The following is a 144,179-nucleotide window of genomic DNA, read 5'->3' on the forward strand; positions in this document are numbered from 1 at the left end:
TTCAAACTGAAACTAGACAGCGATCAGCGGAGGGCTGTCCGGAGTTTTCCATTTTTAAGGCTGGGTTCACACCTGAGCGTTTTACAGCGCGTTCCTACGCGCTGTAAAACGCACAACAGGCAAGAACCAATGATTCCCTATGGGAATGGTTCTCACCTGGGCGTTTTACAGCGCGTACGATCGCGCTGTAAAACGCCCGACGCGCAAACAAGTGCTTGAGCTTTTTTTTGGGCGTTTGTCGCGCGTTCCCGCACATAGAAATTCGGGAACGCGCGACAATGTGTGAACGCCAGTCTCTGTATGCGCGATTGTAAACGCCCGTACAATCGCGCATACAGAGCGCTCGTTTCAGAACGCTCAGGTCGGAACCCAGCGTAAATGCGTGTCCTTTTTTTAATGTTTTTATTAATGGTTTTATTTGAGAAAAGTCAATGCAAGACAAAACCTTGGTGTGTGGTATTGGCATTCTGGACCTCTAGAGAAGTAAACATACAATGGTGTGCAACCTCAATGTGTATGCAGAGAGCAAGGCACCTACCCAACAAAGAAGTAATACGATCAGAAATGGCAACATACCTACAGCGATGTAATAAAATGATATGGTGTAAACTTGTATTGTTTGTTTGATACTGTTTATATAGCACCAGTGCATTTACACAGGTTGTCATCAATCACATCAGTCATATACCATACAGAGGCAATTGCATAGCAAGCCAGTAAACCTGTATGTGGGAATGTGGTAGAAACCAATACAAATTCCGTGCAGATTATGCCCATGGTCGGCTATGAAGCCAGGTGCCTAGTACTGCAGCGACAGTGCTAACTACTAGTAGGGTTGAGCGAACTTTGTGTTTCAAGTTCGACGTACAAGGTTCGGGTTATCTAAGAATTCTATTATGGATTCTGCTATCACGGACCATATAACTTATGGTCCGTAGTAGCAAAATCCATAACGGAATTCTTAGATAACCCGAACCCGAACCTTGTACGCCAAACTTGAAGCATAAAGTTCGCTCAACACTACTAATTACTGATTCACTGTGCCTGTGCTCATTCTGTGCTATCCTAGCATTGGTTCCCAGTATTTTGGAGAGCAAAAAAGAATTCTGACTAAGGCCCCTTGCAGACGAGCATGTGCGGATTACGTCCTGATGCGTTGCGGATGCATTCAGTGAAAAATGCGCGATTTCGCAAGCAAGTCCATTCAGTTTTGTTTGCGATCGCGTTCAGTTATTCAGTTTTTATCGCGCAGGTGCAATGCTATTTACTGCACTTTGCATGCGCATGATAAAAAAGTGAATGTTTAAAAACAAAATCTCTTAGCCACAATCCGTGAAAATCCCATTGCATCCGCAAGCAAGCCCCATTTGCTTCTATGGGGCCAGCGTTGTGTGACAATCACAGAATATAGAACATGCTGCGATTTTCACGCAATGCACAAGTGATGCGTGAAAACCAGCGCTCATGTACACAGACTCATAGAAATGAATGGGTCTGGATTCCGTGCGGGCGCAATGTGTTCGCATCACGCATTGCACCCTCGTGGAATACTCGCTCATGTGCAAAGGGCCTAAAGGAACTTCCAACAAATCCCATATTTTCCAAATTTCCAAAAGGTGATTTAATTGGTGCAACCACATCATTAATTACCACAGTTGCCCACTGAATTGGAGTTCCTCAAATCATGACCTACTGGAGGATTGGAGACTCCCAGAAAAAGAGGAAAAGCTTGCTAGTGTCATTATTTCGAAGTGGCTACCTATGAGTTAAAGGGGTTATCCTATCCCTATAATGACCCCCAGAATGCCTGGACCCCTCCTATAGAGCATACTTACCTGCTTCCACACACCTATGTCCCTCCAAATCCCTGCATGACCGCCATTGCACCTTCTCCCCATCGCACGGATCAAAACATCTGATAAAGGGAGGAACAGCCAATAGCAGGCCGGTGATCAGCCTTCCCAGCATCGCGGGTGACACTACGGAGGCTGGTCACTGTCACAGCCTGCTATTGGCTGCTCCCCCATCCCCAAATGTTTTGATCCATGTGATGGGGAGATGCAGCGTCTGCTGTGCAGGGATCCGGACAGACGCGACTGTCGGGGGAGCAGGCAAGTATGCTCTAGAGGAGAGGCCTGGGAATTTTAGGGGCCATCACAGCTGTTTCAGGGTGTTTGCCTAATCTGTATGTTGGATCCTGCCTGGCTGAGTGAGATTACTGAATGCAGCTTAGGGTAGTAGTCTCTCCTCAGGATAGGTCATCAATATTAGATCGGCAGAGGTCCAAGTCCCGGCACCCCCGCCAATCAGCTGTTTGAAGAGAAGGCAGCAATCATACGAGAGCTGCCTTCTCTGCTCTGTTTACCTGCTGGCCGCAGAAATTGCAGTGTTGAGCAGGTGTAATTAGAATTATGGCATCCCCATTCACTTCTATAAGACGGCTCCGTCTGTTCAAGTGCATACTACAGAGCCGTCCCATAGAACCACTTGGAAACGAACCTGAGTTCAGGAAATGTTTTTTTACAGTAGAAATCAATTCATGAAGTTATTATGCAAAGTCTTGCAAGACTTCGCAAAGTAATAACTTCGGCACATCGGAGCCAATACATTCTAATAATGTATGGAGCGCTCACTCCGTACAGTATTGGAACAAAGTTTTATGCAAATTGACTTCAGATGTTTCATCCGAAGTGGATTCGCTCATCCCTACTTATACCTCCTAGTTGTGTCAAAACTGCCTTGTGTATGATCAGACAGTGCCAATAAAACCGATCATAGCCACAGTCTTGCAAACAATGGGAGGTCAAATATTTTTACAGAAATTAATATCCTTTTACCACAAAATTCATATTATTGTGCATTTCAATAGTACCTATAATGCAGGGAACATGTCTGCTTCTGCAGAATGTTTTCCTATGCCACGTTTAATTGATGGATGTCATTTGCCTGTATTTTCGCCAGGCTTGTTAAGTCAGGCATCTGGTTCTATTAGCAAACAATTACTACATTACGGGACATCCTGCATTTCCATCTCCTGTTATTCAACAGCCATAACGGATGATTTTCTACTCTGTATTATCCCTGAACCATTGAGGTCATGCCCTAATAACAAGGCTAATAAATACTTCTAATCAGCAGAGCAGAGAAGGAGAATTTACTGCTGGCGATCTCAGTTCCAGTTGGGGGAACATTTATTCTTATTCAAGAATAGTGTGGTCACATACAAGGCAAACTAAAAAAAGATGTGGCAGCTACCGCACCTTGGTTCAGAGCTGAAGGACCTATGTTCCCTATACGTATTCAGATCCTGGATAAACTGGTTTGCAGAATTTGACCAGTATTACTAACCTCATCCCATTCCGGTGCTATATACTGGCCTCATCTGGATTGGTTGCTAGGGAACGTGACCCTTCTTTCTCCACTGCTCTGGCTCCTGGTCTTCTGTCATAGTCCCGCTTGTGACAGGGACTAGAAGATCGCGGAGACTGGCTGCATGTGATTGACAGCCTATTTGTGTTGTTGCTGGGAATGACCACACCTTTTCTCTCACGTGTAGCTTAAGTGGTCATTCCTTCTCTTCTATTTAGTCCGGCTTCACCTATCATGCTATGTGGTTGATAGCTTTTTGTTTGTGGAAGTCCTGGTGTTGGTTCTCTCTGAGTTCCTGCTCCTCAGCATACTTCTGGAAGTTAAGTTTATCTTCTTTGTTGTTTGTTGTTTTCCCCGACCTGCTGATAGTAGGCCTGAGGGGGGGTCTCCTATTCCTTCATCTGGGAAGGAAAAGGCTATCAGTGTCCTGACACTATCTGCATTGACCTGTTAGGGTTAGATAGGGCTTAGGTTCCTGTGTATGAACATTCCTACCATCAAGGTCTCTTCATACTGATAGCAGTCAGGGCTCGGCGTAGGGACTTACTAGATGTGACCATTTCCCTTTCCCTAGGTTCCAGGCCTAATACCTTTTCCCTTCTGTGTTCAGTGTGGAGTGTATTTACCAGATTGTGCTGTGACATCTTCACCATAAGCCTGTTGGTTCGAACTATGGATTTAGTGTGATGTTGGGTTGGTTATGAAACTGGAGCCCAAGAGGACTTCAGGGTATTCATCCTGCTGTGACATGGCACACATTTGAGATTCTTTCCTGTCCTTATGCCCTATTTTTCTATTTCTGATTTTATTCCTGTTGGATCCTGATTCTGACCTTGACCTCGTGCAGTAGCCAGGTTTGGGTTGGCCCTAACGCTATGCTGGGTGCCGTAGACACCATAGAGGTGTCAGCATGTATTGCTGCTCACCGTAAGGGGTGGTGCACCCCAATGGGAAATAAATACATAGAGTCAGGGTTTGCAGTAAACCAGTGCGCTTCTTCACTGGAGGAACTCAAATGCTGGCTTCTCCAGTCTCCTTCCTAGCAGAATAAGGTCTTGTCCTGAGTAAAGCACTGAACTATATGTTCCTGTCTCTCTAAGAGGGATGGTATCCTGGCTAATGGGCTGGTGGTCCATTGTCTATGACTCAGTCATGCTGCTGGCTCCCTGGTCAAAGGACTGGGTACCCAAGGTCCTGTTGTCCAGTATCCCCATCTCAGCGTCTTCTTATGGTCACTAATGCAGTCTGTCAGAGTCTCGTCTATTAAACACTGGTCCTTATCTGCTCTCCTTTTATACAGTTTCTAGCTGAACTTGAACCTTCTAGTGGGAGGGGTGGAGTGGAGAAGAACAACCTAAAGCCTCATTCAGACAGCCATATATTTTTGGCGGATCTGTTTTTTGCTGGCAGTGCAGCATGTGTGCAAAAAAACGGATTGCATTCCGCATTTTTATGGACCCATAGTATTGAATGGGGCCACGTCCCAATTTTCACTGAAAAGTATAGGACATGTTTTATTTGTTTTGCGTGGGCTGTGGAATGGAAGAAAAGGTGTGGACAGCACACGGAGTGCTGTCCGCATCTTTTGGGGCCCTATAGAAGTGAATGGGCCCACATCTAATCCGTAAACTTGAGATCAGATGCGCAAAGCAACATACGGTCGCCTGAATGAGCCGTAACAGAAATATTGTTGTATTTATAGTCTGCCATATACTTGTATTGAGCCTCAATACAAGTCAATGGGAATGACTAAGTAGTTTTCAGACTTAAACAACAGTCTAGACAGAGCTTAACCAGACAGTCAAAAGGTCACTGTGTCTGTTTTTTACCCTACAAAACTTAACTCTGCATATTCTTATATAGTAATTGTGGAAAATTACTGACTTCTCAGTGCATAGGTTGAAAGTCCCAACGTAGTTGTGTATTAACTCTTTTCACAGTGCAGTGCAATAACAGTGCAAATGAGTAGGTTATATTAAAATAAACATATAAAATGCAATTCAACAATACAAAACAGTATAAGTGCACACAACAGCATAAATCATAGTGCAAGTTAACCCTTCAAAGTGCAATAAAGTAAGAAGTTGATAGCTTTGCATAGCAGCAATAGAAGCAAATGTCACAAATGTCCATACTCCAAAGTGCCCTTGTTCCAGGGCACTACTTATATTCTTGGATATTGCCTCTGCCTCACCTCTTGCAATATCATCTAGTACCTGCTGTTCATTTACAAGCCAAAAACGCAAGGGAAAAAAGTGGGGAAAAAATAAGCTGTCTGCAACAGGTTTATTATTTCCTAGGCAAATAATCTGCAACAAAGTCAGCTAACTTTTTGCAGTTATCTGCAGATATACTCCAACTATATACCCACAACAGAGACTCTGTTCACACTGCCCAACAGAAAAACTGCATTTGGGCCTGTATCTGGAGCTTATCACTGGCCACTAGGGTCTACCTGTATGTCTTAGTTTTGGAACTAATTACACTTTATCGATGATATGGGGGTTGGGCCTGAGAATAATCCTCTGGTGGGCCCAAGGAACCCCAGTCCAACACTGGACAGGGCCTCATAGATTAGTATTGTTGAAGCAAATGAACAGTTGGGGTCATTTATCAAACTGGTGTAAAGTAGAACTGACTTAGTTGCCCATAGCAACCAATCAGATTCCTCATTTCATTTTTGACAGCTCCTTTGGAAAATAAAAGGTGGAGTCTGGTTGATAGGGGCAACTAAGCCAGTTCTACTTTACACCAGTTTGATAAATGACCTCAAGTGGTTTTAAGATGCTAGTACATATGCACTCGCCTTTTCTTGTGGTACAAGAGGCACAACACTCACAAAGGTCAGTAATGTAAGTCCCGGGGCATGCAGCTGAAGATCCTCCAAAATCTATGAAGAGAGTGGTCCAGTACAGCATACATAAAGTTCAGGTTAAATGCTCAAACTATAGTATCTATTTGGATACCTTTACTAGCACTTATACAAATAGATCCTATACTTTGAGGATTCAGGCTGCTCATAGACTATAATACATATAATACATAAGAATTCTAGGTCAATGTTTAATTTATTGGAGGGAAAGTGCCTATGCATTCCTTACTTCCTGCCTAAACCTTATATTTCACACTTTCTATACTGTACATGCTGTATTAAACCCAACCCTCACATTTTTTGTAAAAATACTTAAAATCAGTTATTTCAGTTATTTGCACTATTTTAGTCCGTCTCCTCAGGATACGTTAAGCTCTAACCAAATGTGGTCTTCTGAAATGACTTCAGCTCTATGTTACACCATCCATATTACCGTATATCTCTGTCAAACAAAGCTGATTCTTAAACCGCATTTCTTTGGAGGGATTAAGTTACTGGATAATTTATCGGGTTACTTGGTTATTTGATTCCATATAAGATAAGCCGTATTTCATTGAGTTTTGGCATTGTGCCTTAAAAGGAGTCTGTCACCAGGAAATTCACTGTTAAGCCAGGCACAATGCCTTTCACTTCGCAATCTGTTGCTTCATTCTGAAGATAAATGACTGACTTTTAATCCATATGCACAGGGGCAGGATCCTGCAATGTCATCTCACCTGACCCCATCAATCAACATGAAGAGGGAGCGGCTGGCAGAGGAAGTAGGAGGAGTGGATTGGGCCCACCTACAGTGCACTTAACTTCTCATTTGCTTATGGATTAAAAGTACTTTTTTTCCAGAATAAAGCAACAGCTTTCTAAGTGAAAGGTATCATTATATTCAGCTGAGCTAGGTCTGTAAGTGTGTCTGGTTAACAGTGAACTTCCTGGTGACAGATTCCCTTTAAATTCCAAGACAAAGCTTAAAGGGTTTTGCCGAGATTTTACTACAGACGACCTATCCTCTGGATAGATCATCAGCATCTGATCGGTGGGGATCTGACACCCAGGCCCCTCCACCAATCTGTTGTTCGAGAAGGCAGCGGCGCTCACAGTAATGCCATGGCCTTCTCTCTGCCTTCCCTAGACCAGTGACGACATGTTCATCGGTCATGTGGCCTAGGTGCAGCTCAGCCCCATAGAAGTGAATTGGGCTGAGCTGCGATACCAAGCACAGACGCTATACAAATGTATGGCACTGTGCTTGGTGAGCTGAGAGAAGGCAGCGGTGCTCAAAGGAGCGCCGGTGCCTTCTCAAACAGCTGCTCGGCATGGTTCCTGTGTGTCGCACCTGCACCAGTCAGATACTGATGACTAGGGGTGAGCGAATCGACTTCGAATGAAACATCCGAAGTCGATTTGCATAAAACTTTGTTCCAATACTGTACAGAGCAGGAGCTCCGTACAGTATGAGAAGGTATTGGCTCTGATGAGCCGAAGTTATTGCTTTGCGAAGTCTCGCGAGACTTCAGGTAATAACTTCATAAAATAATTATACTGTAAAAAAACATTTCCTGAACTCAGGTACCACTTGGAGCCGAACCAGAGTTCGGGAAATGTTTTTTACAGCACAAATTAATTTATGAAGTTATTACCCGAAGTCTTGCGAGACTTTGCGAACCAATAACTTCGGCTCATCGGAGCCAATACATTCTAATACTGTACGGAGCTCCTGCTCCATACATAATTAGAACAAAGTTTTATGCTATTCGCTCATCCCTACTGATGACCTATCCAGAGAATAGGTCATTAGTATTAAAATCTTGGAAAACCCTTTTAAAGGGGTTTTCCAGTTAAATATTTATATATATGTATAGTTTAAGGCAGTGTACCTACCATATCGGCAGACCACACAGCTGCTATGGGACCCGTGCGCCTTGGTTTTTCCACACGCTTCTTGCGACCCTGTTGACTATTTTGAATGAAACGCTTGATTGTTCGATGATCACGCTTCAGAAGCTTTGCAATTTTAAGAGTGCTGCATCCCTCTGCAAGATATCTCACTATTTTTGACTTTTCAGAGCCTGTCAAGTCCTTCTTTTGACCCATTTTGCCAAAGGAAAGGAAGTTGCCTAATAATTATGCACACCTGATATAGGGTGTTGATGTCATTAGACCACAACCCTTCTCATTACAGAGATGCACATCACCTAATATGCTTAATTGGTAGTAGGCTTTCGAGCCTATACAGCTTGGAGTAAGACAACATGCATAAAGAGGATGATGTGGTCAAAATACTCATTTGCCTAATAATTCTGCACTCCCTGTATAGTATATACAGCAGTGTACTGATATGTGAGGCATGAGGTATAATAGATGAAGTGTATACAGATATATAGTATATACAGCAGTGTACTGATATGTGAGGTACAAGCTGTAATTTATACCTCATACCTCACATGTAATATATACAGCAGTGTACTGGTATATCTTTAGCCACTGCATCTATTATACCTCGTACCTCACATGTCAGTACCTGCTGTATATACAATATATCTGTACACACTGCATCTATTACACATCATACCTCACATATTACACTATTGTATATACTATATACCTGTACACACTGCATATATTATACCCCGTACCTCACATATCAGTTCACTGCTGTATATACTATATATCTGTACACACTGCATCTATTATACCTCATACCTCACATATTACACTATTGTATATACTATATACCTGTACACACTGCATATATTATACCTCGTGCCTCACATATCAGTACTCTGCTGTATATACTACAAACCGGATTCCCAAAGAGTTGGGACACTATACAAATTGTGAATAAAAACTGAATGCAATGATGTGGAGGTGCCAACTTCTAATACTTTATTCAGAATAGAACATAAATCACGGAACAAAAGTTTAAACTGAGAAAATGTACCATTTTAAGGGAAAAATATGTTGAATCAGAATTTCATGGTGTCAACAAATCCCCAAAAAGTTGGGACAAGGCCATTTTCACCACTGTGTGGCATCTCCCCTTCTTCTTACAACACTCAACAGACGTCTGGGGACCGAGGAGACCAGTTTCTCAAGTTTAGAAATAGGAATGCTCTCCCATTCTTGTCTAATACAGGCCTCTAACTGTTCAATTGTCTTGGGCCTTCTTTGTTGCACCTTCCTCTTTATGATGCGCCAAATGTTCTCTATAGGTGAAAGATCTGGACTGCAGACCGGCCATTTCAGTACCCGGATCCTTCTCCTACGCAGCCATGATGTTGTGATTGATGCAGAATGTGATCTGGAATTATCTTGTTGAAAAATGCAGGGTCTTCCCTGAAAGAGATGACGTCTGGATGGGAGCATATGTTGTTCTAGAACCTGAATATATTTTTCTGCATTGATGGTGCCTTTCCAGACATGCAAGCTGCCCATGCCACACGCACTCATGCAACCCCATACCATCAGAGATGCAGGCTTCTGAACTGAGCGTTGATAACAACTTGGGTTGTTCTTGTCCTCTTTGGTCCGGATGACATGGCGTCCCAGATTTCCAAAAAGAACTTCGAATCGTGACTCGTCTGACCACAGAACAGTCTTTCATTTTGCCACACTCTATTTTAAATGATCCCTGGCCCAGTGAAAACGCCTGAGCTTGTGGATCTTGCTTAGAAATGGCTTCTTCTTTGTACTGTAGAGTTTCAGCTGGCAACGGCGGATGGCACGGTGGATTGTGTTCACTGACAATGGTTTCTGGAAGTATTCCTGAGCCCATTCTGTGATTTCCTTTACAGTAGCATTCCTGTTTGTGGTGCAGTGTCGTTTAAGGGCCCGGAGATCACGGGCATCCAGTATGGTTTTACGGCCTTGACCCTTACGCACAGAGATTGTTCCAGATTCTCTGAATCTTCGGATGATGTTATGCACAGTTGATGATGATAGATGCAAAGTCTTTGCAATTTTTCCCTGGGTAACACCTTTCTGATATTGCTCCACTATCTTTCTGTGCAACATTGTGGGAATTGGTGATCCTCTACCCATCTTGGCTTCTGAGAGACACTGCCGCTCTGAGAAGCTCTTTTTATACCCAATCATGTTGCCAATTGACCTAATTAGTGTTAATTGGTCTTCCAGCTCTTCGTTATGCTCAAATTTACTTTTTCCAGACTCTTATTGCTACTTGTCCCAACTTTTTGGGGATTTGTTGACACCGTGAAATTTTGAATCAACGTATTTTTCCTTTAAAATGATATATTTACTCGGATTAAACGTTTGATCTGTCATCTACGTTCTATTACAAATAAAATATTGACATTTGCCATCTCCACATCATTGCATTCAGTTTTTATTCACAATTTGTTTAGTGTCCCAACCTTTTTTGGAATCCGGTTTGTATAAATCTATACACACTGCATCTATTATACCTCGCACCTCACATTTCAGTACACTGCTGTATATACTATATATCTGTACACACTTCCTCTATTATACCTCTTACTTCACATAACAGTACACTGCTGTATATACTATACATCTGTACACACTTCATCTATTATACCTCGCACCTCACATAACAGTACACTGCTGTATATACTATATACCTGTACACACTTCATCTATTATACCTCGCACCTCACATTTCAGTACACTGCTGTATATACTATATATCTGTACACACTTCCTCTATTATACCTCTTACTTTACATAACAGTACACTGCTGTATATACTATACATCTGTATACACTTCCTCTATTATACCTCGTACCTCACATAACAGTACACTGCTGTATAAACTATACATCTGAACACACTTCATCTATTATACCTCGTACCTCACATAACAGTACACTGCTGTATATACTATATATCTGTACACACTTCCTCTATTATACCTCGTACCTCACATAACAGTACACTGCTGTATATACTATATATCTGTACACACTTCATCTATTATACCTCGTACCTCACATAACAATACACTGCTGTATATATTATATATCTGTACACACTTCCTCTATTATACCTCGTACCTCACATAACAGTACACTGCTGTATATACTATACATCTGTATACACTTTCTCTATTATACCTCGTACCTCACATATCAGTACACTGCTGTATAAACTATACATCTGTACACACTTCATCTATTATACCTCGTACCTCACATAACAGTACACTGCTGTATATACTATACATCTGTATACACTTTCTCTATTATACCTCGTACCTCACATATCAGTACACTGCTGTATAAACTATACATCTGTACACACTTCATCTATTATACCTCGTACCTCACATAACAGTACACTGCTGTATATACTATATATCTGTACACAGTTCCTCTATTATACCTCGTACCTCACATAACAGTACACTGCTGTATAAACTATACATCTGTACCCACTTCATCTATTATACCTCGTACCTCACATAACAGTACACTGCTGTATATATTATACATCTGTACATAACAGTACACTGCTGTATATACTATACATCTGTATACACTTCCTCTATTATACCACGTACCTCACATAACAGTACACTGCTTTATATACCATACATCTGTAAACACTTTCTCTATTATACCTCCTACCTCACATATCAGGACAATGCTGTATAAACTATATGTGACGGACTGAACCGTCACTGGGGCTGCTGGAGACAACTGCTGGCAACGCTAGTGTCCGTACAGCGCCCTTGGCTACAGCAGGATGGAATCGGCAAGTCTTTGGACAGCATTCCACTATGATGAGGAGGATTAAATGGACTGGAGGGATGCAGTCCAGAAAGGCGTCTGGCACAAGGCCCTGGAAGATGTACAGCATCGGCGGGGCGAGAGTCTCCCCAGTGAGGAGCAGCAGTTGCGGATGCGAGTGGCCCTGTGAATGCCCCTTCTGGGAGAGCAGCCCCTGGATGAGTGGGTGACAGAACTCGAGAGCCTGGTATGGAAGGAGCTTGGCTAGACGACGCCTACCAGGCACTCTGGTGGTATGTGATTCGGCACTCCCCCTGGATGGCTGAGCACGACAGACCCGAGGGTGAGGATTATGATGGCCCTGGCCTGTTGTTTGAGTCCTTCGCAGAACTGGAGTTCAGAGATGCTGGAGAGTCCCGGTTCTGGGATATCTATGACTACAGGGAGGCTATGCATGATTTGGCTACAGCGAGAGAGGTGAAACAAGACCTGGCATCTCTAGTGACAATGGAGAGGGAGCTGGAGCAGGATTACCAATACTTACTCAGCTCAATTCAGCCCCAATATACACTGTCGGAGAGCTGGGTGGCAGTCCCAGACCTACAACCCTACAGATGGGAAGACCTGACTGAAGTATCCCCTGCTTCAGTACCAGCTGCGGAGGTAGGGGACCTTATAGACTGGTCCTGGGGGGAACCCCATATGGCAGGTGGAGATGGGACCGAGGTCTCTCCACCAGCCCTACAGGGATGCTGGGCGTTTGGCCCAGATCCCCCAACGGCAGCCGGACTTTCAGGGAGTAGGGACAGTCGGTCCTGCCTCCCCAGCGGCAGTATGTTTTGCAGGGAGAGAAGAGCATCGTCTCCACTCCCCAGCAGCAGTATGTTTTGCAGGGAGAGGAGAGCATCGGTCTCTCTCCCCAACCACAGGGGGACAGCACCCCTAACTCTGATGGTGCAGAGGGGACCGCGGTCTCTGCACCAGACCTACAGGGATGCTGGACAGCCGGTACAGATCCCCCACCAACCCCGCAGGAATGCCAGGAGGAGGATTTAAGCAATCCCTCCTCTCCACAGCCGATCCACAACCAAGTCCTGGGGGTAAGATTCCCTGACCCCATCCCAGCGCATCTGGGCAGAGCGCAGTCAGCCTCTGCCCTCCCCTATACTCTTGTCCAGAGCCTGACTCCCCACAGGTTACCCCAGCAGAAGAGCTGGCATCTGGTCAGAGTGCAGTTGGCCTCTGCCCACCAAGTACCCACAGCTCCAAGCTAGAGAACAACAATGAAGCAAGAAGTAACAGATGCCCACTCAACAGCTGGGGACATACAGAACAGAGTCATACTTCTTCCTATTACCCATTAAAAAGGCATGGTGTGGATTCAGCAACACAAAAAGGGTTAACGCTGCACTGAGACTCCCACTGATTGTGTTAGTGATGGGATTAATATAGCTGATTATAAGAGCAGCTGACTCCTAGATGATCACCCTATGATACACTCAGGAGATAATACCATCACATGTGTCTCCTCTCTTCCTATTCATTCATTATGGAGGGGGTGAAGATGTCTGTTTGCATGTTGTTCATGGTTGATTGCGTTATGTTGTTAGACTTCTTTAACTGCATATATACTGAGTTGATCTTCAATAAAGGGAGTTCCTATTTTACCCTTCATCATGTTGAGGCTGGTGTTTGGGTAACTGATTGACACTGGGGATTGCTATACGCTGAAGATTTGCTATAACTACTAGCTCTTGTAAAAGCTGTTCCTGCTCTCTGGATTTAGGAGAGGTTCACCCACTGGAAGCGGAAGCCCGGTCTTGGGTACAGCGTGGGAGGAGGATGGTGAGACTCCAACCAAGCGGTTCCTGTTCCTGGTTCCTGTGGTGGTTTTGGTGTAAAGCGGAGTGCTTGGAGTCCTCAGGAAGCGCTAGGAGCATCCATTAACGGAGGTACCAAGTCGGGGTGCCAGGAGATCTGTTACACTATACATCTGTACACACTTCATCTATTATACCTCTTTTTTGTGCCAGGACTGTTTTGTAATCCCAATCTGGCCCTGATGGCATAAATTATAAAACACAGCAGCAAGCATAGTTCATGGAACAAAGGGAGAGGCCTGGAATGGGTAGTGGGAGGGGCTATAAAAGGGGAATGGGGGCCCAATTTAGATTCTTGCTATGGGGCCCAGTGATTTCTATGTGCGCACCTGATGGTGTAGAATGATAAACATAAGTCAATACATACCTTACTGATCCCCCGTGGCCCAGTTTCAACACTTCTTGGTCTGCTAAGGGTACTTTCCCACTTGCGGCAGGACGGATCCGACAGGCTGTTCACCCTGTCGTATCCATCCTTCCGCTATTTCGCTGTGCCGCCGGACCGCCGCTCCGTCCCCATTGACTATAATGGGGATGGGGGCGGCGCTCCGGCACAGTACGGCAGTGCACAGCAAAAGGCCGCCGGACTAAAAGTCCTGCATGTCCGACTTTTTAGTCCGGCGGCCTCTGACCGCGAACTGCCGTACTGCGCTGGAGCGCCGCCCAGTCCCCATTATAGTCAATGGGGACGGAGCAGCGGTCCGGCGGCACGGCGAAATAGCGGAAGGATGGATCTGACAGGGTGAACAGCCTGTCGGATCCGTCCTTCCGCAAGTGTGAAAGTACCCTAACAATCTTCTTCCTGGTCCCTCTTGACATGTAGGAATTAACCACTCAGCTAATTAGTGACCGCAGCGGTGACGCTCTTAATTCAGTGATTGGCTGCACACGTGCATGAGGAGCGGGACAGGAAGTGCGACCAGCAGGGGGCTGTGAATTGGAAACGGCCTGACAACCTTTGACCTCAACCAGAAATAGAGAAGAGATAAAATGATCACAATGTCTTACCTTTATCTGGAGAGAGAACACAGAAATGGAATATGCTGACATCCAGCAGGCCAGCTTGTGCAGTGCTGTTCAGGGACGCACACACCATATGCACAAGGCTCCCATTAGGTCACATGGGAAGTTTCCCACTGTATATTAGATTACTTGTAAGTGACTGAGCTAATGAATTTCACAGCTCTAATATGAGCTACTGGTGAGCAGTGGACCCATACACTGTTCTTTCTGTGTGTTCACCCCCAGTGCCATTTAACGCAAAACATGGGTCAGGGTATCATGGTTGGTGAGTCACATCAAGGTTTTGTTGTTTTCCCTCTTTTTACAGCGGGAGAGTGAGACCGAGATTTTTATGGTGTTTGTTGAGCTTGTCACTTAAGTCATAAAAATATAAAAAGATCCTTGAGCTTCCCGGAATTACTATCAGCATATAAACAAATTATACAGATAGTTTCCAAAACACAGAAAGTTTAAACCATCTGCGTCTTGTGGTTGGGGTACTGCCAAAATGTAAAATGCCAACATGCACATCCGGCAACACCTTAATAGTTCAGAGTCTGTGTGACGTATGGTACTGATGTTGATTGATCTGCTAAAGATCAGTTAACTACTACTGTCAGATCATCCTGCCTCCTCTTAACCCTTTAAGGCTATATGCACACGAACGTTGTTTGTTTCCGTGTCCGTTCCGTTTTTTTTTTTTGCAGATAGGATGCGGACCTATTCATTTTAATGGGTCCTAAAAAAAACGTGGACAGCACACCGTGTGCTCTCCGCATTAGTATGTCCGTTCTGTTACCCCACCCCAAAAATTGTGCATGTCCTATTTTTTTCTAGTTTGCGGACAAGGATAGGCATTATTACAATGGATCCGCAAAAAAAAACGGATGCCATATGGAACGTCATCCGTTTTTTTAGCGGACCGCAAAACACATACGGTGAGCATGTAGCCTAAGGTGGATTTAGACAAGCAGATAATCGTCACAGCTAGTGATAGAAGATGAACAGTTATCGTTTCATATAAATGTTTCTAATGATTGAGTGATCTGACCAAAAATGCTCGCTCAACGTCTGTGAAATTGTTAGTGTGAAGAACTTAAATCCTCAGTTGTCGCTAATGAAATGCATGATAATTGTTTCATTTAAATGTTAGGCTACTTTCACACTCGCGTTTGGTGCGGATCCGTCATGGATCTGCAGAAACGCATCCGTTCAGATAATACAACCGTCTACATCCGTTTAGAACGGATCCTTTTTATTGTTATCTTTAACATAGCCAAAACGGATCCGTCTTGAACACGATTGAAAGTCAATGAAGGACGGATTAGTTTTCTATTGTGCTAGGATCCGTCCCCATTGACTTACATTGTGTGTCAGAACGGATCTGTTTGGCTCATTTTCGTCAGACGGACACCAAAACGCTGCAAGCGGGAATGGAGACGGAACGGAGCCAAACTGAGGCAAACTAATGCTGTCTAAGAGGATCCTTATCCATTCGGAATGCATTAAGGGCAAAACTGATCCGTTTTGGACCGCTTGTAAGAGCCCTAAAACGGATCTCACAAACGGAAAGCCAAAACGCCAGTGTGAAAGTAGCCTTATAGAGTATTAAATAAAATTACCATTAAGAATCAGTACTCTTTGCCCTTGATTCTAGACCTGTTTAACCAAATTCTTGGAGCTCACTGGTTCACTAAACTCGATCTCAGGGGGGCCTATACTCTTATTCGAATAAAGGAGGGGGATGAGTGGAAAACGGCCTTTAATACCGGCCCTGAGGGTCATTTTGAATATTTGTTGATGCCGTTTGGTCTAAGTAATGCTCTGGCCGTTTTCCAAAATTTAGTCAACGATATATTTAGACAATTTAATGGAAAATTCATGATTGTTTATTTGGATGATATTTTGATTTTTTCACCTGACTGGGACTCTCACATTAGCCACACTAGACAGGTACTGGAGGTTCTTTGAGAAAACCAACTTTTCGCTAAGAGTGAAAAGCGTATCTTTGGAGTACAGGAAATTTTATTTTTGGGATATATTCTTACACCCCAATCCTTTAAGATGGATCCGGGGAAAGTGCAGGCTATTCTGGAATGGGTGAGGCCCTCCTCTCTTAAAGCATTACAACGTTTTCTGGGGTTTTCTAATTATTACCAAAAATGTATCTAAAATTTTTCTATTATTGCTAAGCTTCTCACCGACCTAACCAAGAAGGGGGCGGAGCTAGCAAATTGGTCGCCAGAGGCCATAGAGGCTTTTGAAACACTCAAGAGGTGTTTTATTAACGCTCCAGTGTTAGTCCAAACAGACCAAGAAAGGCCTTTTGTGGTTGAGGTTAATTCCTCTGAGGATGGAGTTGGAGCTGTACTCTCCCAGGGGTCATTAACGCTCACTGAACTGAGGCCTTGCGCTTTCTTCTCTCGTAAATTCTCCTCTACTGAGAGAAATTACGATATTGGTAATCAGTGAATTACTTGCTATTAAATGGGCCTTTAAGAAATGGCGTCATTTTTTGGAGGGAGCTCAACATAAGGTTACTGTACTTACTGATCATAAGAATTTGATGTTTTTGGAATCTGCTAAATGTTTGAATCCCAGACATTGGGCATTGTTCTTCACACACTTTAACTTTTGTATTACTTGCAGGCTAGGAAGTAAAAATGTCAAAGCAGATCCCGAAGTTTTTGTGCCTTTCAGTCTCCTGATACTTCACAAGAACCGATTTTGCCGCAGATGTCTTCCAATTTGACGACCAAAATTACTACGGGACAACATTTGGCTCCGGTACTATTCCCTAAAGATAAATTGTTTGTCCCTGGTCATTTGCGTCTCCGACTGTTGGGTGAGTGCCATAATTCTGTTTTTAGTGGACATCCGTCTATTAATGCCACCCAGGAGCCAATCTCCAGATATTACTGGTGGCCTACCCTGTCTAGAGATGTCCACTCATATGTATCCTCATGTGAGGTTTGTGCCAGGTCTAATACTCCTATGTCCCATCCAGTGGGTGAATTACGACTATTGCCTATACCTAGTAGACCTTGGTCCCATATTTCCATGGATTTTATCACCGATCTACCGGTTTTGGAGGGTAAGTCGGATGTGTGGGTAATCGTTGACAGGTTTAGGAAAATGGTGCATTTCATTCCTCTGTCAAAATTGCCCAATGCTAAGACTTTGGCTTCTCTGTTTGTAGATCATGTAATACGATTGCACGGGATTCCGAAGAATGTGGTTTCGCATAGAGGCGTTCAATTCATCTCAAGGTTTTGGAGGGCTTTTTGTCATAAATTTAATATCTCTCTGTCTTTTTCTTCGGCCTTTCATCGATAGTACCTTCAAGTAAATTTGCACTGCAGTTTATTAGTCCTTATGAAATTATTGAAATCATTAACCCTTTGTCTTTTAAGTTACGGTTACCTGAATTTTTTCGTATTCATAATGTTTTCCACAAGGCTTTACTCAAAAAGTGTGTGTTGCCTGTATTCCCTACACAGGAATCTCCGTCGCCAGTGGAGGTTGTCGGTCAACTAGAATTTGAGATCTCTAGAATCTTGGATGTGAGAAGCATTCGCAATTCATTGCGGTATTTAGTTCACTGGAAGGGTTTTGGCCTTGAGAAGAGATCCTGGGTACCAGCAAGTAAAATGCATGCTACTAGGTTGGTGAGAAGTTTCTATCTTGCTGACCCAGATAAACTGACTCCAGTGATTATGGGTCCGGTGGTACCTTGTGGAAGGTGGGGTACTGTAAAGGGGAGTCGGCAACGTGCGCTCTCCTTGCAGCGCCGCCCGAATCCCGCTTGTGTGGAGCAAGCATGCGGCTGGCGTCCTCGTCTCCATGGTGACGTGGGGCGGGGAGGACCCGGCCGTGCACGTCTCTTCAGCATGGCCGGCATCCTTCATAACCCAGACAACGAGCAGCAGGGGAGCTAAGCACCGATAATGATGAATCGGCGCTCAGCTGCATTGAGGTGCGTGATGCGAGTCACGTGACTCATCAGCAGGGGCTACTTAACAAGCAGCCTGCTGGCCACAGGTTGCCTGTGATTGGTCTTACCACACTAGCGTATTGTTTATCGTGACTACTGTGCTTTTGACTTTGGCTTGTTATGGACTTTGTCTCTGCGACTTCCCTGGTACTTACGTAGCCTCTTGGCTTCTGACCCCGGCTGGTATCTGACTTCGTTATTGTTATTTCTCTTATACTGTAGTTACGTCTTGGTTCCTGACCTCGGCGTGTGTTGACTTGGATTTAGTATTTTCCTGTGTCCCTGCGTTCTTCCGGGCTTGAACCTTGGCTCTCTTGATTCTGGTTATGGTAGTTTTCTTCTTCCTTAGGCCCCTACACGTATTTAAGCTAGGGACTGCCGCCCAGTTGTACACCATCAGTTAGGAAGGACCGTGCAAGTAGGTAGGGATAGAGGTGCGGGTGGAGTTCAGGGCTGCACTAATCCCTACCGAACATGACAATATGTATTTACAGAAGAGCAATAGTCATTTCACTAAGCACATCACTTTTTGGGGTTGTTATATTGATGATATATTACATATATATATAGGAAAGTGACCTCAACGAATAGAAATCAATAAATAAACAAATAATAAAGGAAGTTCTCTTTTACTATGAGATGGTGTCTTTTCAGCATTGCTGATCTCCGTGTGAAGTGGGCTCAATTCACATTCAACAGTACTTATTCCATAAAGGTGATCGCGCTGCCTGGTGCAAGTAAAGGCTTCTGAGTTAGTGTAGATTATATAAGGCTCTTCTTATGCAACCAAACATCCGAGTTCCAGCAGGGATAGTCTAATTTCAAATGATCCTTCTGCGGATCCTTCTATATTGTGTATTTTTAGTGAGAAAAATTTCATTGGGTGAAAGACATCACGTGACCAAACTAAGAATGAAAAGAAATTGAATGGTAGTAGAGGCGGGGTTAGGGTGGAGTACTAGATTATTGATTAGGAGTGGACATGTGACCATTTTACAAATGAAGACCTAGCGCTCTGGGAAATTGTTAGACCTTATAATGTGTATGTTTGTATTGTAGTGCGGATGAAGTGTTTTTAAAACGAGAAACTTTTTATATATTATATTCTACAATACCCATTATATTTTTTATAATATTTATCATGTATTTAAATTGATTAAGATGTAGAAAAAGAAAAAAACCGAGAGGAGGGGTTTCCTGTGTTTAACCCTTTCCCATATAAATAGCACACCCCTATGTGGGTGTAACTATCACCCCTGACGAAGCAAATTAGGCGAAACCTGGGTTGGGCGGATCCATGAGTGTGGATGTTTGTTCAATGTGTTTTTATTCATCTCCTTTGTGAGTATAATAAAACCTTTTAAAGGTTTAATCTTTGGTGGATCTTCACTATGTGCACGAAACTCTAACCTCTGCAGAAGGATCGTTGTGAAGAGACTATCCCTGCTGGAATTCGGATGTTTGGTTGCATAAGAAGAGCCTTATAGAATCTACACTAACTCAGAAGCCTTTACTTGCACCCGGCAGCGCGATCACCTTTATGGAATAAGTACTGTTGAATGTGAATTGGGCCCACTTCACACGGAGATCAGCAACGCTGAAAAGACACCATCTCAATGTAAAAGAGAACTTCCTTTATTATTTGTTTATTTATTTCTTATCTTTTTTTTTATCGGTTTCATTTCTTGTGTGTGGGTTTATATCCTACGTTGCAATATGGTGGATATTTTTGACTTTAGAGCCAACTATAGATGTGATATTGAAGCTGTGTTCCCCTCGGTATGTGGAGAAAAAAGCCCTGATGATCTTGAAGGGATTTTTTTCTGAGCTAGAAAGGGATCTCATTAAAGAGGTCAAAACCACCTGGGACATCATAGCTTTGGAAAAATACCTTAGTGAAGAAAAATTCCCTGAGGGTCTCAGATGGCAGTTGCCCCTGAATTCAGAGAAAAGGGGGGATCTTGAAGAGTGGGAAGCACTTATGAATAAATGCAGGGATGCAGCCTTACCCAATCAGGGAAATTACATCGAGAATAGAGATACAGTGCAACCTTTGGATCCACAAATGAGAAAAAATGGATATAACCAACCAACATCACTATCAAAGAAATTATTCACAAAGACCTTACTACAATAATGAATATCGAAGGGATCCATATAGACCTGGTAATCATTATCCTAGGCATCCATACAAGCAACAGCGCTAGTATAAAAATAACAATTATGATCAACACAAGATAATGAATACATGTAATCAGGATGAAACGGGACCCGTGGCTAATACCCCCCAAAATTTTCCTTACCAAGCTATAAAGGGAATACAACAGGACACTGATAGAGAAAAAAGCAATAGGGACGCCGGAAGCAAAGTAACCACCCCATTAAAAAGAAATCTAGTAGAGGAAAAAGGAAGAACCAATACAAAACTAAAGAAAAGCAGGGAGGGATAAAAGGCATTTACAACCTGAGCTCCTATCAATTAACAGAATCAGAGGAAAGAATACTAGGAAAAGGATTAAAATTTGCCCCCACAAAAAAACTAAAACAAATTTGGTATATTTTTTAATCAAAAGACTAGTGTGGAGGTACCTCAGCTTGTTGGTTCTATAATACCCACAAACCTACGGGAGAAAACTAAATTCTTTCCTCAGAATAAAGAAAATGATTGCATAAAATAATCTGACCTAACTCAGAAGCCTTTACTTGCATTTTGCACTGGCATAGTTACCATCCACAAACCTTAAAGATAGGAATTACAGTAGGACATTATCTAAGAGGGAAGAGGAATTGTTGAAGTGATGAGACCTTTGAACGTGAAAGTAAACTATTATATCAAAGATTTTCAGCTCAAGGTTATCCAAAAAAAGACAACTGTACGGTGTATTGGAACATTTGACGTACAACATCAGAGGGTGAGACAAACTATACACTATAGAGCCGGTCCTAAGTGTAACTGTCATTCTTTTTTTTTTATGTGTAGGGGCAGTGATACAATTTTTTTGTAATATACTTTAATTACTAAAATCGTACATTTCGATTAGAAAAATATCTCTAAAGTGGCCCATTTTTAGCATTAGCAACCCCTCCTGTCTTCTGTTTACTTTACATAGTCAGTGTGAAGCGCTGGGATGTGCTGACTGACCCCCTTTTTCTTGCAGTTGTACTGAGTTGGAGGGGTGACTGACTCCAGCTGGTCTGGCACCCCTGGCCAGCCTGTCTGCCCCATAGGCTGATTTTAATTAGCGTAAGTATAAAGCTGTAGCCTGCTCTCTCTGCATTCACTGGAAGCCGTCTGGCAACAGGAGAGGTATGGGGTAGGCTCAGCATGCATATTGGTACCTGCATTCCCTGGATTTAATGGAGGCTATTATGGCACAAAAAATTGTAAAAGGCAGAGTGGATCCAGCATGCATGTGGAAGATCATTTACCTGTATTCTATGGTGGCCATTATGGCACATAACAAGTAGTATTTAGTGCTAGGTTCCTGTCTTATAGAGATCGCCTTGATGCCGGCGGACAGGCCCAAATAATTTTGTACAAAATGTATTTGCCAAGAATCTCAAATTTACAAAATAAGCGTAGCATTAGCATCAGAATAATTTCTATAAGTAGGGCATTATTGTATGTAATTTATGTGCGCAGTGCTGTTGCATTGTGTTTTTTTCTTTGTATTTCTAGCCATGGTGACGTTCACCTGCACATTGGGATGTGCTGACTGACCCCCTTTTTCTTGCAGTAACACTTTCATTTTGTACACTTTGGAATAATAGCCCAGTAGACCTGTCATCATAATATGCTGCTCTTACAACACCATTTTTCTCCTATATGCTGCTTATACCATATATCAATTACAACACTTTTGCTTTTCATTTCATTGCCAAATTTTTAGTGACCCATTGTCATTTTCTTTAAATTCCTAAATTAGCTTCTTAACCTTCCTTTTAACAGTTCAGCAACTTGTATTGTTACTATACGTGGTTACTGAAACTAGTACTAAGAACCTAGTTACCTCTAAGGAAATACTATGGTCACTTTCTGGAACCACAGCCAGCAAACTCAGAAAGTGCAACCAGTCTTCCTAAACCTCTCAGTTTAGTAGGAAGCTAGGGCTTCCCCTAGGTTCTTCACCAGAGCCCGCTTTGAGGCTGGATGGACTTTGCTGCTAGAGACCCAGATTACGTCTGCAGAGTAAGTCAGTAGCAAACTGGTGCAAGCTTGAAGGAGGCAAACCTATCAGAATGACCAGGGGTGCACAGAGTTGGGTCAAAACCAAGAGAAACAGTGGATGATGGGTTAATTAAAAAAACTAGCCACAGTAAGAATACCAGGATAATTAAATGCAGCATAAGTGAGTAACATAAGACACAGAAGCCAGGATTAACAAGTTCACAGGCAATGGCAATCACAAAGTTGCAGTCTTACCCGCCTACCTCTGGGATTGTATGCTGAGCCAGGAACCTGATTGACCAGCCGGGGCTTGGCTCGTTGGAATGGTAAGCATCCCAGTACAGCCATGACTGGGTAAATTCCTGACATTATGTCATAGTCGTTTGAGTAAAACACAGCATCACTTTTCTGAACACTAATGCCTTACATGATTGATCATATTCTATAGCGGGTTTGAATCTTTCCTGTCTGCCTTCCCTTCTCCTCTTATACAGTTCGGTGGATCCCTAGTCTCAATGTCTTCTTGCTCCATATGGGGGTGTTATCTTTGAAATGCTATATCTCATAGGTCTCTTCTGGGTTCATGCCCCTTTAATGTTGGTAATGTGGACAGTTTTGTATACATTTTCTTCTTGGCTGGATTTTACTTGGATTGGCAGATAGGTTTAGTAGTGGGATCTCCCAGTCCACATCCTTCCAGCAAAGGTACCGTATTCCCTTTCAACTGAGGTGATCGCAGGTGAGGCCTGCTCTAATCAAGGAAGCATAAAACCAACCCTCGATGTGTTAGTTAGGGGGAAGGAAAGGTTGAGGAGGCCTGAAAGTGAGAAGGAAAGGCTGAGGAAGCCTGAGTTTGGGGGACCTAGCGACGCCTGCGGAGAGAGGGTCGCACGGCCAGAGTCAGGTGGACTACAGAGCCACAATCCCCCAAAGGTACTGATGTTGTTGGAGTCACAGCCTGGAGGCTGCTGGACTGTTTGGGCTGAGAAAGCCGCATATGATCACATGTGTGAACTGTGTTCTTTAGAGGTGTCAGGGACTGAATTATGTATTAGGTAGTGCCTAGTCGGGCAGGAGTTATTTTGGTTGCTGTATTGTGCTAAAGTGCCACGAAATAAAGCATCGTTTCGACTTCAATCTGGTTGTCTGTGATAAATCTGTGATTGAGACCCCCTGAGAGTGAGCGATCCCTTACACTATGTATTCTCTTTGTCAAATTGTCTTCAATAAAAACAGATTTGATAAAAAATAACGTCTAAGAATGGAGGTAAAAATGTTTGCATTGCTTAGTTATCCATCCATGACTTCATAATGGAGACCTGTCATGTAGACATACATTTATTATAGCACACAGCAGAGAAGTCTGCTTGATCCCATAAAAATGCAATGACATATTAAAAAGTGTGGGGAGAAATCCGTTATAAATGAATAGTCGGTGAGTCATTCGGAGACATTGTTCTCTGGCGTCCTATCAAGCATTATTACAGCTTACCTTTCAGAGGTTCCTCTCATTTATACTTCAAGCTCTCACCAGATATAAAACGTACCATTATTTTTTTTAGAATAAAGAGAGCAAATATGCAAAATTAGCAAATAATATTGCGGCAATGTGCACAAATTAGACACATGCACTCTTCATGTGCTTGGAAACAAGGTGACGGGAACCAGCATCACAAAACCCAACGTCCTGTAAAACTACAGATCTGACTAATAGAACATTTATCTATCCTTGAGTTATAAGCATAAGTAAAGGAGGGGCTATTTCCCAGTCCATATACTCTATTAGGACAAACAGTATGGCTTTCATAGATGGTGTTCATTGCTCAAACACTCCGTTAGCCCAAGCAGAGAACCAGTGCAAACAGCAGCTCTTGTCGTCTCAGCCCGTCCATGTATTACATGTAAGAGCAAGCACTGCTGCTCAATGTAGTGCCTCAGTTTCCTTGCCATGGTCGCAATTTATGAATAGCTGGAGAATGCCTCAGCAATAACAACTGGTTACCAGGGGTTTATGACCCACAGCGTTCATCTGATTAGGACAATCCCTTTAAGAATGTGACAATAACCAATGCTTTGGTAGTGAGTTTGTTTCCAATAACAATCATAACAATAATTATATGTACTATTTGGTGCCTCACTAATACTATAGTTGGTTGGCAAATTTAACTGGTTAACGACTAGCCACTATCTTTTGACGGAGGGGGTGGTGCAGGTGCTCAGTCTGTTGAGGGTTTTTAGTTTTTTGCATTTTAATTTTTCACTCCCTGCCTTTCTGGGGTGATAACTTTTAAATTTTTCTGTTTACATAGCCATATGAGGGCTTGTTTTTTTTGCGGACAAGTTGCACTTTCTAATTCCACCATTTAATACTGCATACGGTGTAGTGGGGAGCTGGAATAAAATTACAAATGGGGTGCAATTGGGGAAAAAAGCCATTCTGCAACAGTTTTACAGCGTTCTGTATATGGTAAAACTGACCTATTACTTTCATTCTCCAGGTCAGTACGATTATGGCGATACCACATATGTATAGTTTTTCTTGCATTATTTATTATTTTTTTATTTATAAAAAGTGATCAAAAAGTCTTACTCAACCCAGAATTGTATTAATAAAAAGTACAGATTGCCCCGTAAAGAATGAGCCCTCAGACAGCTCTGTACACATAAGTACAATAAAGTTATAGGGGTCAGAATATGGCAATGAAAAGAAAAAACATTTTATACAAAGTTTTTTCAACTTTTCTTTTGATTGCCATATTCTGACCCCTATAACTTTATTGTACTTATGTGTACAGAGCTGTCTGAGGGCTCATTCTTTACGGGGCAATCTGTACTTTTTATTGATACAATTCTGGGTTGTGTAAGACTTTTTTTTAAAAAAAATTGTGTGAGGTGAAGCAACCCAAAAATGGCAAATTGGCTATTTTGACTTTTTTTTCTGTTTTTCTGTTTGCCGTATGGAAAAAAATATAGGTTTCGCATGCAGCGATACTCATGATGTGTTTTTTTTTATTATTTACATTTTTTATTTACATTTTGGGGAAACGGCTGATTAGAATTTTTCAATTTTTTCATTCTTAAAAGCTTTTTTTTCCCCACACTATTTTATAGTTCCCATAAGGAACTATAACAAGCAATCTTCAAATTGCTTCTCTCATACACACCAATGCATTAGTATTAGAGTGCATAAGAATCAAAATTTATTCCTATGGATCCCTGCCACAGGCAGGGATTAAAAAACGCTATAAATAATGCAATTTAAAAAAAAGTTTAAAAAAAATTATCACACCCAAAAACTTATTGCCACTAATTAGTGTAAAATACATTTTGTTGTGCACACATTAAATACAAATAAAAACAAATACACATATTAGGTATCTACATGACTATGATACTTCAATATTTTAATTATCAGGAAATTTCATGTGAAACAAACAGGGTGAAAAATAAATTTTAAAAATGGCAAAAATCGCCTTTTTCTAACTTTCTGCAGCAAAAACATATAAATTACACAGTAATTCATATGCACCCCCAAACAATGCCAAAAAATGTGAATATTTCTCCCAAATAAAACAATTCATTCCTATGGCTGCCCTGCTACACTGCCATACTTGGGTGTGCAACAAGTATGGCGCCCTAGGTCGCTCTGTAGCTGAATCCTAACTTGTAAGTTATTGAAACCTCTGCTTATTCTGCGCTTAGGAGTCCGGTGGGTGGTCCTACTCAGTGATTTGCAGCCTTCTATCAGTGTGCAGTCACTTATTAGGACTGCCCACTGGACTCCTAAGCATTGGCTCTGAAGGGATGTCAATCCATAAGTTACAAGTTATATAGAATCTTTTCCCACAAAACTATGGCCCAGATCTACTAGTTGTACATGGTAGACAGGGAGACTTTAGTGGCCCAGGTTGTATCATGAATCTAGCACATCTATAAACTGTCTATAAACTCAGACTACTTTCACATCAGTGTTTTTGCTTTGCGGTTTTGAGATCCAGCAGGGAATCTCTAAACCACAGCAAAACGCTTCCGTTATAATACAAGCGGCTGCATCCATTCAGATGGATCCAGTTGTATTATATCGAAAATGAAGAAACCAGATCCGGCACTAAAACCATTGTAAGTCAATAGACACTGAATCCGTTTTTTTTTTGTGTCTGAAAAAAAAAGGATCAGGCACCATTGATTTACATGGTTTTTGGTGCTGGTTCCAGCTTCTTCAGTTTCCCATGCCGGACACAAAAACGATGCTTACAGCGATTTGGTGTCCAGCATAGGAACATAACAAACTGGGATGGAATGCATTCTGGTGCACCCTACTCCAGTTTGTTGAGTTTTCTCCCTATTGACAATAAATGGTGACAACACTGAAGCTTTGTGCTGCGGTTTTCATACCCTGTGCCTGATCTCAAAATCGGACAGCACAACACAGATGTGAAAGTAGCCATGCTACTGTGTTGAGCGTGTCGAAAACAATACAAGGTGGGACACTTGGTGAAAGAAAATCGAGACGCAGAGTCAACAGCGAATCTGGGCCTATATTTATTTCTATAACATGATGCCTGCAGATAAGACTGCATGGTCAATGTGACCGCTTCCGTTCTCAAAAAAAAATCTGTAACATTATTTAAAAAAAAACTGAAGAGCTAAGGAAATGGTGATTAGAACAATGCAAAGCAACGCGCAACCAGGGAAAATATGAAATCCCTCGCTCTCTGCATTAATAAATGAATTCCAATAAAACAGCAAAATGAACTGGGTTTTAATCTTTAAAAGTTTATTGAGTGAAATAGGCAAACAAATTATATACAGTCTGTGTAATACATATGCGTAAGGCAATCTCATTAATCCAGTGCCTAAGTGGTATGTCTGTCACTATGGTTGTAAACTGACATTTCTTAGGCTGGGCTCACATCTCCTTTTAGTTTTCTGTTCTTCTGATACATCAAACATACATAAAAACGGATCCAGTGTTTTAAGCATCCATTATGCTCAACCGTGCACATTTCCGTCTGAAATCCGTTATTTTAGACGGAAAAAAGTACACAAAGTATTTTTTTCTGTCCAAAAAATAACGGATCTCAGACAGAAATTGCTAAAGTGGTTGCAAAATGTGCATAACTGAGCATAACGGATGCTTAAAATACAGGATCCGTTTTTTGGTTTATTTTTCTGACGATGTGATGTGAACCCAGCCTTAGCTACAGTGAGGTACCATTTAAAATAGCACAGTAGGTAAAATAAATAGCAAACTATCATATGCCTTGAATGCTAAATCAACTGAAGCATCATATGAAAGTGGAGTGCATGTGGCTAACAAGTGCAAGCATTCCTTATATCACAGTTTCACCACTGAAACTCTAAGCTATCACAACGAACAGCGTATTCTAATGGTGGCGTATAAAGGAAAAACATTTCTATAAAATATCTCAAAGTGAGTCTGTCAGCAGCAAAATGCCTGTTGAACCAAGCACACTGCCTAGTAGGGTTCATTTGTCTGATTAAAATTTTGTTTTACTTTTGCAAATTCTTTTCTCACTTGCTGGAAAAAATAAATAAAATGTTAATCTTTAGGTAGATGAGCTCTTAAAGGGGTTGTGTCATCTTGGACAGTGGGGTCTCTAAAACGGGTGACCGAAAGTGAAGGACTAAGCAACGCACATGCGTGGTGTGCTCTTCATGAATTTCTATGGGAGTATCAAAAAAAGCCAAGCAAGCGTTCTTGGCTATTTTTGTACGTCCCGTAGTAATGAGTGGAGAGCACACCTCGCAAACACGGCCACCTCTCCATTCACTTCTACGGGACTGTCAGAAAGAGCTGAGCCACTGCTCAGCTATTTTGTGGAACTACCATAGAAATGAAATGTGTTGCTGCTCTCCGCTCACTTTGGTGTTCCCGTTATGGGGATAGAGTCCCAGAGGTGGTAGCAATGTTAACAGCTTTATGTGCACCATGGGTGGGCCTGATCTCTGGATGCACCCAAGCTCCTCTTCTCTTCCCATTAACTGACACAACCAGGCTTTAGATACATTATTTCACCCGATCCTGTATTTTTAAGGAAGCATCATTTGTTTTAACATTAGAGCATGTGCAGTACAGTTGTTTCCATCCTGGCAGAGAATCGGGGATGTACTGGGCACACAACAATTTTAAAACAAAAGGTGCTTGGTGAGAATACAGGGTCAGGCAAGATAATGTTTCAGAAGCCTGGCCTTGTCAATCAACAGTCAAAGGAACAGTAAAGGCTGTATTACACAGCCCAATGTGGTGGGTGATTGTCGGGAAGGAACTGTTCTCTCCTGGCAATCGCTATGCCATCGCTCGTCCCCATGCTGTATAGTGGTTGGTTGGTGGCAGATCGTGGTGTTGAACGATAATTTTTTAACATGCCAAAAGATTTGGATTGCCCAATGTTCATCAGGCAATCAGCTGCAGTATTAGACTACAAGATGATCGCTAATGTTAGTGTAATACAGGAAGGTAGCTTGGGTGCCCAGAGGGAATCGGCCAACATTGGAGACTTAATCAGGTGAGTGAATCTACTAAGCGGTGTGCTTGTTTGAATAGGCATTTTAGACTCTCTTTAAAAGGGCCCGTCCAGTTGGGACTGGAAGTCTCCATTGGCAAAGCTCATCAGTTATTTTCATAAGAGGGTGACATGCCCATAACATAGAGCCCATTGAGGTTGACGGGCACCTTTTTGATTGCAATGGATGCATACCTCCTAGAGCTGACTATTAGGGAGGATCAGAGAACCCCCTTAATCACCTCTTCATGCACTAGTAGTGCATTTTATATGGGACAGTCCAAGGTAGACAACACATTTCAGATGTATTCATTATTAAATGGGTTGTTGGCTTTGGGTAATCCCTCTTTATTATAACCTCACATCAAGAATAACGTGGGACCCACTGAACAAACTGCAGTCTGCGTAGGAATCTGGTGGCAAGTGTTTAATTCCCTTAAAGTACGACAACAAGGGAAATAAAGTATTACATGCTGCCCACTGGAATCAATGGGAAGCAACTTTTATATGGTATTTCTTCAATGCATACATCTGGCTATTCCAAAAACAGCAATACCGTACAAAACCAAGCCACAACACAAATCAAAGGCACAGTAAATATATATAAAGGGGTTATCCCACAAAAAGTATCCTACTAAAGTATTATAAATACTAAGTATTATTGCAGTATACAGTCGTGGCCAAAAGTTTTGAGAATTACTTAAATATTGGAAAAGTTGCTGCTTACGTTTTTATAAAAGCAATTTGCATATACTCCAGAATGTTATGAAGAGTGATCAGAAGAATTGCATAGTCCTTCTTTGCCATTAAAATTAACTTAATCCAATCCCCCCAAAAAAAACTTTCCACTGCATTTTATTGCTGTCATTAAAGGACCTGCTGAGATCATTTCAGTAATCGTCTTGTTAACTCAGGCGAGAATGTTGACGAGCACAAGGCTGGAGATCATTATGTCAGGCTGATTGGGTTAAAATGGCAGACTTGACCTGTTAAAAGGAGGGTGATGCTTGAAATCATTGTTCTTCCATTGTTAACCATGGTGACCTGCAAAGAAACGCGTGCAGCCATCATTGCGTTGCATAAAAATGGCTTCACAGGCAAGGATATTGTGGCTACTAATATTGCACCTCAATCAACAATTTATAGGATCATCAAGAACTTCAAGGAAAGAGGTTCAATTCTTGTTAAGAAGGCTTCAGGTCGTCCAAGAAAGTCCAGCAAGCGCCAGGATCGTCTCCTAAAGAGGATTCAGCTGCGGGATCGGAGTGCCACCAGTGCAGAGCTTGCTCAGGAATGGCAGCAGGCAGGTGTGAACGCATCTGCACGCACAGTGAGGTGAAGACTTTTGGAAGATGGCCTGGTGTCAAGAAGGGCAGCAAAGAAGCCACTTCTCTCCAAAGATCTTCTGCAGAAAATATGGTGAATGGACTGCTGAGGACTGGGGCAGAGTCATATTCTCCGATGAAGCCTCTTTCCGATTGGGGCATCAGGAAAAAGGCTTTTCCGGAGAAAAGGTGAGTGCTACCATCAGTCCTGCGTCATGCCAACAGTAAAGCATCTTGAGACCATTCATGTGTGGGGTTGCTTCTCATCCACGGGAGTGGGCTCACTCACAATTTTGCCCAAAAACACAGCCATGAATAAAGAATGGTACCAAAACACCCTCCAACAGCAACTTCTTCCAACAATCCAACAACAGTTTGGTGAAGAACAATACATTTTCCAGCACGATGGAGCACCGTGCCATAAGGCAAAAGTGATAACTAAGTGGCTCGGGGACCAAAACATTGACATTTTGGGTCCATGGCCTGGAAACTCCCCAGATCTTAATCCCATTGAGAACTTGTGGTCAATCCTCAAGAGGTGGGTGGACAAACAAAAACCCACTAATTCTGACAAAATCCAAGAAGTGATTATGAAAGAATGGGTTGCTATCAGTCAGGAATTGGCCCAGAAGTTGATTGCCCAGTCGAATTGCAGAGGTCCTGAAAAAGAAGGGCCAACTGCAAATACTGACTCTTTGCATAAATGTCATGTAATTGTCGATAAAAGCCTTTGAAACGTATGACGTGCGTGTAATTATATTTCACTACATCACAGAAACATCTGAAACAAAGATCTAAAAGCAGTTTAGCAGCAAACTTTGTGAAAACTAATATTTGTGTCATTCTCAAAACTTTTGGCCACGACTGTATATTTAATAAAGTTGTTTTTTAAATATTTTTTAAGATCTTTTTTAAAGATTTTTCTGTTCATTTTTCTTTCTGGTAGCGCCCTTATTGATGGAGCCGATGAACGCCAAAGGTGCGGTGTAATTTTTTTATATATTTTTTATTTTATTTCGCAGGATAGCCAGATAACCCCTTTAAGCAACCACCACAGGGTCTGTATTTCTAACAACTGTTTCACTGCTTCCAGCTGTAGAGCCCTGAGATCCGTTCACATTCTGAATATAGGCACAGCGTATAATACTTTGTCATACTATACTTCCAGTGTTTAGTAAAAGTACATCAAGTGATTTAATGTAAAACCGGTACCAAGTGTTTTCTTGAAATGACTGATATGGTCCACTAAATGAGAAAAAGGGTAAAATTACTTACTGTAGAATACAAGTTTACAAGAAGCCATGCTTTAAAGATAACCTAGTGGTAGAAATATTTAGTGCAACCATTTCCTGCTGCACACTTTCCTTAAGGGTCCATTCACACGTGCACAACTGTTTTGCGATCTGTAAAACACAGACACCGGCCATGTGCGTTCCGCATTTTGCCGGCACTATGATAGAAATGCCTTTTCTTGTATGTGTCTGCGGACAAGAATAGGACATGTTCTATTTTTTTGCGGGCAAAATGAAAATTAATGGGTCCTCACCAATTCCGCAAAATTGAGAAACGGATGCGGATCCATTTTTCTGACGTGTGAATGGACCCTTAAGGGGTATTCCAGTATCCAGCCGTGTTGAATTTCTTGCGACTGGCGCGACGATCCCATTCATTTCTATGTGATCACCGCTTCTCAGCGATCCTGGCCGCGGCAGGTGTCACCGTGTAGCCCTTGCCTAATCCTCATGATAGGCCATCAATGTCTGAACGGCAGGGGTCTGACAATGTACAGCTTTTCAGATCATCTCTAGTCCCGGAAATACACAGCTCTGTCCATTGTGCGATGCATGGAGCTGGTAACTGTAGTGCTGCTTCCATTCACTTTAATGAGAGCCAGCTACACAATGGACGGAGCTGGGTAGTACGAGTGCCGGAGCTAATCAGAGTGTCAGATACCTGCCAGTTTGATGGCCTATCCTGAGGATAGGTCATCAATACAAAAATCCTACAATACCCCCTTTAAAGCCTATATCATTGTTGGTTAAAATATGTCTATCTGTAAAGCAGGGACACAACTATAGCCATAGCACTTGCAGTGGGGCCCAGAGGTTGAGGGGTCCCAATCAGGTGCAAGAACATTGTACCTTTTTGTGGAGAATAACAATTTGGTGGCTTCTGGCTATAATATGGTTTATCTAATACATGGTGCGATTATACATATCTTAAATTTTTGTTACTTATGCTGCTCTTTTAATTTTCTTACACTTCACTTATTTTGTTATGGGGCCCTATGAATAGTAGTAGAATGCATATAAAGTTAACCCGTGTAGAATGAGAAGACAATATATGGCAGAGAGATCTGGCTGAGGCTACGTCCATGCAGAGGGTAGTCACCCAGACAGGAAGTCATGGTTTGGTAGTTTGCTAGGTAACCTGAAGGTCTATAATACTAATCATACTGTGTATGAAGTTACCATGGGAGAATTAGATTTCAGTGTGTCAAATAAACGTAGAAGATAAATGATAGAACTTACCGATAGAACCGCCGATTGCACAAACCACTGTAGAGCATGGGTACGTACAATGGTATAGTGATCGCTCCTCCTCATGTTGCTGAAGAGATTGCTGCATCTTATAGCAGAGGTCTCCTCAGCAAGCGAGGAGGCGATTGCGGGGAGGGAACGCTTCCCTCCTGGCAATCGTCTGTGCAATCGGGGTGTCTAATACCAAATAGCAATTATGACTACATCTGTTTGTGTTGCAACTTCCTACACCTTGTTCTGGGCAAGGAAGATTAGCAAGGCTGTGGAGTCAAGACTCCAACTCATTTTTCTACACACTGGCTCTGTCTCCAACTGCTGTATAAATGGTTATTTTAGAATAATTAGTAGTAACTATTGTACAATGATGGTAACATCAGGTTCTTGATGTCATGTTTTTATTATGAAGCCGGTACATTTCTGCCAACTCCACCCAAAACTGACCAACCCCACAGCCCTGAAGATTAAGCTTGTATCATGGGAATGAAAGAAACTCTGATAAATAAATGAAATACGTACAGTAGTGGAGTGGTCAGGCAAGACACCATTGACCCAAACTGCCCTACCTAGTGCAATATCTGTACATTATACCCTGGCGTATCTCGATCACTCATTGTAATGTGCCGTGATGCTTGAAAATTTACTGTCAGCAAACTTTCTACACAATAAGTCATGAATACAAACTGATCTGTATTACCCTTAATTACAGTTTATATAACAGACGTACCCCAAGGGTGACATGACGTGTTTCTTTGAGTTTCTTACAAAGTGCTAAAAAATGTCATTACTCCAATACAAATTCATTACATGCCAGGATCATCTCACGTGTGCAAAACTGCTCTTTCATTAAAAATATATATTTATTCATTTCTTAAATAAGGCTATTCATTATTGGGTTATGAAACAATACGTGGAATCATAATCTATGTGATTTATATAATCCAGGAGACAGAGCTAGGTGATGACTGATTACACAAAATAGTACACAAATTTGACTTTGGTTTTTAGTTCATGAGTTTGTCCATGACATAGCAGATATATAACATGTGATAGGTCATTTCAGCAGGCCTGAGGATTTAAAGGTAACGTGTATTTTGTGCTCTGACCCTGCACAACAATAAGACCAGAGAATCGGTTTGTTCTTCTTGAGCTTGGAATAATTCCCTCATGAGTCATCATACAGAGGATTGTTGTAGTTTCCTAGCGACCCATAATCTTGGTCTTCTAGTAGTCTTCCATATGACGAGTGCCTAAAAAATATAAGAGAAAATGTTGCTGGATTGGAAATACTATGCATAAGGAAAAACAAATTCCTACCATACTGATTTTAAAGAGTTTGGTTCATTGGGTTATAATATTGATGGCCAATTCAAAAGCCATCCCTATCAGATTGCTGGGACCTAAATCCCACCACCCTCAGCATTTTTAGTGTTGTGGTTCCTTCAATAAAGTAATCGGCAGGGATGCTGAAAGCTGGAACCCAACTGATCAGATCTTAAGGATAGGATATCAAGATTATAGTTCCCAAAAAAACTTTAAATACAGACTCTTATGAACGTGCTGATGGATCTAATTTAATAATCTGGTTCCATTAGGACCAGTTTCAGTTTCTACAGGACCCAAAAGCTCAGCAAATGTCCTGTTCACACTGTCATGTCTGTCTTAAAAAAATAATCTTTTGATGCATCTCATATTCATTTTCATTGGACCTTAACTGAGTATATTGGTAAAAATAGAAATATAAGAGCACCGGTGTAGACACAGTTGTATTATGTCTTACTAATGTGTCTGCGGCTAAAATCCATCTTAAAAGGGGAGCAAATTGGCACAGTGTTGGCACGATTTGGTTCTACACATTTTTTGCAACTTGCCTGAAAAGGGGATGAGGATTAATGGAAAGGTGGGTTTTATCCAAAAGGAAACTTATAATTTTGACTAATATTTTGCTGGTTATTAAAGTTACAGCCTAGTTAAACAGGTTGTCACATGAAAAGGATGCACGTTTGCTTTATTTCAGCTTGTAACATTGTTCTTCATTCCAACAATTAGAAGCTATTTAACACAATGGGGAAGATTTATCAAAACTGGTGCAAAGGAAAACTGGCTTAGTGGCCCATAGCAACCGATCAGATTGATCTTTTCATTTTTCAGGAGCTCTGTGGGCTACTAAGCTAATTTTCCTTTCCACCAGTTTCGATTAATGTCCCCTCAATCTTTGTAATACACTGCAATACCTGTTACAATTCACTCTCTGAATACCGATATGAGGACCGGTGTTAAATGATAGAGGCAAACAGAATATTTACATAGATCCTTACTAAGTATGCCTGTAAATAAACATTACGTAACATCTCAAGTCCTAAAATCAGGGACTAAATTGTAGCAGGTATTATTCTACAAAATTTGCATTGACTAATATTACTTTACCTATTACATAGAAAACATTAATGTCTAATATCTATTATAATCATTCTCTTCCTGTTTAGCTCAGTTTACCCTTCCAGATGAGCAGGAAGAGAAGGGAGCACATCAGTCAGGACCTGAGCAGAAGAGCATGCAGCAGAGACAGCAGCATTGGCGGTGTGATGGGGGGGAAAGTACAAACTTAGGCTACTTTCACACCGGGGTTTTGGCTTTCCGTTTGTGAGATCCGTTCAGGGTTCTCACAAGCGGTCCAAAACAGATCAGTTTGGCCCTAATGCATTCGGAATGGAAAAGAATCTGCTCAGAATGCATCAGTTTGCCTCCAATCAGTCTCCATTCCGCTTTGGAGGCGGACACCAAAACGCTGCTTGCAGCGTTTTGGTGTCCGTCTGACGAAACTGAGCCAAACGGACACAATCTGGCACAATAGAAAACTGATCCGTCCTCCATTGACTTTCAATGGTGTTCAAGACGGATCCGTCTTGGCTATGTTAAAGGGAACCTGTCACCAGTTTTATGGTGTCCTAACTAAGGGCAACATAAATAAGTGACTGATTCTCTTAGCAAAATGCTGGGTCACTTTCTTTAATTGACCCAGTCAATCTGCCAACATCTTGTATTGAAAAGCTTCAGCTGATAATGATGAGTCATGAATATTCATGAGCACCTGACTCTCCCCGCCCACCTGCTGCTGAATGACAGTTTGTTTCCATAGGAATCAGCAGCAGGTGGGCAGGGGAGTGGCTATAGCTCTGAATTAAATATACGCTGGACTCAATGACATTACGCTGGACTCAAATCAGCTCATTAGCACGTGGCATCTTTGTGTGTATATTATGAGGTAACCATCTGTTGCACCAGCAAGTGAATACATCTAAGGTACTTTTTAGTAGTTAATGATTGTATATAATTAGTTAGATTATAATCAAATATCCACATGACAGGTTCCCTTTAAAGATAATACAAACTGATCCGTTCTGATCGGATGCATGTGGTTGTATTATCTGAACGGATCCGTCTGTTTAGATCCATGATGGATCCGCACCAAACGCGAGTCTGAAAGTAGCCTAAACTATCAGACAGGAGAAAAGCAAGATTTCAAAGGACAGAAGAAAGGCCAGATTTCCTAAAAACCCCAGTTACTTTATACATCATCATTGTTAGGACAGTTGCCCATGGCTACCACTGCCCTGCTCGCCCTAGCCGCGCTATACACCATGCTGCTGCCTTCATGCTTCTGCCTAGCGTTCCAGCCTCTGTCTCGTTAGGGAAAGATTTGGAAGCGCTACAATGGCTAGGGACACCTGGGTATGTAAGGAACCCACTTCAAGCAGAGGGTGCCTGAGCGTTAAGGTTTCTGGTGACCAGCAAAGTTGTTGAAGTCTGGTGCTTATTAGATTGTCCTGCATTTTGCCTGCATTTATCCTGTGTTTGTTCCCGTTTGTGTTCTAGCTCTGTACCCACTTTGCTCCTACACTAGTTTCAGCTTTGTTTGTGTTTAGGTTAACCCTGTCCGTCTGCCCTGTTCATGTTCCTGTAAGGTAGCCAGCTTGCCTGTTTCCACTACCACCCAGCCTGCTAGGATCTAGTAACCCGTATTTAAGCCATAGTGACTGTTCAGACTGCTCCTGCGTTTTTACTGCAGTTTTGGTGCATTTTCTGTATCCTGAGCTCCCAGTGCCAGCACCAGAGTCCCTGATCCCAGTGGGTCAGCTGCCAACTACACCAGGGCTGTCCCAGGAGGTAGTGTGCCAGTTGCTTTGCTGCAGTGAAATCCAGATCCCTGTACAGGGATTGAATACGAGAGAAGTGCTGGAATAACACCCTTAGGGTTAGGCTACTTTCACACTTGCGCTTGATCGGATCCGTTCTGAACGGATCCGATCATATTAATGCAGACGGAGGCTCCGTTCAGTACGGATCCGTCTGCATTAATAACTTAGAAAAATTTCTAAGTTCGCAAGTAGCCTGAGCGGATCCGTTCAGACTTTCAATGTAAAGTCAATGGGGGACGGATCCGCTTGAAGATTGAGCCATATGGGCTCATCTTCAAGCGGATCCGTTCCCATTGACTTACATTGTAAGTCTTAACGGATCCGCACGCCTCCGCACGGCCAGGCGGACAGCTGAACGCTGCAAGCAGCGTTCAGCTGTCCACCTGTCCGTGCGGAGGCGAGCGGAGCGGAGGCTGAACGCCGCCAGACTGATGCAGTCTGAGCGGATCCGCATCCATTCAGACTGCATCAGGGCTGGACGGAGGCGTTCGCGTCCGCTCGTGAGCTCCTTCAAACGGAGCTCACGAGCGGAATTGCGAACGCAAGTGTGAAAGTAGCCTTAGCCCTAGGCTAAACCAGATAGTAAGTCCACACTCGCTGATCCGTAACAATCATGACTATTTTACATTTACAAGACCTACTGAAAAAACTAAGCCTTGGAAACACTAGCACAAACAAAGGTAAAACAGTCCATCAACATGACATCAGTGGTTAACAAAGCTATTATATTCTCAAGCTTCTTTTTGCTTTCGACTTCCATTTTGTAAGCTTTTGTTAATAATTTTATTACCACATTGTTCTTTGTAATAATGACTTGCTAGCTTTATTAGCCCTTTGTAATACAATGTTTGGGACAAGTTTATATCTTTGTGATATTAGTTTTTAACGGTTTTAATTTTGCTTGGTTAGCCATGAGAGCAGTCAGAACATGCTTTTCAGATAGGCTTTAAACTCCCTGCCAAGGTTGAGAAGACAGCTAATAATAGTACGTATCCCAGTCCCTTGTAGTAACTAAAATAGACTCTGGAGAAGGATGAATCTAGTACTTTCATTTCCCAGTTTAGCTCTGTGTTTACTAACTATTGGATTGAAACATGATAGCTCTACTTCCCTCTTCATGTAAGGGATGGAAGTATATGTGTACGGAACCCTTTTGGATCTTCTTGCAAATTTCATTAATTATATTTCCATCCCTTACATGAAGTAATTCAAAACTTTAAGCACTATGACTGGAAAAGACTATCTTTAAATTATCATTATATGTATGGTATTTAAAATGTATTTGTTGGGGTGGGAAATTTGCTTCATACTGTATGTGATTTGATAAAAATATAAATATCTGTATAAAAATTGGGTAACTCTATAAGTATTGCATTGATCCCATAGTACAGTTGGTATTATAGTTAAAGCTGTATTCACAAGTAACACTTAACTTTGCTTCTCTGTGGTAGAGTGGCAGTCTTTTTCTACATGGGACTACTATATAGTGGAAGGAGTTAAAAGGTTTCTAGGACTATTTCACTGCCCTGGGCTTAGCTTAGCCTCAGTCACATCAGTGGGGCTGAGCCAGCACCCAGGCCAGTGAAATAGTCGTGGCGTCACTCGCCTGCGGGAAACAGCGAGTAATGTAACTCTATGTAATGTAATGTAACTCAGGATTAGTACAAGGGAAGTAATGCAATGTATCTACAAAGTTACTAAACCTTCTGTATGTAAACTGTAAAACTGTCTTTTTGGACTGGTTAGAAGGAAAGTGACTCATGTAAGTCCAACTTGAGCAACACAGAATCGTTTAAATCACATATTTATGTTAAAAAATATAATATTGGTGTTTTTTCAATCTTCCATTATCTACATAAAAAAATCCTGCAGATTTTGCACTGGCCACTAGGCGCAATATTATATCTCATTATCATCATAGGCAGGTTTACAACATCAGGTAACTCCTTCAATAACAGGATCCACCATTCGCAATAGGTAATGGTAACAAGTTATCTATTTCTTCATGACTTCTGCATGCCTAGTAAAAGTCAGTTTGTCTATTGTCCCTAGGTTATTAAACCTAGTGGCCTGTGTGAAAGCAATTCTAGGATTAGGATTTGTTTTTAAATGTGACAGTCAGTCCAGCAGCGATGGCCGTACTTGCACACTATAGAAAAAAGCACCAGCTTATGTGCGCTCCCACTGTCCCGGCCACCAGACAGGAAGGTGCTTTTTCCTAAAGCGTGCAAGCATGACCACCGCTGATGGATTGCAGGGTAGTCGTAGCGATGGAAACAAGCAGTTTTAATGTGATAAAAAAAATGAATCCAGACAGAAAAGGAAGCAATATGAATAATAATACATTCTAGTTCCTCTACATCATGGGTGTCAAACATGCGGCCCGCGGGCCGCATGCGGCCCGCAATGAATATCTTTGCGGCCCGGCAGTCTAGTATCTCTGAACATGAGCGAGCTGCTATCGGCGCGCTCATGTTCTCTCAGCAGCACAGGGAGAAGGAAGCTGTCCTCCCTCCCCCTGTGCTGCTGCCACCAATGAGAAGAGAGGGGGGGGGGGGGGCGGGCGCACTGCGCCACCAATGAGGAGAGAGGGGCGGAGGAGGGGCGGGCGCACTGAGCCACCAATGATAGGACTATTCCCATTTCCCACACAGAGTGGCGCCCAGCGATGTCTCAGCACTCACCATTAGTCCTGGGCGCCGCTCCGTTCGCCCGCAGTGCTCCATTACTGTCTCCTCTCCTGCTCCACATGCTGCTGATTACTATCGGAGCGATGGGAGGAGACATCAGCTTCACTAGTGGGCGTTCCTTCTCCCTGCGCTGCGATTGGACAGCGCTACAGCCAAGAAGAAGGAACGCCCACTAGTGAAGCTGATGTCTACTCCCATCGCTGCGATAGTAATCAGCATGTGGAGCAGGAGAGGAGACAGTAATGGAGCACTGCAGGCGAACGGAGCGGCGCCCAGGACTAATGGTGAGTGCTGAGACATCGCTGGGCGCCGCTCTGTGTGGCCTGATAGTTAAAGTCAGTCTTTAACACAATACAGGAGATAGGTGCTGGCAGCAGAATCGCATTGCCGACACCCTGCCGCTGACAGGGAGCTGCGATCAGAGGCAGTTAACCCCTTAGGTGCCGCACCTGAGGGGTTAACTGCTGATCTGCCAGTACCAGCCTCCTGTATAAAGGGGTAATTTATCATTGGTGGTGCAGTGTGCCCCCCCCCCCTCAACCCCCCATCCCATTAAAATCATTGGTGGCACAGTGCGCCAGCCCCTCTCAACCCCCCCCAGTATTAAAATCATTGGTGGCAGTGGCCACAGGGACCTCTCCCCTCCCCCTCATTGGTGGTGCAGTGGCAGCTTCTGATCGGAGCCCCAGCTGTGTAAGCCTGGGGCTCCGATCAGTTACAATGGCAGCCAGGACGCTACAGAAGCCCTGGTTGCCATGGTAACATCCCTGATGCTGTGTGCACAAGGCACAGAGCAGCAGGGACAGTGTGAAGTCCTATTCACGCTGATAGAGCTGAATAGGACAAGGGATGAAAGATCCCAGGTTCTAGCCCCTAAGGCTACTTTCACACTTGCGTTCAGAGCGGATCCGTCTGAGACGGATCCGCTCATATAATGCAGATGGTGGATCCGTCTGCATTATATTGTAAAAAAAAAAATATTTATTTTTTTTTTATGCGGCCCACATAAACGTAAATTTTGTTTTTTTGGCCCATGTTATCCTTTGAGTTTGACATGCTTGCTCTACATAATAAATGCTACTTGCTGAAGTGACACAACATGTCCATGTAACCAATCCCCCTGTTTATCAGTGTAAACATGGCTGGTATTTTTTGTTGGGAAAGGTGGCAACCCTATAGCCAGGTAAAAAATAAAAACAACAAATTTGTAGCCTAGCAGATGTCTGTATTTCGAAAAGCACCTAAAAGAACTAAAAAAGGAAGTAATTCTAAAAAATAGGATATTACTGTTTTTGTGATTACTTTTTATATGACTATATCACCGAGAGAAAACTAAAAAAGAGTTAACTAAAACAATATAAAGACACTTACCTAATCTTCCAGAATGCTGCTCCACCAAATATTAACAGGACAAGGAGAATTACTACGACAGTAATAGCAGCAACACTTCCTGTATATAAATGGTAAACAGAAGGTCACAGGTTAATATATAATACATTAGTTATGGCTCTACTTACAAAAGCAGTGCAGGAGAAACTTTGCAAACTTAAAAGGGTTGTCCAAGATTTTGGAATTGTTGGCCTATCCTGAGGATAGATCATCAATATCAGATCGGCAGGCGCCGACTCTCAGCAGCCCCACCGCTGTTTGAAGAGGTCTCTGCATTCCTGTGAGCGCAGCTGCCTCCTCACCGCTTACCAAGCACACTGTTGTCAATTTTAAAGAGGCTGTGCTTGGTATAACAGCTCGTGCCTAGGCCACGTGACAATCAATGTGACGTCACTAGCCTACGTAGAAGGTGCAGTGGCCTCTTCCAACAGCTGACTGTTGAGGTGCAGGGATTTGGACCACCAATCAGATATTAATCACCTATCCCAGTGATGGCTAACCTTGGCACTCCAGGTGTGGTAAAACTACAACTCCCAAGATACCCCCCTTGCTTGGCTGCTCTCAGAAGTCTGTAGAAATAAATGGAGCATGCTGGGAGTCGTAGTTCCACCACAGCTGGAGTGCCAAGGTTAGCCATCACTGACCTATCCTAAGGATAGGGTCTCAATATCAAAATACCAGACACCTCCTTTAACACGGATAGCCCATCGTACTGGCCCATCTGTGGTTCAACGCACATGACTCCATGGTGTTCACGGAGTCATTTGTTTCAGTTAGTCCTATTTACGTAAATGGGTCAAGCTGATGTACCAGGCACAATGCCCACTAGGGTCCATTCACACGTCCGCAAAATGGGTTCGCATCCGTTCCGCAATTTTGTGGAACGGGTGCAGACCCATTAATTTTCAATGGGGCCGGAATGTGCTGTCCGCATAAGCATTTGCGGATCCACATTTGCGGATCCGCACTTCCGCATCCGTGCTTCCGTTTCCGCAAAAAAATAGAACAGGTCTTATTCTTGTCCGCATTTTCTATTTTTCAACAGGAAGTGACCTCAGATGTGGGACAACCCAGTTCTTGGGATGGGGACAGACCCCTACCAACCACATTTTAATGTCACAGCTGTTTTTTTCTAAAAGTAAATTAAACAGGACCTTTCTCATCATATGCATAGGGCTAAAAATGGCAATCAAATCAATTCCTACGGAGATGAGAAACTACAATATTGAATATATATAGCAGTCTGGAAATGGTTAATCTGAAGCACAAGCGCAATCGGTGTGTTCCTGATCCAAAACAGAGTGCGAGGCCACCTCTGAACTCCGAGGCCACCTCTGAACTCCGAGGCCACCTCTGAACTCCGAGGCCACCTCTGAACTCCGAGGCCACCTCTGAACTCCGAGGCCACCTCTGAACTACTCAAAAGTCCTGATATGAACCCATTGAGATGCTTTAGTAAGACCAATGGGCAATTCATGCTGTTGTTGTGTCCAGTTGAAAACTGTGTCTTGACTCCTTTCAGAGGGGTTATTATTACTTTTTATTACAAGAGATGAAACGTGTATTTGTGTTTATTCCAGTTGTATTTTCTTATATCACACTTTATATGAAACAACTAAAACTATTCATGGTGGAGGGAGAAAATACTGTATGCCACTGATGTAGCTAATGTAGACGTGCAATTATGTTCTAGAATAGAATCACTATTCAAGCAGAGACTGTATAGCGGAGGTTCACGTTAAAGTACCATATAGTGAAACGGCTTGCAGGAGTCCAGTCCAAGATATACTCTTATCCACTCTTAGCAGATGCAATATGTTTCTCTATTTTTCTTGATTTCCAAGTACTGGTACTTCATCCAGGCAGCAGACCAGCTCGTATCCGTTATAGGACCGTCCACTTATCAATAGCAGAACTTATGATATTAACAACTGCCATGATTGCTTCATGCCAAGTTTCCTTTCAAGGGGAACTGTCAGCCACTCTCTGGAATGTTTCACTACTGATTCACGTGGGACAAGAGGTGGAAATATTCACCTTGGACTTCCTGGTCACAGGACGGTTAAGCAGCTTGCTCAATCCATATTATGTGCAATTAAATTATTTCATTTACTGCACAAAAATATTATTTCTTTCTATCAGTATGCTAAATTCAGTTCTTACCAACCATTTATGACCATGGGCTTTTAAAGGTTATGTAGAACTTTGAAAAACATTTTCTTATCGCACAAATGCATCTGAAATGAATGAAGCTGCTAATTTGCTTCAAATACAGTGGGGGAGAGTTATCAAACTGGTGTAAAGTAGAACTGGTTTAGTTGCTATAGTAACCAATCCAATGCCACCTTTCATTTTTCAGATCTGGTTGCTATGTGCAACTAAGCTAGTTCTACTTTACACCAGTTTAATAAATCTCCCCCAGTATGTCCTACTGTTTTGTGGCTACACTGGAGCTCTACAGCTGTAAGCATGAAATGGTAAGGAAATTTAAAGGGGTTTTCCAAGATGTTCATATTAGTCTTGGAAAACCCCTCTAATAATGAATATTTTGAAAGTGGCTTGATTTTTTATTTTAGATGCTTTGAAAAAACTTAAACCACAGATGAGTTGTTGTAAGCTTTTTCAGCGTGTGTAAAATATCCCAAATAGATAGCACATCACAGTCCACTTTCACATCAGCGTTTTGGCTTTCCGGTTTTGAGATCCGGTTCAGTTTTCTCCCTCTTATGGGGACCAAACTAATCAGGATGCATAAGTTCCATTTTGTTGTGTTTTGTGACCGGACACAAAACTGCAGCAAGCTGCGGTTTTGTGTCCGGTCTGCGAAACGGAAAAACAATCCAGATCCGGCATGAAAATCAATCAAACTGATCCATTACCCATTGACTTACAATGATTTTAATAATGTTGTCAACAATGGTATTCCGTAAATACATTGAGCAGTGCTCAAGTGGTAGCAAAACAAAGGATCGAGGAAGAAACAGTGGTCTACTACCATCATGTATGTGTCCTGTAACATCTCTTACACCCAGGGGTGGACTGGGAACTTAAAGTAGCCTTGGAAAAAAATAAAAGTGGCCACATATTGCAGATGGATCCAAATTGACAGAAAGTGGAGCTAACATAAGTAGTAAGGGTTAAAAATACCACACAAATACCTCCCCAGAAGCTGCCTCTCTGTGGTGGCCAGCGCAATTTGACAAATTCTGCCCTTGTGCTCCTTCTCCTGTTGTCTCTTATTTATGATATGGAGAAGAGTGCTGGAGAGGTGAGATGCACGCCACAGCACAGAGCCACATCACTACATACCTATTACATTCAGTGATGTCTCCTTTCTCATCTTCTCCAATTGGCCCAGGATACCATCGCGACTTCTTCCAGTCAGTCTTGTCTCTGCAGAGTTTGCTGCCCAAACATCTTAGATTCCTTACTTCTTTATCATTCTCCCCACCTTCTCAACACAAACATCCCATCCTGGTGCCCTAACAATGTCATCCTGCTGCCATCCCTAATACTGTGCTTGTGGTACTCACCAATACTATACTGAAGAAAAAATAGTGCTCTTAGTAGTAATTATGGTCCTATAGTTGCCCCTCTGGTAATATGCTCCTCCATAGTGCCACCAGTAGAAATAAATTCCCTCATAGTGCCATGAGTAGTAATAAAGCAACACAAGTAGTATGGTTATAATACTCCCCATCATGCCTTAAGTACTAATAATGGACCCCTACAAGGCCTCCAACAATAATAATGCCCCCTATAGTGTTTTTAGTAATACTAATGCCCCAGTGATACCCTCTATTGTGCCCCAGTACAAAAATACTCCCTATAGTGCCCACAGTATTATGCCTCCCAAATGGCCAAGGAAAGTAAAAATAAATAAATAAAATACTCACCTGAGTCCTGTTCCAGGCCACAGTCTGTGGTGCAGGTCACAGGCCTCTTCCAGCCATTGGCCTGAGACGCCTGGTTCCCTGCTAAGGCAGTTGCAATTAACTCAATGTGCTGCGTGCAAGCAGGGGCGGACATAAGCCGATGCAGCCGGTCCAGTTGCACAGGGGCCCAGCGTGTGAGGGGGCCCCTAGCGCTCACTAGTATCATACTAGTAAGCGCATCCAGAAGTGCTCACTGGTATGCAAGAGATTGGCGCTTGCTTACTTACCCCTGCGGTGCTGGTCTCCTCCAGCCTGACTGCGTACAGCGCGCACTATGACCTGACGCTGTACGCAGTCAGGTCACGTGTGCAGCGCGGGCTGTTGGAGACAGGACAGGGAGAGCAGGAGAGGTAAGTTTTAATTATTTATTTTAGTCTGATCTGAGGTCTGATATAATGGGGCCCTGGGGTCTGTCACATCATGGGGGGCCTGAAATAAGTATATGGGGGTGCCTGACTCTGGGGTTCCGACTCCTGAGGGAGGCTGAGCCACTGACATGGGGGGGGGGGGGGCTGAATAAATAACTGATATTGGGGGGGAGCTGAATAAATAAATAACTGATATTGGGGGGGATGAGCAACTGATATATGGGGGGCTGAATAAATAACTGATATTGGGGGGCTGAGCAACTGACATGGGGAAGGGGCTGAATAAATAACTGATATTGGGGGGGGGGGGCTGAGCTTAATAAACAAACAACTGATATTGGGGGGGGGGTCCTCCTGAGTAACTGATATGGGGGGGGGGGGTCCTCCTGAGTAACTGACATATGGGGGGTCTGAATAAATAAACAACTGATATTGGGGGGGGGGGTTCCTCCTGAGTAACTGATATGGGGGTACTGGTCAACTGGCATATGGGGGGGTCTGTGCAACTGATATGGGGGCGCGAATGGGCATCTGATAGGGGGGGGTCCTGAGCAACAGATATGGGGGCCTATCTGAGCAAGTGACATATGGGGGGGGGCTGCCTATTTTATATACTGTAATATGCAAAATAACTTATATACTGGCACACATGGGCACTATGGAGGGGGGGAGAAATATGGGGGCCCTATCTTATATACTGGAACTCATGGGGGGGCACTATGGAGAGGGAGGAGAACTATGGGAACCCTATCTTATATACTGCCACACATGGGGGGCACTATGGAGAAGGGGGGAAAGGATCACTATGGGGGCATCTTCTGGGGCCCTATCTTATATACTGGCAGACATGGGGGGCACAATAGAGGGGAGGAGCACTTTGAGGGCCCTATCTTATATACTAGCACACATGGAGGGCACTCTGGAGAAGTGGGAGCACTATGGGGGCATCTACTGGGGACCCTATCTTATATATTGGCCCACATGGGGGGCACTATGGAGAAGGGAGGAGAGGAGCACTATTGGGGTCATTATATAGGGAAATTATACTGGCACACATTATGGGGCATTTTATTATGGCACATTGTCAGGCACCATGGGGATAAGGGGAGGCGCACTATTGGGGCACGATATAGGAGTATTTTATACTGGCGCAAATTATAGGGCACTATGGGGACCTTATCTCAACTGGGGGCACTAAAAGGTTTTTTGGGCACACAGGAAGGGGCAATGGCACACATTATGAGGGTACTATGGGGACATTGACTCTACAGGGGGCACTAAGAGGTATTTTTTATACTGCCACACAACAGGGCACTTTTATTTTTACTGTAACACATTATAAAGAGAATTATTACTACCGGGGGCATTATGGTGGGCTTTATTACAGTTGAGGGACTATGAGGAACTTGAATACTAGTATGAGCACTATGGGAGCATTATTACTTCTGGGACACAGTGGGATTTTATTACTGTAGGAGCACTATTATTACTATGTGCTGTCTGGTAGATATTTTTTTCTATTGGCGGGACTTTGGGGAGCACTGTTACTGTGGGGGGCACCCTGGCATGATATCAGCTCAGCACAATTATTTTTGGGGAACATTATGTTCACACTATTAGTGTCAGGGACACTGTTTCCTGAGCACAGTTTTTTTTTAGGACACTGTGTGGCAATAGTTATTGAAGGGGAACTATCTGTGTGTAACCTGTATAGGGAGCACAGTGGGCACAGTATTGGGGGTGGCAGGATGGGGTGTTCAGAAGGTGGGAGGATGATGGAAAAGTAGGAAACTAAGATGCCTGCTTTTCAAACTCTGCAGAGAGAAGAGATGGCTGAAAAAACAGCGGTCTGGTCTGAAAGGAGAAGATGAGGACAGAGAACATCTACATCAAAGGAGACATCACTGGATGTATGAGGTATGTGGACCTGTATTAGGCTACTTTCACATCTCTGTTAGTGATTCTGGTAGGCTGCATCCATTCACTGCTGGATGCAGACAGAATGCCCGCCAGCCCCATTGACTATAATGGGGTATGGCAGAGATCTGGCCAAAATCTGGCAAAAATGCTGAGAATCAGCGGGACCGCATGCTGCGGTTTGTGTCCAGCCGATTCCTTGCATTTTCAGCCGGATCAGGTGGCCGGAGCATAGTGTCGCAGGTGTGAAAGTAGCCTTACCCTGTATGTTTTGTATTGCTCTAAGTAATGTTAGGACGGAATAGGTTAGGTTGCAAATTTGGCTTGGGGGGGGGGGGGGGGGGCCCAGGCACATTCTTTGCACAGAGGCTCTCTGCTGTCTGTGTCCGCCCCTGCCTGGCGCAGGTGGTCACAATGATGTAATTACCGTACTTCAGAACAACCTGTGCAATTCAAACACTACCTCATAGGCTTCAGGCCTAGTGGCCTGCTGCGGTATTTAACTGTACAGCTGTCACTAATATCAGTTTAGTGAGGGCCTAAAATACCATAACCCCTTGATCAGCTGTTCCCCACAGCCTATTGTGCTGGAACTGGCACTGAGAATAAAACAGGAAGCTCAGCTACTATTCACTTCAGTGGGAGCTAAGTTACAGTAACCCAGCACATCCACTACACTTCTGTAAGAAGCCTAAAATACCCCTTTAATCTTCTTTAATCCTATAGTTGGCCACCTAAGGGTTCTCTGGGAAAGATTTAAAATGGTCTCCAGTAACCTGCTCTAGTATGTGAGCAGGACTAGTGTCACCACTTGCAGAACTGCCTATGAAGGGGAAGATCCTCAATACACTGCTCTACAATAGATTGTAATGATGTGATCCTGCCCATGATATGTTGTCACGGCTGAGCAACCTGACAGGAAGACTCACCAATATGTAGCATATGCAAGTGCCAGAGTGTTGTATGTAGTGAGGCCCTGCCCCCTCACCCACATAGACTGCTCTGCAAGTGGAAACATCCAGCCCTATTCACATTGTAGGACAGGTTGCTGTAGACCATTTTAAATAATTCCTAGAGAATACCTTTAAGGCACCTTGCCCTGTGGGAGGTTGCCTGAGCAGTAGGTTCTAGTTAGCAAGTTTCCTACAAAGGAGCACCATTGTCTTGTTTGCCTGCCCTTGCCCTGGATTTGACCCTTCATTGCCTGATCTGACCTCCACCTGTTCCTTGTTTTAACCCTGTACTACCTGTCCTGACTTTTGGACTGTTCACAGGACTGGTCAAACATTGCCTGTCATCAGCTCGGCTTGACTACGGTTTCGCCTGAACATTTGGTCCTCTGCACTGGTATCTCTTGACCACCATGGGTCAGCAGCCACTGAACAAAGACTACATCAAGAGGTAGTGACCTGGTGCAGTGGAGTCCAGATCTCTGTATAGGGGTTAAAGGGTGAAGATCAGAAAGCCAAATTTAGATACTAGTCCCAAGTCAACTCAGCTGCACAGTGGATCAACATCATTTAGCAATGCGCCTTAGTATTATAAACTGTTTCTAATGTGATAATATATGGATGCTAATCGAGACAGCATACTGTATAAGTAGATATTTAACCGTATCAGCATTTTCACAATGAGGGAACTTGTCATCCATTATTGTAAATATCTGGAGTATCTGCTAGTCAGCAGTTGCTATCTGATGCTTGTCAGGGTTTATCATTTATGAAAGCTTTTTGCAGTAATTCTAATGAACCCGTCATTACTTTCTTTCTATCCACACTGCTCTTTCGCTCATGTCTGGGACAAAAGCTCATTTGCTTGAGCTGCTAGTAAATGAATTTCCCCCATGTTTCAGAGATGAGCAGTCAATGCTTCTCGCCTTGCCTAGATGAAAGATCAGTTTTCATGATGTATTGCATTACACGGCCTGCAAAATGATATGAGGATCATCTAGATGTTCCACTGGAACTGCTAGTTTGGACAATGCTTTGTAACTGTTTCGGGAGGGCAGCTCTGATATTAGAGAGACCAGGCAGAAATTAGCCATGGGACTAATCACCTTATCTATGAAAAGCTTGTAAGGGGGTACCCCCGATGAGGACTGTCTCTTTTCCAGAAACAAGATCCTTGAACTGTGTAACGCCATCTAAGTAAATGGTGACTACCGTTATGTTTTGCCATGTATGTTGTGATATGCCATGTTAAACTAAGCACGCTGGACAGAAGATTGCACGTGAAGACTAAGGCTAAGGCTTTCACACTGGCGTTTTGGTTTCCGTTTGTGAGATCTGTTCAGGGCTCTCACAAGCCGTCCAAAACGGATCAGTTTTGCCCTTAATGCATTCTGAATGGATAAGGATCAGCTCAGAATGCATTCGTTTGTCTCAGTTTGGCTCCGTTCTGCCTCCATTCCACTTTGGAGGCGGACACCAAACGCTACTTGCAGCGTTTTGGTGTCCGTCTGACGAAATATGGCACAATAGAAAACTGATCCATCCCCTATTGACTTTCAATGGTGTTCAAGACGGATCTGTTTTGACTATGTTAAAGATAATATGAACGGATGCATGCGATTGTATTATCTGAACGGATGCATTTGTGCAGATCCATGACGGATCCACACCAGACGCAAGTGTGAAAGTAGCCTAATGTATACTGTTTTTGCAAGCGCTGTATTTTTATAATTCACAAACTGGCATCACAAAAAAAGTCAAACTCATTCCAGCGGCATAATAAAAGTGTTAAATCTAAAGATGTGCCAAATTGAACAACGTTAAACATTTGATAAATATGGAGTAAGATATGCCAACACAGACTCAAAGTCCATTTTCCAAGATTAGTTATATTACAAGATTGCAACATATTTGAGACGTGTCTCATGAAAGTGAATTCGATCTTCACAATCAATAAAAAATATGTGCATCAACAACTCATAAAAACTAAATAGAAACAAACCACAGCAATTCAGTACACACATACTGTATATACAGTTGAAACCAGAAGTTTACATACACTATATAAAAGACACATATACATGTTTTTCTCAATATCTGACATAAACCTTTCCTGTTTCTGGTCAATTAGGATTACCATAATTATTATTATTTGCCAAATGCCAGAATTATGAGAGAGAGATAATGTTTTAGGGCATTTTTATTTTTTCTGCAAAGTCAAAAGTTTACATACATTTCATTAATATTTGGTACCATTGCCCTTAAACTGTATGACTTGGGTCAAACCTTTTGGATATCCTTCCACAAGCTTCTCACAATAGTTGGTCGGAATTTGGGCTCATTCGTCATGACAAAACTGGTATAACTGAGCCATGTTTGTTGGTCACATTGCTCGCACCTGCCTTTTCAGCTTCGCCCATAAATTTTCAATAGGATTGAGATCAGGGCTTTGTGATGGCCACTCCAAAACATTGACTTTGTTATCCTTAAGCCACTTTGTAACCAGTTTGGCAGTATGCTTCGGGTCATTGTCCATTTGGAAGACCCATTTCCGCCCAAGCTTTAACTTCCTGGCTGATGTCTTGAGATGTTGCTTCAGTATTTCCACAGTCGTCTTTCCTCAGGATGCCATCTATTTTGTGAAGTGCACCAGTCCCTCCTGCAGCAAAACAACTCTACAATATGATGCTTCCATCTCCTTGTTTCACAGTTGGGATGGTGTTCTTAGGATTCCAAGCTTCTCCCTTTTTCCTCCAAAGATAACGATGGTCATTATAGTCAAAAAGTTAAATTTTCGTTTCCTCAGACCACAGGACATGTCTCCAAAAATATAGATTTTTGTTCCTGTGTGCAAACATTAATCTGGCTTTTTATGTTTCTTCTGGAGTAATGGCTTCTTCCTGGCAGAGTGGCCTTTCGGCCCATGTTGATACAGTACTTGTTTCACTGTGGATATTGACACAATCAGTTTACATGAACTCACCATACCCCTCACGGAATACCTCTAACTGTTCAATCGTCTTGGGCCTTCTTTGTTGCACCTTCTTCTTTATGATGCGCCAAATGTTCTCTATAGGTGAAAGATCTGGACTGCAGACTGGCCATTTCAGTACCCGGATCCTTCTCCTACGCAGCCATGATGTTGTGATTGATGCAGAATGTGGTCTGGCATTATCTTGTTGAAAAATGCAGGGTCTTCCCTGAAAGAGATGACGTCTGGATGGGAGCATATGTTGTTCTAGAACCTGAATATATTTTTCTGCATTGATGGTGCCTTTACAGACATGCAAGCTGCCCATGCCACACGCACTCATGCAACCCCATACCATCAGAGATGCAGCCTTCTGAACTGAGCGTTGATAACAACTTGGGTTGTCCTTGTCCTCTTTGGTCCGGATGATATGGCGTTCCAGATTTCCAAAAAGAACTTCGAATCGTGACTCGTCTGACCACAGAACAGTCTTCCATTTTGCCACACTCCATTTTAAATGATCCCTGGCCCAGTAAAAACGCCTGAGCTTGTGGATCTTGCTTAGAAATGGCTTTGCACTGTAGAGTTTCAGCTGGCAACGGCGGATGGCACAGTGGATTGTGTTCACCGACAATGGTTTCTGGAAGTATTCCTGAGCCCATTCTGTGATTTCCTTTACAGTAGCATTCCTGTTTGTGGTGCAGTGTCGTTTAAGGGCCCGGAGATCACGGGCATCCAGTATGGTTTTACGGCCTTGACCCTTACGCACAGAGATTGTTCCAGATTCTCTGAATCTTCGGATGATGTTATGCACAGTTGATGATGATAGATGCAAAGTCTTTGCAATTTTTCCCTGGGTAACACCTTTTTGATATTGCTCCACTATCTTTCTGCGCAACATTGTGGGAATTGGTGATCCTCTACCCATCTTGGCTTCTGAGAGACACTGCCACTCTGAGAAGTTCTTTTAATACCCAATCATGTTGCCAATTGACCTAATTAGTGTTAATTGGTCTTCCAGCTCTTCGTTAAGCTCAAATTTACTTTTTCCAGCCTCTTATTGCTACTTGTCCCAACTTTTTTGGGATTTGTTGACACCGTGAAAATTTGAATCAACGTATTTTTCCTTTAAAATGATACATTTACTCGGAATAAACGTTTGATCTGTCATCTACGTTCTATTACAAATAAAATATTGACATTTGCCATCTCCACATCATTGCATTCAGTTTTTATTCACAATTTGTTTAGTGTCCCAACTTTTTTGGAATCCGGTTTGTACATTTCTATATACATTTTTCTCAAAATGCATTGTTCTACATGTCTTTGATAAAAAAAAATGCAATAAGTGTATGTTTATTGGTTTGGGTAAAAGTTATAGCGTTTACAAACTATGGTGCAAAAAAAAACAACTAATTTACGTTTCCTGAGGTTCTACAATGCCCAGACAGTAGAAACACCCCATAAATGACCCCATTTCGTAAAGTAGACACTCTAAGGTATTCGCTGATGGGCATAGTGAGTTCATGGAAGTTTTTATCTTTTGTCACAAGTTAGGGGAAATTGATATTTTTTTTTTCTTACAAAGTCTCATATTCCACTAACTTGTGACAAAAAATAAAATTTTACATGAACTCACCATTCCCCTCACGGAATACCTTGGGGTGTCTTTCCAAAATGGGTCACTTGTGGGGTATTTAACCCTTGTATTTTAGGGGCCCTAAAGCGTGAGAAGTAGTTTGGAATCCAAATGCGTAAAAATGCCCTGTGAAATCCTAAAAGTACTCATTGGAATTTGGGCCCCTTTGCGCACCTAGGCTGCAAAAAAGTGTCACACATGTGGTATCGCCGTACTCAGGAGAAGTAGGGCAATGTGTTTTGGCGTGTATTTTTACATATACCCATACTGTGTGAAAGAAATATCTCTGTAAATGACAACTTTTTACATTTTTTTATACAAAGTTGTCAATTTACAGAGATATTTCTCTCACCCAGCATGGGTATATGTAAAAATACACCCCAAACCACATTGCCCTACTTCTCCTGAGTACGGCGATACCACATGTGTGACACTTTTTTGCAGCTTAGGTGCGCAAAGGGGCCCAAATTCCAATGAGTACTTTTTAGGAGGGCATTTTTAGGCATTTGTATTCCAAACTACTTCTCACGCTTTAGGGCCCCTACAATGCCAGGGCAGTATAAATACCCCACAAGTGACCCCATTTTGGAAAGAAGACACCCCAAGGTATTCTGTGAGGGGCATGGCGAGTTCATAGAATTTATTTTTTTTTTTTGGGCACAAGTTAGCAGAAAATGTTTGTTTTTTTTTCTTACAAAGTCTCATATTCCACTAACTTGCGACCAAAATTTTTTTTACATGGACTCGCCATGCCCCTCACGGAATACCTTGGGTGTCTTTTTTCCAAAATGGGGTCACATGTGGGGTATTTATACTGCCCTGGCATTTTATGGGCCCTAAAGCGTGAGAAGTCTGGAATCCAAATGTTTAAAAATGCCCTCCTAAAGGGTACTCATTGGAATTTGGGCCCCTTTGCGCACCTAGGCTGCAAAAAAGTGTCACACATGTGGTATCGCCGTACTCAGGAGAAGTAGGGCAATGTGTTTTGGGGTGTATTTTTACAAATACCCATACAGTGTGTGAGAAATATCTCTGTAAATGACAACTTTAAAAAAAAAATTATACAAAGTTGTCAATTTACTGAGATATGCGCAATGGGGCCCAAATTCCAATGAGTACCTTTAGGATTTCACAGGGCATTTTTACGCATTTGGATTCCGTGAGGAGTATGGTGAGTTCATGTAAGAATTTATTTTTTGTCACAAGTTAGTGGAATATGAGACTTTGTAAGAAACAAAAAAAAAAAAAATAATTTCCTATAACTTCCTCTGTGCCAAAAAAAAAAAAAATCTTCTATGAACTCGCCATGCCCCTCAAAAGTGATCTTTATAGCGCCGCAGCAATTTTACAGTGTTTTTGCAGTGATCAGAAAAAAAAAAATCTGTCACTGTGGTGGGGCGGACTGAACCCAAGTGTGCGCACAAGATCAGGCCTGATCGGGCGAACACTGCGTTTTTTGTAGAGCCTATAGAACAAATCCTATTCTTGTCCGCAATTGCGGACAAGAAAAGGCATTTTCTATATAGTTCTGGCAATGTGCGGATCCGCAAAATGCGGAAAGCACATTGCCGGTGTCCCTGTTTTGCGGATCTGCAAAACACATACGGACGTCTGAATGGAGCCTTACAGGGGGTTGATCAATGACAGGGGGGTGATCAGGGAGTCTATATGGGGTGATCAGGGGTTAATAAGTGACGGGGGGCGTGTAGTGTAGTGATTGGTGCTACTTACAGAGCTGCCTGTGTCCTCTGGTGGTCGATCCAAGCAAAAGGGACCACCAGAGGACCAGGTAGCAGGTTTATTAGACGCTGTTAACAAAACAGCGTCTAATATACCTTTTTGGGGTTAAAAAAATTGCATCTACAGCCTGCCAGCGAATGATCGCTGCTGGCAGGCTGTAGATCAACTTCTCAGCTGCGCGCCGCTGTGAACGCGCGCGCATGTTCACGCGAAATCTCGCCTCTCGCGAGATGACGCATTCATGCATCTAGGAGGAATAACCCGGCCGTCCGCAGGACGCATCCCTGCGTTAGGCGGTCGGGAGGTAGTTAAAGGGCTTCTGTCACCCCCCATTGTGCAATATTCATTAGCCGACATTAGCTATTTGCTAATGTCAGCTGAGTGCAATCATACATGTCCTACCTTTGTCTGTGGCTTATTTCTTGTAAAAAAATCATACTTTTATCTTATACAAATTTCTTAACTACCAGCAAGTTGGGCGTGTACTTGCTGGTAGCCGCCGCATCTGCCGCTTCTAGACACGCCCCATCTCCTCTTGATAGACAGGGCCAGTGAGCGCTCTCCTCCTCCCGTTGGTCCCATCTGCTGCTGAAATCCCGTGCCTGCGCCGTAACGTTCCTCGTTCGGCGCAGGCGTACTGAGTGAAGGACGTGCGCTTGCCAGCTCCTTCCTCAGTGTGCCTGCGCCGATTACGTCACACTACACCCGAAAGAGGAGACTGACGATTATCGCTGATAGCTAATGTTGGCTAATGAAAATTGCACAATGAGGGGTGACAGAAGCCCTTTAAGCAATAAATATTTTATTCACTTTCTGTCTTTAAGCAGAGAAATATAAATTTTGAAAATTGTGAATTTTTCCAAATTTTTGGTAAATTTGTAATTTTTTCATAAATAAAGGTGGAATATATTGACTCAAATTTATGACTATCATGAAGTACAATGTGTCACGAGAAAACAATCTCAGAATGGTTTGGATAAATAAAAGTGTTCCAATGTTATTACCACATAAAGTAACACATGTCGGATTTGCAAAAAATGGCCTGGGCAGAAAGGTGAAAACTGGCACAGGGTAGAAAGGGTTAAAGGCATAGTAATCTTAGTGTATGTAAACTTTTAGATATGTATACGACAGCTCAACTGTTCAGTGAAATGGTAGAGGTGCTAGTCTGCTGTTTTGACTCACCCAGTCAAAGGAATAATAGAAATAGTATAAAAAGTAGCAGGCACACTCTTATTTGGTATAGAAGTTGTAGAATTTTATTATTATATTTAAAATAGGTTAAAATCTGGTATAGATTGTAGTGTTTTTCAAGGGAGGTGGTGGGTGAAGATGTGGGGTGGTATGTAAACTTTTGATATTGCAGAAAGTAATAAAAATGCCTTAAAACATTATCTCTCTCTCATTATTCTGGCATTTGGCAAATAATAATAATTATGGTAATCCTAATTGACCAAAAACAGGAAAGGTTTATTCTGATTTCATGTCAGATATTGAGAAAAACATGTAGATGTGTCTTTTATATAGTGTATGTAAACTTCTGGTTTCAACTGTATATACAGTATGTGTGTACTGAATTGCTGTGGTTTGTTTCTTTTTTGTTTTTATGAGTTGCTGATGCACATATTTTTTATTGATTGTGAAGATCGAATTCACTTTCATGAGACACGTTTCAAATATGTTTCAAGCTTGTAATCAAATGTTGCACGTTGTTAACTTGTATGTAAACTTCTGGATTCAACTGTATAACTAAATTATATTTATATATATATATATATATATATATATATATATATATAGAGAGAGAGAGAGAGAGAGAGAGAGAGACATACAGTATGGTCTCATGGTAGATGCAACTGTCACTATGAAAATGATGGCAGCAAGTTATAGAGCAGGAGGAGCTGAGCAGATTTATATAGAGTTATGGAAAAAGATTCAGCAAAACTGAATAGGACTACCCATCTTGGGAACCATGTCAATTTCACTCCCTTTCGTCTTAGCATGAGATCCGACAGGGCCAAATGTCCAAAGCCTATGCCATAGACCTGTACTGGACTACTGTCGCTTATTGGGCCTGTTGGTGTGAAAGCGGTGAGGGTAGATAGCCCTAGAAAACGTAAGTGGTTCCATAACATTTTCAGCCTACAGGCTGTAATTGTGTAGCCCAGAACCTGAAGTTCTGGAGTTAGTGGTGACTAGACTGGTACATGGATTGCAGGATAAAACTTACCAGGAAAGATTAAAGGACCTTAGCATGTATAGCTTGGAAGAAAGACGAGACAGAGGGGATATGATAGAAACTTTTAAATACATAAAGGGAATCAACAAGGTAAAAGAGGAGAGAATATTTAAAAGAAGAAAAACTGCTACAAGAGGACATAGTTTTAAATTAGAGGGGCAAAGGTTTAAAAGTAATATCAGGAAGTATTACTTTACTGAGAGAGTAGTGGATGCATGGAATGGCCTTCCTGCAGAAGTGGTAGCTGCAAATACAGTGGAGGAGTTTAAAGGGACACTGACAGGCCCAATAAGCATATTGAGGTATATATATATATGGCAGTACAGGTCTTATAATGGGCATTACAATCATATAAGTATCCCCCCGTCCACATTATACATACAGTAAACTTAAGTTTTATAACCTGCTCCAACGGTCTTCAATCTGCCCAAGGGGCGGCGTTTCAACTCTCTTGCGCCCAGCCAGCCTCCCCCAACTGCCGCTTTGAAGCGCCGCCCAGCTCATCAATATTCACTTCGCTGGGCGGCGCTTACTGTCCCCGACTTCACAAGATCCGGCGCATGTGCAGGGCACTGTTCAGCGCAGCGCTTCAGAGCGGGGACCGCAGAAGCCGCCCAGCAAACTGAATATTCATGAGCTGGGCGGCGCTTCAAAGCGGCAGTTGGGGGAGGCTGGCTGGGCGCAAGAGAGGTGAAACGCCGCCCCTTGGGCAGATTGAAGACCATTGGAGCAGGTTATAAAACTTAAGTTTACTGTATGTATAATGTGGACAGGGGGGATACTTATATGATTGTAATGCCCATTATAAGACCTGTACTGCCATATATATACCTCAATATGCTTATTGGCCCTGTCAGTGTCCCTTTAAGCATGCATGGGATAGGCATAAGGCCATCCTTTATATAAGATAGGGCCAGGGGCTATCCATAGTATTCAGTATATTGGGCAGACTAGATGGGCCAAATGGTTCTTATCTGCCGACACATTCTATGTTTAGACACGTTGACCTAAACAAGCCCACTTGGATTTGCAATCATCTACAGTAGGTTTACTAAGGAATCTGAATAGTGGTACCACTAATATGTAGCCCTTTGGCTACTGAAGGCTGCCTGTTACTCCTGCTGTTAGTACAAGGTTGTGGCAACTGCCGGAGAAGTATAGAGGTTTACTCAAAATCCCATTTAGGTAAGTTCCTGTCCATTCACCACAAACTAAACCATTTTATGGCGTAAATTATGGTAAATGTGTCTAGCTGATGAAGCTTCGAACCCTTGAACTAAGTTCCACCCACTTTTTTTTTTTTTTTAAAGGGGACATAAGCTGTGGAATAGCCAACATGTTTCAATAGTTGCTGCAGAAAATGGGCATACAGCTTAGATACAGCTCTGATATGTGTACAGGTTCGCCTTTGGTAATAGCACAGTAGTTGACTAAAAGGGTACAACCACATGGTCAGGTTTTCTGATGCAGTTTTGGAGGCTAAAACCAGGATTTATAAAAAAAAAAAAAAAGAGGAAGTCACATAGGTCCTTTATACCTTCTCTCATCTTGATCCAAAACTCCATCCAGAAACCTGCTCTTGTGAACGCACACCACATACTTCTTTATCTGAACTGCTTTCTATGTAAGTAAAAGAATATGTGCAATTTCATAATATGAAGTAGAAGTTGTATAAATTGATCAAAATGCTTTTTTCTGCTAAAGTGATGATAACTTCAAGAACAGACTGATTTGCTGTTACAGGTTTAGAAACGGAATTACTGATCGGTTGCAAAATGTACACGTCTTTTTGTAACGCATCTCTCATGGTACCTGAAAGTGAGCCTAGGAAGATCTGGTGAGGAAACATGAAGATATCGATCAGCGGATTGTAAGATAGTGATGTTGAGATATACTGAAGGGGTTCTCCAGGAGTACGTCAATCAAACTTTAATTAGGTAGAGTATGCCTTCCACAACACATAAAATAAAGGTAACTTTATAATTTAGAATCCAAACTAATCCTACCCAAGAACTAGTAGTAGACCTTACTAAGAGGAACAGGAAGAGGGAAGACTTGTGGTTGATGTTTAGTGGTTACCGGCCCTACATAGAGCCCAAAAATGATCTCCAAGATCAGATAAACTCCTGGATGTTACATCTGCACAATAACTTAATGGCATGACTTAATGCGGACCAGTTGTTAGGGTAGTGTATGGCACTGTTATACAGCAGTTATGCTGGCATTATTTAGTCATGGTATACTATTATTATTGCAGTACTAACATCCATTTTCTCTTTAAAAACGTGAATGCGGCATATATTGACCATAAGCTTACATTGATGCAGATCAGGGACAGGTGACAACCCTACACGAATTCACATCACATAGAAGTGATTTTTGAAGTTTAAGATACATACTATAAAAGGTATGGCCCAACAACATGGCTGGCCGAGTGCAACTAAGCCACAGCCACCAATGGCCACATGATTTTACTGTGAAATCGTGCGATCATTGGCTGCTGCAAGTAGACTTGGTTTGGACATATTCAATCACTGTTAAGACACATTATTCTAGGTTGATTTATGGCTAATATTTAGTACTTTTCGATAGTTGTAATCTATGGCAACCATCACACAACTCTCAAAATATTTAAGATTAGTATACTTTAAGATTGTTCTGCCATGCAGCAACCAGAAAAAGTAGTACAACATAACAAGGTTTAAGTCTAAAACAAGTTAAAAAAAAAGGTGTTTCACCCTTACAGTACTGTGGTCTGAACTTTTGGGGCCTAGGTTCTACAAGAATGTAAACAATCCTTAGGGACTGTAGACCATGAGGTTTGGTCATTCTGAAAAACCCTGTAAAAACCGACATAATTCCAACAAAGGTTTGAGTTTTGAAATGGTCACAAGTTAACTTGCAAGTCTTTGGTCACTCACAGTATGTAAGGCAATTTGTGCTCTTACCGCCTACCTCATATGCTTAGAATGACATGACTTAAAAAGTGCTATAGTAGTCCGCCAGCATACATACTGACTGAAACTTGTTGGTGGTAAGCCAACCATCAGTGAGCTAGACACAGCAGAAACAAATACTGTATCGCTCCTTCTCTAAGTTTCATATTGCGCTCTTCCTACACTGATAGATTGTTACGAACTCCCACTTGTATAAGCAGCAATAGATCTAAATCTAGATTTAAATGTTTTTCCAAAGATTTTTAAAAAATGAGCACGGAGCAAGGGCCATATAAAATAAACAATCTTTTGCTGCTCCACCTGCAGGTCCTAATGTCACGTCCATCTTTCACATAACTGCTGCTGGCCTCTACAGTCACGTGTCATTCATGCACATGTGACCGCTGTAGCCAGTGTCGTGTGAATAATGAATCACTTGTACTGTGACCGCAGCAAAGACTGGAGCTGCATGGTCTGCAGTAGTAATGCCGGAGCAGAGGAACATTTAAACGTTAAGCTGCGCTGAAATACATTGGCAGGACTGTTGTGCATGCGCACAGGAGTCCTTTCCATTATGTTAGAACAGCACAGCAGTCCAGGCTGTGTATTTCAGTGCAAACAGCTGGGGAATCGCAGTAGGAAAATAAAAAATAGTGATCTGGACTCCATATCTGCAGTACTGCTCATGTATTACTGTAGATAACACTCCAAAATCAGCGTGACAGGTTCTCTTTAAGCGCAGAACCTGGTACTGTTTTTGGATTGAACAACCTTTCACTGACAGGAAGCAGTTATCTTGAAAATGGGAGGAGCTGAAGCACAAAAGGGGGACTATATTAAAACTGGTGTCTTAAAGGAGTTGGCCACTTTATTTATTTTGATGACCTATCCTCAGGATAGGTCATCAATATCAGATCGGCGGAGGTCTGACTCCTAGCACCCCCGTCGATCAGCTGTTTGAAGAGAAAGCAGTGGTCATACAAGCACTGCCTTTTCTTCATTGTTTACCTGCTTGTAATTACAGCTACTGTCCCATTCACTTCTATGGGATGGTTAAGATGTAATCACACCTGCTCACCTCTGCAGTTGAGACAGCAAGCAGGTAAGACTTTGTTCACATCACCGTTTAGCCTTTCTATTCTCCTGCTATGTTATAGGACCAGGAAAATGGAAAGGACGAATTTGGCACATAACTGAGCCGAACGGAACCTAAGGACCCTATAGACTATAATGGGTTCCGTTAGGTTTTTGTTCAGAGGAACATTTTTGAAGCAGAGACGAAACTCCTGCATGCACAACTTGTCTCCACTCCAAAATCTTCCTCTGAGCGGAAACCTAACTGACCCCATTATAGTCTAGGGGTCGATAGGCTCCGTTCGGCTCAGTTATGTGCAGAATCCGTCCTTTCCGTTCTCCTGGTCCTATAATGGAGCAGGAGAATGGAAAGGCTGAATGGTGATGTGAACGAAGCCTGGACAATGAAGAGAAGACGGTGTTTGTACGAGCGCTGCTTTCTCTTAAAACAGCTGATCTGCGGGAGTGCTGGGAGTCGGACCCCCGCCGATCTGATATTTATGACCTATCCTGAGGATATGGAAAATTTCAGCCCGCACAACCCCTAGCAGGTGCAGATTGCTGTGGCGAAATAGAGATAAATGTAAAAACACAAAATGCAATCGCACACTGCAACCAGCACTCTGCCCTGAGGATAGGTCATCAATATAAATAAAGTAGACAGCCCTTCAATATCAATCCCTGCAGGCTTATGATATGCCAGAATTATCAAGAGGTAATAATTCTGGTGCATCATTGGGACTTGCGCCAGGGAAATAAATCTATGCCCACAAGGGAGCTGGCCTAGATTTCTGGCCTAATGTGCCTCAGTTTTCTGGCACACATGTGAAATATCAGGCAGCAGGGATCCCACCCATGACCCGCTTCATCCCAGCCACTCACCACCCACTTTTTGTAAAAGCGCCAAGGGTGGTGTTAAAATTGAAAAAGTCAAAATTTTTGGCAAAAATGGCGCATACAAATTTTTTTTGTACATCACCCGCAAAGTGAATTAGAACTTTACATTCGTTAGAGATTCTAAGTAGATGTTCATTCCTCTTCTCTTGTTGCAGACTATGTAAGCAGAGCACATCTAGTCCTCTGGGAACGTCATTAACAAGTCATGTAATGCTTATCTGTAGGACGCAGTGTGGGAGAGAACCGTTATGTGCAGTTATTACACATGACCCATGACCAGCTCTTCCTGGCCTCATTATCAGTAACCTGCTCTGATCAGATGATACTTAAAGGGTACGATCTCCGCTTCTGCCAAGTCATTTCCTAAACAGAACTTTCATTTCAGAAACCTTTCTCATACAGCACAGTAGCGAAGCATATATTTCCCTCTACAGTATCGCAGCGTAACATCATAAGGGCATATTTCCAAGTTTGGAAATCTGCTTGTTCTGACTTGGGAATTTTGTCTTTTCAAAAGCTTCCGTATTTGAGCATATTACGGTGAATAGGCAGAAGCAGAACAATGCAAACCCTCACTGTTTGTATAATGAAATATAGGAAAGGTTGTATGCGTAGTATGCAATCACAGCTTTATTGACACTGGCTGATGTCCTAATCTCCAGCGTTAGATATGAAATATGGCAGCTGTTTTACACTAAACATGGGCACAGCCTGTAGAAGAATGTATACCCCCTGAAAACGAATATGTGGCTATGCTTCACAGATCATGAAAGATAATATCAACATTGTATATGCACATTTTATGTCCAGTATATATTGTTGAGCGCAGGATACAGCTTTTAAACCAACATCAGAAAATATTCAAACACCCACTGCCAAGGAAGACGGCAGTCTGACCCGGACACGTCACCTGCACCAGCTTTTACCTGCGCAGGGCAAGGCAGAGATGCTAGCATTAGGGGGGGGTGTGAAATTCTGAGTATGGACAACCCCTTTAATAACCAGCAGAGTAAAGGAAGGAGTACTCCACCTCTCTCTTTCTCTCATTATCTCTCTGCCGAATGCTCCCTAAAATACGACCTCCAGTGCTTAGCCGCAAATATGGCCCCGCACATTGGGAAGATTAACTAAGCAAAATGTGCCAGAATTCTGGTACAAATTGTGGCAAGAAAGAGGCATATGATATGTTTTAGACATGCAAAATAATCTGCAGGCAGCATTTTATAGAGCAGGATGAGTTGATTAGATTGATATAGAGGTTTGTAAGATTAGATTCAGTATAACTTATATTTCATTCATTTAAATTCCTGCTCATTCTGAGCTTTGAAGTAAATCAGTGACTGACAGCCTTCCCTCTATGACTGTGGATACAGAGATAGCTGTCAGTCACTGACTGAAGACAAGGAGACGGTCCTATCAGTGATGACAGTCTTCCCTCTATGACTGTGTATACAGAGATAGCTGTCAGTCACTGACTGAAGACAAGGAGGATGTCCTATCAGTGACTGAAGACAAGGAGAAGGTCCTATCAGTGACTGACAGCCTTCCCTCTATGACTGTGTATACAGAGATAGCTGTCAGTTACTGACTGAAGGCAAGGAGACGGTCCTATCAGTGACTGACAGCCTTCCCTCTATGACTGTGTATACAGAGATAGCTGTCAGTACCTGACTGAAGACAAGGAGGAGGTCCTATCAGTGACTGACAACCTTCCCTCTATGACTGTGTATACAGAGATAGCTGTCAGTCACTGACTGAAGACAAGGAGATGGTCCTATCAGTGACTGACAGCCTTCCCTCTATGACTGTGTATACAGAGATAGCTGTCAATCACTGACTGAAGACAAGGAGACGGTCCTATCAGTGATTGACAGCCTTCCCTCTATGACTGTGTATACAGAGATAGCTGTCAGTCACTGACTGAGGACAAGGAGGAGGTCCTATCAGTAATGACAGCCTTCCCTCTATGGCTGTGTATACAGAGATAGCTGTCAGTCACTGATTGAAGACAAGGAGACGGTCCTATCCGTGATTGACTGCCTTCCCTCTATGACTGTGTATACAGAGATAGCTGTCAGTCACTGACTGAAGACAAGGAGACGGTCCTATCAGTGATGACAGTCTTCCCTCTATGACTGTGTATACAGAGATAGCTGTCAGTCACTGACTGAAGACAAGGAGGATGTCCTATCAGTGACTGACAGCCTTCCCTCTATGACTGTGTATACAGATAGCTGTCAATCACTGACTGAAGACAAGGAGGCGGTCCTATCAGTGATTGACAGCCTTCCCTCTATGACTGTGTATACAGAGATAGCTGTCAGTCACTGACTGAAGACAAGGAGGAGGTCCTATCAGTGACTGACAGCCTTCCCTCTATGACTGTGTATACAGAGATAGCTGTCAGTCACTGACTGAAGACAAGGAGGCGGTCCTATCAGTGATTGACAGGCTTCACTCTATGATTGTGTATACAGAGATATCTGTCAATCACTGACTGAAGACAAGGAGACGGTCCTATCAGTGACTGACATCCTTCCCTCTATGACTGTCTACAGAGATAACTGTCAATCACTGACTGAGGACAAGGAGGAGGTCCTATCAGTGACTGACAGCCTTCCCTCTATGACTGTGTAGACAGAGATAGCGGTCAATCACTGACTGAAGACAAGGAGACGGTCCTTTCAGTGATGACAGTCTTCCCTCTATGGCTGTGTCTACAGAGATAACTGTCAATCACTGATAGGGCCACCTCTTAGATTGCAAAGTCCAGAATAAGCACAGATATAAAATTATATATCAATCTGCTCAGCTCCTCCTGCTCTATACTATGCTGCCTGTAGCTCAGATACCATGTTCAATGTGACAGGTTCCCTTTAAAGTGTACCCATCTTTTCAAGTAATCTTTCAGAATAAGCTGCCATGTGTGTGCACATGACAAATTACACTATATCTGGCCAATATATCTATCTATATATGACTTATAACAGGCATATTTTTAGTAGTTTTCTCCTCTGAAAACTATATCCATAATTCTCAGTTCTCCGAGCCAGAGGGTGAAGACATCTGTTATGCCCTGAAGAATGGCTTGTTACCACATAGACACGTATCTTCTGACCCTTCATCGTTTGGCTGTTGTTGACTTAAAGGGGTTTTACGACATTTTAATATTCTCTGCCTGTTGACAGATAAAACAATCCTCTACGATCTCTCACCAAGAGGTACACTACCCAAAAAGAGCCTCTGAGAACCTTTTTATAGGGCAGCAGGAGAAGCACTTTTATGCCTTCTTGCAGGAAAGGCCCAGTGTCTAATCAGACAATCCAAAAAAAGGGGTCAGTTAGCACACCCCAATGTGCAGGGGCGAGCTGCCATGGCTAGAAACATACAGGAAAAAAGGACAATGCAGCAGCACTCTGCAAACAAATAAAGTACAATAATGCCATAATTATAGACAACATTCTGGTGCTAATGCTACGCTTATTTAGAAAATTTGAGATTCTTGGCAAATACATTTTGTACAAAATTATTTGGGCCCGTCTACCAAACGTCAAGGTGATCTCTATCAGATCGGAACCTAACACTAAATCCTACCTGTTACGTGCCATAATGGCCACCATAAAATTCAGGGAGTGCAGGTTCCACATGCATGCTGGGTCCACTCTACTTTTTACCATTTTTGATGCCATAACGGTCTCCATTAAATCCAGAGATGCAGGTACCAACATGCATGCTGAGCCCACACTATACCTCTCCTGGTGACAAATGGCTTCCAATAAATACAATGAGAGCAGGCTACAGCTTTATACTTACTTTAATTAAAATCAGCCTATGGGACAGACAGGCTAGTCAGGAGTGCAAGACCAAATAGAGTCAGCCACACCTTCAGCGCAAAATACAACTACAAAAAAAGGGGGTCAGTCAGCACATCCCAATGCGCAGGTGCACGTTGCTATGGCTGAAAACACAACATAGAACAAAACACACAATGCAACAGCTCTCTGCAAACCAAACAAAGTACCATAATGCCATAATTATAGACGGGCTCAAATAATTTTGTACAAAATGTATTTGCCAAGAATCTTAAATTTGCTAAATACGTGTAGCATTAGCACCAGAATGTTGTCTATAATTATGCCATTATTTGACTTTATTTGTGTTTGCAGAGTGCTGCTGCATTGTCCTTTTTTTCCCAATCATACAATCCAACATTTATATCTTGATGCATTTTTCTATGTCAATGTGTGTATGTCCAGAAGTGAGAGAAGTGCAGTAATCTGAATTTTTCCTATAGTTGAATTTCCTTCTCCACCTGCATCTTCAAATTTGGCCTCTAATAAATTTGGTGCCAAAAACACCAGCTAGGGGATAGCGTAGGTTTCAGTTAGACTTTTTGCAAGTTTCTGGTGTAAATTATAGTAACTCTGTTGAGCTGTAGGAAGCCCCTTCCCTCCCGCTAAGTCTTTCCCATTGTATGTGTAAAGGTGTACATCTCGGTGTGTATGTAAAATTGTGCCAGTGTGTACTGTGAGCAGGGGTGTACCTAGCCTTTCTGCTGCCTGAGGCGAAAACTGAAACGGCACCCCTTACCTGGCCTCATGGCTTAAGTCCTTTCTGTAAATGACAGAACATGTTCTATTCTTGTCCGCATTGCGGATAAGAATAGTCATTTCTTGTGATGGGAGTGAGAAAAATGCAGATTGCACATGGAAGGTATTTTCTGGATTTGTGGTTTGTTGACCACAGTATGGACACGGTTGTGACTATTTTGGAATAATTGAAATTGTCCATTTTGATCAACTTTAGTCTAATGTGTCAAACCACCTTAAGGCTCTTCATACAGTATCAGTGTTGTGGTTCCTGTTTAAAACTGAAACCATAATGCAGTGCCTAAGCCCTAATCCATTGCACGAAGTTCACCAACTTCTTTGTCTGATGGACCCTACTAATAATAGGGTCTGTCGGATTCTGTTATGGTGCCTGTCATTTTACTTGAATAGTATGATGATGTTATCTAGTACAGGATGGTAGTATTCTCTAGTTTCGGTATGGTGGTATTATTTTGTCTCAGTATGGAGGTACTATTTAGTCATGATATGGTGGTGTTACTTATTCATGGTATGGTAGCATTATTTAGTTAGGGTAAGGTGGAGTTATTCAGTTACTTTATAGTGGTGTTATGTTGTCACTGTGAGCTGGTATAAATTCAGTCAGGGTATGGTGGTAGTACCTAGTTCTTATATGTATTGTTAATTGGAGGAATGGGAGATCTATGTATAGATTCCAGCATAGTGTGGGTCTTAAGTGTTCTTAGGTAACATAGCCCACACCACTAAACACCATGAAATGTAAATGCCACTGAGTGGCATTTGCAATTTTTACAACAGTTCCACCAAAATTATTTTTATGGCATCACAATTGGTGAACAATGTTAGTTTTGTTGCTGATCTTCTACCTTGTTAACATTGACCAATGCAATTACTCAGAAACAAGGGAATCATGAAAGTAACTGACGTGTAAATTTCTTGTCTCGAATACATCTAAAGACAAAAGACTTACCTGGACTTAGTGCCCTTGAAAGCTCAACATTGTGTTCCGGTGTTCTATCAGTTGTGGATGTGGTCTGAGTTTTGTCATTATTTGGCTCAGTTTGTGGTGAAGCAAACTTTGGAGTTTCTGGAGTTACTTCCTTAGAAGTAGTACTACCTGTAGATTCTGTAATTCCTGATTGATCCGTACTTCCTGTTCCTGTCTGACTGGAATGAGTGAATGTCTCTGTGCTGGATTTTTCTGGCCCACTTGTATGCTTAGATAAATTTGGGGTGGAGGTTTCAGAAGTTACTGTCTCTGTGCTGGATTCTGTTGGCCCACTTGTATGCTTGTTTGAATTTGGGGTGGAGGTTTCAGAGGTTACTGTCTCTGTGCTGGATTCTGTTGGCCCACTTGTATGCTTGTTTGAATTTGGGGGGGAGGTTTCAGAAGTTCTCTCTGTGGTGGATTCTAGTGGAGTGGAAGGTTTACCATCTAGTATTTCTGTACTTGGATTAGATGATGTCCAAACATTATTCGATGTGGCTACCGTTGTTTGAGTTGAGTCAGACCCCACGCTGATAGTATTCACACTATTGGTGTCATCTGTTGATATGCTAGTATTGGTTGTCGGCTTTTCTATCTTAACACTTGTTGTTACTGTAGTCACAGTGACTGTATTCTCTGTACTTCCACTGACGTCTGTTGGCACATGTGTAGGTGCTAAAGAGGTCTCCTGAGTTTGTTGTGAGCTCGCTGTGGTTGATTCCGCTTTAACATTGAGACCTACAAAATGGACAGCGTATTAGAATAATGAAAAAAATCACATACATAAATCAGAAAGTAAATTAATACTAATCAAAAACATGTACAGTATGTGCAGTATATTTCTCTTTACTTGGGGTGTGTTCACCCTGCATATGACATAAAGGTGCCTTTATTTTTGCATCCACCAGGCCAGTATGTACAGTAGACTATCCTATTCCACGCTGATGCATACAGTAAAACTGGTGGGTCTAGCCACCTAAATAACACAATTTTTAACCGTAGATACATGAATACTCATTAAGGAGCATATACTGCAGACATCCCTCGCACAGCCCTGTTTAATAATAAGAACGTTCCTCCAATGGATCTGGTGAAAATCTGACAGTCTAATACAGCTTTTACTCTAGTAGTAAGGGCACATTTACATGGTGCAGGAGAGAACACCACCATTGTCTCACTGTTGAAAACCACACTCTTACCCCCAACGTGTGAATTAACCTTAACCCCCCCCCCCCTTCTGAATGTATCCTAAAAATCATATCACGTGCTCGTCACTTCTACATTTCCTCGGCAGGCACAACATCCCCTCTTCTACTTAGTAACAGTAGAACCCCCACTTCCCCAGTAGTCATAGCAGTCCTCTCATTTCCTAAATAATTACAGTAAGGTTTCTTTATCATATTCCCATTCCTAGACATCACAGCAGGATTTACAGCCCGGAGTACTCACAGCAAGACCCCAAAACTTCCCAAATAGTAACAGTAGAACCCCCCCCCCCCCGTAGTCACAGCAAGGCTGCAGATGGCGCATCAAAGATTCACAGATTACTGCAATCATTCATGGATACTACTACAATGATTGACAGTTATTACTAGAAACATTTAAGGATCCTACTACAATTATTCACAGATATTACTGGAATCATCCATGGATACTACTACAATGTTTCTTGGATACAGTGACCACGATTCATGGATAGTATTAGACTAATCCATAGATATGCTATAAGTTGACTCAAACTCATTATACTCAAGCATTTAAAGACAATAAAATCAGTCTACACACACAGGGGGTCATTTACCAAGACCATTTCACTTCACACACAAATCTTAGCAAAAACCACACTGGAGGAAGCCCCTTCCAATTTATTAAGAGGTGCACACATCTTGTCGCATCTTCTGCTCGCTAGAAACCTGTAGCTAGAATAGATTCCAGTTATACTGGATCCGGCCATATTCCGGCAGACAATGTGGAGAATCGGACTGACACAACCCGCTGCACGCTGCAGTCTATCTAGCCACTTCCTGGCATTGTCGGCCAGAATTCACAATGGAGCTGTGAAACCAGCCTAATGTTGATACATTTGGCGCAAAGTACATCAACACGCACTCGAGCAAAACTGTCTTGAAAAATTGCATTCTTGATAAATCCCCCCCAATGTCTTTAAAAAATGTTGCAAAATCAAAAAGGTATGCAAACATGTCATTAAAACATGCTTGGTAGCAGAAAATTGTGTGTACATGTACAACAGATAGATCGGTATGAGATAGATAGGTAATTTATAGATAAATAGATAGATACAGACAGACAAACACAGACAGATAGATAGATTTATGGTCAGATAGATAGATAGATACAGAGACAGAAAGATAGACAGGTAGATAGATCAATATGAGATAGATAGGTTTATGGTCAGATAGATAGATAGATACAGACAGATAGATAGATTTATAGTCAGATAGATAGCTAGGTAATTTATAGATAGGTACAGACAGACAGACACAGACAGATAGACAGGTAGATAGATAGATGCTATTGGTTGACATACAGTACGTTGATACAGTGATAGGATAAAGACAACCATTACAGGTAGAACAATCTCCTGTGAATCCCGCTTGTGGCGATATGAGCAGAATACAGAAATAAGGAATCTGGTGACTCACATCCCTGCCTGCTGCAAGTCAATAACCGTAATCTCCATACTCCACTATTACTGGAATGTTCTAGTGCCTTGTTTCTGGCTCCTCTGGGAAGAACACTGTAAGGTCTGGGCAGTCATGTCGTACTTCGCTTATTACTTGTCTTCCTTTATTTCTGTACTGTCGAGAGGAAAGTATATCACTGATCATCCTTAGCTTCCCAGTTCTGGAATAGGAGGCTAGAACTAAAGAACAATCAAAGCTATTGTCACCTACGGGGCAGAAAGTGAAAACAGGGCTCCATTTGCCATTCATATCCTGTGGAAAGCTGGGTAACAATTCCCATAAAACACTGTCATGATTATCATCGGCAAGGGTGCAACTAGGAAAGGCTGGGCCCCATAGCAAACCTTTGAATAGACCCCCCTCCATTGAGCATTAACATTACACACAGTTGTGTGCATGACACCTAAGTCTGCTTTCACATCAGCGTTTATCGCTGTACGGTTTTGAGATCCGGCAGGGTAAAGCAAAACGCTTCCGTCCTAATAATACAACAGGCTGCACCCGATCAGAACGGATCCTGTTGTGTTATATCGAAAATGAAGAAACCATTTCCTAAAAATACGGACCTGGCACCATTGACGGTTTTACATGGTTTTTGGTGCCACGTGGGTTTTTTTCCTTGCCACACACAAAAAACACTACATGCATCGATTTTGTGTCCGGAACTGAATACATTCTGGTGCACCCCGTTCCGGTCTGTTCAGTTTTGTCCCCATTGACAATACTGAAGCGTTGTGCTGCGATTTTGAAAGCCTGTGCCGGATCTCCAAAGCGGACAGCACAAAGCAGATGTGAAAGTAGCCTAGGTTTATTAAAGGAGTTTTAAAAAGTAGCACTGCCTGACCTGAGCTTAACCACTTTAACCCCGCTAGCTGAAACCCCCTTAATGACCAGGCCACTTTTTACACTTCTGCACTACACTACTTTCACCGTTTATTGCTCGGTCATGCAACTTACCACGCAAATGAATTTTACCTCCTTTTCTTCTCACTAATAGAGCTTTCATTTGGTGGTATTTCATTGCTGCTGACATTTTTACTTTTTTTGTTATTAATCAAAATGTAACGATTTTTTTGCAAAAAAATGACATTTTTCACTTTCAGTTGTAAAATTTTGCAAAAAACGACATCCATATATAAATTTTTCGCTAAATTTATTGTTCTACATGTCTTTGATAAAAAAAAAATGTTTGGGTAAAAAAAAAAAAAAAATGGTTTGGGTAAAAGTTATAGCATTTACAAACTATGGTACAAAAATGGGAATTTCCGCTTTTTGAAGCAGTTCTGACTTTCTGAGCACCTGTCATGTTTCCTGAGGTTCTACAATGCCCAGACAGTACAAACACCCCACAAATGACCCCATTTCAGAAAGTAGACACCCTAAGGCAGTGTTGGCGAACCTATGGCACGGGTGCCAGAGGTGGCACTCAGAGCCCTCTCTGTGGGCATCCACACCATGGAAAAAATCTATGGTGTACCAATATGCCTTAGACTTTTCCTGCCATTCATCAGCGCATTGCACACTATGAACAGCACAGGCAGCGCACTGAATGTAGGCAGGATATTATAGCTAAGTGATAAAGTACATGGCATATATACTATATTGGACTGTAGTATTTAGGTTAACTTGCTATGTTGACATTTTGCGATAAATAAGTGGGTTTTGGGTTGTAGTTTGGGCACTCTGTCTCTAATAGGTTCGCCATCACTGCCCTAAGGTATTCACTGATGGGCATAGTGAGTTCATAGAACTTTTTATTTTTTGTCACAAGTTAGCGGAAAACGATGATTTTTTTTTTTTTTTCTTACAAAGTCTCATATTCCACTAACTTGTGACAAAAAATAAAAACTTCCATGAACTCACTATGCCCATCACAAAATACCTTGGGGTGTCTTCTTTCCAAATGGGGTCACTTGTGGGGTAGTTATACTGCCCTGGCATTCTAGGGGCCCAGATGCGTGAGAAGAAGTTTGCAATCAAAATCTGTAAAAAATGACCGGTGAAATCCGAAAGGTGCACTTTGGAATGTGTGCCCCTTTGCCCACCTAGGCTGCAAAAAAGTGTCACACATCTGGTATCGCTGTACTCAGGAGAAGTTGGGGAATGTGTTTTGGGGTGTCATTTTACATATACCCATGCTGAGTGAGAGAAATATCTCAGCAAAAGACAACTTTTCCCATTTTTTTATACAAAGTTGGCATTTGACCAAGATATTTATCTCACCCAGCATGGGTATATGTAAAATGATACCCCAAAACACATTCCCCAACTTCTCCTGAGTACGGCGATACCACATGTGTGACACTTTTTTGCAGACTAGATGCGCAAAGCGGCCCAAATTCTTTTAGGAGGGCATTTTTAGACATTTGGATACCAGACTTCTTCTCACGCTTTAGGGCCTCTAAAATGCCAGGGCAGTATAAATACCCCACATGTGACCCCACTTTGGAAAGAAGACAACCCAAGGTATTCAATAAGGGGCATGGCGAGTTCATAGAATTTTTTTTTTTTGCATAAGTTAGCGGAAATTGATTTTTTTTTGTTTTTTCTCACAAAGTTTCACTTTCCGCTAACTTGGGACAAAAAATTTCAATCTTTCATGGACTCAATATGCCCCTCACGGAATACCTTTGGGTGTCTTCTTTCCGAAATGGGGTCACATGTGGGGTATTTATACTGCCCTGGCTTTTTAGAGGCCCTAAAGCGTGAGAAGAAGTCTGGAATATAAATGTCTAAAAAAAAAACAACAACAAAAAAACAAAACATATATTTCCGCTAAATTGGGCCAAAAAAATGTCTGAATGGAGCCTTACAGGGGGGTGACCAATGACAGGGGGGTGATCACCCATATAGACTCCCTGATCACCCCCCTGTCATTGATCACCCCCCTGTAAGGCTCCATTCAGACGTCCGTATGATTTTTACGGATCCACGGATACATGGATCGGATCCGCAAAACACATACGGACGTCTGAATGGAGCCTTACAGGTGGGTGATCAATGACAAGGGGGTGATGAGGGAGTCTATATGGGTGATCACCCCCCCTGTAAGGCTCCATTCAGACGTCTGTATGATTTTTACGGATCCACGGATACATGGATCGGATCCGCAAAACACCTACGAACGTCTGAATGGAGCCTTACAGGGGGGTGATCAATGACAAGGGGGTGATCACCCATATAGACTTCCTGATCACCCCCCTGTCATTGATCACCCCCCCTGTAAGGCTCCATTCAGACGTCCGTATGTGTTTTGCGGATCCGATCCATGTATCTGTGGATCCGTAAAAATCATACGGACGTCTGAATGGAGCCTTACAGGGGTGTGATCAATGACAGGGAAGTGATCAGGAAGTCTATATGCGTGATCACCCCCTTGTAAGGCTCCATTCAGACGTCCGTATGTCTTTTGCGGATCCGATCCATGTATCCGTAGATCCGTAAAAATCATACGGACGTCTGAATGGAGCCTTACAGGGGGGTGATCAATGACAGGGGGGTGATCAGGGAGTCTGTATGGGGTGATCAGGGGTGATCAGTGGTTCATAAAGGGTTAATAAGTGACAGGGGGGGGGTGTAGTGTAGTGTAGTGTAGTGGCGGTTGGTGCTACTTTACTGAGCTGCCCGAGTCCTCTGGTGGTCGATCCAAACAAAAGGGACCACCAGAGGACCAGGTAGCAGGTATATTAGACGCAGTTATCAAAACAGCGTCTAATATACCTGTTAGGGGTTAAAAAAATCACATCTCCAGCCTGCCAGCGAGCGATCGCCGCTGGCAGGCTGGAGATCCACTCGCTTACCTTCCGTTCCTGTGAGCGCGCGCGCCTGTGTGCGCGCGTTCACAGGAAATCTCGGCTATCGCGGGAGGACGCGTATATGCGTCCACCCAGAAGAGCAGGGCCGCCGCCAGGACGCAATCCTGCGTACGGCGGTCCTGTAGCGGTTAATGCTGCACATCCTCCACTCTTGATTGTGTGCCAGGAGGGGCCCACTGCTATGGCTGCTATAGTGGTAGTTACCCCACTGATTAGGAATCGACCGATTATCGGTTTTACCGATATTATCGGCCGATATTGAGGATTTTGACTGTTATCGGCATCGGCATGTATTCTGTCGATATTCCGATAACGCATTGGGAACACAGATCGCGCTGCTGACAGTGCTCTCCGTGTTCCCTCAGCAACACAGGGGAGAAGGAAGCAGTGTCTCCCTCCCCCCTGTGCTGCCGCTGCCACCAGTGAGAGGAGGGAGGGCAAGAGGAGGGGAGGGGCTGTGGTCACTGCGCCACCAATGAAGAAAACTGTCTCATTCATTCATATACAGGAGGCGGGAGCTGCAGGATCACATAGCCGGCTCCCGACCTCTATGACAAGCAGCTGAGATCTGCGGTAGCTAACCCCTCAGGTGCCGCGAATCGCAGCTACCGCTCATAGAGGTCGGGAGCCGGCTATGTGATTCTGCAGCCAGCTCCTGCCTCCTGTATATGAATGAGAGATTTATCTTCATTGGTGGCGCAGTGCGCCCCCCCAGGCCCCCCAGTATTAATCATTAATTGCGCAGTGCGCCCCCCACCCCAGTATTATAGAACATTGGTGGCGCAGTGCACCCCCCCCACCCAAGCCCCCCAGTATTAATCATTGGTGGCAGTGGCCACAGGGTCCCCTCTCCCCTCCTCCTCCGATCGGAGCCCCAGCAGTGTAATCCTGGGGCTCCGATCGGTTACCATGGCAGCCAGGACGCTACTGAAGCCCTGGCTGCCATGGTAAGCTCCATGCTGCTGTGTGCACAAAGCACAGAGCAGCAGGGACAGTGTGAGCTCCTATTCACCCTGATAGAGCTCTATCATGGTGAATAGGACAAGGGTTCTAGTCCCTAAGGGGGCTAAAAGTTAGTAAAAAAAACAAAATGTAAAAAGAAAAAAAACACCAAAATATTAAGTATAAATGAAAAAGAAAGATTTACAAAAAAAACTACACAATAAACATTCATTTTCAGCAGGAATTTATAAAAAAAAAAAAATGAAAGTTCACATAATATCGGTATAAATTATCGGCTATCGGCCTAAAAGTTCACAAATTATCGGTATCGGCCCTAAAAAAAAAATCTATATCGGTCGATCCCTACCCCTGATCATCAATGATTGTCACTAAAGGGAGCCAGTCTACAGGAATGATTCCTTTAGAATTAAGAATAGGTTGTAACTCCAAAAAAAGTACTGGTGCAGATTTACTTAGGGTCCATTCACACATCCGCAAAATGGGTCCACATCCGTTCATCAATTTTTGCGGAACGGGTGCAGACCCATTCATTTTCAATAGGGCCGGAATGTGCTGTCCGCATCCGCACTTCCGTTTCCGCAAAAAAATAGAACATGTCCTATTCTTGTCCAGACAAGATTAGGCATTTTCTATTATAGTGCCGACCATGTGCGGTCCGCAAATTGCGGAATGCACATTACCGGTGTCCGTGACTTGAATGGAGCCACGGACCGTGATTTGCGGGCAATAATAGGACATGTTCTATCTTTCAACGGAACGGAAAAACGGAAATACGGAAACGGAATGCATACGGAACACATTCCGTTTTTTTTGCGGAACCATTGAAATGAATGGTTCCGTATATGGACCGTATGCGGAACGCAAAAAACGGACCGCAAAACGGAAAAAAAAAACGGTAGTGTGAAAGAGGCCTTAGACAGATTCTAGATGCATTAGTAAATCTGGGCCACTGTGTGCATTTTGTTCAGAAAACTGTCCTTGAAGTGCTGATCAGAGAGCCTGGAGATACAACAGACCATGTGTAAACCAACTAAGGTGACATGTAGACCTCTGTGAACACTGACAGTTATTAAGAAGCAATGAGATGCCTCTAATGTCAGCATTTCCCAGCTAAAAAGATTCCAAAAGCTGCACAGTCAGTGTGAATAAAATGGCTGGGATTGAGAGATCAGGCTCCAATTAACACCTTAATGCAACATTTTATTGACATTGGCAGTTGAGTTTAGTGAAAATGCATTGTGTATGTAAAGAGCAACCTGTCACCTTTGGAAATGTAGTGCAATCTATGCAGGAGCGGATTGACTATGTACCTTACCGAGAATTGGCCTGGTGGGCCGATTGCCTTTCACATGTAGTGGTCATAGTTATATGGGGGTATGACTTATTTTAATACCTTCCCGACCTCCGCTATACATGTACAGTGGACGTCAGGACGTTAATCATGGCACCTGCTCAGAAGCAGAGTGAGTGCCATAGCTGCTGGATGCCTGGTGCTTTACACAGGGGTGACTTAAAATACGTAGGGAAAAAAAAAAGTAAAATTTTTTTTAATTAAAATTCTAATCAGCCCCTTTCCCCATATCAAAAACAAAAATAAATATAAAATAAAAATCAAAGGTAAAAAATGCCCATATAAAAAATATGACAAATAAGGCATATACTTACAAAAAAGGCATACAGATTGCCCCGCAAATCCACCCAATTCCCCCCCCCCCCCCCCCCCAACCTACTACTTCTGCCAGTTTGGCTCCGTCTACAGTTTTTTTTCCAGGGCCAATTGTTCCCAATCCACCCCTGAATCTATGGAAATCATGTTATAAAGCAGGAGCATACTGTAAATGCAGCTGAAAGAAGACGACTCAGAAACACATCCAGTCAGGACTGGGAAGACCAGGAACAGGAGTGGAAGAATTTTTATCCAGTCCAGGTGGTGACATGAGCGCACCAGAAATTGTACAAAGGCAAGGTAAGTGATGAGCAGAATGTCATTCTTCAACAGGTCAGCACACAAGAGAATTTTCATCAACGTCTGCAGAATCCCTTGAAATCCCTGTTCTTTCAAAAAATTAAAGGGGTTCTCCGGGAATTAAGAAAAATAAAATAATTAAATATTACTTTATTATAAATGTATTCCCAAATACCTTTCATTAGTTATAATGGCTCGTTCTGTCTAGGGAGAAATCCTTAGCATAAATAAAATGGCCCCCGTCCTGTTAGTAAACACAAAACAAGTCGTAATCACACAAGTTACTTCAAGACACTAAGCTAAAGAGCTTCCTCATCCTCCTCTATGATCCTGAATACAGTTTAATATGATCTTCAGCTGAATCTCTGTAGGAATGGGTTTCATGAGGACACATGATGTACAGACATGAGGGTGGGGATGCAGTCTACATTACCACAGTCTGTCCTGTCCATCCTCTCTACTTTGTGTCTCCTCATGAACACCACTCCTACAGAGATTCAGCTGAAGATCTTATTGGCTGTATTCAAGATCATAATCCCCGACAACCAGAGCAGAGAGGAGGATGAGGTAGCTCTTTAGATCAGTGTTCTGAAGTAACTTGTCCTGCTGTGAGATTAGGATAGGTTCTGTGTGTACTAATAGGGTGGCGGCCATTTTGTTTCTCTTAATGATTGCTCCCTAGACAAAACAAGCCATGATAACTAATGAAAGGTATTTGGGAATATATTTAAATTAAAGTAATATTTAGGTATTTTCATTTTCGAAATTCCCGGAGAACCCCTTCAAGAGTCCAGTGGGTGGTCCCATCAGTGATTTACAGCATTATTTGCATGTCAATGTGGACGGAGCGGCAGTACGGCGAAATAGCGGCAGGACGGATCCGACAGGGTGAACAGCCTGTCGGATCCGTCCTACCGCTAGTGTGAAAGTACCCTAAATGTGGACCACTGCGTATACTGAAATCTCCAACTAAGAACAAATTCTAAATTTCAACTGATAACAATAACTGATAAATAAAAATGGCCTTGATTTTAGTGTTCAAGTAGAGCCTACTTATTTTCACCTGCTCAGAATGACTGAACAATACATTTTTTTATTAAAGATGTGGAGCTCTGTTTTAGTGATACCTGCCCAACTCCGTTGTGTAGTAATAGTACATACTATACACTCAGATGATATCTGAGAGTGGACACAGCTGCAGGATCACTAGAGAGAACAGACACTGTGTACGCAGCCTAAAGGCCCCCAAACACACTAGACTATTGTTGGCAGAACCTAACATATTTGGTGGGACCAGCCGACAATCTAATGTAGGGAGCTCCTGACTCTCCCCCGACAGATGACGAATTTCAACATCTGATCCTTTTGTTCCTTGGAGATAATACATCTGGAAAAGGCTTTTTCCTCACTTAAACACCTCCAAATCTAGTGTGTATTTCTAGGAGGGACTGATGAGAGACAGTTGTCAAAATAAGTGGCCAGCTGACAGCTATTGTAGGAGTCTGGGCATCTTAAGGGTAACTTCATCTACTTGCACCTGACTGCCAGGCAGACTATTTGTAGTCAGTAGATAACAACGGAATTATATACACCCGTACATTCACCAGGGATTGAAACAGAACTAAGGAGGAAAAATATGTAATTGAGATACAAAGTAGTACATTTTTATATCTGATCACTATTGGCCCCAAATAAAGTAAATTATTCCTTTCTATGTGTCTAGTAATTAGAAATGCCTAATTAACAGCCTAACCAAAGACTATACTATAACATTCGGTAACCGATATTCTTTTAGTCTTGATAATTGTCAAATATGTGACGAGAAAGTTACAGTCTGCGGCCCTATGAAAAAACTCTCCTCATCTTTGTGAAAGAACACATTGAATCCGTACAGCAACCCCAAAGACATTGCTGGGATAGGAATGTATCATTATCCTAGCTTGGAAGATTGCTGCAGGCAATTATGGAAGCACAAAAGTAGAAAGCAGTCTGGGTCACAGAAAAGCCATCACAAAGAAGAAACGGACAAAAGTACAAATGGTTCTTCTTCGAGAATACAGCAAAGATATGAAACATGGCAAGGTCTAAAGGGAGCAAAATGCTAGAGACACTTGCCTTGCAAAGTTCTGAAATCTTTTAAGTAAAATGAAGTATGGTGAGTCTGACCCTCTCCTTGATACTTTGCTTTCATTATGTTGTGCTTTCAGACCCTTCTTACGGGAAAAATGCTTTTTTTGGCTTGAAGTAATAAAGTAACTCATTTTCAGTGCAGAATGGATGTATAGGTATTACAGGAACTAAATCAAACATCAGGAGCAGAGGCCACCATGTATCCATAAAATGTCCGCTCAGAAGATACCTAACAGAACTGTTCTCCTCTAACTACAATGTCATGAAATCTAAGGTTTGGATATATGAGAGAAGCTAATTCAGTACATTACAACATTACAAACCCAATTAATGCCACTTCCACATTTGATCATTTGAGTATTTGATCAGTGATTTCCATCAATGGTTGTCAGCCAAAATCAGGTGCGAGTCAAGCACAGAACAGGTGCAAATCTTTCAATTTAGCTTTAGCTCTATGTAACCTTCACTCCTGTTTTGTCTGTCGATCGCTGATGGAAACCACTGATCAAACACTGATCAAGCACTGACTGTGTGAAAGAGTCCAAAGGTAATGCAGAACATTCTTCAAGTCTTCAGTAGATTTAATCACACATAGGCCTCATGCACACGACCGTGCCGTTTTTTGCTGTCCGCAAACCGTGGATCCGCAAAAAACGGAAGCCAACCGTGTGCCTTCCGCAATTTGGGGAACGGAACGGGCGGCCCATTGTAGACATGCCTATTCTTGTCCGCAAAACGGACAAGAATAGGACATGCTATTTCTTTTGCGGCCCCATTGAAGTGAATCAGTCCGCACCCGAGCAGCAAAAACTGCGGCTCGGATGCGGACCCAAAAAACGGTTGTGTGCATGAGGCCTTACTGTAAGAAGGTTCAAGGAATCATCGTGGATGATGGGTACGGGTCACCGAGGTTCCTGGCCTCGGTGGAGTAAAGAGACGGATTTTATGTGTCAGCAGCAGTTGCTGTTTGACACCTTAATACTCAGTATGGCTGTATAGCTGATCCGGGATGGCTCTTACTAGGAGTAGTCAAAGTGCTGGGTGGGTGACTACTCCCCATGTTCCAGGCAGGGTTTTGCCAGGCCTAGAAAACAGCCAGCACTGTCAGGTGAGGAGGATTACCTCAGTCTGGCAGTGGAGCTCAGGAGGTGTGTGTGCTGAGATCTGAGGCTTGTGCCGTGCTGGAGGGCTGAGACCCGTCTGTAAGGGTAACGGGCCTCCTAAAAGCCCGCTATGTACTGCTAGAGGCAGAACTGCCAACAAGGTGATTTTTGCTATATGGACTTGCCATTGTGTGTGAACTAACACCAAGACTGCAAAGTGACGTTTTGTTTTTTATTTATGTGTGAATAAAAATGGAAGTTTGATTTAAGTACTGGTAATTTGCCTCTGTACTGCGTCCGCACACCCTGTCTACCAGAGCGAATCCCCACAATACTTTATTTGTGTAATAGAATAACTCAATGGCATGTCTACTTCTGCTCTTCCTCCGTCTGTATTGTGGTTAAGAAAATCCCTTTAGGATGTACTTCTCTACAGTGGTCTACAATATACAGCACGTATTACTAGAAGCACTACTGGTTATCTATAAAGCAACAGATTCCGAGATGTTCTTCATAGTCCATGTAATCCACAATGGGATTGTCAACATGGATCTGATCTGATCACTAACAACATACTGGACATTGTATCTAGTGCATACGTGTTGAGCTTATATAGAAAATCCCAGTGCACAGTATTTGTTCATGCATGCGTGTAAGTATGGCCAGGCCAGGAAGGCAGATTTTAATGTATGTAGTGCAAGAGTGAGGCGGCTCTCTATGACTCAAAAAGATGGAATACGGTGCTCAATCCAGACAAAGCGTACCCAACGCTTGTAGTGGGGGAATGTAAGTAGAAATAGAGGGATGGCACTCAAAACATTTGTGTTGTATGGATGAATCAATATATTTATTAAAGAATGGCTAGGTGTGCCTGGTCAAATAAAAGCTAAGTAAAAACAATGCCATAAAACAAATCACTGATAAACATAAATATCCAAAAAATATCAAAATGTAAAGATAATTGATATTATCAATATATAATCGACATATTGGTGGTAAAATAGCATATTGAATGTCAATTTGGTGAAATCCTGTTGAAAAAAAGGAAGCAGGTTTTATAGGTCTGTTGGAGAAGAATCTGTAGAAAGAAAATCCAGTCTCATGATGTGGTGTCCAGTGGGAATTTTTTTTTTGATAATGTATCCTGATGAACAATGTCCTAAAATGTCAGTTGTATAAAAAGTCCTGCTGCAGAAAAAACGTCTAGTAGACTTGTGAGATAAGTGTCTCCTTATAACATGGATAATCCCATTCGATTTGGTATAGATAGTTCTTCACAGGTCCAATAATAATGGGCTGTATATAAACAACTGCTGCTATGTAAGCAAGTACATTACCCTCCTGATGGCCGTTGATGGGATGGTGAGCGGCTCCTGCCTGCAGGTCGGCGTCCACGTGCGATGTTCCCGCCCGCTGAGTGCTCCGGCCGTTGGTTACTGCTGCAGTCGTCACTTCCGGTGACGTCACATGCGTTTGAGAAGAATTTTTCCCGCTCGATTTGGTATCAGCTTGCCACGTGGAGGCTAGTGGCGGGAAAAGACGCTGCAGTTTCACAGGAGGGGAGAAGATAGCTCCGGAGCTTCTGTTTAGTTGTAGGATCCTTTTTACTTGGTGCTAGCTAGTTTGAATAGGCTGACTCAATACTCCATACGCGTTTCGGAGCGTGCTGCTGCTTCTTCAGTGGGCCGATACCAAATCGAGCGGGAAAAATTCTTCTCAAACACATGTGACATCACCGAAAGTGACGACTGCAGCAGTAACCAACGGCCTGGAGCACTCAGCGGGCGGGAACATCACCATCCTATCAACGGCCATCAGGAGGGTAATGTACCTGCTTACATAGCAGCAGTTGTTTATATACAGCCCATTATTATTGGACCTGTGAAGAACTATCTATACCAAATCGAATGTGATTATCCATGTTATAAGGAGACACTTATCTCACAAGTCTACTAGACGTTTTTTCTGCAGCAGGACTTTTTAAACAACTGACATTTTAGGACATTGTTCATCAGGATACATTATCTAAAAAATTTTCCCACTGGACACCACATCATGAGACTGGATTTTCTTTCTACAGATTCTTCTCCAACAGACCTATACAACCTGCTTCCTTTTTTTCAACAGGATTTCACCAAATTGACATTCAATATACCATTTTACCACCAATATGTCGATTATATATTGATAATATCAATTATCTTTACATTTTGATATTTTTTGGATATTTATATTTATCAGTGATTTGTTTTATGACATTGTTTTTACTTATCTTTTATTCGACCAGGCACACCTAGCCATTCTTTAATAAATAAATTGATTCATCCATACAAAACAAATGTTTTGAGTGCCATCCCTCTATTTCTACTTAGATTTTAATGTATGCCAGAGAAACGTAGGGAAAACATGTACAGAAATAGTGCATCCTTGCCCACTAACCTTCTTACACTCTTGGGGGGTTCAAAGGTATTACACCACGATTGTGGCGTAAAAAAGTCACAAATTATAGCACATGCCATATTTTACATCACAAGGGGAATTGAATAATTATTGCATTAAAATTTAACTTTGACTACCCTTAGACTGAAATAAATAGAGGTAAATGGTGGTTTAATGTGCTAAAAAAAAATTGGTGAGAAAAATAAATAAACCAAACTAATCAAGAAAAAAATATATTAATATACCAGCAAGATATAGACGTCTAGACGCCAAATTGAAATGTTCTTACCAGATCAGACGTGTAAGAGATGGCGTGTATCTACTGGACCATTTACGTTTTCGTCCTTCTAGGTAACATCATCTTAATAGTGCAGCGAGAACTCCTTGAATATGCAGTTATTTTTCTGGACAAAAACTAAATCACCCTCAAAAGATGACCCTAAGAGCCCCGGTCTCCTATCTCAAAGAGGACACATGGAAGACAGTGGTCTTTACCCTAAGATTATTGGGGAAGTGTCGCCAACTAGCCCTATCTCACTGCAGGTTCAGGAGGTGGCGCAGTGTACTGCATCCATGCTCCTTTCTAAATGGTGCCAGTTAACTCGGCCAGGTGCGTCCACGCCTCCTCGCTCCGTGCTGTGGAGCACGCGCACTTGCTATGAACACATGGAGGAGGGAAGTCACCTGATCTGTGGGGCGGCCGGAGGAAACATGACGTGGTGCCTCAACGTCATCAGCTGCCAAGCAAACAAGTAAACGCCCGGTGCAGCATCCTATTGGCAGTCACTACTAATGTGGAGCAACTTGTTCACATGTACATGAGTAAAATACTCAACCAGGATTTAGGGGCTCAGCACGGGACGTATAGCTTCTATACATCTGTAAGGATAAATTAATGAATATGTCTGGTAAATAAAAAAGTATATGTAAAAAAGGAATATTTGAAAGGAAATATGTACATAAAGGGTCCACCCCAGTAATCCAGAGGGGGGCATTTAAAAAAAAAAAAAAAAAATCTTATGGGGATATAGGTCCCATCGATAATTGAAATAAAGCAGCTGAAGTTTTGCTGCTCATTGAGACCATGGATTTAAAAAAATAATAATAATTTGGCCTCACATTGTAGCACTTTTTTTTATCCCAATTCACCCTCCTCCCAGTTTGTTTTGCCATTTCAATGCCCATGAAGCTGAGACATTCCACTCTGCCTTCATGGTCATTTCTTATATGGCGAGCAATGGATGTGTGCCTTTGATTTATCACATCCCCAATATGTTCTCCAATTCTGCGCCTGAATTCTTTTGTGGTTTTGCCAACGTATTCCTTTCCGCAGGTATCTTGTAGATAACACCTCTCGATTTACAGTTGATCATATCTGATTTCATACTCTTTATTGGTAACATTACTCCTAAATGTCTTTCCACTGCGAATGTATTTACAGGCGATGCATCCGCTACATCTGTAACAGCCAGAGACAGGTGTGTTGAGCCAAGTTCTAGGAGCCAGAGGTGCCACATAGTGGCTCTGTACTAATCTAGCTCTTATACTTCTCACTCTTCTGTAAGTGATACTGGGACATTCTCTAATCCCTTTACGAATATCTGGTCCATCAATAAGATGTTCCAATGTTTGGAACCGACTTCTCTAACATTTGAGGCCACCTCATCAAGGAGGAGGATCTCTCTTTTTTCACTTTTATTGTTTCTTGCATCACTACTTCTAGTCTTAGGTGTTAACAGGAAGTGCAGATTGAAACGCATGTTTCCAGCTCCATGGGTACCCTCGGTCAAGAAATCAGCTGCTTGTTTCAAAAAGTCGCTTTGTTGTGAGTAATTTCTTCTAATACGCAAGTACTGACCACGAGGAATCCCCTATTGTTAAGGCGATAAGTGTGGCTACTCTCCCATCGTAAAAGGGAATTGGTGGAGGTGGGTTTTCTAAAAATTGAAGTGTCCAGTTCACCATTTGCATTTTTTATTATGCATATATTGAGAAACGGTAACCTGGTCTGGCGGCATTCAGATGTAAACCTAAGTTCAACCTCGTTGGTATTAAGGCTACTAGCCGTGGTACCACTCCATATTACCAAAACGTCATCTATGCAGTGTGCCAACATGTTTATGCAGTGTGTGTCCACTGATGCTTCATCTCCAAAGATGCAAGTATTTTCCCACCAGCCCAGGAACAGATTTGCATACAATGGGGCACATGAACGCCCCATCGCGGTGCCCCTGAGCTGGTGGTAAATTTTGTTATTAAAGAGGAAGAAGTTTCTAGTTAGAGAATTCAAGAAGCTGAAGAACAAATATTTTGTGCTGTGAATACTGGCGTCCACGGGTAGATAAAAAATATTCAACTGCCTGCAGGCCCAATTCGTGTGGGATGGATGAGTATAATGCCTCAACATCTATGCTCCCAAAATAGTCAGTATCCAGATGGATACCTTCCAATTGTTTAAGAAGGTCCCCTCTGAACATAGGAGGTCAGAGCCGTCACAAAGGGTGCTGATATTTTGTCTATATAAATCCCCACATTCTGGCATAAGCTACCTACTCCCGAAATTATAGGTCTACCCCTTATGGTGTTATACCCCGTTCCCTTATGCACTTTCGGGAGACAGTAAAATGTAGCCGAAAATCATATTCCTCTTGATTGATTCATTTATTTGTTTTTGCATTATCCAAAATAGTCTTAAAGGGATTGTCTCACTTCAGCAAATGGCATTTATTATGTAGAGAAAGTTAATACAAGGCAATTACTAATGTATTGTGATTGTCCATATTGCTTCCTTTGCGGGCTTGATTCATTTTTCCATCACATTATACACTGCTCATTTCCATGGTTAAGACCACCCTGCAATCCAGTATCAGTGGCCATGCTTGCACACTAAAGGAAAAAACGCTGGCCTATGTGTGCTCCCTCGTTCCCGAGGAAAAAGCTATTGTGTGCAAGCACGGCCACGACTACTGGATTGTAGGGTGGTCGTAACCATGGAAACGAGCAATATATAATGTGATGGAAAAATGAATCTGGGTAGCAAAGGAAGCAATATGGACAATCACAATACGTTAGTAAATGCCTTGGATTAACTTTCTCTACATGATAAATGCGATTTGCTGAAGTGAGACAACCCTTTTATGAATTTTTCGCGTTATAGGCTAAGCCATCAATAATTCTGCACCTATACATGTGAATCCTGTAGTGAATATGAAGATTAACACAAAAGTTTATATTTGATATTTACCAAATGCACAAAAAGCATGAATATACATAGTGAAATAGAAGTAAACAATCAAGGACGTGATACTACATACAGTATGTAGACAACAAAGTGCTTCAGCGTGATCTTCTCATCACCAGCCTTGTACGAAATGTTCCCTCACAGCGTGCTCTCTATGCTTATTATAAATGCCTTTGTGTCATGACGTAGGAAGGATTTAGAAGGAAACTATTTTCTCCCCATTAAGCTTTGTTTGGAAAAAAAAATATGAAGAATAGTTTTTTCCAGTAAAACCAGAGCAAAGGTCAAGGCAGGTAAAACAGTATGGAGCCGCACATAATGCTTGAAACTGGCAGGTCTCCATTTTCCAGCCGGTTAGAAATCTCTCATTGTACGTGATTATAACAGTCACCTCTACGCATACAACTAATAATTGTTTGTGCACATATGGGGGGATTTATTAAAACTGGAGCTGCTTATAGCAACCAATCAGAGTCCCCCCTTCATTTTTTAAAGGTGCTCTTAAAAAGGAAAGCTGGAATCTGATTGGCCGCTATGGGCAACTAAGCCAGTTTTCCTGTACACCAGTGATCAGTTTTATCTTAATGCATTCTGAATGGAGAGCAATCCGTTCAGTATGCATTAGTTCAGTCACTGTTCGGTTTTTAGACAGAGAAAATACCGCAGCATGCTGCGGTATTTTCTCCATCCAAAATTCCTGCACACTTGCAGGAATGTAGGATCTGGCATTAATTTTCCATTGAAATGCATTAATGCCGGATCCGGCCCCAAGTGTTCTGGAAAGACATATCCGGTATTGCGGTCTGCGCATGCGCAGACCTTTAAAAATTTGAAAAAGATAAATACCAGATGCGTTTTTCCGGATGACATGTGGAAATGTGTCCGGTCACAAAACAGAATGTAGGACTTCAGGCTACCTCTTCCTTCCACTGGAAATATACATGTCAGGGAATTAATAGTCTAAGATGCTCTGCTGTCCCAGAGTTAAACAATCAGAATCAAATATTATAAAGAAGGAAAAAAAAGAAACACAAAAATCAGCACAGATCTGTTAAATCCCCTTCTGTTTTAGTACCAATGCCCCTGTGGTACCCCACCAGTGTTTGTTTACTTTCCACTGTGGCATGTGACTGCTGCAGCCAATCACTTACCTTATCACAATGCAATTACATATGTCATGTGACCACTGAGGCCAGTAATTGGCTGCTGCAGTCACATTCTAGTAGGGAAATCAAACAAGGTCCAACTAGGGACTTCAGATGCACCACTGCTGGAGTTATTAGATTATGGGAACTGAACTATACAGTTTCTGTGTATTCACAGATGGTAAGTCTTAGTGATGGCGCAGACACTGTAGCAACTGTATGTTTGCACTGTCGTCCTGCTGTCTAACACCTCACATGCAGTGGTCAACTACATGTAAGTGATTAGACAGGGGGCTCCCTCAGGCTCCTTTCACACTAGCGTTCGTCGGTCCGCTCGTGAGCTCCGTTTGAAGGAGCTCACGAGCGGACCCGAACGCCTCCGTCCAGCCCTGATGCAGTCTGAATGGAGCGGATCCGCTCAGACTGCATCAGTCTGGCGGCGTTCAGCCTCCGCTCCGCTCGCCTCCGCACGGCCAGGCGGACGCGAGCGGATCCGTTCAGACTTACAATGTAAGTCAATGGGAACGGATCCGCTTGAAGATGACACCATATGGCTCAATCTTCAAGCGGATCCGTCCCCCATTGACTTTACATTGAAAGTCTGAACGGATCCGCTCAGGCATCTTGCGCACTTAGAAATTTTTCTAAGTTATTAATGCAGACGGATCCGTACTGAACGGAGCCTCCGTCTGCATTAATATGATCGGATCCGTTCAGAACGGATCCGATCAAGCGCTAGTGTGAAAGTAGCCTCAGTCAGGACTACCTCACTGATGACATCATGGTAGTTGGGGGGGCGCCTAACAAGGTCTGCCATCTAGTACTTATATTAGGCACTGCCCCCTAGTGTTGGGGCGAGTGGTATTGTGTTCAAACCCAGGGGGAGACTATAGGTGGAGTCCAGGTGGGATCAGAGAGTCTACTGACAGACTGTTGAGACTGGTTGTCCTGCAGGCTTGAGAGGTCACTAGGGTGTACAGTTCTGTAAATGCTTGGACTGTATGGACTGTAATAGGACATATCTGTAGACAATATCAAGAGACATGCAATGACATTTTTTTCTCCACACAAAATAAACCATAATGAAATCTAGTACGATAACTGTTAAGGGGCATGAGGACTGCACAGATTTGTAGTCTCCATGGTTCTCTGAGGAGTTGACAGCTGCTGCTAAGATTAAAAAGAAATAAACGTGGGATTTCAAAGATGTATAAATGTGATATCCAGGACTAATTGCTGACATTTGTTAGCCGTATACGCTTACAAGTGCAGACACCAGCAGAGAAAAGAGCTGGAAATTAATGTCCATGTGACTTCAAACCAAGACTTAGAAACTAAGCCAGTAGACTAAAACTGGCACAATTATAGACACGCAGATCATATTATTTCTCAGATCAACTGCAGCACAGGGGGCCAGGCCAAAAGTGCCTAGTGGGGTGTTACTGTGTAGACTAAACAACTTCTAAAAAAACACTTCTTCAAATTACATAGCTGAAGAATGTGAAATGTATTACTGAAATGTGCAATTCAGTTTGTCACATTTGCTTTGTGTCATACTGTATTTACAGGAACATTAAAAACTAAGGAATGATTGGCTAGAAAATAATTTACTGATGATGGATGGAATTAATATTTTTATTGTTTAAAGGGTTCCTCGAGATGGTAGATGCAATGGCTTCTCTGGGAAGTATAAATCTGAACAAGTTCTCTTAGCTCCAATGAGAAAGGATATGGATTTCAGACATCACACTACATATAGACAATGCCACCAGGTTGCACCCACTGATCATACTGTGCAGTTGTGGCCAAATGTTTTGAGACTGACACAAATTTTGTTTTTCACAAAGTCTGCTGAACCAGTTTTTCTGGTCTTTTTGTCAGATGTTTCTATGGCATAGTTAAGTACAATGATAAGAATTTCATAAGTTGGAGGATGTTTTCAGAGCATCCTTGATTTGTGGCAATGTTCTTAGGCAAAATTGTAAATGAGCCCACTCCGTTGCACGAGAAGCAACCCCACACATGAATGGTCCCAGGATTCTATACTGTTATGACAAAGGACTCATGGTAGCACTCATCTTTTCTTCTCCAGGCATGTTTCCAGATGTTTCAAATAGTCTGAAGGGAGCTTCATCAGAGAAAATAACTTTACCCCAATCCTCTGTAGTCCAATTCCTGTACCTCCTGCAGAATATCAGTCTGCCCTTCCTGGAGAGAAGTGACTTCTTTGCTGCCCTTCTTGACATCAGGCCACCCTCCAGAAGCCTTTACTTCACAGTGCACTCACACCAGACTGCTGCCATCCTTGAGGAAAGCTTTCCACTGACCTGATCCCATAGCTGAATCCTCTTTAGGAGACGGTCTTAACACTTGCTGGACTTTCTTGAGTGCCCTGAAGCCTTCTTCACAGCAATTAAACCTCGCTCCTTGAACTTTTTAATGATCAATGGTTGATTTAGGTACAATCTTAATCTTACAAGCAGCAGTGCCCTTTACATGTGAAGCCCTTTTCATGCAAAGCAATGATGGCTGCACATGTTTCCTTGGAGGTAACAACAGAAGAAGACAAAGATTTTATGTACCCCCCCCCCCCCAAAAGCAGCCAATCTGCTCTTCTAATGCAATCAGCTGCCTTGTCCTCGTTAACACTTTTTCCTGGGATAACAGGACAATCATTGAAATTATGTTTGCAGGTAATTTTGTGGCAGGGCTGAAATGCAGTGGAAATGGGGGTTTTGTGATTAAGTTAATTTCCAAGGCAAGGTATTCCTTTGCAATTCATCAGATCACTATTCATAACAATTTAGAGTTAATGCAGATTTCCACCAAAAAATCTGAAAGCGCAAACTTGAAAACCAAAATGTGTGTCTCAAAACCTCTAGCCACCACTGTAGTTTTGCCCTGATAGCACACAGCAAAATAGCAGCCAAGCCACCGAGACTGAAGAAGTCCAATAAGCATTATTAAAAGGTGTCCACTATTATTAGTGCTCAGATAAGCTAAAAGGAGGTATCTACTGCTACCAATATCAAAGAGCTCAACTATAAATGTAGCTCTGGTTTATGGTGCAAGCTGTTCTCGATGAGAAGTATAAAATGTAATGTAGTAATATAATCTACTCATAAAGTTACCTAAACTGTTAATTATTTCTATATAAAACAGTTTGGCAGGCGGGTACTGGTACTCATTGTAGAGATTCAGTACTTTACGGAAAAGTATGTAAATTTGTTCTCATCTAGAAGGAAGACAACTACTTTATACCTGCCAATCCATGAAGTGCTCCAAAAAGACGACACCCTTTTTTAGGAGTTTCTGTTAGGCTGGTATGAAGTATTTTTCTTCCTTCTGGAGGAGATCTAATTTACATATATAAAACTATAAAATGGTTAAAGTAGCACATTCACATTAAAGGTGATATACCTATTTTAATAAATACTTGCATTGTTCATGAAATAACAATTTTATAGGATGTTTTATCTTAACTCTATTGTGCAGTTCCTCTGCTATCCCTCCTGAGAGTGTATGAATACATTTTGAACTGGGCGTTGTCATTCCCCTTTTCAAGGGGCATGTCACTACATAGTCTCGCATTGTCACCACTGTTTGGACACACGTCCCAACTATAAACACCCATTCTCAGTTAATTCCTCATAGAAAACTTATGAAAAAACTGAAACTGGGTGTTTCCAGTTGGGTTTCACCAGGTATTGAAATAGCGATACTTTTTTGATAGGCGAATGCCCTGTTCAGTTAGATACAGACATTGTCAATATTTTGATAATGCGCTAGTATCATTGTCCTTCTGCTGAGTTCTGATGTCTACAGGACTGCACAAATATTTCTCCCGCTAGTGGTGGCCATCAGCTGCCAAATTTCTTAAATTTGGGCAGATGACGTGAAGAAATCATTCAGTATCAGATGCCCAAGCCAAAAAGATTCATGCCTGTGAAGCAGATATTTAGCTCTCTGTTACAAGACCATATAATGACATTACATTTCTGAGAAGCTGCTACCATGCAGGAAGTCCATCAATCCCTTGACCTTTTTGATGTATATTAACTTTTATAAGTCTTGTAAAGTGCCAAGGTACACAGAAATATTTCAGACGTGTTTGTGTACTTTGATATTCTCCTTCCTCATCCTGTCAATTCTGACACACCCAAGTCTGACGTATTCAACTGAGTTTACATATTAACTTCAACAAGTCATAAATTACCCACTGGAGGAATCATAAACCAAAAACAAATCTACTGCTTAACATTTGGCAATAGTTATTTGTTTCCTGGTCCCAGTGGCAGAACCTCATTTTGAGATTTATTCTGTTTAAAGTAAGAGAGGTAGGTAGAATTTAGTATTCCAGCAGAGGAACGGCCTGCCAGAGTTCATCTTAACTGTCATAACCAGAAAGGGCTGGAGCACGACCAGGACCCATTGACTATAAGCCTGTTTCTGGCATTAGTGCCAGGATTTAGCCAAACACGCTGAAAGCACAGGGTTTTGTCCAGCCAAATCCCCGCACTACAGCCGGAAGCTGGCCCTTGCCGGTTATTCCAGATATGATGAACGCCGGCTGGCTGGAACAGCCTGCCAAAGATTCTAGGTCTAGTGGGAAACTAGTCTAAGCGACTCGCCTCAAGCAAAAACATTATTGAGCATTTCAACAAAACCATTTTCTAAATCTTGGCAGCTAGACCAGTACAAAAAAAACAGTACCCTTTAAAGAGAATCTGTCACCCTAATTTTGGACTATTATCTACAGTAATACATGAGTAGTACTGCAGATAAGGGCCCAGATCTATCATTACTCTGACAGCTCACTCCACTTTCACATATGGCTAAAGTCAGTTTTAGCCAAGTCAGATTTAAGACTGTAATAAATGTGGTTTGACGGTAGCAGTTTATCCCTCAGTAAGCAGCTTTACAAAAGTCGCACGTCTTTACAAAAAAGTTGCATGTTCTATAAAAATTGCGCATTTTTTGTGACTTTAATAGTTGCAATAGTAAATCTGTCTAGAGATTAATTTACATAAGAAAACACGCCCACTTTCATAAAACTGGCAAGCATAGTAAAGAGCCAATAAAAGTCGCATATTTTTGCTCAGTTTAAGCGATTGCGCAAAAATTTGCTAATTTTTCAGTCCATTATCCTGACTTGAGCTAATGATAAATCTGGCCCAAGGAGTCCAGATCACCGTTTTTTATTTTCTCACTGCCCCTGGTTCCCCCGCTGTCAGCACTCAGATCTCAAAGCTGAGTTGAAATACGTTTTCAGGAAGGCCATGCATGCAACCATGAGTCCTCTCCATTATATTAGAACAGCAGTCCAGAGTGTGTATTTCAGTGCAACTTTGAGCGCTGACCGCAGGGGAACCAGGAGCGGTAAGAATATAAAAGATAATGATCTGGACTCCTTATCTGTAGTACTACGTATGTATCACTGTAGATAATAGTCCAAAATCGGGGTGACAGATTCCCTTTGAATATGAAATATCATGTTTTCAGTGTAGGTTAAAAAATGCTCAAAAACGATTCAAATCAGCTTTACAGAATTTTGCAGACTGACTTATTCATCTATACATATTTTTGTCCAATGACAAAGCTAAACTCCGATTTCTGGTGATTTATTGTGACCAGTGTACACCACAGTATAAATGCTTAGTTGACAAACACATAAGATAAAGATATAGTGGAACATCAAGCAATGTATACACGCCACTTTTGTGGCATAAATAGGCCGTAAATTTTGTTGCAAGCCATTTGTATGCCAACATTTTTGACTTTTCCCCGCTCATGCCACTTTTCCAAAGTGGTGAGAAAAGGGAGCATGGTGTGGGCTCAGAGTCAGGCTGGCCGGGCAGGCCTGGCTCATTTATTATTTTCCACGCTGGTTTTTGGTGTGGAAAATGGCTTGCATCTACAACAGCAAGAGGGCCGACATAGTGCCTCTACAGAACTTTGGTTCTTCCTCCGATAGCAACTTGAGACGGGAGTACAAGATGCTGGTCTTAATAAATGTCCCCTATAATATCACATGGATGTGAAGGTAATACAAGGCAGAAGAATTTGAAAATCGGTTAAACCCTTAAGGACAGAGCCTAGTTTGGTACCTAAAGGGGTTGGGACACAGTTAGGCGATGGCTTTTGGAGGATGGCCTGGTGTCAAAAAGGGCATCGGAAAAACATTAAGGACAGACTGATATTCTGCAGCAACAGGGTTTTTAGAGTGCAGAGGACTGGGTAAAGTTATTTTTGGGATATCTAAAAGAATATATTTTCTGGAGAAGAAAAGGTGAGCCCAATTTTGCCTAAGAATAAAGAATGGTATCAAAGCATTCTCCAAGAGCAACTTCTCCCAGCGATCCAGGAGCAATTTGGTGATGAACCGTGCTTTTTCCAGCATGATGGTGCACCATGTCACAAAGCAACAGTGATAACTAGGTGAATCAGTGAAAAAATAAAAATTTTGGATCCCAAAACTTTTGGCCACGACTATACAGCCAGGCAGCTATGTAACAGCACCAGCCTTCTTGTCATCACCAATAAGGCCATGTTCACACTTGGCGAGAACTGGGGTTGTGGTCTCATTTAGTCACATTAATATTCTCCTTTATTTATATATAATACTAGATCTAATAAGAACCCTTATGTATGATAATGACACAATGTCTTCATATCACATTGCTTTTACTATGTACGTGAAAACGCTGGTAGCAGCTCATTCTAACGTCCCCATCCACGGACCAGGTGAAGGCGCCACTGCCCATCCTGGTATCCAACCACAGGAATCCTATATGTACATGGAAGCCTAGCAAACAAATGCATTAAGCCCAGTATGGTACATACCGGAGTGTAGCAATGGAGAAGGACAGGTGGAAGAGGTACGTATACACGCACATTTACACATCTGACATTTTCCCGACACTGCAGATTTAGCAGAACATATTAACCTACAATAAAGCAAACTGCTCCTGAAACAGCACAGTATGGTTTCTGATTAATTGCACTCAGTCAATGCCTTCAACCACTAGAAGCATATTTTATTCCATTGTATAGTCATCAAAAGCAATACTCAAAATACATATTCAGCACTCAACCAAGCAGTTCACCATATATCTAAATGACTTGTCCATTCAGGGTCTTCATGAAGACAAAGATGGTGCCGAACTTGAAAGCATTGTGTCGCAACATATTCTATATTTATCAAACCAGCAGCTGGTCGCACGTGCTCAGTTTAAATGTGCCACAGCCATGTGTTCTGTTTTAAACAAAGTAGTGGAAAGTAGACATGATTTTAATACATCATCAGAGAACAAATGATCACAGATTATAGGCATTATCTATTAGCTCTAATGTTACCTTCTAACTGAATCAAGGATCATGAACAGTGTCTCTGCTGTTATTACTTCAGATCTTGTCCTGTACAGTACCACACCAACGCAGTTTAGGTACCGCAAGTCAGAGGCTCTCTCTTGAGTGGCCTTCTCTCGCTTTATAAATCTGTGGCGATTATAACATATTCAAGAAACAATTCCCAACTTACTATTAGTAAGAACAGCCTGTACCAAGTACCGTATAGGCACTGCTATTAGTGAGACAAGCCCACGTGAAGCATATGAAAGTGCATACCCATGGACATCTATCATCAAGGCTTATGGCCACGAAGGATGGAGATACACTGTAAAATTGATCTTATCCATCTAACTTTCCAATTATGTCAGATATAGGAAAGTTTCATGCCGGCCTTGTTGTACTATTTCTACCTTTGGAAAATTCAGAGTATGTCATGGGCCATTTAAACAGATATCTATGTAAAATGATCACATCTGAATTAAAAGAGGAGACAGAAACCGTTCCTTGTATGTAGGTCAGACCTAGCACATAACAGTCTGTTCATATCACACGTCAGCACACTGCTAATGTGATTGTCTGATAGCTTTCGGTGCAGTGCAACTAACAGGATGTGTGTGGGGCACGCAACGTGTTGTGATCGACCACAACAAACGTCCTGTACCTGCTAACCTTCATACAGCCTGGAATGGTGCTGCAGAATCTTCTCTCTCTCTCCCGTCTGAATTAAAAGACCCTTTTATCTAGACCCAAGCTCTACACAACTCGTATAAGTCAAAATGACAAAGATTAATGTGATATGTATAACAACTGTTATGTGTGCAGGATTCTGTCAAGGAGGTCATGACTGGTACAATACATTTAAGAATGTGCCGTAAACACACACACATAAAGATAGATGCACACATACTCGATTCTGACAAGTTCACACAACTTCCCCAAAGTTTGACAAGAACTTTGATTCGTTACGAATTAATTTGTCACAAATCACTGTGTTAAAACCCTATTTACCCTGTAACAGTTAACATAAATAAAGCTGCCACACTGTACAATAAAAACTGCTGCTATACCGCACACAAATAACACACTCCCGTAGCCAGAATCCCAATAACAGCACAACAAAGTGTTCTCATGACTAGCCCTTTCATAACCATGGCTCACCCTATAAACAGTGTGTTACGAGCAGCAGGGACCTCTTGCCCTACTTCTCATTAACTTTGACTGAATCAGTTATGCAACTGCCTTGCACCAGAATCTGGTTCTGTTATCAACCTGCTAAGTCTGGTGTTTGCTGGGAGGGGCTTTTTGATTGTTATGCCTTTAAATCTCTTTAGTTTTTGTGGCTCTTTGCCGGGTATAGTATATGCTATGTGTAGTGGTTTCCTGTGTACTGAATCCTATTCCATTGGCTTTGTGTGAGTGCATCCTCAGATTTGGGATTCCAAGGTCCTATTGTTGTCAGTACCGTAGTTGTGTTTGTTGTGGGCTCACCTTTCTATTTGTTGTTTGGCCTTTGTGATTTTCTTGCTGTCTAGTTGGACTAAGAAGTTCTGGATAAGTTCCTGCTAGGTTTATGACCTACATTCATCACTCTCCATCTGTATGCCTTTGCTGTCTGCTGTCTAGTCCATTTCGGAACTCCATCTCCCTCATCTGTCGCCATCCTCAACCAGTTTGCTGTCATTTTTGGGAAAATGTATGTTTTTCTATTTGTTGTCAATCTGACATATACTGTATCTCTTCTTGTGACCGTCTGGTTGTTATATTATTCTGTTTATACGTAAGTTCTTGGGTATTTGTACCCAGAGCCACTGAAGGAACTGCTATAAGTTCTGCAGTCTTGGAAACAACTGGCATTGTTACATTGTATACGGTCCGCACCAGAAGCCATATCATGTCAGATACTGATTCTGTGTGGAATTTGGGTAAAAATAAATAAATCAGGCTTTGGGTTCTTTAACCCTTTCTACCCCGGGCCAGTTTTCACCTTCCTGCCCAGGCCATTTTTTGCAAATCTGACGTGTTACTTTATATGGTAATAACTTTGGAACACTTTTACTTATTCAGGCCATTCTGAGATGAGTTTTCTCGTGACACATTGTACTTCACGGCATTAGTAAATTTCAGCCAATATATTTTTTACTTTATTTATAAAAAAAATCCCAAATTAACCCAAAATTTGGAAAAATTCACAATTTTCTAAATTTGAATTTCCCTACTTTTAAGACAGATAGTGATGCCTCATAAAACCAGTCTGCTTTTTTGTAAATGTCATTTAATTTTTTTAGGACGTTAGAAGGCTTTGAAGTTTAGAAGAAATTTTTCAAATTTTCAACAAAATTTCCCAAACCATTTTTTTAAGCATCAATTCAGATATAAAGTGATTTTGAGGGGCTTACATAATGGAAACCACCCATAAATGACCCGATTTTAGAAATAACACCCCTCAAATTATTCAAAACTGATGTTACAAACTTTGTTAACCCTTTAGTTGTTCCACAAGAATTAAAGGAAAATGGAGGAGAAATTTAAAAATTTCATTTTTTATGCAGATTTTTCATGTTAATCATTTTTTTCTTGCAACACAGCAAGGGTCAACAGCAAACTAAACCTCAATATATATTACTCTGATTCTGCAGTTTACAGAAATACCCCATATGTGGTAGTAAACTGCTGTCGGGGCACGTGGCAGTGGTCAGAAGGAAAGGAGCGCCATATGGTTTTTGGAGGCAGATTTTGATGGATTGGTTTATGGGCACTATTGTCTTATGTGGGGTCTCATTTTTTGCGGGGTTGAGGTGACCTTTTCATTGGTACCATTTTTAGGGTACATAAGACTTTTTGATTGCTTGGTATTAGCCTTTTTGTGAGGCAAAGTGAAAAAAAAAAAAAGGCTGTTTTGGAGTAGTTTTTATTTTTATAAAGTATTCACCTGAGGGGTAAGTTTTACACAGTAAATATGTAAGTTTTACACAGTAAATGCATTTTTGAACAGAATTAAATCTTGTTTGTGTGTTGCCATTTTTTTTACTGCATTCACCTGACAGGATGGATCATGTGATATTTGTATAGAGACGGTCAATACGGACGCAGAAATACCTATTATGTATACTTTATTTTTTTCCCAATTTTTAACAATTTTTTTATTACTTAATTATGGGAAAAGAACGCTTTTTTGAACTTTTGGAGGGCTGATCCCCTGTACAATGCATTACAATGCATCTGTATTGTAATGCATTGGCTGCAGTGGCGCACCTACAGGGGGGGGGTCCAGCGGGTCTGGACCCCCCCTAGAACAACCAGCCCCAATTTTTTATTTTTTATCCTTCAGGGCCGCACCGCCGATCACCACAGGCGGCGCGGCCCTGGATGTAATTGCGGGCATTTGCGGCGGCGGTGGTGGGAGGGCAGTAGGAGATGAGTGCTTTCATTCTCCATATCTAATCCATCTGTATCGCTGTCCTGATACAGATGCCTGTGCTGCGGCAGAGCAGGGGAGGGAGAGGTGCCTGCAGCCTATCAGAGGCCGGCTCAGGCGGCGCGATGACGTCATCATCGCTCCGCCTGAGCCGGGCAGTACACAGCAGGGACACAGGCCGGAAGAAGCCTGCATTGCATCGCTGCTGATGGAGGTAAGTATCAGTGTCTTTTTTTTTTGAGGGAGGGAGCTGGCACTATGGGGGCACTAAAGGGGAGAACGGCACTATGGGGCATCTGGTGGTACTTTTTTTTTTTGGGGGGGGCACTTCTTACTGGCACATTATGGGGGGGCACCATGGGGGAGAAGAGCACTATGGGGGCTCTAAAGGGGCTTTTTTTTTTTTTTACACACTATGAGGGGCACTATAGGGGAGAACTGCACTATGGGGCATCTGGTGGCACTATAGGGGCCTTTTTTTCTTATTGGCACATGGGGGCATTATAGGGGAGGGCGGCACTATGGAGGAGTGGAGCACTATTGGGGCATATGGTGGCACTTTGAAAGGGGCATTTTTTACTGGCACATTATGGGGCGGCACCATGGGGGAGAGGAGCACTATGGGGGCATCTGGGAGGTCTAAAGGGGCTTTTTTTTATTATTGACACATTATGGGGGCATTATAGGGGAGAATGGCACTATGGGGCATCTGGTGGCACTATAGGGGCATTATTTGGGGGCACTAAGGGGAAGTGGGGGCTCTAAAGGGGTCTTTATTCTTATTGGCACATTATGGGGGCATTATGGCATCTGGTGGCACTAAGGGGGCATTTTCTTACTGGCACATTATGGTAGGCACTATAGGGGAGAGCGGCACTATAGGGGAGAGCGGCACTATTGGGGCATATGGTGGCACTTAGAAGGGGCATTTTTTACTGGCATATTATGAGGGACACTATGGGGAAGGGGGAGAGGAGCACTATGAGGGCATTTACTGGGGCACTATATAGGGGTATTTTATACTGGAATACATTATGGGGACATTAGCTCAACAGCGGGCACTAAGCGGGGGTATTTCATGTACTATTTCATGTACGGGGCACTATCTGTGTGGTAGTAGTATTTCCAGGGGGACTGTTTCTGCAGTATAGTATTGGGGGCACAGCGGGCACAGTATTGGGACACTATCTGTGTGGTAACAGTATTGGGGTGGCAGGAAAGGGTGTTCAGAAGATGTGAAGATGATGGAAATGTGGGAAACCAATGTCTGTTTGTTAATCTCTGCAGAGATGGAGATGGCTGAAAAATTATCATGGCGGTCTGAATGGAGAAGATGAGGAAAGAGAATGTCTACAACAAAGGTGACATCACTGGATGTAAGAGGTATGGGGCACTATGTAGGAGAGGAGATGCTCTGGCTCCCCCCTGCCATTTGCAGAAGGAGGATTCAGAGCTGGGTGAGGACGGTCAAGGGGGACAACAGGCCACGGGCGGGTTGCAGATGGTGAGGGGAACCACAAGCCTTGAGCAGGATCTGGGGAGCGAGGAGAGCGGAGGAGCTTCCTGGCTGTAGCCTGCTGTTTATTGTATGATGTGAAGCAAGCAGGCCCTCCCCCTCTCTCAATATGATGTGTAGAGACAGGCCACAACTATAGAATGTCAGCTGTACAGTGTTTGTTGGGAGTGGCCTATTATATGTAGGAGGGGCTTTTAATAATGGGCGGGGCCATTATTTTATTTTTTCCTACAGAGCTTTTAGAATCGCCAAGTAAAAGAATCAGCGCAACACACTACACCCCTTCCCTGCATTTTTAAATATAAAGGGGGCTTTGAAAAATTTAATTAGCACGGCACACTACACATGCCACATTTTTTTGGCCTTTCGGACCCCACCTAGACAAAATTCCTGGGTGCTCCCGATTGGCTGTGTTTTACACACTGTAATACACTTACAGCCTTGCTGCCTGTGAGATCCAGGGGGCTGGATCTCACAGGCTAACAGGGAAGGCAGCCACCATGCCTAATGAAGGCATTGTGGCCTTCATTAGCCATTGGGTCCCCGTCACAGCAGCACGGGGACCCGACGGGGAGGGAGCTCCCTCCACACAGCTCGCACATGCCGCAGTCAGTGCTGACCGCGCTGATGGCAATGCCCCTTAAGTTTAAAGGAGAAATTACGTTTTCACGTGACTGGCAAATAACAAGAGACATATAGATAACTTTTTCACAACTTTTTGTAAAAACTTTTACTTGGTCTTTTTTTTTTTTACTGCAAAAACAAAATGCACTATAATGTTGACCATAACTTGGATGCTGTAGATTGCCTTTAAAATAACCTAGTTAAGACTTTTTATGGGGTAATATAAAATGTCTAGTGTGGTGATGGGATGATCAATATTTGCTATACTTACTATGGAACGTGATGGCACAATATAGCATCACATTGCGTGACAGAGGTCAACATCTGTCCCGAGTCTTACTACATGTGTGATCTCCTAATCCTATCTGAATGATGTAGATGACATGTTCATGTTTAACCTCTAGCAGTGAACAAATATCTTGTCAAACATTACACATGGCCACCTTTTCCATGACCGTTCAACACCTCATCCTCATTTACCTTCCATATAAGATTTAGGTTTTTGTCACACGGGAAGAACTGTGGAAATAAAAGAAAACTTTTCCTATACAGGACACATATGAGGTTCATTTGCATATGGATCAAAACGGTTTTTTAACACAATAAAAGCACAGAGAGCTATGGGACCTGGGTACTGCAGATGTGCTAGCGGCCATCTAGCAGCCCATGTCCCCAGCTCTATGCGCAAAATCCTGGTGACAGGTTCCCTTTAAATGGGTCGGAGTATATTATAAATGAATATATACTGTAGGAACATACATGAAGAGGGCCTGGTGAGCGCTGTAGGTTCCTCGCAGCTTACCAAGTGCAGAGACATACATTGGATAATGGCTGTGCTTGGTACTGCAATAAGTCCTGTTCACTTAAATGGGACTGTGGTGCGTCGAGGAGTTGTGACTGATGAATGTGATGTCACAGGCCTAGGAAGAGGTTGTGACGCTCACCGGGGCACCACATCTCCTTCAAACAGGTGATGGTCAGGGGTGCAAGGAGTCCGACCCCCATCAATCAGATATTGATGACCTATCTTGAAGATAAGTCATCAATATTAAACATGTAAAAACCCTTTACGGAAGTTGTGTGGCATAAATTGCAGACCACAAAGCCAAGGTGATAGCGTTTTTAGCTTATCATTGCAGAACATAAATTAAATAAATTGATAAAATGACTCATCATAACTATGGAAATGTGTTTTCACATTGCAATATTACGTTTCTCAATACTCTTGGGAGTAGCTGTTTACAGCAGTCAAACTAGAAGGACGCTTATCTCCATGATGTAATAACGCTCATTACGAGCACAGCTTCTAATATACAAGGTAAAAGTGAATGAAATTACTCAAGACCACAACCTGTTACAGTCAGCTAATGATTTTTCAATGAATCCGGAGACCTGAATCAGGAGACGATGAACATAACCCAACTGGCAGAGGGATGGTCATCTTGCTTTCCAGGCTGTCATGGTCCAGAATTGCAAATGGAGCTTTTTCCTGCATTAGGCTGATGCCCATGGGTAACCAGATGGCAGAGGTGTCCACTGCAAAGCAATTTCTTAAGGACTTGCTAATAAATAATTACAAAGGGACACTAGAATACAGTACAAATTAGCTCAGCGTGAACTGCTGGACAATATTAACTCAGTCTTTGCTTGATTGCTGAAGTTGGATAGTTAATTAATACATAAGCTGTTGGAGCAGACTTAAAGGGCATCTGTCAGCAGATTTGTACCTATGAAGCTGGCTGACCTGTTGGATGTGTGGTGGCAGCTGAAGGCATCTGTGTTGGTCCTATGTTCATATATGTCCGCATCGCAGAGAAAAATGATGTTTTAATATATGCAAATGAGCTTCTAGGAGCAACAGGGGTGTTGCCATTATACCTAGAGGCTCCGGTTTCTCTGCAACTGCCACTCCCTCTGCACTTTGATTGACAGGACCAGGCGTGATGATGTTTTGACTTTAGAACTTATCCTTGTACTTAAAATAGGTGGTGGTCAGGGAAAGGTCCAGCAAGGAACACACTTGATCTGGGTTAAGATTTGTAATGCCATTGAGGGTGCTCTCTTTAGCACACTACTGTATACCACACGTCAATGATCAAAACGATTCTAACAAATCAAATTCATTTAAAATTTGTCTCTTGGAGCTCACTGCTCAAAAGACTCCTTCCTCCCCCATTAATTGACAAGGACATTTTGCAAGGCCCTGTCAATCTCATTCCTGTGCCGTTACTCCAAGTATCAGCACAAGCACAGAGGATCTGCACCCGAGCAGCGCTGACATGTGCTGATGCCGTCTGGGAATACCTGGAAACGGCGGCGGCGGCTTCAAATGGATCATTATCTCTGTAATGGGTATTGCTGGACAATCGGTCTGCATATATCAAACGATTGCATGGTCAAGTCACCAAGGGGGGACTAAAGAAAAATGTTAAATAAAAACAAAATGTTAAACAAGAAATTAAATAAAAACTTTAATGACCCCTTTTCTCCCATTTAAAAAAAAATAAAAAATCATAATTGATATCTTCACTTCCCAAAATATAAAAGTATTTATCCCGTACGGTGAACACTGTAACGGAAAAAAATCAAACTGTCCGAATCAGTGTGTACTGTAAAAAAATGTAATAAAAAGTCGTACCTCAAAAAGAGCCTTCATGCAGCTCCATAGACAGGAATATAAAATGCTATATTATAAAGTCTCTCTCTCTCTCTCTCTCTCTATCTATCTATCTATTTTTTTTTTTTTTATAAAGACTGCAAAGTTGCAGAGGGGTCAATAAAGGGTCCACCATCTTCACTTTACTCTGGAGTGCTGCCTCGTTTTTGGATATATATATATATATATATATATATATATATATATATATATATATATATGTGTGTTAAGATATAGTGACAAAGACACTTTCTTAAATTAATAAAACATATTCAGTGTGGAGCATAAAGGGCTTTTCTGGCCCCCTAAAAATGCCATTTTAAAAACATTATAGTATTTTTACCCTTCTAATTCTGCACCACCACAGCCAGGAAACACGAACTCTATTGTGACACATGTGTCAATCCAGCCCTGCGTCACGTGACTATGGAAAGCAGTAACTGAGATAGCAGACAGTGACTGACTGCACACTGATGTCAAGAGGATACGATGGGGACCTGCAGATTAGCAAGAACAGCATGTTCAAATGTTGTGCCTGTTTAAACAGTTTTGCAGAAGTCAATTCACATGCTGCAGAAACAACCCCATTCACACGTATGGAATCTGCCACACCGAACCATAATTTACCCTTGGGGTTAGAAAGCCCTTTAATGAACAGATACAGAATTTTAGACAGCATCTATAACAACTTTTAACAATCCAGGGGGAGATTTATCCACTTAGGCCTCTTGCACATGACCGTATGCCCTCCGAGACATACGGTCCGTGAACGATCAATGCCGCTCCGGGACATATGGCCCGCTCACGGAGGGCATACGGTTGTGTGCAAGAGGCCTTACCGTAGTTGCCCATAGCAACCAATCTGCTCCCACCTTTCATTTTCCAAAGGAGATGTCAAAAATGTAAGGTGGAATCTGATTGGTTGCTATGGACAACTAAGCCAGTTCTACTTTACACCATAAATCTCACCCTTCTTCTTGTGATATCACAGCAAAAATAGTAATAAAATGTTTGTCTTTTTCCATTAACGTGCCCATGATTTTTATATACGCAATATGACCCTAAAATAATTCCTCACCTTTATTTGAATATGTACTGGGGGTCATTTATTAAAGCATATAAATAATCGAAAAGGACATTTTTGTGACTATTTTAACAACTGTGCGACAATATTTTTACACCAAGTACAACAGGTGGGGGTGGAGCAGGTGTGCGCCCGGAACTCCAGCCCCAGCAAATTTACTAACTTTTTTGTCTGGAAACAGGTTAAAAAGTAGACAAAAAATGTACACCAGCCAGGGGCTCGCATAGTTTTTCAGACAGGCACACACCTTGTCATAAATTTGTCACAACTAAGACCAGCGTAAAAAGTCATCTTAGTAAATTTCCCCCAAAATGTCTATAGAAACAGATGTGGCATAGTGATTATATGCTGTATGGGCCTTTCTCTGGCTGCACCAATCTGACTCCTTTTGTGATTATTTTAATGTTATGCTTAGTTCAGTGGAAAAAAAAATTACAATAAATCTCATTTTTGGGCACAAACTACAACCAATGCTGAGGCCCAGGCTGGTGAGACCCCTACAGAACCAGACTGAAGCTGTGGAGGGCCTGGGTTTGACCAGGTAAAAGCAGGTCATTAGTGTTTCTGCCTTCCTTCAGGGGTGATTGACAATGTAATAAATGGTTTCTGTGGAAGGCAGACAGCAGGTGGTCATTAGGAGGTTAAATGTCAACAGAAACCAAAGAGCACAGAAGCCAGAGTAAAACCTGCTCTTTTGCATTGTCTCCCACACAAATGTCCACAACACGCAACCTATCAGGCACCTGCTGAGGAGATCCAGCTATAGAGTGGACACCGGTGACATGGCTATTCTCACTCAGAATGGCTGCCGCTGAAAGTGAACGACGTCACCATGACGTGGATGAGGCTACTGGCTACACAGTAGAGAGGCTTTTGCCTCAGGTGTTTGGGGGGTGGGGTAAATTTAAAGAGTGCAATCCGTGAAAGACTATACCAATCACATCTCGTTACTTGTCCTTTCAATTATATCAGCCTGAGGAGAGTTCACATCACAGTTTCATTTTCTGTTTTCTGATCCGTCAGAGGAACAGAGAACAAAACAATACAGATCCTGTGCATCAGTTAGGGCTCATGCACACATCATGCGCCGCCCATGCCGTTAATTGGGGACTGCAAATTGGGCACAGTCCTATTCATTTTGAATGGGTCAGCGATCTGTCCGCACCGCAAAAAAAGTAGAGCATGTTAAATTTTTTTACTGGTGCGGAGGCATAGACTGAAATGCCGTGGAAGTGCTCCATAGTACTTCCATGGCCTTCCGCTCCATGCCTCCGCTTTGTATCTTCAGGATTGCGGACCTGTCGTGCAGATGAAAACATCCGCGTGGGGGTGGGGGATGGGCAGCCAATAGCAGGCCGTGACAGGGACAAGCCTCCCTTGCAGAGCTAGGGAGGCTTGTTTCTGTCGTGGCCTGCTATTGGCTGCACCACCATCCGTCTCCGTCCAGCATTAAAATGTATGGTCTTTGCGGAGGTGAACGGAGTTATCATCGAAGTCTCGCGGGACTTTGGGGAATAACTTCAGCCTCGGTACCGAAGCCGACCTGGGATCTATGTTTTAAAATGGTTTTAAAGTTGAAAAATCAAATCCTGAAGTTATTCACCAAGGGAACGAATTTCCCTCACCGGAGCCCATACATTTGAGTGCTGTACGGAGACGTGAAGTTATGAACGAATCGACTTCGGATCTAGAATCCGAAGCTCGATTCGCTGAACACTAGTCCCTGTAAATAACTCAATTACCGATGCAGGAGCAGCTGAAGCCATGACCAAAGATGTGAAAGCATAATGACATACAATGCAGAAAAACAGCTTACAGGAAAGACAGAGGCTGCCTTTATCTGGGTAATGGATGCGCCAAAAACAGCCTGTACCTTGGAACCAAACCAGAGTCCGGGAAATGTTTTTTTTTTTACAGTACAAATTAATTTATGAAATTATTGCGCAAAGTCTCATTAGACTTCGTGAAGCAATAACTTCGGCTCATCAGAGCCAATACATTCTAATACTATACGGAGCTCCTGCTCCGTACAGTATTAGAACAAAGTTTTATGCGATTCGCTCATCCCTACTTAGGACTATCAGGTGCAAAAAAAAACTGCGCTGCAGACAAAATACAGCTCATATAAGAACAGCTGTGTGCCAAAAAATGATGGAAAAAAGGCAATCTTAGTAAATGTGCCCCCAACGTCTTGTCAATAGCAACTATGCTGGGCTGGGATCTACTACATCTGTGCATCAAATGTTACCTTAGAGTAACTACGTAGTTACATATACTGTATCCCTTAGGGAATCTATTTTATGCCCTCATCGTTAATAACCTCCAAACTGTAAATTAGGGTGCTGTATGGTCAATGGGTTGTATACAGTATGTATGATATGGGTTGTACGAGATCCCCCTTTTTTTTTTTTTTAAGAGTCAGAATAGCAAAGTTTTAAAAAATGATACTCAGTATTACTCACTAATCAGATCAGTTCCCATTCTGAAGCTCATTTGGTTCCCGCTGATCCTTATTCTCTTGTCCATTTTCAGTGGTGCACGGCCTGTGGTCAGGGGACCACTTGCAGCCCATGATGCTGTTCTGTGAGGCCCCACAACCATCTGGTCACTGACATGGTTGTCTATGTATGGGGGCTGCTCAAATATCAGCGATGAGCTGTGGCACACAGAATGGGAGCAGTAGTAATGATGCAAGTATTACATGGTTCACTGTGTGTCCATCTCTGAAAACTCCATATATTGACGTGATGGAGAACTAGTCCTGACCCCTGCGTGACACTCCAAAGAGGAGATTATGAGGTGGCCATGCATATGCACAGGGAATATTCATAGCAACCTCACCACCTCATCTAATCCTTTGTAGATGTTACACAGGGGGCAGAGACCCTCATTCTGCCAATATCTGGGGATGGGCATGCAGAGAGATGCATGCATGGTCTCTTGCCTTCTAAAGTGTAAATGGGTGAAGGATCTCAAGATAGGTGGGAGCCCTGGAAGTGGAACCATCACCTATTTGACATGTATGGCATATACTCTCAATATGCTATAAACGTGTCAGATGGTAATCACCTTTTATGTTTTACTGCAGCCGTTGCCCGTTGGGATTTGTTCAGTTTAGCAGTGTGACTCTTGGACCAGAAAATGCTGACCAGGAAGCAAAGACCAGCGGGGCTACTGAGTCCACTGGAAGCTTTGGAAGTGGTATGATCATCTTAGTGTCCCTTCCCTATGGGAGCCCTGTCAACACTCCAGGTTTTAATGTACACTTCACAAAGCTTTCTTCTTTCTGCCATTAGCTCTACGGGTTCAACATCCAGGCAAAACTTCCAAACACTCAAAAGAATGGACTAACCTGATGCTTAGAGAGGTTTACCAACCTTTTTATAGCACTATGTGATTGGTAGTGGTCTGACACCCAGGACCCCCGTCGATCAGCTATTTGAGTAGACCAGGATACTCCTGTGAGCACCACGGCCTTCTCCGTGCTCACCAAGCACAACGCCGTACATTGTATAGCAGCTGTGCTTAGAATCGCAGATCAGCCCCATTCACTTGAATAGGACATAGGCCACGTGACAGATGAACGTTATGTCACCGGCCTAGGGTAAGCAGCGAGAAGGCTATAGCCTCCTCAAACAGATGATCGGCGGGTGTCAGACCCCCATGATCAGAAATCAGTATAAAGATTTTTTTTTTTTTTACTGATGACCTATCCATTTCCAAGGTTCCCAGTGACTATGTGCAGTTCTATCACTTTCTCAGTAGACCTCAGAAATACACTTTATTCAATAATTAAGTGTAAATTCATCATAATTATTGTCACCATAGTACATCTAATGTTACAGCCTCACCAACCACCTCACAATGAGTCAGAGGACGGCACATGCAGGCGGCAGGGGGGGCTATTCTCTAGAAGACCATTATCACAATATGCTGCTTTTGGAATTTAATATCCCACACGTACATGATTAATGAGTGTTCCCGTCTAATGTTACTGTGAGAACTGCTAGATAATCTAAAAAAAAAGGCAATTCCCAGGATGGTGGGAAAACCCCAGACTATTTCTCATGGACATTTACTTTCCAAAAGTCTCCAAATAATACTTTATCAGGAAAAGCGAGAGGACACTGTGAGGGATTTGCTCTTTTTCGCGGGTCATTCTCGCAATCATCGTCACAACAGGCAGATTGCAGCTCCAAACGTGAGGTTTATTTTCACAGCAACAAAACATAAATTAAACAAAACAAACACCTGCCCGTCCAGGCACTTGCTAATACAAAAACACAAGCCCTGACTCACCTAGATCGAGCGCTGTTCACATGTGGAACATAAATGCGGCTTTCTCCAGCCATACAGTCCAGGTGATCTTCAACACCTTTTGGGGGATTGTGGCCCAGTAGTCCTCCCGACTCTGGCCTCGTGATCCTTGTTCCCAGGCGTCACGGCATCCCCCAACGTCCCGGCTAGCACCTATCCCCGTGCCTCCTCAGCCAGCCCGGCTGACGCCACTCGTACAGAGCCTCCAGCAGCACTCTGTTGCACAAAGACTCTCTCTCCTCTGACTGGGCTCTTATCCCAGACTGATTGTGGCACCTGGTGCTGCCTCAGACCTGTGGACTGACGGGGAAGACATGGAAACTCCTGCCATGAATCTCCCCTAGCAGCCATGAGGCCCGTCACTGCCACACAACACTATAAGATGAGGCACACAGTGATCTCTCCTGGCTCCGATATTTTCAGGTTACTGCCGTGTTACTCCAGTTAAACCTTAAAGGCGTTGTATGGAGGGTACAGATTATTGGGAAAAGCCTCAGAGTGGGGGGAAAAAGCTGAAACAATCTTCACCGATCCCTCACTCCTGTTCTGACGCATATCTCTGCTGGTCTCTGCTTCCTGGTTCCCATCTCGACACCCAGATAATGGCCTTCTAAGCCAATCACTGGCCTCGATGGTGACCAGACTGGTCAGATAGGACCATAAAGTAGATATTAGCAGGGAACAGGTAAGCATTGGAGTGTGCTAAGGATCAGGATTACTTTTTTATTCCACTGTTTTTCCCAATCCCCTTAAAAACCATGGCATACAATAAATTAGGCTCTGTTCATATTTGCACTGGAAGCTCTGTCGTAAATTCCTTCCGCTTCAATAATTGGAAAGGCCCAATATGTAGCACTTTTCTTCCCATCAAAAAGATGACCACTGATGAACAGAACTCCAAAGGAACCCAAAAGTGAGTCAATATCGGACACTGGTGGCATCTGCCATACGAAGCATCTGGCACTGCGTTGTGGCTTGAATTATAGAGGCAGAAATGAATACAGCCTAAGTAACAACTGTGGAGCCTAAGGCTAGGGCTACATGACGACATGTCACATAGGGTACAACTACGTCAAAAACGCCGGTCTTGATAAATGACCCCCATAGTCCCCATGTAAATAGCTTACAATAGATATATAGAGGGTAATTTATTACACAGAAATATGCCTAACTTAGGCGTATTTCAGGTGCAGATTGTGGCACAGCGGTTAGTTGCGCTGCAATCTCCGACTTTTCCCCACTCATGCCGGGTCTAAAAAAGTGGCTGCGGCATGGGCAGGGAAGGGGGCGGGCAGGCAGACCCATCTCATTTACCATTTTCTACAACTGGCTTAGGCGTAGAAAATGGTCTAAATGTAAGCCAGCTAGGAAGTTGGCTTACATTTAGAAGCAGCACTGGAAGCGCCAAAGTTGATCGGCACCTCTACATAACTTTGCGGATCCACTGCCAGAGCAGGAGCTTTATTAAGATCAGCGTATAAAACGCCGGTCTTAATAAATGACCCCCATAGTCCCCATGTCAATAGCTTACAATAGATATATAGGGGGTCATTTAGACCGGAATTAAGCCAGCAAAGGAGGCAATATGGACAATCACAATACATTAGTAAGTTTCTCTATCTGATGCCATTTGCTGAAGTGAGACGACCCCTTTAATAAATTTGGCACATCTTAGGCTGGGTTCACGTCACATTTTTGCCATCCGTTTAACTAATACAAAAAGCATATAACAACGGGTGGCTCCTACTGATGCCATACAGTGCCATCCGTTCACCATAGAGTGCCATCGTAAACAAAATGTATACGTTAACATCTACTTTATTTTACAGGACTCAGCAGAATGGAGAAGCGTGGTGTGATACACTTTTGTATCCCTTTCTGTCCTAACGTGTATGGCAAAAACGTGATGCGAAGGCACCCTAACTCCTGATTAAGACGAACATTTCAAACATCAGTCTTTATAAATTCCCCCCAAAGTTTTCATCTTCTCAAATCACATAGAGCCAAATGACAAACCCACGTACCATGAATACCTCAGTGACACTGACCCTCTCTGCCATACATATGCATCAGAAGATCCCATCAGTGACATCTGTCACCCCTTTCCAAAATGAAGTGGTATGAAACTTAAAGACCTTTTGGCTCTGCTACATCATCACAGTTTATCTGACACATGTCCACATCTGCCTTTGGCGCATATTCTTTCTAAAAATGCCGGGCAGAACAACGCAGATCTTTCCTCCGGTAGAATGATGGTCACCCTGATGGAAAGGACCCACCTTTGGATCTGCATGCTGTTCGTATCTATGACAGAAGACTGATAGGCTCCATACCCATGTGAACAAAGCCAGATGGTTGATGACAAACTCTAAACATCAATCTCTATAGAGAAAACTTTTTACACGTGTAGCAGAGCTGAATCTGAGCTGACAACCAGCAGTTGCATGAAAGAACACAGTCAGCTCTGCTACAACCACCTGTTCCCGTCACTCCCAGCACATTACCTGTTAGGAGCAGCAGACATGCCAGCAGGGTCGTGCACAGTAGCGGGGACCCCGCAGCCGGCTTCCCATCCATCCCGAATGGATTTGCAGGGGCTCAGAGATCGTTGAGAGGGGATCGGGCGATGCTCTCCTGGTATCACTAGGATCAGCAGTGGTGCTGAAGCAGCCAGCCAGTACGCGCTACATGAGGAGCAGGTGCCGACGATCCGGGAGCGACCTCTCATCTGCTGCCCATGCTCCCTCCCCCTCTATAGCAGACCCGCCCGCTGCTTCCCACGCCTCTCCCACAGCCCTGAGGAGTCACTGTGTACAGCGGGTGACAGGCCCACAGCGCCCTCTGCTGGACAAGCCCTGCCTGCAGCACACGTTTCCTCGTTCCCCGTGTAGGGAGGGTTAAGATAATTACAATACCACAGAGGAGGGGCCCCTGCAGCCTTGGGCCCCTGAGATAGGGGCGCCAGACGTATGGTATTTTATTAGGCTGGGTTCACACCTGAGCGTTTTACAGCGCGTTCCTACGCGCTGTAAAAAGCTCAACAGGCAAGAACCAATGATTCCCTATGGGAATGGTTCTCACCTGAGCGTTTTACAGAGCGTACGATCGCGCTGTAAAACGCCCGACGCCCCAAGAAGTACAGGAGCTTCATTGGGGCATCTTGTCGCGCGTTCCCGTTCATAGACTTCCGGGAACGCGCGACAATGGGCGTTTGCTTGTTCCGGAGCCGCGATTGTAAACGCGCATACAATCGCGCATACAGAGCGCTCCATCCCGTACGCTCAGGTGTGAACGCAGCGTTAAGCACTTTCTCTCTTCTGTGAGTTTTAAGGGTTAGGCTACATGCACACGAACGTATTTTGTTTTCGTGTCCGTTCCATTTCAATGGGTCCACAAAAAATGCGGACAGCACATATAACCATGTAAATTATGGAGAATAATTAGAGAGAATTATTTCACCCCACTTGGAATTTTTTTCCCGCTTCCCACCACATCATATGCATTAAATGGTGGCGTTGGAAAGTACAACAAATAAAAAAGTTATGGCTCTGGGAAGGCAGGGAGCGCAAAATGAAAACACAAAAACACTGTGTCCAATTCCACCATTCGCAAGAGTCTTTGTTTTGCGTATAACAAAGCTACTTGCAAATGGCAGCATAGCTGTCGCTACAAGCATGAGGGAGCCGTTTGCGTTGGTTCTCACCCTCCTTTTCGCCGTTTTAAAAAAGCCAACCAAGCCATACCTCCTCAGCCAGGTACCGAAGAGTACATTGACAAAAGCATTGGCCTCAGTGAAATGGCAAAGAATGCTACCATTGCTAGAAGCATTTCCAAACCAGGTGATCTCCTCAGGGGTCATTTTTGTGGTGAGGGTTCTCAATGGGTTGACAAGCTGTCATCTCTCAAAGCTTATACTCCAATTGTAAGGGATAAGCTCCTTCTTGAATTGCAAGAAGGGCGTATTGCTGGCCCTTTTGCCAACTTACCCTTTTTGAATTTTAGACTTTCCCCACTAGTCATAGTTCTCAAAAAGGAACCCAACACTTTTCATATGATCCATCACCTTTCCTTTCCTAAAGGTTCCTCCTTGAATGACAGCATTAACTCTGAACTGTCCACAGTGAAGTATGCATCTTTTGAGTATGCCGTTGTTTTGCTTTGCAAATTCGGCCCCTGGTGCCCTTTTGGCCAAAGAGGACATTAAAGAGGACCTTTCATCGGTCCAAACATTGTAAGATAATGATCAGGCTACATAGAGCGGCGCCCAGGGATTTCACTGCACTTATCCCTGGGCGCCGCTCCGGTCGCCCGCTGTGTCCTCCGGTATCTTCACTGAATTGGTTCTACTAGGCGGAGTCTGCCCTGTTTCACCCTGGGCGTTCCTTCTCCCAGGCTGTAGCGCTGTTCAGTCGCAGCGCAGAGCTCACAGACTGGGAGAAAAAAAAAAACTCCTAGGCTGTGAGCTCTGCGCTGCGATTGAACAGCGCTACAGCCTGGGAGAAGGAACGCCCAGGGTGAAACAGGGCAGACTCCGCTTAGTAGAACCAATTCAGTGAAGATACCGAAGGAGACGGCAGGCGAACGGAGCAGCGCCCAGGGGTAATAGTAAGTGCAGTGAGATCCCTCTATTGCCTTGTTTTTCCTGTCCAGTAGATTCAATAAGGTACTAAACAGCTGGCTTTAATCAATCATTACATGTTCCCAAAATGGTGCATTAAAAACTATAACTCATTCTGCAAAACATAACACCTCATATGAGTACATTGATGAAAAAACAAAAAAGTTGGAGCTCATGGAATGCGATAAAAAAAGTGGTCACTAAGGGTTTAAACATGATTAAAAAATACTAATTATCATTTCATAATTACAGTAGGGATTCAAACATACAGCGCCATAGTACATATTTAATCACAGAACCATAACGGTATGATAGTATAAAGATACCAAAAATCTTGTGATGCCCCCCATCTATCTCATTAAAGTAAGGTATGGCCGACTGCCTCTGTTTAGTTAGTTACTGACAGCAATGATATATGGGGTTAGCGTAAGACATCCTAGGCAGTTCAATACCGCCTCTGAACTAACCCCTAGATCATTATAAGTCTTTCCTTACTGTGCAATGGATAATAAATGGGCCTTACTATCTGTAACATACCTTAGATAGTCGAAGTCCCTTGATAAATAATCCCCATGGAGTTGCCACCTTTTCTGACCAAAAAAACTTCTCAAGTTTCACGGGTTAAAGTGGGCAAGGGGGCGTAACTTTACACACGGTGTTATTTGACACCGATCATTTGATCATATTCCGAGTTTTGCGCCAATTTTTAAACCTAAAACTAATCTTTTTCTTTGTCATTTTTTATCTAAAATTCAACCAAAAACCATGCGCTGGTCTCATATGTGAACAGGTGTAATGAACGAGGTCTTGTGGAGAAGCAAATCACTACAAAGAGAGGAAAAACTCAATCCCCTACATCTACTTCACTGCTGCCCCTGAACCTTGCGGCTCTAGGCAGGAGCCCAGTTTGACCCGGTTTGTGATACTGGACTGTTCTATAAAACTAATAGAGGATGATGATTTATTTTCACAGTCAATGGGAGGAAATGTCAGAAGGCTATCAGATCTTCCTTTCTAGTGATAGCCATCATTACTGCAGCATGTAACGGGTATCGCTAGAGAAGCGCTCCACAGGTTTTATGGTGTGTCCAATATAGATAGGAGGACAGTGTAACATGGAGACTATACTGATGTCTGGGTCTTTGGTGCTACTAATATGATGCTGGGATCTGGACAATAGTAAATGTCTGGGTCGTCACGTCAGTAAAACTGCTTGATTAGGCGCAAGGAGGGATTTGATGGCGAGTGATAATCCCCCATATAAGACAGAGAGTCAGTATGCTGTGTCTGATGGGTGATCTTGGAAGTGTATTAACAAGAACTGTGCGTCATCAGAAAGAGCTCTTTTTTTTGAAAAGTCACACATTTCTCTGAATGAGTGGCTATATATTACTTACCTCTGGTGTTTGAAAACCTGAAAAACAAGCTGCACAAATGACTGGAATATCGGAACGCACCACAGGCGACATTTATAACCTTTATTGTGAAATATCTAGTGTCTATTTTTGTACTAACTCAGTTTTGCCCAGTGGCCCCGATCAATATGTTCAAGTTGACAAGTCTTGTTTAGTCGTAACATAAAGTACCATCGCAGTCATGCTCTGGATCACGAAATTCAGTTTTTGGGGATTGTGAACACAGCAACTGTGTCAGCTGCTGGGTATATGGAAGTTTTTCCTGACAGAAGTGTTGAAAACCAGGGTTGGACTGGTCCAGAGCATCCTCATGTAGGCCCAGGCTCTAATGCCATAGTGGGCCCCAAAGATCAAAGAGAAAAAACTCATTTGGCTGCTTTTAGAGACAATCACTTACTACTAGGGTTAATTTTGTTTATTTGAGTCAAAATGTGTTAGACTTTATTGATGAGAATAATTTCCTCTGGTGGGCCACAGGAACCCAAGTCCAAAGCTGCTGAAACCCTCATTCCTATTACTTGACATGTGGTGCACTCATGTTTTCTGGGCTGTCTACACAAGATTCAACCGGCACTGAATTTGAGTCATGAACATGTCCATCACAGGAATCCAAATTTTGGTGTCCACACGCAATATCAAAAGTCTTACTGGAATAAATGTAAGGTTCGTATCAAGATGAAAAGGGATGCTCCAACATATCTTTCAGAATTCATGATCAGTTCGGCAAAGACGCATTGAACACTCTGCTTCTGCCTATAACAGACCAGTTTACTGTTCAGGATAATTCCCTATGTTTATGCTTATTACATTTATTATATCTGTAAAGAATAAATCAAGGCAACTGGACTTACTGTAGATTTCATGAAAACGTTTCACTCGTTCTTCCAACAAGCTTTCTCAATTCTGAGTGACTGTACAAGAATTCTCTGGGAATAAATATGTAACTGAATCCACATCTGGTAATTATACCCAGCATTGGGTCAAAGGTGTTGATTCCGTTATCCTAATTGGAGTCAGTAGGTGATAAAGACTTCCCAGAAAAAGGTGTCAAGACAGCATTGTATGTGAAACGTTTTCAAGAAATCTACAGTACGTCCAGTTGCCTTGATTTATTCTTTACAGATATATACCATGACCTGGATAAATGAGAACCTTCACAAACATATTACATTTATTATTCAGGATTATTTATTTTAATTTCTTTCACTAAATTTCTTAGTGAAATATAAAACAAGCAATAAAATGAAAGTAAAGCAATTTTAATTAATTATTTTCACAAAAAATATTGGCAGAGGACATATTTAATTTGTGTCAATTGAACAGGATCAAGTGAAGACCATGTCCTCAAGGTATAAAGAGTAAAAATGACAGTTGAGTTTAGGGACACAATTTTCATTTGTTCAATCAGGGTGACATAATCTTCACGTGATCCTGAGGTTTTTGGTCAGAGGAAATACTTCTATTACTAGCATTAGGCTCTGTAGCTCATTGCATAAAGTGCCGTCTTCAATACACAGACCTGGCAGAAACTATTTAAAATGAGATACATAATAAAAAAATACAAAGGGGTATCCCCCAAGTACAACCATGCATGGACAGGACTGTTACTGACAGTAGGCTGTACCGGCCTCCTAACATAAATATTGACTACGCTGGTGGTTTACTGGGTAGATGGCCGCCCTATACACATATGTGCTGGGTTCCAGAAGAGCATGTAGTGTGTTTAATGGGGAGAGAGAAACAAGGTGCTGATCTCCCATTAGAATAGAAGCAATACTGGGAGCCCCCCATAGACATTAACTCGCTGAAAACCCAAGGTTTGGCTAAGGTCTATGCTTTGATACCATAGTGGGCCCCAAAGGTCTGGAGAAAAACAAAAATTTGGGGAGCTGCCTATGGAGACAATATGCTGCCACTAGGGTCTATTTCTTTGAATAAAAACCCATTAAACTTTATTGATGATAGGGGTTGGCCCCGGGAGTAATTCTCTCTAGTGGACTCAAGGAACACCCACTCCAACCCTGGGGTCGTAACAGTGTTCTAATGACCAGTTACCATTACAGGGAATCAGTCACTAGGAAATTCCCTGTTGCCTTGTAGGACTAGCGCAGTTGAATTTTTCCTTTAACTGACCTTTAACCTTCATTCTCCAGGTCGATACCTCATTTACATAGTTTTTTTGTGTTTTAATACTGAAAAAAATAAAAGCTTAATTATATATATTTTTTCTTTTCATTGCCATATTCTGACCCCTATAATATTTTTTTTTTTGCTTAGTTTACGGAGCTGTGTGCAGGACGATCTATAGCTTTTATTGATAACATTTTGGAGTGTGTATGACTTTTTGATCACTTTTTATTAAATTATTTTTAGGAGGAAAAGTGACCAAAAAAATAAATAAATGTTGATTCGGCTATTTTGATATATTTGTTTCCATTATGCTGTTCATCATAATGGAATAAATATTTGTAAATCTTACTAGTACTGGTGTATTTGGATTTTTTTTTTTTTATTGTTTATGCATTTATCTTCTTTTTTTAAGTAACCCTAGGTGACTATAACATGCAATCATTAGATTGCATTTTCTATTCTCTAATGCATATCTATGCATTATAGAATACTGAATTCAGTGCTGCCACCTAGAGGTCTGCATTGGAAAATACTGTATGCCTACAGTCTAGCAGAAACCTGGCTGTTATGGTGCCCGCAGCACTGGCGAGCAGGACGCCATCTTTAAAGACAGAGGTCTGGAAAAGGGGTTAATAATTAATATCAGTCGTTTGTTGACAGTAGGGAACAAAAAGATCATGATGTGGTTCAATATCAAAGAAAATAAGTATAGGACACAAAAAAAGTTAACAGATAAAATATAAAAGGAACAAAAATATAAATCATGGAGAAGAGTAATGTGTTACTCATTGTACTATCTTTGAAGTAAATGTTACAGATTGAACAAACTACTTTACAACAGAACAGAGACATGTAAAGAGTTTACCCCATTTAAAATATTCTACATTTTCCAAACCAGCACCTGGATCTGAATACCTTTGTACCTGCATGCAATTAAAAATGTAGTATAGTCGTGAGCTATTCAATAAAAATATATATATGTATAGCGTCACCTGCTGTTTCTTTTTACTTATTGCTTTGCTCACCTCACTGAGCTATATCTACTGTTAGAAGCTGTGACAGTTACAGGGAGAAAGCTGCAGCAGAAAGGACACTCCCCAAGAGAAAAGGACACACCTCCTGAGCTGCCAGCTTAAAATAAATCTAGATACATTTTAGTGTCTCAACTGTCGCAGAAGCATGGAATAGGTGCACTCTCTCCTAAGGCAACACCTGTGCCAAAAAAGAATGGATCCAGAGATAAATTAAGTAGTATGGAGGTCACTCAAATATCCGGTTGTTTGCATAGAAACTTCGCCTAAAAATAGTCATATAATTTGGGGAATTTATTCATATACAGTCATGTGAAAAAATTAGGACACCCTTTGAAAGCATGTGGTTTTTTGTAACATTTTTAATAAAAGGTTATTTCATCTCCGTTTCAACAATACAGAGAGATTAAAGTAATCCAACTAAACAAAGAAAACTGAAGAAAAGTCTTTTCAAGATCTTCTGTAAATGTCATTCTACAAAAATGCCTATTCTAACTGAGGAAAAAGATAGGACACCCTTGCCCCTAATAGCGAGTGTTACCTCCTTTGGCTGAAATAACTGCAGTGAGACGGTTCTTGTAGCCATCTACCAGTCTTCGACATCGGTCTGAGGAAATTTTACCCCACTCCTCAATGCAGAACTTTTTCAGCTGTGAGATGTTTGAGGGGTTTCTTGCACGTACAGCCCTTTTCAAGTCACCCCACAGCATCTCAATGGGATTCAAATCTGGACTTTGACTTGGCCATTCCAGGACTCTCCATTTCTTCTTTTTCAGCCAATCTTTGGTTGATTTACTAGTATGTTTTGGGTCATTGTCATGTTGCATGGTCCAGTTCCGCTTCAGCTTTAATTTTCTAACTGATGGTCTCACATGTTCTTCAAGCACCTTCTGATACACAGTAGAATTCATCGTGGATTCTATGATGGTGAGCTGACCAGGTCCTGCTGCAGCAAAGCAGCCCCAAACCATGACACTTCCACCTCCATGCTTCACAGTTGGTATGAGGTTCTTTTCTTGGAATGCTGTGTTTGGTTTACGCCAAACATGTCCTCTGCTGTTGTGTCCAAATAATTCAATTTTGGACTCATCTGTCCAAAGAACATTATTCCAGAAGTCCTGGTCTTTGTCAACTTTATCTATGGCAAATGTCAGTCTGGCCTCGATGTTTCTCTTGGAAAGCAAAGGTTTCCTCCTTGCACACCTCCCATGCAAGTTAAACTTGTACAGTCTCTTTCTGATTGTAGAGGCATGTACTTCTACATCAACAGTAGCCAGAGCCTGCTGTAGTTCTCGAAATGACACTTTAGGGTTTTTGGAGACCGCTTTTAGCATCTTGCGGTCTGCTCTTGGGGTGAACTTGCTGGGGCGACCAGTCCTGGGCATGTTGGCAGTTGTTTTGAAAGCCCTCCACTTGTAGACTATCTTCCGGACAGTGGAATGGCTGATTTCAAAATCTTTTGAGATCTTTTTAAATCCCTTCCCAGACTCATAGGCTGCTACAATCTTTTTTCTGAAGTCCTCTGACAGCTCTTTTGCTCTCACCATGGTGCTCACTCTCACTTCAACAGTCAGGAGCACACCAAACTACCGTATTTTTCGCCGTATAAGACGCACTTTTTCCCCCCCAAAAGTGGGGGGGAAATAGCAGTGCGTCTTATACGGCGAATGTAGCCGATTTTGCTTAGTTTTCAATGATACACCCGCCGCGATGCCGTGCGGCGGGTATATCAGCTGTGAGGGAGGAGGGGCTGGGGGCGGCATCTGCATTTATAATGACAGCGGGGCCCGTGCAGTGACTGTATTCTACTACACGGGCCCCGCTTACTGTACAATCATATCCCTAATACCGTAGTTAATTGTTGTGTGCACTGCATGTAAAAGCATAATGAGCGATGATGAGCGCTATTACTTACAATTAGAAGCGCTTGCCGTTCGGAGCAGGGAGGAGGGAGGAGGCAGGAGGCAGGCCGGGAGGACGGGCGCTGGCAGTGTGAGTCATACGTCACGCGCCTGCGCCGCCTGCTTCATGAATGAAGCAGGCGGCGTGGGCGCATGACGGATGACTCACACTGCCAGCGCCCGTCCTCCCGGCCTGCCTCCTGCCTCCTCCCTCCTCCCTGCTCCGAACGGCAAGCGCTTCTAATTGTAAGTAATAGCGCTCATCATCGCTCATTATGCTTTTACATGCAGTGCACACAACAATTAACTACGGTATTAGGGATATGATTGTACAGTAAGCGGGGCCCGTGTAGTAGAATACAGTCACTGCACGGGCCCCGCTGTCATTATAAATGCAGATGCGACCCCCACCCCCATTATAAAAGCAAATGCGACCCCCACACTTATGGAGGGGATCTGTGGATGACACATAGCATAAGATGCTATATATGTGTCATCCACAGATCCCCCCCATAGCTGTCATACACAGATCCTCATAACAGCGCCATCCAGAGAGGATCCCCTATAAGTGTCATCCACAGATCCCCCATAACAGTGCGTCATCCACAGATCCCCATAACAGTGCATCACCCACAGACCACAATTAGTTCAAAATATTTTTTTTCTTATTTTCCTCCCCAAAAACCTAGGTGCGTCTTATACGCCGGTGCGTCTTATACGGCGAAAAATACGGTAAATGTCTGAGGTTTAAATAGGGCAAGCCTCATTCAACATGCAGAGTAACGATCTACTAATTATGTGCACCTGGTGTGATATACCTGTGTGAGATCTGAGCCAATTTAAGAGGGAATACATGTGAGGGTGTCCTATCTTTTTCCTCAGTTAGAATAGGCATTTTTGTAGAATGACATTTACAGAAGATCTTGAAAAGACTTTTCTTCAGTTTTCTTTGTTTAGTTGGATTACTTTAATCTCTCTGTATTGTTGAAACGGAGATGAAATAACCTTTTATTAAAAATGTTACAAAAAACCACATGCTTTCAAAGGGTGTCCTAATTTTTTCACATGACTGTATTACCAATAAAAACAACTCATCCTATCTAACATATATATCATAACATGTCAATCAAATTAAATATTCATTACATATGCTATATAAAAATAAATATACAGGTCCTTCTCAAAAAATTAGCATATTGTGATAAAATTCATTATTTTCTGTAATGTACTGATAAACATTAGACTTTCATATATTTTAGATTCATTACACACAACTGAAGTAGTTCAAGCATTTTATTGTTTTAATATTGATGATTTTGGCATACAGCTCATGAAAACCCCAAATTCCTATCTCAAAAAATTAGCATATTGTCATGGAACCATGAACCAGACGTACAACAAGAGATAAGTGGAAATAAGAAGGCTTTATTGAAAATCAAGCTGTCAGGCAAAAGTCCAAACGGATGGCTAAACCGAAGCAGGGTCTTGCGAAGCCAGAGGTCAGGAACCAGCAGGGTAGTCAGACGAAGCCAGGATCAGGAACCAGAAGCAGCAGCAGTCTTAGAAGCATGTGAACACAGGAGGACCAAGCAAGGAACTGAAGCCACAGACCTCCTATATATATGAGCTAGGCATCCAGCTCCTCCCAGTGGGAAGGAGAAGCCGCAGGGTGGGAGGCTACAAGAAACCCAGAAACCAAGATGGCCGCCAGCACATGTCAAACGAAGGAGAACAGCAAGAAGGTAAGACCATGACACATATCACGAAAAGGTTCTCTAAACGAGCTATTAACCTAATCATCTGAATCAACTAATTAACTCTAAACACCTGCAAAATTTTCCTGAGGCTTTTAAAAACTCCAAGCCTGGTTCATTACTCAAAACCGCAATCATGGGTAAGACTGCTGACCTGACTGCTGTCCAGAAGGCCATCATTGACACCCTCAAGCAAGAGGGTAAGACACAGAAAGAAATTTCTGAACGAATAGGCTGTTCCCAGAGTGCTGTATCAAGGCACCTCAGTGGGAAGTCTGTGGGAAGGAAAAAGTGTGGCAGAAAAAGCTGCACAACGAGAAGAGGTGACCGGACCCTGAGGAAGATTGTGGAGAAGGACCGATTCCAGACCTTGGGGGACCTGCGGAAGCAGTGGACTGAGTCTGGAGTAGAAACATCCAGAGCCACCGTGTACAGGCGTGTGCAGGAAATGGGCTACAGGTGCCGCATTCCCCAGGTCAAGTCACTTTTGAACCAGAAACAGCGGCAGAAGATCCTGACCTGGGCTACAGAGAAGCAGCACTGGACTGTTGCATGTTATTCGGAAATCAAGGTGCCAGAATCTGGAGGAAGACTGGGGAGAGGGAAATGCCAAAATGCCTGAAGTCCAGTGTCAAGTACCCACAGTCAGTGATGGTCTGGGGTGCCATGTCAGCTGCTGGTGTTGGTCCACTGTGTTTTATCAAGGGCAGGGTCAATGCAGCTAGCTATCAGGAGATTGTGGAGCACTTCATGCTTCCATCTGCTGAAAAGCTTTATGGAGATGAAGATTTCATTTTTCAGCACGACCTGGCACCTGCTCACAGTGCCAAAACCACTGGTAAATGGTTTACTGACCATGGTATTACTGTGCTCAATTGGCCTGCCAACTCTCCTGACCTGAACCCCATAGAGAATCTGTGGGATATTGGGAAGAGAAAGTTGAGAGACGCAAGACCCAACACTCTGGATGAGCTTAAGGCCGCTATCGAAGCATCCTGGGCCTCCATAACACCTCAGCAGTGCCACAGGCTGATTGCCTCCATGCCACGCCGCATTGAAGCAGTGATTTCTGCAAAAGGATTCCCGACCAAGTATTGAGTGCATAACTGAACATAATTATTTGAAGGTTGACTTTTTTTGTATTAAAAACACTTTTCTTTTATTGGTCGGATGAAATATGCTAATTTTTTTAGATAGGAAATTTGGGTTTTCATGAGCTGTATGCCAAAATCATCAATATTAAAACAATAAAAGACTTGAACTACTTCAGTTGGTGTGTAATGAATCTAAAATATATGAAAGTCTAATGTTTATCAGTACATTACAGAAAATAATGAACTTTATCACAATATGCTAATTTTTTGAGAAGGACCTGTATAAGAATCGATGAAGATAAAGATAAAAATAAATAGTCATAAGACGGGCTTCAAATTCCAATCCCAATGAGTTCTTATTTATAATTGTGTATGCGTACACTGGAGTATATTATACCCCCTGTATGATAATATCAAATTTACATTTGCAGATATTCAGCAATTGGGAATTAGGTCAAACTTTCCAGTGTCTATATATTTGCATTGTGTATTTCACAGCAAGCTGACCGTATTTATATACGTATTTTTGTTACTTATAAAAGGTACATGTAACGGTCGCGTACACACACAGGGGGGAGGGAAGTGACCACTGCGCTCCACCCTTACCCCTGGCCCTGCCTACTTGCCTCGCGAGTCCTAATGACAGGGGACAACTGGACGGCAATCCCTAGCTTGAACTAAGTGCAGGGATGACAGACAGACAAACAACAGAACGTGAACGGACTGAGTCAATACCAGGAAAGCTACAAAGTACAAATGGAGCAAGCAGAGAATAGTCAGGAGAAGCCGGGGTCATAAATACCAGGAGAGTTGTGAAGTACCAAAGGAGTAAGCAGAGGATCGTCAGGAGGAGGCCGGGGTCAAAATACCAGGAGAGCAGTAAAGTACACATGACCGACAGACCAACCAGTCGAGCACCGAATGATCAGCTCGGCGCTCAAGGCAGACTTAGGAGCAGGGAACCTCCCAGCTAGCAAAGCCGCCCTGGGAACGAGGTCAAGCACAGATCCTCAGTCCCGAAGCTAAGCAGCAGGTCTGCGGCTAATGGGAGACCGAGTGCACCTTCGGAACCCCGTTACAGTACCCCCCCTTTTACGAGGGGCCACCGGACCCAAGACTTCAGGCGATGGCCTTTCAGGGTGTTCTAAATGAAATTGTCGAACAAGTCTAGGAGCATGAACCTCCCTGGCAGGTACCCAAGATCTCTCTTCAGGTCCATACCCCTTCCAGTGAATCAGGTACTGCAAGGAATTACGCACCTTCCTGACATCCACTATTTTAGACACCACATACTCGACAGCATCATTAACAAGAACCGGTGGAGGCGAGGCTTTCGATGGTACTACCGGTTTAACATATTTTTTAAGTAGAGATTTATGGAACACATTATGAATGTGGAATGACTCAGGCAGCTCCAACCTAAATGATACCGGGTTAATCACCTCCGTGATCTTATATGGTCCAATAAAACGAGGAGCAAACTTTTGAATCTACCTTAAGAGAGAGATTCTTCGAGGACAACCATACCTTATCCCCAATCTGAAAATTCACCCCCCCTTGAACGTCTCCTATCGGCCTTGAGTTTCTGAGAACTTTGAGCCTTTTCTAAGTTCGATTGAACCCGGGCCCAAACTGTGCACAGTTCAGAGAAGAGCCTATCCGCCTCAGGGTTAGAGGAGGAGGCCGATGACCCAGAATGAAAACGGGGATGGAAACCATGGTTACAAAAGAAAGGTGAAACCCCAGCAGAAGAATTGACACGGTTATTCAAAGCAAATTCAGCCAATGGAAGAAATTTCACCCATAATTGCTGGTCATCAGCCACATACAACCTCAAGAATTGTTCCACAGACTGAGTAAGGCGTTCAGTCTGCCCATTACTCTCACGGTGGTAGGCAGAAGAAAAAGACAATGAAATTTGACATTTTTTACAGAAGGCCCTCCAGAATTTGGACACAAACTGCACACCCCTGTCAAACAATATTTTTGGGGATACCATGCAATCGAACAATTTCTTTCAAAAAAATAGACGCCAGGGTTTTGGCATTCGGAAGTTTAGCCAGGGGAATGAAATGGACCATCTTGCTAAACCTATCGACCACTACCCAAACTACAGTCTTACCCTCCGCCGGCGGTAGGTCAGTTATAAAGTCCATCGAGATATGGGACCAGGGTCTACTGGGAATGGGTAGGGGTCGTAGGTTACCAGCAGGCGAGTCCTAGGTGTCTTGGACCTGGCACAAACCTCACAGGCTGACACGTAGGACTTGACATCCCTAGTTAGAGTGGGCCACCAATAAGATCTAGAAACCAGATCCTTAGTGCCCTCAACACCCGGATGTCCACAAAAGGCAGAATCGTGACACTCACCCAACAGCTGGAGACGAATTGTACGGGAACAAACAACTTATCTGTTGGGGTGGATACTGGTTCCAGATGTTGTTCAGACCTAATGCGAGCCGAGATATCCTGGATTAGAGCTGCTATGAAGATTTTTGCTGGTAAGATGGATTCAGGTGGTACCTCAGTAGGTTGAAAAGCATGGAAGCTCTGAGATAATGCGTCCGCCTTCACATTTTTACTTCCCGGCCTGAACGTAATGGAAAAATCAAAACGAGTAAAAAACAGATCCCATCTGGCTTGACGGGGATTCAACCTCTTAGACTCGAGAAACATAAGGTTTTTATGGTCAGTGACAACAGTTACACAATGCCTTGCCCCCTCCAGAAAATGCCTCCACTCCTCAAATGCCCATTTAATGGCCAGCAGCTCCCTATTCCCTATGTCGTAGTTTCTCTCCGTGGGAGAGAATTTCCTGGAGAAGAAGGCATATGGTCTCAGGTTAGTGAGGCTAGCAGGACCTTGTGAAAGGACTGCTCCTGCGCTGTCCTCGGACGCATCCACCTCCACAATAAAAGGTCTCTCCTGATCAGGCTGGATCAGAATGGGAGCGCTACTGAATGCCTTTTTTAATTTTTCAAATGAAGAAATGGCCTCAATAGACCAATTCTCCAAATCCGCCTCTTTCTTAGTAAGGTCGGTCAATGGTTTAGCAATTACGGAAAAATTCATAATAAATTTACGATAATAATTGGCGAAACCAAAGAATCGTTGTAACGCCTTTAAGGATGAAGGTCTTACCCATTCCTTAATTGCTAGCACCTTACCAGGATCCATCTTGAAGGCGTGAGGAGTCAGAACATGCCCTAGAAACAGAATCTCCGGTACACCAAAGACACATTTCTCTTGCTTAGCGGATAGCTGATTCTCCCTCAACACCTCTAATACTTGTTTAACATGAGACACATGGGATTCGAAGTCAGGAGAGAATATCAAAATGTCGTCAAGATAGACAATAACAAATTTACCTAAGAACTCCCTAAGAATGTCGTTCATGAAGTTTTGGAACACAGCTGGGGCATTGCTGAGTCCAAAAGGCATCACCTGATATTCAAAGTGTCCTACCGGAGTATTGAACGCCGTCTTCCATTCGACTCCCTCCTTGATTCGGATTAGATTGTATGCCCCTTTCAGGTCAATTTTGGAAAACCAGGTTGCCCCCAGAACCTGGTTAAATAAATCCGGAATCAATGGGAGGGAGTATCTATTCTGGACAGGGATTTTATTTAATCTCCGGTAATCGATACATGGCCTTTTTTCTTAACGAAGAAAAACCCCGCCCACATAGAGACAGAAGGTCTAATATGTCCTTTACTAAGGCTCTCCTTAATATAATCTTTCATGGCCTTGCGTTCGGGCTTAGGAAACTTGGGAAACTTGGCCCCCTCTACTAGCTCTATAGTACAATCATAAGGTCTATGGGGGGGTAGAACCTCCGGGGTTGGTGATGAGAATACATCAGAATATTCCCTAACAACAGTGGGTAAAGTATCTGACCACCTCAGCCAGTTGGTTCTCGAGGACAAAAAGGAACATCTCTCTGAGTGACACACCCACGGTTAGAGAAATCACTGAGGTACATGAGCTCACCTTACCACCAATAAGAGGAGTAGCATCAATAGCCATGACATGGATAGGAGTTGGTAAAGCAAACATTGGAATACCCAATCTTACAGCATACTCAGAGTCAATAAAGCTGGCCGCTGAGCCAGACTCGATAAAGGCCTTACCCGGCCATTTATCTACTCCCAGAGAAATCGTAATAGGTACCAAAAGCTTATATTTAGAAAAATCAGGGTGTACCTGGTCTTTAGGTTGCCTAGCCTTAGGAGACTTGACAGAGAGGACCTTCTTAGGACACTGGTTGATCCAATGGTCAGGATCTCCACAGTAAAAGCATTCTCCACGTCTGCGGTGAAGATTCCCTCGGGTCATGCCAACCTGCATGGGTTCCTCAGTGGAGACCTCAGCATTGTCTCTGGGATAGGCCTCTGGCTGGACCACCATCTGGGAAGAAAACTGTTGTTCCTGTCGTCTCTCTCTAACCCGTCGGTCAAGTCGGACAACAAGGGTCATCATCTCCTCTAGGGTCTCTGGAGGTTGATAACTGATCAGCAGATCCTTTAAATTATCAGACAGACCTGACCTGAACTGACTCTTCAGGGCTGGTTCGTTCCACCCTGAGGGGACACACCACCTTCTGAATTGGGTGCAATAACCCTCCGCAGGTAGATTGCCCTGAACCAGTGCCTTTAGAGCCATCTCGGCTACTAGAGCCCTGTCTGGTTCATCATAGAGGGTACCCAGGGCCTGAAAGAACCCCTCCACAGAAGATAAACAACTGGCTCCAGCAGGTAAAGAGAACGCCCAGTCCTGGGGATCACCCTGTAGTCGGGAAATGATAATGCCCACGCATTGACTCTCGGGGCCAGAGGACACGGGGGGCAAACGGAAGTAAAGTTTGCAACTCTCCTTAAAGGAGAGAAACTTCCTCTGGTCTCCAGAAAAGGGTTCTGGGAGCTTAATCTGGGGCTCAAAATGCAGAGTGGAGGGCTGAGGAGTGAAAGAACCTTGCCCTAACTCAAAAGAACTGAGTCTTTCTCCTAACTCCTGCACCATCTGCGTCAGATTAGAGACATGGTCAGTCAGGGTCACCAGAGGATTCATAATACAGTGGTTATTGGGCCTGTTAATCTGTAACGGTCGCGTACACACACACACAGGGGGGAGGGAAGTGACCACTGCGCTCCACCCTTACCCCTGGCCCTGCCTACTTGCCTCGCAAGTCCTAATGACAGGGGACAACTGGACGGCAATCCCTAGCTTGAACTAAGTGCAGGGATGACAGACAGACAAACAACAGAACGTGAACGGACTGAGTCAATACCAGGAAAGCTACAAAGTACAAATGGAGCAAGCAGAGAATAGTCAGGAGAAGCCGGGGTCATAAATACCAGGAGAGTCGTGAAGTACCAAAGGAGCAGGCAGAGGATCGTCAGGAAACAGCAGGAGGTAAGTACACCAGGAAATACAACATCACAGGTGGAACCTAAATTAACAGGCAACCTGTGGCCAGCAGGCTGCCTGTATTTATAGTGGGGAGTGAGGGTCATGTGACGTGGCCAGCGTCACATGACCGACAGACCAACCAGTCGAGCACCGAGTGATCAGCGGCAGACTTAGGAGTAGGGAACCTCCCAGCTAGCAAAGCCGCCCTGGGAACGAGGTCAAGCACAGATCCTCACTCCCAAAGCTAAGCAGCAGATCTGCGGCTAATGGGAGACCGAGTGCACCTTCGGAACCCTGTTACAGTACAGAATATTCTCTTTGTTGGTATCATAAGAATGCTTAACAATTCCACATGAAGATGCCTAGTAATTCCACACCTGTCACTGTATATAATTTGCTGGATGCTAGCATGTGATGTCGAAGTGCCAACAGTGTTGATTTAAATCAGTGACTTAGATGAGCATTTTATGTTACCAGTCCTGGTGCGCGAAGATGCTTGTGAGGCAAACTCTGCAGGCTCCATGCTTGCAGTTTGGATCACTTATACGGCATCCCACGTGTCACGGGATGTGCACTTCCTGGATGTGTTGGATCAGCTGATCGTTATCTGTTCCGATGCTCTTCTATTTCTGGTAGAGATGAATAAAAATTATTCCATAATTGATGTAGAAGTCATCCCTCACACTGTCTCTTTACACTAAATGCGTTTTGGAACAGACTCGTTCCTTCATCAGTGGTAGACAGTGCGGTATCTTGGCTTCCTTTTTATAAGTAGTCCTTTAATTGAAGGTGGGGTTCCTCTGATAGACTGATAACATATGGGGTGGATTTTGTGATGTTCTTCTCAGATTGTAATATGTATTATTTAATGGCCAATATATAACTCCATAAAGATATATGCATGCGGTATATAAGACATTCAAAAGCGCGATTGTGCAATAGTACGGCACTAGCTCACAAAATATGCCCCCTTATTATATGTGATCACAGAAACATTGTGTATAACAATTTATTATAAGACATTGCCTTTGAACTAGATACGCTATGAGGTTCTTCTGTTGAGAGAGAAGAGGACTCGGCATAAAGAATAAAAAATCAAAAAATCAAAAACGCAATTGCGTTTTTAATGCGGTAATGATGCGATATTCAGTCCAGACATTCCATTCTTAATAGATATAATTTCAAAGAGCTCCATATAGCAAATTAATAAGAGAGATTCATTTTATATTTCTATAAGTGGAGATGTGACCTTTGTTAACTTCAAAACTAATTGACTTGATTAAATGTATTCAACATTTCTATGATTCTTATATTTTCCTATCTAGATGAAGGATTGATGAGATGGGGTGGAGTGGTGGGCCTGACTGGGAAGGGAGATCGAGGTTCTGGTATTACAGCCTGACCTCGATGTCCCGTCCCTGAAAGGCACCCCACCCAAAATGTCTACAGGAAACCCCAAATTTCTAATTCTGCATTAAGGCCGGTGGGTATAATGGTGTCAAACTCGAAGATTTTTCGTGATTCGGCCATTGACATGTTGGCTATATGATTGCCCCCTCTCCATGGCTTCCTATTTTTTTTAGTGCCGCGAAGGTAATCTTTATTATTATACTCTTTATAGTGTTGTGAAACTGTATGGTTCTCGAATCCCTTTTTAATATTAGCGATATGTTCCTCTATCCTTTATTTTAAACGTCTTTTATCTGCCGATATATTGTTTTTTACGTGGGCATTCTAAAATGTATATAACATCTGTAGTGTTACAGGTCAAACTGTCTTTAGTCACGTGATAGAAAGAATTCTGAGTGGAATGTATTTTGTGTTTTTTTTATGGAAGTGTGTTATTTTACAATTATTACAGCTTCCACATCGGTAAAAATCTCCAAAGAAAGCCAGTTACCGTAATTTTCGCCCTATAAGACGCACCGGCCCATAAGACGCACCTAGGTTTATGAGGAGGAAAATAAGAAAAAAAAAAAGTTGAACCAAAAGGTGTGCTTTTGGTGGGCTTTGAACTAATGGTAGCCTGTGAATGACACTATTATGGGGGGTCTGTGTATGGCACTGTTATGGGGGTCTATGGATGGCACTGTTATGGGGGTCTGTGGCTGGCACTGTTATGGGGGTCTGTGGCTGGCACTGTTATGGGGGTCTGTGGCTGGCACTGTTATGGGGGTCTGTGGCTGGCACTGTTATGGGGGTCTGTGGCTGACACTGTTATGGGGGCGTCTGTGGATGGCACCGTTATGGGGGCATCTGTGAGTGGCATGACACTGCTACGGGGGGATCTGTGGATGACAGATAAATAGCATCTTATGCTATTTGACATCCACAGATCCCCCCCATAACAGTGTCAGCCACTGTGAATGACCCCCAATATGGGGGCTGGCATCTACACTAGTTTTTAAATGGCAGCGGGGGCCCAGTGCAGTCATTGTATTCCATTGCACTGGGCCCCGCTCACTGTACTAATGGTTTCTGTAACTGCAGGCAGGCAATGGTTAACTATAGATATGTTCGATCCAGCACTGAGCAGCCTGTACTTACGATCATAGCAGTCTGGATGCTGGAGGCAGGGGGCTGGGCGGGCGGGCACTGGCAGAGTAACTTCCTACGTCACGTGCCTGCGCCGCCTGCTTCATTCATAAAGTGGGCGAAGCAGGCACGTGACGTAGGAAGTTGCCCAGCCTCCTGCCTCCAGCATCCAGCCTGCTATGATCGTAAGTACAGGCTGCTCAGTGCTGGATCGAACATATCTATAGTTAACCATTGCCTGCCTGCAGTTACAGGTACCATTAGTACAGTGGGCGGGGCCCAATGCAATAGAATACTGTGACTGCACCAGGCCCCGCTGCCATTATAAAAGTAAAGGCCGGCCCCCAGCCCCTCCTCCCCCCTCGCTGATACACACGCCGGCCGCGCTGTGCAGCTTGAGGTCGGTGTATCAGTGTAAAAATGGCAGCCTTCGCCCCATAAGACGCACTGCCATTTTCCTCCCACTTTTGGGGCGAAAAATGCGGTAGTTTGTATGCTTTTTTATGCTTCTTTAAAGTAGAGGCAAATTTGGTGCACTGGTGTATGTTATATGCGGGGAGGTCGACAAAGTCGAACCTATGATCTTATCTCTTAATCGATGATGCCAATGTTTACATATGTTTTTATCAACAGTCTTATGTTGTGAGTGAAATGGAAGTAATATACGTAGATTTTCATCTTGTTTATTTTGCCTTTCTCTAGTTGAAAAGAAGGAATCTCTATTCATGTTTCCAAAACTTCATCTGAGTATTGTTTAGTCGTAAATTGTTGTTTAACTTGAATAGCCTCTTTTTCATATTGTTTATTGGAGGTGCAGTTTCTCTTAATCCTCCTAAATTGACTAGTTGTTATATTTAGTAACCATCGGGGGAGGTGACAGCTGGTAAAGAGGATATAGCTATTTTTCATCACAGGTTTATAGTATGTGCTACAAACTACAAACCTCATGATTTAGTATAATCAGACAGCACTCCAATGATATGGTGAAGTAATTTGTGAGTTTTATTCAGCCGGACAAGAGGCACAACAGATTAAGGCAACGTTTCGGGCTAAACAGTAGCCCTTCATCAGGTCTAGTTGTGCCCACGTGGGAAAAACGCCGGCGCCAACCGGTTTTTTCACGCGGGCACAACTAGGACTGATGAAGGGCTACTGCTTAGCCCAAAACGTTGCCATAATCTGTTGTGCATCATGTCCGGCTGAATAGAACTCACAAATTACTTCACCGTATTAATTGGAGTGCTGATTATACTGTCTAAAAGTGTTGTTTCTGAGGTGGAGCTAGGAACATATCCAGACGAGCACCCACAACAGCCAGATTGTTGTTGAGTGCTGTGATCACCCCTAGGTTGCACAACAGAAGAACCTCATAGCGTATCTAGTTCAAGGGCAATCCCTTATAATAAATTGTTATACAGAATGTTTCTGTGATCATATCTAATAAGGGGGCATATTTTGTGAGCTAGTGCCGGACTATTGCGCAATTGCGCTTTTGAATGTCTTATATACTGCATGCATATATCTTTATGGAGTTATATATTGGCCATTATATGATACATATTACAATCTGAGAAGAACATCACAAAATCCACCCCATATGTTATCAGTCTCCCGGAGGAACCCCACCTCCAAGTAAAGGACTACTTATGAAAAGGAAGCCAAGATACCGCACTGTCTACCACTGATGAAGGAAGGAGTCTGTTCCGAAACGCGTTTGGTGTAAAGAGACAGAGTGAGGGATGACTTCTACATCAATTATGGAATCATTTTAATCCATCTCTACCAGAAAGAAATAGAAGAGCATCGGAACAGATAACGATCAGCTGATCCAACGCATCCAGGAAGTGCCGGCGGTCCCGTGACACGTGGGACGCCGTATAAGCGTTCCAAACCTTGAGCATAGAGCCTGCAGAGTTTGCCTCACAAGCATCTTCGCGCTCCAGGACTGGTAACGTAAAATGCTCATCTTAGTTACTGTTTTAAATCTACACTGTTGGCACTTCGACATCGCATGGCAGCATCCAGAAAATTATATACAGTGACGGGTGTGGAATTACTAGGCATCTTCATGTGGGATTGTTAAGCATTCTTATGATATCAACAAAGAAAATATTCTGTACCTCATAAGTAACAAAAATACGGATATAAATACGGTCAGCTTGCTGTGAAATACACAATGCGAATATATAGACACTGGAAAGTTTGACCTCATTCCCCATTGCTGAATATTTGCAAATGTAAATTTGATATGATCATACAGGGGGTATAATATACCCCAGTGTACGCATACACAATTATAAATAAGAACTCATTGGGATTGGAATTTGAAGCCCGTCTTATGACTATTTATATCTTTATCTTCATCGATTCTTATATATTTTTAAATAAATTTGCATATGTAATAAAATTTAGAATTTGAGTGACACGTTATGATATATATGTTAGGTAGGATAAGTAGTTTTTATTGGTAATATATGAATAAATTCCCCAAATTATATGACTATTTTTAGGTGTAGTTTCTATGCAAACAACCGGATATTTGAGTGACCTCCATATCAATCTAGCAGAGCATTGAATGGGGAGACCTCTGGATCCATGTGAGGTACAGGACTGGTTCTAGCTTTGTTAGAAAGAGGTTGTCAGGTACTATATGATGTCAGATTATAGTTTTTTACATTAATTATGGCATAACCCCTTTAAAATTTAGTTTTTGAACATTTAGTTTCTAAAAAATATCTACAAAATAATATTCTATCAACCTCAGCTTTAACTAAAGCCTGATGTGTTGTAGAGGAAAACAAATAGCACATTTTAGATCGACAAAAAAAGAGCCAAGATTGAAGAAAATAAATAGCTGTTTCCATTGGACTTTTTTTTTTAATTTATAAAAAATTCATGTGTTTTGTGGGTTGCTATTTTTTTGTCATATAGCATTTGACACCAAGAAACTTCAATTGCCCCTACGACAAAATGCAGTAGTTACTGTCCGTTTTATAATTTCTTATTGGCCAACATGTCAGGGTACTTTCACACTAGCGTTAGAAGAATCCGGCAGGCAGTTCTGTTGCCGGAACTGCCTGCCAGATCCGGAAATCCATTTGCAAACGGATATCATTTGTCTCCAGATGCGGATCCGTTGACAAATGCATTGAAATACCGGATCCGTCTCTCCGGTATCATCCGGAAAAACAGATCCGGTATTTATTTATTTTCCACAATTTTAAAGGTCCGTAAAACAGGATTCGTCAATGCGCCAATTTCCTGAACACTTGGTACCGGATCTGGCATTAATACATTTCAATGGCAAGTGTTCCGGAATTTTGGCCGGAGAAAAAACCGCAGCATGCTGGACAGAAGACATTCTGATGCATACTAAACGGATTGCTTTGTTTAGGACAAAACGTATGCCTTTTTTTCCGGTATTGAGCCACTATGACGGAACTCAATACCGGAAAACTTTAACACTAGTGTGAAAGTAGCCTAACGTGTAGCAGCATTTTTTGGGTTCCAAATAAAAAGGTGACAAAAAACATGGCATTTCTTTTGAAAAATTTAAAAGTAGTGTGAAATCATGCTCAAGCACTACTCACATGCAAATGGGTCTCATTTACTAAAGACTGGCATTTCACATGCCAGTGTTTGTAAAAATCTGCCTGGTGGAAGATCCTACCAATTTATTAAAGCTCACATGCCACTTAATAAAGTAGTCGCGTCTTCTGCTGTCTGTGCACCACAACAGAAATCCTGGCTGGAGTAGATGCCTAGTATAATGTGCACCCGTTTTGTGACACGGACATTCTGCCTGTGGCCCCCATCTCACACCCACCCATTTTTGGGAAAAAGCTAAAATATCACAAATTTTGTTGCAAATCAGCACTTGCAGCAAAAAGGTGACTTTTAAACGGCAGAAAATGTTACAACGTTAGTTCACGACACCCGCTAACTGTTAAGACCACATAAACCTATAAAACCACACACATGATATAACAATAGACAAAGAAAATCATTCATTGCCATTCACGGTGATGCCATTAGGAATGCAGGAGCGGCCTAGCACACTTGGAGCTTGTGTGTTAAGTGATGCAGTTAGTTGCACTTTTTTTTTTTTTTATAATCACTGGAAAATGTTTGCAAACTCAGATCTAAGTCGTAATTATATCCCTAATTACAAGTGATTTTGATCACTGGTAAGAAACAGTTTTCAAAGCTGTTTCACGATCACAAAGAGAGACCAGTGTACATACGTTGTTCATCCTTCTAGCAGCATATACAGTATGTATGTATGGACGATCAGCCCCATCATTGTGCCCAGAAATCAGACCATGGGGTTTAGCGTTTGAGCTTAGATTGAAAAGTCTAAACACATCTGCTGTTTTTGGTTAATTGTTTGTGGTATTTTTTTCTGCCATTTTTTGAACACAGCATGTTTGACTTACCAGCGTTCTCTTAACGGATAGAGAAGTTGTTGGCAAAACGCCTAAAAAAATTGCAGAAAGAAGAAAGTTAAAAAAAAAAACTGAATCCGAAGAACAAAACGGCAGTAGCGGAACCATTCATTTCAGTGGGTTCGAAAAAGATGCTGACGCTGTCCGCATCCTTTGCTCCGTTCCATGGCCCCGCAAAAATGATGAGACATGTCCTATTCTTGTCCGTTTTGCGGACAAGAATAAGCCTCTCTATAATGGGCCTCCTGTTCCGTTCCACAAATTGCGGAAGGCACACAGGCGTCATCCGTGTTTTGCGGATACGCAATTTCCGGACCACAAAACACGGCATGGTCAGGTGAACAAGCCCTAAAAGGATTATTCCGATCTTATAAAAGGACGTCAGGTAACTGATGTCATGTTGCCTTCAGATCAGTGGAGGTTCTCTTCTGAGACCTCCATGATCCCAAGAATTAAGGGGCTGACACACTGGTTTAGCGCACTGCCCCTTCTAAGCCTTCCCTGCACAGCGGCACTCCCAGTCACCATTTTGTGCAGGGAACTGCGACCGGTCCTATTTACTTGAATGGGGCTGCGCTGTCAATGAAGTAATAAAGTAATGATCTATTAATATTGTATTACAAATTGCACAATATCACAAAAAATGTATTTGTCTGCCTTAACAAATAAGGCTCCGCCCCTGATTTGCTGAAATTAGCATGTAATGCAATCTTGCATTGAACTTATTGCACACAATTTACAGGTCAATTATTGTTCAAAGTGTTAATGTAGTGGGACCGCGCTGCTCCTTGTTCACACAAGGCGTTTTTCCAGGAATGCAGGTAATCACTTTCTCTGGCTCAAGACAGACACCCTTTAGTTGGATAGTGGTGTGCTTCAACCCAGATTGAAGCTCAGCAAATCTTTGCTGGATCGTTAAAGGCTTTTCTGCAAGATGTCAGAAATCACACAATAGTGAGAGTACCTCCGGCACAGTAAAAACTTTCTGTTTTATTATACTCACAGAAGTAAAAAGGTTATTCAGCATATCAATATGATAGTATTCTTTCCGCACAGCCCGACCCAGGTTTCACATAAAGCTTCGTCAGGGGCGAGAATCTACCATGCCTAGGGTAGGCGGCTATTTAACCCCCTTCCCCCCACATGGCACACCTGATGATTGCATTACTAATCTAATTGCTCCAGGGATTTCTCCAAAGTGCTAATTTCCCAAATAAAATACATAAAGAATAAATAAATAGGATGCAAATAAAATATACTCCATCAAACATTAAACTTTCACTCAAAAAAAGCAAAAAGCAAAGAAAAAAAAACCATCCTTTTTTTAAATGTAAATGTTTTCTTTCCCCTCTCCCCCAAATTTAAAAAAAATAAAAATTAAAAAAAAAAAAACATTCGTAACAGACATGGCTAGGGATACTGTTGTCTGTATTATCCCTTGTATCCTGAGTTCACTTGTAAATCACTCTTTTTACAGTTGCAAGAAAAAGTATGTGAACCCTTTGGAATGATATGGATTTCTGCACAAATTGGTCATAAAATGTGATCGGATCTTCATCTAAGTCACAACAATAGACAATCACAGTCTGCTTAAACTAATAACACACAAATAATTAAATGTTACCATGTTTTTATTGAACACACCATGTAAACATTCACAGTGCAGGTGGAAAAAGTATGTGAACCCTTGGATTTAATAACTGGTTGAACCTCCTTTGGCAGCAATAACTTCAACCAAATGTTTCCTGTAGTTGCATATCAGACGTGCACAACGGTCAAGAGTAATTCTTGACCATTCCTCTTTACAAAACTGTTTCAGTTCAGCAATATTCTTGGGATGTCTGGTGTGAATTGCTTTCTTGAGGTCATGCCACAGCATCTCAATCAGGTTGAGGTCAGGACTCTGACTGGGCCACTCCAGAAGGCGTATTTTCTTCTGTTTAAGCCATTCTGTTGTTGATTTACTTCTATGCTTTGGGTCGTTGTCCTGTTGCAACACCCATCTTCTGTTGAGCTTCAGCTGGTAGACAGTTGGCCTTAAGTTCTCCTGCAAAATGTCTTGATAAACTTGGGAATTCATTTTTCCTTCGATGATAGCAATCCGTCCAGGCCCTGACACAGTAAAGCAGCCCCAAACCATGATGCCCCACCACCATACTTCACAGTTGGGATAAGGTTTTGATGTTGGTGTGCTGTGCCTCTTTTTCTTCACACATAGTGTTGTGTGTTTCTTCTAAACAACTCAACTTTGGTTTCATCTGTCCACAGAATATTTTGCCAGTACTGCTGTGGAACATCCTGGTGCTCTTGTGCAAACTGTAAACGTGCAGCAATGTTTTTTTTTTGGACAGCAGTGGCTTCCTCTGTGGTATCCTTCCATGAAATCTATTCTTGTTTAGTGTTTTACGTATCGTAGATTCGCTAACTGGGATGTTAGCATATGCCAGGGACTTTTGTAAGTCTTTAGCTGACACTCTAGGATTCTTCTTCACCTCATTGAGCAGTCTGTGCTGTGCTCTTGCAGTCATCTTTACAGGACGGCCACTCCATGTATAGACAATTTGTCTTACCGTGGACTGATGAACAACAAGGCTTTTGGAGATAGTTTTATAACCCTTTACAGCTTTATGCAAGTCAACAATTATTAATCGTAGGTCTTCTGAGAGCTCTTTTGTTCGAGGCATCATTCACATCAGGCTTCTTGTGAAAAGCAAACCCAGAACTGGTGTGTGTTTTTCATAGGGCAGGGCAGCTGTAACCAACACCTCCAATCTCATCTCATTGATTGAACTCCAGTTGGCTGACACCTCACTCCAATTAGCTCTTGGAGATGTCATTAGTCTAGGGGTTCACATACTTTTTCCACCTGCACTGTAAATGTTTACATGGTGTGTTCAATAAAAACATGGTAACATGTAATTCTTTGTGTGTTATTAGTGTGTTATCGCCTCTTCCTGGATCCTGTGGGTATAGTTTTAAAAGCTTGTGCCTTACTTGGTTTTTCGTGAAGCACTTCACATTTCTTAAAAGATACAGTTAGGAGTTGTATCCATAATTGGCGTCCATAGCCTTCATAATGTCCATAGTTCCAATATATGCAAGCGTACAGGAAATACCAGACGCGTTTCGGAGTATAGCTTTACTCCTTCATCAGTGGCTACACTTGCAAAGAATGGCTACTGCTTTTCTATCATTCATTATCAAGCTGGTTAAAAAATCTGGACCGGATTCAGGAATGTCAAAAAGTTTATTTAGTGACCTTGCGGTTCTTATGCGTTTCCTATGCGTTTTTCTATGGGTATTCATGCGTTTTTTGGTCTATAGTATCTAAACCAACTATAGAATATTGCTAATACATTTTTTAGTAACATATAGGTTGCTTTATACAAGAATTAATCAAAACATGAATAAGATATATATAAAGGTACACAAAGTAATAATTCTTTAATTGTTATATTGTAAAGTATGAAACCTAATTTTATTGCTGTCTTTTGTAGATGTTTCAAAAGGTTGGACGACAGTCAGAAATATAGAGAGATTTTTTATTTATTTTTTTATTTAATATTTTATTTTCACTATAAACAATGAAATACAATACACAAACAAAGATATACACAAACAATAAATATTAAATACTTATCATTACTAACATCATATTTCTATCCTTGTTGTTGCTGTTACTTCATTTCTCATAAAACAAAAATATAACAAAATATATACATCCCCCCCGGTTGTCTTGGGTGTTTCCAGGGAAAGGAAGAATTGACCATATGACCTCACATCGGGGATTTAAGTCAACCTTCATTTTTTTCTTGATTTTAATTTTATCCATCTATCTGTTTGCTATCCGTTTTACTTTCTTTTATCTTGCAGGCATCTTCGTATCTTTGCACCCTTGCCCATAAATTCTTCCACTCCTCAACATTTGGTGGCCCGTCCGCCCCCCACTCTCTAGCCACCACCACCCTCGCCAGCATTAATCCTTTTTCCCATTTAAGCTCACATTTTTTTTCCAAACCAATTCCTCTGATGTATCCAAGCACGGCTATCAAGATCTCTAGAGGCGCCGTGCTACCAGTTACTCTAGTAAGCTCTTTAAAGACTTGGGTCTAAAAAACCTGCAAGAAAGGGCAATACCAGATCAAAAGGTTAAAATCTGCATTATCACTTTTACATTTCCAGCATCTGGAGTCCTTCGTTTTGTACATCCTACTCAACACCCAAGGAGTTAAATAAGTACGGTGAAGGATAAAAAACTGTATCAGCCGAAAATGGCCCGATATAGTGCTCCTTTTTATACTTTTATATATACATCTCCAATCTAAAGTGTTAGAATCCACTTCTAGTGCCCATTTACTTTCACTTTTAAATTTAATTACACCCCCCAGCCCTCTCACTATTTTCTTATATATCTGTGAAATTGATATTTTGGCTATATTACTGTGATAAAAGAATTCAGCGAATAAATATTCTTTATTCTCTGTTGCATCAAAAGCGTGCTTTAATCGCAAGTATCTAAACCTTGTAAGGGGCTCTAACTCAGTTCTAACCCCCATTTCCTCTAATGTCTTCAACTTCCCCCTAAACACAATCCGTGAAACAAACTTGATTCCATTTTTATCCCAAAAAACAAAATCATCCAATTTCTGAAACTTCCCTAAATTTATATTTCCCCATATGGGGGTAAACCTTAATGAGTGATTTATACCCAGTAATTTTTTTTCATTAACCCAAATTAAGTGCATCATGTAACTAAGTGGACACTTCCTTCCCTTCATTTTTATAATCCCCGATTCCAGAAAACTGAAAATGTTAGATTGGAGACTTTTAAACTCACCCACCAAATACCCTCGCAATCTGTCATCCTCCATCATTAACCACTGTAGCTGGGATGCGTAATAATAGCCTCGGAAGCAAGGGACGGACAAGCCACCATCTTCTTCATTTAACCATAAATATTTTTGTTTCAATCTAACCCTTTTTCTCCCCCATATGAGGTCATTAATCAATCCCTCCAATACATTAAAAAAAATGATCCCCTATCCACACAGGGCATGCAGACAAGACATACAGAATCTGGGGTAACAAAACCATTTTAACAATGGCAGTTCGGTCGGCCTGCCGCATCAATAGTTTTTGCCAGGTACTTATTTTGTTTTTAACCCTTTTGAGCAGAGGGGTAATATTGAGATCTATATATTCCAGAATCCTAGAGCAAATTTTTATTCCAAGATATTCAAATGATTCTGTAGATTTCAATATTTTGACATTTATATCTTTTCGCGCTATTTCATATCCAATTGGGAGAAGCACTGATTTTGTCCAATTTACCCTGAACCCTGAAATTTGTCCAAACTGATTTACTATCTCCATCAAGTGGGGCAACGCTGACTCCCCTCCTTCCAAAAAGACCAAAACGTCGTCCGCATATAAGCATATTTTGTCCGCTACACCCCTTCCCCCGAACCCCTTAATTTTGTCATCCATCCTGACCTTACAGGCTAGGGGTTCAATAAATATAGCAAACAATAATGGGGATAGGGGGCATCCCTGCCTAGTACCTCTATATAATGTTACCGACTCTGATATCTCGCCATTCATTTTTATCCTCACTTTCGAGTGGCGGTATAACAGTTGTACCCAACCAATACATTTTTCCCCCAAGTTCATTTCTTTCATTATCCTCCAGAAGTATGCCCACTCCACCCTGTCAAGCGCTTTTTCCGCGTCCAAAGACAGGATGGAGTGGGCCCCCTCCCCACTCATCTGGATATTCAGCAAAGCCCGTCGGATGTTTGTTTGGGCTTGTCGTTTTGGCACGAACCCTGATTGGTCTGGGTGAATTATTTTTCCTATAACCCTTTTCAGGCGATTTGACAGTAATTTAGCACATATTTTAAAGTCGGTATTGAGAAGAGAGATGGGGCGATATGAATCCAGCCTGCTTTCATTCTTCCCCTTTTTCCCTATCAAGGTTAATACCGCCTCTGATAAAGATGCGGGGAGTTCCCCCTTATCCATTGATTCATTAAAGACCTGTAAAAGAGCTGGGAGAATAAACTCTCCATATCTTCTATATATCTCAAAAGGGAGGCCATCCAACCCGGGTGTAGAGTTGCCCTTTATCGATTTTACCGTTTCCCATAGTTCTTGTGTGGACAGCAATCTACCTGGTTTCCCAGACTCCCTAAAGTAACGTGCCCCCTCAAAAAACACTTTTTGTTGTGCCTTATCCGCCAAATAAATTTTGAATGTGCTTTTAGCCTCTTCCAGCTGATCGGCCAATTCAGGTAAGTCATTTATCAGGAGTTCTTTCTCTATTTCCTTTATTTTCTCTCCCAGTTCCCTCTCCTTTTTTGCAAATTCACCTTTCAGCCCCTTAATTTTGCCGAACAGGATTCCATGCAAATATGCTTTAAAAGCATCCCATACGTATCCTATTTGCGTAGATCCTAAATTCAGTTCCCAATACTCCTCAATATCAGCACTAATGCTTTCATCCTTATTAATTAAGTTTAGCCAGTGCGGATTTAACCGAAACTCACGACTTTTTGGCATAAGTTTTTTTTTTTAAGTGTTAGGCAGATTGGAGCGTGGTCTGAAATACTATTTACCTGTAAAGTATGAAACCTAATTTTATTGCTGTCTTTTGTAGATGTTTCAAAAGGTTGGACGACAGTCACAAATATAGAGAGATTTATAATGCAGTATCCTGTGTGGTATTTGTATGTTATTTCTGCATATATATCACTGTTTATTGTGTCAGGAGAAAAAGATATCATTCTGTACATTTTGTTATCAATACTTGTACTACTGATAACAAGGATATCTCTATATGGACATAAACCACAGGTATAAATACGGCTATAATTTGGATATAAAAAGAGTGAACTCAGGATACAAGGGATAATAGAGACAACAGTATCCCTAGCCATGTCTGTTACGGATGTTAGTATCTTAATATGTGCTAAAACTGTCTGACACCCCGCTGGATTGACGAACATCTTGGGCAAGACATTGATTCATCAGAGGTTTTTCTGTATTTTTTATATTTCTTTATTCTTATTTTTATTCCTATTTCTTATATGGTTTAATATTTTATTACATTTTTTAACCTTTAGTCGCTTTTACCTAATTATTGTTTCTATTAAGATCCAATAAATGAGTAATTGTGTAACTTCCATGTGATTGCGACTGCATGAGTGCCCATCTAGATATATATACTATTTATGTAAACACACTATTGAAGGTGCATCAATAATAGATTGGAGCACCACTTCCTTCTCTAGTGACGGGTGAGCCGTCCTATACATATACCAAATCTCCCATGAAGTACTCTAACACAGACTCAAGCAAAACTGACTTCAAATATTCCCCTCATGATAAATTCCCCCCAAATGTCCTCATTCTTTACTTTCGGAACTGTAGCGGCCCAGAGTGGCATTACCACCTTTGCACCCCGCCACTATCTTGTATGGTTAACCACGTGTCACCCTATGTATTTATTTCCAGGTCCGGCATAAATTGGAGTACTTTATGCCACATTTATCAAATGTCTCAGGTTGTTTGATAAATTTGGCTTGTCCTTGAGGCCTCTTGCACACGGCCGTTGTGTGCACTGCATGCGGCGCAGAGCTGATCCGCAATACACGGGCAGGGGCACTTGTGCACTCCGCATCACAGATGAGGACCCATTCACCTGAATGGGTCTGCAATCACGGAGATGCGGAACGGAAGCACGGATCGGAAACCCCACGGAAGCGCTATGAAGTGCTTCTGTGGTGTTTCTGTCTGTGCCTCCGTGCCACAAAAAAATAGAACTTGCGGACGGATCACGGACCTATTCAAGTTGATAGGATCTTGATCCGTCCCGGCCACAGCACAGACGTTGCCCGTGCACGGAACGGACCCACAAGGTCCGTGTGCAAGAGGCCTAAACCTAACATTTCTGTCTGGAGAAGCTCCTCCAGTTTTCCTACTGCACCCTTCTCCTGAAGTGAGATTGCGACTTATTTGCGACTTTTTAAATAATTCTCAATGATAAATCTGGAGTGAAACTCATTAACATAGCTAACTACACCCACTTTTCCACCCATATTACAAAACTGGAGTGAGTGGTGTACACATGCAAAAAGTCACAAAATTTTGCGCAATTGCATACATTTTGGCAAAGCGAATGCAAAAAAGTCACAAAAGCCCTATTTTGCAACTTTTTGATGCCAGAATTCTGAAGTGAAGGTATGATAAATCTGGGCCTTAGTGTTTTCTTTGCCAGTACATCAAATTTCACCAGAAAGTGGCCTACCTCTATAAGGCTAGTTGCACACTAGCGGTGATCTGGCAGGAGACTGTTCCCTGCCAGGTCTCTGCGCACTTCAACATTGCCAGAAGTTTGTAAAACTCATTCCAGCCCCATTCACTATAATAGGGACCGGCAGAGATCCGGCTGCATTCCGGAAAATATGGAAGAGAACCACTGCACTCAGCAATTTTCTTCCAGCCGACTCTTGGCATGTTTGCCAGAATGAGGCTGGATCTCCGCCCAGATCCTAACATACCTGCGGCAATGCCGAAATGCAAAGACATGCGACAGGCTGTTCTCTGCCAAACCAGCCTGCCGGATCACCACCGCTAGTGTGCAACTAGCCTAATCCAGTACTCTCCAGACTATAATCTAGTACCCTCCAGACTATAATCCAGTACTCTCCAGACTATAATCCAGTACCATCCAGACTATAATCCAGTACCCTCCAGACTATAATCCAGTACCCTCCAGACTATAATCCAGTACTCTCCAGACTATAATCCAGTACCCTCCAGACTATAATACAGTACTCTCCAGACTATAATTCAGTACCCTCCAGACTATAATACAGTACCCTCCAGACTATAATACAGTACCCTCCAGACTATAATACAGTACTCTCCAGACTATAATACAGTACCCTCCAGACTATAATCCAGTACTCTTTCTAACAAAGCTAGAACCAGCCCTGTACCTCACATGGATCTAGAGATCTCCACATTCATTGCTCCAGTTTTCTGCTAGATTTATTTTAGGCTGGCAGCCCAGGGATCATGTCCTTTCTACTGTAGCTCTTTCCCTGTAACCTCCACAGCTTTTAACAGAAGATATGGCTGGTGATAGTTGAAGACTTAAAGGAGTTTTCCCAGACTTTAATACTGATGACCCACCCATCCTGACAATAGGTCATCAACATCTGACACCCAGGACCCCTGACGATTATAGGCAGAGGCAGTGGCAGCTAGGCGCAGCTCCGCCACATAGAAGTGGATTTGGCTGAGTGCAATACCAAACGCCATTATACAATGTATGGTGCTGTGCTTGGTAAATGTGGAGGAGTAAGCAGCGCTCACAGAAGCTGATCGCCGATGGGCGGGGGGTTGGGGGCGGGGAGTCTTTGGGACCCTCACAGGCTTAAAGTCCTGGAAAAGCCTTTTAAACTGAGTGTGTGCGAC

General features: G+C 42.5%; 1 protein-coding gene across 1 annotated transcript; it reads right to left on the minus strand.

The window, feature by feature from the left end:
• Positions 1-31,827: 31,827 nt before the first annotated feature.
• On the minus strand, positions 31,828-111,123 carry PARM1 (prostate androgen-regulated mucin-like protein 1). Its single transcript, XM_044303098.1, has 4 exons — positions 110,872-111,123; positions 67,881-68,636; positions 41,638-41,716; positions 31,828-34,627 (listed from the first exon to the last, which is right to left on the minus strand). Exons 1-4 carry the CDS (start codon positions 110,942-110,944, stop codon positions 34,543-34,545), a joined length of 993 nt encoding a protein of 330 aa, XP_044159033.1. The 5' UTR covers positions 110,945-111,123; the 3' UTR covers positions 31,828-34,542.
• Between the last annotated feature and the right edge of the window lie 33,056 nt (positions 111,124-144,179).

The sequence above is a fragment of the Bufo gargarizans genome, chromosome 1 (genome assembly GCF_014858855.1).
Source record: "Bufo gargarizans isolate SCDJY-AF-19 chromosome 1, ASM1485885v1, whole genome shotgun sequence".
Taxonomy (NCBI): Eukaryota; Metazoa; Chordata; class Amphibia; order Anura; family Bufonidae; genus Bufo; species Bufo gargarizans.

Bases quoted from the DNA above. Each gene is read 5' to 3' on its own strand.
- PARM1 (XM_044303098.1), bottom strand. From the start codon at position 110,944: ATGGATGGGAAGCCGGCTGCGGGGTCCCCGCTACTGTGCACGACCCTG. The intron at 68,637-110,871 runs GTAATGTGCTGG...TCCATTTTGTAG, and splicing joins ATGTCTGCTGCTCCTAACAG to GTCTCAATGTTAAAGCGGAA. The intron at 34,628-41,637 runs GTAAGTGTCTTT...TATATTTTTTAG, and splicing joins GCAGCATTCTGGAAGATTAG to GCACTCGTCATATGGAAGAC.